This window comes from Bufo bufo, chromosome 2 (genome assembly GCF_905171765.1).
Source record: "Bufo bufo chromosome 2, aBufBuf1.1, whole genome shotgun sequence".
NCBI classification, from domain to species: Eukaryota; Metazoa; Chordata; class Amphibia; order Anura; family Bufonidae; genus Bufo; species Bufo bufo.
Genome location: NC_053390.1, coordinates 830,575,063 through 830,719,241, shown reverse-complemented (window position 1 = coordinate 830,719,241; position 144,179 = coordinate 830,575,063). Strand labels below are relative to the sequence as shown.

Below are 144,179 nucleotides of genomic sequence, written 5' to 3'. Positions count from 1 at the left end.
TTGAGGACCACTATTACTACTGACAGCAGTCTGGGAGGACTAATACTGTGGGGAGACTAACTGTATGGCACTATTATTTCTGCAGTATAGTGTATGTGAACATTGGGGAGCACAGTGGGCACAGTACTGGGGGTAGTAGCTGGATAACCATGTTGGGGCACCAGGAAGGGGGGTGATGGAAAGTGAGGAATCTAAGATGTCTGTGTTGCAAACTCTGCAGAGACAAGACTTGGCTGAAAGATGTTGTCATGGTGGTCTTGGCTGAATGGAGAAGATGAGGAAAGTGATCGTCTGCTTTAGAGGAGACATCACTGGATGTAAGAGGTTTGTGGCGCTAAGTGTTAAGCTGAATGGTCGAGCAGCAGTGAGTGGAAGATGCGGGGAGGCGGTGTGTGTGGTGACAGGGGGCAGAGTTTGAGCACGCCGTTTGTTAGCACAGTTTGTGATGCTAATACAGTGTATGTAGTCTTATGACTAATTGTGAAATGCTCCAATACTCATGTTAGAGGGACTGAGTGGGGGAAGAAGGGGATATGTCCGAGTTCAGCTCTGAACCCGGACAACCCCTTCAAAGGGCATCTGTCAGCAGTTTTGCACCTATGACACTGGCTGACCTGTTACATGTCCACTTGGCAGCTGAAGGCATCTGTATTAGTCCCATGTTCATATGTGGCCGCATTGCTGAGAAAAATGATGTTTTATTATATGTAAATGAGCCTCTAGGAGCAACGGGGGCGTTACCATTACACCTAGAGGCTCCACTATCTATACAACTGCCGCTTCCAGTGAAAATGTCATCACACCTGATGGGGGGGCCCAGGTACATTCTTTGCACAGGGACCCTCTGCTGTCTGTGTCCGCTCCTCGCATGAGGCCTTAATATGAGGCTGTAAATTGTGGCCCCCAATGCACGGAACGGCCGATCAACGGCCTTGTGCAAAAGGCCTAATACTAAGTGACCTCCAAGTACCTCCTGATCCTGAAATAATGGGCAACATGGGGTTAATGTGAGTTACAGAATACAGATGAGTCTCTTACTATTAGGGCTCATTCAGGCGGCTGAAGTGTTTTGTCGACTGCTCACGGCCAGCACTACGATAGAAAATGCATATTTTTGTCCGCAATTATGTACAAGAATATCTTTTTTCCAGGGCTGCGGAACGGATGCCGACATCACACGGTGTGCTCTCCACATCTTTTGCGGCCCCATTGAAATGTATGGGTCCGCACCCGTTCTGCAAAATTGTGGAATGGAGGCAGACTAGTGTTGAGCGAACTTGTGTTTCAAGTTCGGCGTACATGGTTCGGGTTATCTAAGAATTCCATTAGATAACCCGAATCTTGTACGCCGAACTTGAAAACACAAGTTCGCTCATCGCTATCCGTGTGCATTCCTCATCTGTATGTCTGTTCCATGGCCCCACAAAAATATAGAATATCTCCTATTCTGGGCCATATTACGTGTTCCGTTCCGCTAAATGCAGAATGGAAATGACCAGTATCAGTGTTTTGCAGATCTACCTTTTTCGGGCAGCAAAACAGGCTACAGTCGTGTGCATGAGCCCTAATGCCTCATTCACACGTCAGTGTTCGGTCAGTGATTTCCATCAGTGATTTTAAGCCAAAACCAGGTGCGGCTCTAAACACAGAACAGGTGCAGATTGTGCCCTTATACAGTGGCGTATCTATCACGAGGCAAACAAGGCATTTGCCTAGGGCGGCACTTGCCAATGGGGCGGCAAAATGCCTTGTTTGCCCCTTGTCCCATCAGTCTTATCTGCCTCCGGTATACTCAGAAGATCCGATGGTATATTCTAACCCCCAGGCGTTCCCATGGTGACGGGGACACTTGCCTGGGGGTTAGAATATACCATCGGATCTGAGTTTTCACGCTCTTAGTAAGAGCGTGAAAACACAAATCAGATGGTATATTCTAACCCCCAGGCGTTCCCATGGTGACAGGGACGCTTGCCTGGGGGTTAGAATATACAGGGCCCCACCACTCACAGGAAAACATTTAAAAACGAATCAGTAACCTTAACTTTATTCATTGGTGATGTCTTTACTGTATACCTTACTCTGTCTTTCAGCTCCGATAACAGCAGGCAGTGCGGGCGGGCGGCGCTCACTCACTGACGTCACGCGCCTGCTCCTCCCACTAGGCGGCGCAGGCGCGTGACGTCAGTGAGTGAGCGCCGCCCGCCCGCACTGCCTGCTGTTATCGGAGCTGAAAGACAGAGTAAGGTATACAGTAAAGACATCACCAATGAATAAAGTTAAGGTTACTGATTTGTTTTTAAATGGATAAACATATAATCCAGCTCACCTCCGTAGTGAAATGTATGGTCCCGGCTCCAGAGGCCCTAGGGGAGTGTTCCCGTGGCAGGCTGCAGGTAAGGAGAAAGAAGGTCCCGGAGACACATAGAGTTCCTCAGCTTTCCTTTAATTTTCGCATAAGTTGACAGACATCACCACCCTCCACATGACATAATATTGACGCGTTTCGGGTAGACACCCTTAGTCGTAACCGACTAAGTCGACTAAATGCTCTCCTGTGAGCGTCGGGGGGGGGGGGAGAGGAATCTGTGGATGGCACCGTTTAGGGGAGGGGGGGAGGAATCTGTGGATGGCACCGTTTAGGGGAGGGGGGGGAGCAATCTGTGGATGGCACCGTTTAGGGGAGGGGGGAGCAATCTGTGGATGGCACCGTTTAGGGGGGAGGAGGAATCTGTGGATGGCACCGTTTAGGGGAGGGGGGAGCAATCTGTGGATGGCACCGTTTAGGGGGGGAGGAGGAATCTGTGGATGGCACCGTTTAGGGGAGGGGGGGAGCAATCTGTGGATGGCACCGTTTAGGGGGGGAGGAGGAATCTGTGCATGGCACCGTGTAGGGGAGGGGGGGAAGCAATCTGTGGATGGCACCGTTTAGGGGAGGGGGGGAGCAATCTGTGGATGGCACCGTTTAGGGGAGGGGGGGATCTGTGGATGGCACTATTTAGGGGAGGGGATCTGTGGATGGCACTATTTAGGGGGGAGATCTGTGGATGGCACTATTTAGGGTAGGGGGATCTGTGGATGGCACTATTTAGGGGGGAGATCTGTGGATGTCACTATTTAGGGGGGGATCTGTGGATGGCACTATTTAGGGGGAGATCTGTGGATGGCACTATTTAGGGGAGGGGGATCCGTGGATGGCACTGTTTAGGGGAGGGGGATCCATGGATGGCACTGTTTAGGGGAGGGGGATCCATGGATGGCACTGTTTAGGGGAGGGGGATCCATGGATGGCACTGTTTAGGGGAGGGGGATCCATGGATGGCACTGTTTAGGGGAGGGGGATCCGTGGATGGCACTGTTTAGGGGAGGGGGATCTGTGGATGGCACTGTTTAGGGGAGGGGATCCGTGGATGGCACCGTTTAGGGGAGGGGGATCTGTGGATGGCACTATTTAGGGGCGGGGGATCCGTGGATGGCACTATTTAGGGGAGGGGAATCCGTGGATGGCACTATTTAGGGGAGGGGATCTGTGGATGGCACTGTTTAGGGGAGCTCTGTGGATGGCACATAGGAAGGGGTGGGGTTTAGAGAGAAAGGGGTTTGGCCTTGACAGGAAGGGGTGGGTCAAATTTATATTAGGGGGGTGCCCGAGTTTAGTCTCGCCTAGGGCAGCACAAAACCAAGATACACCACTGCCCTTATACCTTATGTCTGTGGAGGTCACTGACCAAACACTGACGTGTGAATGAAGCTTTAGGCCTCTTTTACACGAACGTATGGCTTTTTCAGTGTTTTGCGGTCCGTTTTTCCGTTTTTTGTTTCCGTTGTGTTTCCGTTTTTCCATATGGCATATACAGTAATTACATAGAAAAAATTAGGCTGAGCATAACATTTTCAATAGATTGTTCCCCAAAAACGGAACGGATATGGAAGACATATGGATGCATTTCCGTATGTGTTACGTTCTTTTTGCAGACCCATTGACTTTAATGGAGCGATGGAACGTGATTTGCGGGCCCTCCTGCACACAATCATTTTTTTTTTTCCGTTTCCGTTCTGTTTTTTGCGTTCCGTATACGGATCATATACGGAACCATTCATTTCAATGGATCCGCAAAAAATGGAAGGTACTCTGTATGCCTTCCATTTCCCTATTTCCGTTCCGTTCAAAGATAGAACATGTCGTATTATTGTCCGCATAATGGACAAGGATTGTACTGTTCTATCAGGGGCCAGCTGTTCCGTTCCACAAAAAACGGAATGCACATGGACGTCATCCGTATTGCAAAATACTGAAAAAGCCATACGGTCATGTGCAAGGAGTATATTCAGTTTTTTTTGCGGAACCATTGATATGAATGGTTCCGTATACGGATCGTATACGGAACGCAAAAAACGACCCGTAAACGGGGTAAAAAATGGTCGTGTAAAAGAGACTTTTTGGGCTCATTCACACAAACATTTTTTGCTTTCCGTATTTGGGCCGTTTTTTGCGTTCCGTATACGGTCCATATACAGTCCGTATACGGAACCATTCATTTTAATGGTTCCACAAAAAAAAACGGAATGTAATCTGTATGCATTCAGTTTCTGTATTTCCATTTTTCTGTTCCGTTGAAAGATAGAACATGTCGTATTATTGCCCGCAAATCAAAATCCGTGTCAATGGGTCTGCAAAAAAAAAACTGAACACATACGGAAATGCATCCGGATGTCTTCCGTGTCCGTTCCGTTTTTGCTGAACCATCTATTGAAAATGTTATGCCCAGCCCAATTTTTTCTATGTAATTACTGTATACTGTATATGCCATACTGAAAAACGGTAAGGAATCGGAAACACTACTGGAAAAAAAAAACGGAAAAGCGAATCCGGGAAAAACGGCCCGCAAAACACTGAAAAAGACAAACGGCCGTGTGCAGGAGGCCTTAGAGTGAGTCCACATGGAGTGGTAATTTGGGGCAGCAAACAAAGAACTGCTCCACCCTGGTTAGTCCGGGTTAGCACATCACCGAGTATTAGTCCCTTCTTTTCATCCGGCAGAAGAACAGAAAAATAAAGGCAAAGCGGATCTTGTATTTTAAGCATCCGTTATGCACACCTGACTGAGGTTTTCGCCATTTCCACACCATCTGAGATCCTTGGTTTTAGGCCTCATGCACACGACCGTTGTCCGCAAAACGGATTTCCGTTGTTCCGTGATCCGTGACCGTTTTTTCTTCCGTGGGTCTTCCTTGATATTTGGAGGATCCACGGACATGAAAAGTGAAAAAAAAAACGAAGTCAAGTTTGCATTGAAAATGATAGGAAAAACGGACATGGATCACGGACACGGATCACGGACGCGGATGACTATCTTGTGTGCATCCGTGATTTTTCACGGACCCATTGACTTGAAAGGGTCCGTGAAAAAAATAGGACAGGTCATATTTTTTTCACGGACTGGAAAAACGGATCACGGATGCAGAAGCCAAACGGTGCATTTTCCGATTTTTCCACGGACCCATTGAAAGTCAATGGGTCCGCGAAAAAAATACGGAACAACGGCCGCGGATGCACACAACGGTCGTGTGCATGAGGCCTTAGACTGAAAAAAAGTACTGCGTGTAAGAGTCCTTTTTTTCCCTTTAAAATAATGGATCTCAGACAGAAAAACACTGATGCGTAACTGATTCTTATAATACAGGATCCGTTTTTCCTTTATTTTTCTGTTCTTTTGAAGCATAAGAAGAAGGGACTAATACTCGGTGATGTGAACATGGCCTTATGTTCCTCATGGTTCTTCTGATTTCTTGTGCAGTGTTGTTCAGTCTCTGGATTTTTCCTGAAAAGAGCAAAACTTATGGAGTTTGATTGATTTTTAACCCCTTGGCGACATATGATGCACTAGTTCGTCATGATGATTGGGCGGGCACAGAAGCTGTGCATGCCTGATCAATGCAGGGGCCCCTCTGTATCTGCGGATGTCAATGGATTAACCCCTTATATGCCACAATCAACACTGACCACGGCATATAAGAGGGTACCCTCTGCCTCTCCATCAGTCCCCACGCTGCGGTGACAGGGGGCCAATGGCTGTCATGGCAACCCCAGGAAGCATGGCAGTGTCTCACAGGCGCACTGTCAGTGTGAAACTGACAGTTTTAATGTAGTACAATACAGCAGACCCTGAAATGTTGAAGTCCCTGCACTGGGACAAAAATGAAAAGTGGAAAAAATAAAAAAGGTAACAGTAAAAATAAAGTGTCCCTTTCACTTCATCAAGCGATTTTTTTTTATTTAAAAAAAAGTTTGGAATTTTTGATGAAAAATGACTAACCCCTCAGGTGATGCCACAAACTGGAGACACAAGAACATGATTTTTTTTTTTTCAAAAATGCTTTTTCTTGTGTAAAACAGAAATAAATATAATAAAATATAGACATATTAGGTATCGCTACCACCGTAACGACCAGCTCTATAAAAATATCACATGACCTACCCCCTCACGTGGACGCCATAAAAAATAAAAGAAACTGGGCCAAAACAGCAATTTTTTTGGTCACCTTGTCACAAAAAAGAATAATATTGAACGATCTTAAAATTATATGTACCCAAAAATAGTACCAATAAAAATGTCGAGAACACACACATATATGTACAGTATACACCCTGTACAGAATTATTAGGCAAATGAGTATTTTGACCACATCATCCTCTTTATGCATGTTGTCTTACTCCAAGCTGTATAGGCTCGAAAGCCTACTACCAATTAAGCATATTAGGTGATGTGCATCTCTGTAATGAGAAGGGGTGTGGTCTAATGACATCAACACCCTATATCAGGTGTGCATAATTATTAGGCAACTTCCTTTCCTTTGGCAAAATGGGTCAAAAGAAGGACGACAGGCTCAGAAAAGTCAAAAATAGTGAGATATCTTGCAGAGGGATGCAGCACTCTTAAAATTGCAAAGCTTCTGAAGCGTGATCATCGAACAATCAAGCGTTTCATTCAAAATAGTCAACAGGGTCGCAAGAAGCGTGTGGAAAAACCAAGGCGCAAAATAACTGCCCATGAACTGAGAAAAGTCAAGCGTGCAGCTGCCAAGATGCCACTTGCCACCAGTTTGGCCATATTTCAGAGCTGCAACATCACTGGAGTGCCCAAAAGCACAAGGTGTGCAATACTCAGAGACATGGCCAAGGTAAGAAAGGCTGAAAGACGACCACCACTGAACAAGACACACAAGCTGAAACGTCAAGACTGGGCCAAGAAATATCTCAAGACTGATTTTTCTAAGGTTTTATGGACTGATGAAATGAGAGTGAGTCTTGATGGGCCAGATGGATGGGCCCGTGGCTGGATTGGTAAAGGGCAGAGAGCTCCAGTCCGACTCAGACGCCAGCAAGGTGGAGGTGGAGTACTGGTTTGGGCTGGTATCATCAAAGATGAGCTTGTGGGGCCTTTTCGGGTTGAGGATGGAGTCAAGCTCCACTCACAGTCCTACTGCCAGTTTCTGGAAGACACCTTCTTCAAGCAGTGGTACAGGAAGAAGTCTGCATCCTTCAAGAAAAACATGATTTTCATGCAGGACAATGCTCCATCACACGCGTCCAAGTACTCCACAGCGTGGCTGGCAAGAAAGGGTATAAAAGAAGAAAATCTAATGACATGGCCTCCTTGTTCACCTGATCTGAACCCCATTGAGAACCTGTGGTCCATCATCAAATGTGAGATTTACAAGGAGGGAAAACAGTACACCTCTCTGAACAGTGTCTGGGAGGCTGTGGTTGCTGCTGCACGCAATGTTGATGGTGAACATATCAAAACACTGACAGAATCCATGGATGGCAGGCTTTTGAGTGTCCTTGCAAAGAAAGGTGGCTATATTGGTCACTGATTTGTTTTTGTTTTGTTTTTGAATGTGAGAAATGTATATTTGTGAATGTTGAGATGTTATATTGGTTTCACTAGTAAAAATAAATAATTGAAATGGGTACATATTAGTTTTTTGTTAAGTTGCGTAATAATTATGCACAGTAATAGTTACCTGCACACACAGATATCCCCCTAAAATAGCTAAAACTAAAAACAATCTAAAAACTACTTCCAAAAATATTCAGCTTTGATATTAATGAGTTTTTGGGTTCATTGAGAACATGGTTGTTGTTCAATAATAAAATTAATCCTCAAAAATACAACTTGCCTAATAATTCTGCACTCCCTGTATATATGTAGAGAAGAACTGATTGGCACTCAAAATATATGGAATCACTTCTGTAAATACAAATAAATTATTTATTATGATATACAATACTCAAAATTTTTAAAAGTTAATACAATATGTACTAAAATCTCTAAAAAGTAGTTAAAGGGTTTCTATCACTTCGTTTCACCTATTTAGCTTTCAGACACTAGCGATCCGCTAGTGTCTGCTCTGCCAAACCATCCTAATATAATAGGGTTTGGGGCAGCCGTTTTGCTAAAAAAAGAACTTATATCGATATGCTAATGAGCCTCTAGGTTCTATGGGGGCGTCATTAGCACCTAGAGGCTCGGTCTACCTTCACAAACTGCCGCCGCCCAGCGCGTCCCTCCAGCCCGCCCATCTCCTCCGGAATGCGATCCTCCCTGTGAACGTATGTATTCGGCGCATGCGCAGTGAATGTCTGACAGCTTCACTGCTCAGACATCTCCACTGCGCCTGCACCGATGACGTCATAGTGCTCCGAGGAACAGGCGCAGTGGAGATGTCTGAGCAGGGAAGCGGTCAGACATTCACTGCGCATGCGCCGAATACAGACGCGCACAAGGAGCATCGCATTCCGGAGGAGATGGGCGGGCTGGAGGGACGCGCTGGGCGGCGGCAGTTTGTTAAGGTAGACGGAGCCTCTAGGTGCTAATCACGCCCCCATAGCACCTAGAGGCTCATTTGCATATCTATATAAGTTATTTTTTTAGCTAAACGGCAGGACAATAAGCTCTTATATTAGGATGGTTAGATAAAGCAGACACTAGCGGATCGCTAGTGTCTGAAAGCTAAATAGGTGAAACGAAGTGATAGAAACCCTTTAAAAGTTCATAAAAAATAGTAAAAGGAGCAAAAAAGAGCAAAAGGACCATATATGGTCTAGTAATTGGTAGTCACCACTAGATGTCGCTATGGTACCATAGATGAATGTTCCTTAGTGAATCGGACTAAGAATAAACGTCCTCAAATGTTTCAAACTGTTACAGTGTTATTCAAGTTAGTACTTTCCACATCTTATTGTAGCAGTCCGTGGTTGAAGAGAGACACACCGTTAGTAGAGTTGAGCGAACACCTGGATGTTCGGGTTCGAGAAGTTCGGCCGAACTTCCCGGAAATGTTCGGGTTCGGGATACGAACCCGATCCGAACTTCGTCCCGAACCCCATTAAAGTCAATGGGGACCCGAACTTTTGGGCACTAAAAAGGCTGTAAAACAGCCCAGGAAAGAGCTAGAGGGCTGCAAAAGGCAGCAACATGTAGGTAAATCCCCTGCAAACAAATGTGGATAGGGAAATGAATTAAAATAAAAATTAAAAAAATAAAAATTAACCAATATCAATTGAACAGAGGTCCCATAGCAGAAATTCTGGATTCACATCAGCAGAGAATCAGTCTCTTCATGCCATGGCAGAGAATCTGGCTTCATGTCAGCAGAGAATCAGTCTTCATGTCATAACAAAGAATCAGGCTTCACATCACCCACCACTGGAACAGGCCACTGTCACACATTTAGGCCCTGGCACCCAGGCAGAGGAGAGAGGTCCCGTAACAGAGAATCTGGCTTCATGTCAGCACAGAATCTGTCTTCATGTCATAGCAGAGAATCAGGCTTCACGTCACCCACCACTGGAACAGGCCACTGTCACACATTTAGGCCCCGACACCCAGACAGAGGAGAACGGTCCCGTAACAGAGAATCTGGCCTTATGTCAGCGCAGAATCTGTCTTCATGTCATAGCAGAGAATCAGGCTTCACGTCACCCACCACTGGAACAGGCCACTGTCACACATTTAGGCCCCGGCACCCAGACAGAGGAGAGCGGTCCTGTAACAGAGAATCTGGCCTTATGTCAGCGCAGAATCTGTCTTCATGTCATAGCAGAGAATCAGGCTTCACGTCACCCACCACTGGAACAGGCCACTGTCACACATTTAGGCCCAGGCACCCAGGCAGAGGAGAGAGGTCCCGTAACAGAGAATCTGGCCTTATGTCAGCGCAGAATCTATCTTCATGTCATAGCAGAGAATCAGGCTTCACGTCACCCACCACTGGAACAGGCCACTGTCACACATTTAGGCCCCGGCACCCAGACAGAGGAGAGCGGTCCCGTAACAGAGAATCTGGCCTTATGTCAGCGCAGAATCTGTCTTCATGTCATAGCAGAGAATCAGGCTTCACGTCACCCACCACTGGAACAGGCCACTGTCACACATTTAGGCCCAGGCACCCAGGCAGAGGAGAGAGGTCCCGTAACAGAGAATCTGGCCTCATGTCAGCGCAGAATCTGTATTAATGTCATAGCAGAGAATCAGGCTTCACGTCACCCACCACTGGAACAGGCCACTGTCACATATTTAGGCCCCGGCACCCAGACAGAGGAGAGCGGTCCCGTAACAGAGAATCTGGCCTCATGTCAGCGCAGAATCTGTATTCATGTCATAGCAGAGAATCAGGCTTCACGTCACCCACCACTGGAACAGGCCACTGTCACATATTTAGGCCCCGGCACCCAGACAGAGGAGAGCGGTCCCGTAACAGAGAATCTGGCCTTATGTCAGCGCAGAATCTGTCTTCATGTCATAGCAGAGAATCAGGCTTCACGTCACCCACCACTGGAACAGGCCACTGTCACACATTTAGGCCCCGGCACCCAGACAGAGGAGAGCGGTCCCGTAACAGAGAATCTGGCCTTATGTCAGCGCAGAATCTGTATTCATGTCATAGCAGAGAATCAGGCTTCACGTCACCCACCACTGGAACAGGCCACTGTCACACATTTAGGCCCCGGCACCCAGACAGAGGAGAGCGGTCCCGTAAGAATCTGGCTTCATGTCAGCGCAGAATCTGTCTTCATGTCATAGCAGAGAATCAGGCTTCACGCCACCCACCACTGGAACAGGCCACTGTCAAACATTTAGGCCCAGGCACCCAGGCAGAGGAGAGCGGTCCCGTAACAGAGAATCTGGCCTGATGTCAGCACAGAATCAGTCTTCATGTCATAGCAGAGAATCAGGCTTCACGTTACCCACCACTGGAACAGGCCACTGTCACACATTTAGGCCCCGACACCCAGACAGAGGAGAGCGGTCCCGTAACAGAGAATCTGGCCTTATGTCAGCGCAGAATCTGTCTTCATGTCATAGCAGAGAATCAGGCTTCACGTCACCCACCACTGGAACAGGCCACTGTCACACATTTAGGCCCCGACACCCAGACAGAGGAGAGCGGTCCCGTAACAGAGAATCTGGCCTTATGTCAGCGCAGAATCTGTCTTCATGTCATAGCAGAGAATCAGGCTTCACGTCACCCACCACTGGAACAGGCCACTGTCACACATTTAGGCCCCGGCACCCAGACAGAGGAGAGCGGTCCCGTAACAGAGAATCTGGCCTTATGTCAGCGCAGAATCTGTCTTCATGTCATAGCAGAGAATCAGGCTTCACGTCACCCACCACTGGAACAGGCCACTGTCACACATTTATGCCCCGGAACCCAGACAGAGGAGAGCGGTCCCGTAACAGAGAATCTGGCCTTATGTCAGCGCAGAATCTGTCTTCATGTCATAGCAGAGAATCAGGCTTCACGTCACCCACCACTGGAACAGGCCACTGTCACACATTTAGGCCCAGGCACCCAGACAGAGGAGAGCGGTCCCGTAACAGAGAATCTGGCCTTATGTCAGCGCAGAATCTGTATTCATGTCATAGCAGAGAATCAGGCTTCACGTCACCCACCACTGGAAGAGGCCACTGTCACACATTTAGGCCCAGGCACCCAGACAGAGGAGAGAGGTCCCGTAACAGAGAATCTGGCCTGATGTCAGCACAGAATCTGTCTTCATGTCATAGCAGAGAATCAGGCTTCACGTCACCCACCACTGGAACAGGCCACTGTCACACATTTAGGCCCAGGCACCCAGGCAGAGGAGATAGGTCGCGTAACAGAGAATCTGGCTTCATGTCAGCACAGAATAAGTCTTCATGTCATAGCAGAGAATCAGGCATCACGTCACCCACCACTGGAACAGGCCACTGTCACACATTTAGGCCCCGGCACCCAGACAGAGGAGAGGTTCATTCAACTTTGGGTTGCCCCGCAATATAATGGTAAAATGAAATTAAAAATAGGCTTGAATGAGGAAGTGCCCTGGAGTAGAATAATATATTGTTAAGGGGAGGTAGTTAATATCTAATCTGCACAAGGGATGGACAGGTCCTGTGGGATCCATGCCTGGTTCATTTTTATGAACGTCAGCTTGTCCACATTGGCTGTAGACAGGCGGCTGCGTTTGTCTGTAATGACGCCCCCTGCCGTGCTGAATACACGTTCAGACAAAACGCTGGCCGCCGGGCAGGCCAGCACCTCCAAGGCATAAAAGGCTTGCTCTGGCCACGTGGACAATTTGAAGACCCAGAAGTTGAATGGGGCCGAACCATCAGTCAGTACGTGGAGGGGTGTGCACAGGTACTGTTCCACCATGTTAGTGAAATGTTGCCTCCTGCTAACACGTTCCGTATCAGGTGGTGGTGCAGTTAGCTGTGGCGTGGTGACAAAACTTTTCCACATCTCTGCCATGCTAACCCTGCCCTCAGAGGAGCTGGCCGTGACACAGCTGCGTTGGCGACCTCTTGCTCCTCCTCTGCCTTCGCCTTGGGCTTCCACTGGTTCCCCTGTGACATTTGGGAATGCTCTCAGTAGCGCGTCTACCAACGTGCGCTTGTACTCGCGCATCTTCCTATCACGCTCCAGTGTGGGAAGTAAGGTGGGCACATTGTCTTTGTACCAGGGATCCAGCAGGGTGGCAACCCAGTAATCCGCACATGTTAAAATGTGGGCAACTCTGCTGTCGTTGCGCAGGCACTGCAGCATGTAGTCGCTCATGTGTGCCAGGCTGCCCAGAGGTAAGGACAAGCTGTCCTCTGTGGGAGGCGTATCGTCATCGTCCTGTGTTTCCCCCCAGCCACGCACCAGTGATGGGCCCGAGCTGCTTTGGGTGCCACTCTGCTGTGAACATGCTTCATCCTCATCCTCCTCCACCTCCTCCTCATCCTCGTCCTCCTCGTCCTCCAGTAGTGGGCCCTGTCTGGCCACATTTGTACCTGGCCTCTGGTGTTGCAAAAAACCTCCCTCTGAGTCACTTCGAAGAGACTGGCCTGAAAGTGCTAAAAATGACCCCTCTTCCTCCTCTTCCTCCTGCGCCACCTCCTCTTCCATCATCGCCCTAAGTGTTTTCTCAAGGAGACATAGAAGTGGTATTGTAACGCTGATAACGGCGTCATCGCCACTGGCCATGTTGGTGGAGTACTCGAAACAGCGCAACAGGGCACACAGGTCTCGCATGGACGCCCAGTCATTGGTGGTGAAGTGTGTCTGATCCGCAGTGCGACTGACCCGTGCGTGCTGCAGCTGAAACTCCACTATGGCCTGCTGCTGCTCGCACAGTCTGTCCAGCATATGCAAGGTGGAGTTCCACCTGGTGGGCACGTCGCATATGAGGCGTTGAGCGGGAAGGCCGAAGTTACGCTGTAGCGCAGACAGGCGAGCAGCGGCAGGGTGTGAACGCCGGAAGCGCGAACAGACTGCCCGCACTTTATGCAGCAGCTCTGACATGTCGGGGTAGTTGCGAATGAACTTCTGCACCACCAAATTCAGCACATGCGCCAGGCAAGGGATGTGCGTCAAACCGGCTAGTCCCAGAGCTGCAACGAGATTTCGCCCGTTATCGCACTCCACCAGGCCGGGCTTGAGGCTCACCGGCAGCAACCACTCGTCGGTCTGTTGTTCCATACCCCGCCACAACTACTGTGCGGTGTGGGGCCTGTCCCCCAAACATATGAGTTTCAGAATGGCCTGCTGACGTTTACCCCGTGCTGTGCTGAAGTTGGTGGTGAAGGTGTGTGGCTGACTGGATGAGCAGGTGGAAGAAGAGGAGGAGGAAGCTGATTAGGAGGAGGAGGAGACAGGAGGCAAAGAATGTTGCCCTGCGATCCTTGGCGGCAGAAGGACGTGCGCCAAACTGCTCTCCGCCTGGGGCCCAGCCGCCACTACATTTACCCAGTGTGCAGTTAGGGAGATATAGCGTCCCTGGCCGTGCTTACTGGTCCACGTATCTGTGGTTAGGTGGACCTTGCACAGATGGCGTTGCGCAGTGCACACTTGATTTTATCGGACACTTGTTTGTGCAGGGAAGGCACGGCTCTCTTGGAGAAGTAGTGCCGGCTGGGAACAACATACTGTGGGACAGCAAGCGACATGAGCTGTTTGAAGCTGTGTGTGTCCACCAGCCTAAATGACAGCATTGCATAGGCCAGTAGTTTAGAAATGCTGGCATTCAAGGCCAGGGATCGAGGGTGGCTAGGTGGGAATTTACGCTTTCTCTCAAATGTTTGTGAGATGGAGAGCTGAACGCTGCCGTGTGACATGGTTGAGATGCTTGGTGACGCAGGTGGTGGTGTTGGTGGTACATCCCATGTTTGCTGGGCGGCAGGTGCCAACGTTCCTCCAGAGGCAGAGGAAGAGGCCGAGGCGGCGGCAGCAGCAGCAGAAGAGGCCGAGGCGGCGGCAGCAGCAGAAGAGGCCGAGGCGGCAGCAGCAGAAGAGGCAGCAGGGGGAGCCTGAGTGACTTCCTTGTTTTTAAGGTGTTTACTCCACTGCAGTTCATGCTTTGCATGCAGGTGCCTGGTCATGCAGGTTGTGCTAAGGTTCAGAACGTTAATGCCTCGCTTCCGGCTCTGATGGCACAGCGTCCAAACCACTCGTGTCTTGTAGTCAGCACATTGTTTGAAGAAGTGCCATGCCAGGGAACTCCTTGAAGCTGCCTTTGGGGTGCTCGGTCCCAGATGGCGGCGGTCAGTAGCAGGTGGAGTCTCTTGGCTGCGGGTGTTCTGATTTTGCCCACTGCTCCCTCTTTTGCTACGCTGTTGGCTCGGTCTCACCACTGCCTCTTCCTCCGAACTGTGAAAGTCAGTGGCACGACCTTCATTCCATGTGGGGTCTAGGACCTCATCGTCCCCTGCATCGTCTTCCACCCAGTCTTGATCCCTGACCTCCTGTTCAGTCTGCACACTGCAGAAAGACGCAGCAGTTGGCACCTGTGTTTCGTCATCATCAGAGACGTGCTGAGGTGGTATTCCCATGTCCTCATCATCAGGAAAAATAAGTGGTTGTGCGTTAGTGCATTCTATCTCTTCCACCCCTGGGGAAGGGCTAGGTGGATGCCCTTGGGAAACCCTGGCAGCAGAGTCTTCAAATAGCATAAGAGACTGCTGCATAACTTGAGGCTCAGACAGTTTCCCTGATATGCATGGGGGTGATGTGACAGACCGATGGGCTTGGTTTTCATGCGCCATCTGTGCGCTTTCTGCAGAAGACTGGGTGGGAGATAATGTGAACGTGCTGGATCCACTGTCGGCCACCCAATTGACTAATGCCTGTACCTGCTCAGGCCTTACCATCCTTAGAACGGCATTGGGCCCCACCAAATATCGCTGTAAATTCTGCTGGCTACTGGGACCTGAGGTAGTTGGTTCACTAGGACGTGTGGCTGTGGCAGAACGGCCACGTCCTCTCCCAGCACCAGAGGGTCCACTAACACCACCACGACCATGTCCACGTCCGCGTCCGCGTCCCTTATTAGATGTTTTCCTCATTGTTCCCGTTCACCACAATTTTGAGAATGGCAAATTTGGGAATAGTTTTTAAACCCAGAACAAAAAGTGTGCTTTTACGGTCACTACAAATAACTTGACCAGCTACGGGCTCTTTCACACCTGCGTTATTGTCTTCCAGCATAGAGTTCCGTCGTCGGGGCTCTATGCCGGAAGAATCCTGATCAGGATTATCCTAATGCATTCTGAATGGAGAGAAATCCGTTCAGGATGCATCAGGATGTCTTCAGTTCCGGAACGGAACGTTTTTTGGCCGGAGATAATACTGCAGCATGCTGCGCTTTTTGCTCCGGCCAAAAATCCGGAACACTTGCCGCAAGGCCGGATCCGGAATTAATGCCCATTGGAAGGCATTGATCCGGCCTTAAGCTAAACGTCGTTTCGGCGCATTGCCGGAGCCGACGTTTTGCTTTTTCTGAATGGTTACCATGGCTGCCGGGACGCTAAAGTCCTGGCAGCCATGGTAAAGTGCAGTGGGGAGCAGGGCAGCAGCATACTTTCCGTCCGTGCAGCTCCCCGGGCGCTCCAGAGTGACGTCAGGGCGCCCCAAGCGCATGCATCACGTGATCGCATGGATCACGTCATCCATGTGCATGGGGCGCTCTGACGTCATTCTGGAGCGCCCCGGGAGCCGCACGGACTGTAAGTATACTGCTCCCCCGCTCCCCACTACTACTATGGCAGCCAGGACTTTAATAGCGTCCTGGGTGCCATAGTAACACTGAAAGCATTTGGAAGACGGTTCCGTCTTCAAATGCTTTCAGTACACTTGCGTTTTTCCGGATCCGGCGGGCACCTCCGGCAACGGAAGTGCATGCCGGATCCCAACAACGCAAGTGTGAAAGAGGCCTAAAACAGTACAGATTTGGTTGAATAGAGATGTGAGGCCTGTTTTTTTTTTTGCGCTATGTAACAGGTATAGGTTTAATCACAGAATCAGACTTCTATCTGCACGGTAGCGTGTGTCTTAGGTTTTTCTGAATGACACTATCAGTACCTTCAATGTAAGATATCCTTTTTGGGATAGATTTCAAGTAGGCCTCAAATACCAGAAACTAGTTATTTTGAGAATGGCAAATTTGGGAATAGTTTTTCAACCCAGAACAAAAATGTGCTTTTACGGTCACTACAAATAACTTGACCAGCTAAAACACTACAGATTTGGTTGAATAGAAATGTCAGGTCTATTTTTTAGGCGCTGGGTGACAGGCTCAACTTGCCCCTGATGTAGTATATGGCCAAAAAATAACCACACTGTTGATGGTTAAATGCACTTGGGTGACACAGGCTCAGCCTGCACCAGATGTAGTATATGGCCAAAAAATAACCAGACTGTTGATGGTTAAATGCACTTCGGTGACACAGGCTCAGCCTGCAGCTGATGTAGGATATAGCACAAAATAACCACACTATCGATGGTTAAATACACTTGGTGATAGCTTGTGCTGGCGAACCACAAGTCATAAAATGGCCGCCGATCACCCCAGAAAAAAAGTGATCTAAAAACGCTCTGGGCAGCCTCAAAAAAGTGAGCAAGTCAATAATAGCACTTCAATGATCCACAGCTGCAGATCGATCACAGAATGAAGTCTTTTGGAGGAGTTAATCTGCCTAATCTCGCCCTAACGTCGCAGCTGCAACCTCTCCCTATGCTTGAATCAGCAGAGTGACGTGCAGCGCTACGTGACCCAAGCTTATATAGAGGCTGGGTCACATGCTGCACTGGCCAATCACAGCCATGCCAATAGTAGGCAAGGCTGTGATGGCCTCTTGGGGCAAGTAGTATGACGCTTGTTGATTGGCTGCTTTGCAGCCTTTCAAAAAGCGCCAAGAAAGCGGCGAACACCGAACCCGAACCCGGACTTTTACGAAAATGTTCGGGTTCGGGTCCGTGTCACGGACACCCCAAAATTCGGTACGAACCCGAACTATACAGTTCGGGTACGCTCATCCCTACATATAATGCTTTAGAGCGTCAGCTAACCAGCAGGCCCTCGCCCCTAATATTTTTGAGCATCAGCTCACCAGCAGGCACTCGCCCCTAATGTTTTAGAGCGTCAGCTCACCAGCAGGCACTCGCATATAGTGTTTTACAAGGTCAGCTCAGCAGCAGGCCCTCGCATATAATGTTTGACAGGGTCAGCTCACCAGCAGGCCCGCACCTAAAATCTTTTACTGGGTCAGCTCACCTGCAGGCCCGCAACTCATGCTGCCTTGTTTTGAAGTAATAGCCGTAGCCTTTTATCAGGCTCACTCTCTGAAATCGAACAATGGTTCCCCATTACCGGTGGTCACCATGTTAGGCTCATAAAATAACATCGAAAGTTGATAGGGAAGATATCAAAATGGATTGTGGACGTCACGGAGATGTGCGATCAAGCAGAAGTTATCTAGAGTCAACAAAGCGGCAGCAGCGCTTCTCCTGTATAACGTTTCCTCATCCAACATACTGCAGTGACATTCCCTGTAATTTTTTATTACTCATTCCAATAACAGGGCATCGTAAGAGTCCTGTATTGTTATTTATCCTCACTACCTCCACTACCTATTGTACTATAATAACTTGACCCACCCTCTCTGGGTGGTTCACAATTAGGAAAAAAAAGGGGCAAGGCAACAACAGCCAATCAGATTTGAGCGATTGACCTCCCTTGGATGTGGTATCCCTTTCTCAAGCTCCCTCTCCGGCACCGAACCCTGATTCCCCGTTACCCATGATCACCATGGTAGGCGCAGAAAAGAACATCGAAAGTTGATAGGGCAGACATCCAAATGGATTGTCGCCGTCCTGGGGACGTGCAATCGCCTAAAAGTTATCTAGAGCCCACAAAGCGGCAGCAGGCCCTCAGTGCCTCACCTACAAGTCCAGTCTCAGTAGCCAAGAGTCTGGTCAACACAATCCTCACCATGATGGCACACTGGGTGAACGTTGTGGAGGCAGGGAGCAAGTTGGCTGCTGGCACCAGACTTGCCCTCCAATAGATCCTCGTTAACAGAAAGTGTACTCATTCCAATAACAGGGCCGCTTAGGAGTGCTGTATTGTTATTGATCGTCACTACCTCCCCGAGTCGGGAGTGGGTAATTGCCCCGCGCCTGCTGCCTTCCTTGGAATCTGGGGCTTTAATAACTTGACCCACCCTCTCTGGGTGGTTCACAATTAGGAAAAAAAGGGGCAAGGCAACAACAGCCAATCAGATTCCATTGACCTCCCTTGGATGTGGTATCCCTTTCTCAAGCTCCCTCTCCGGCATCGAAGCCTGATTCCCCGTTACCCTTGATCACCATGGTAGGCGCAGAAAAGAACATCGAAAGTTGATAGAGCAGACATCCAAATGGATCGTCGCCGTCACAGGGACGTGCAATCGCCCAGAGGTTATCTAGAGTCACCAATGCGGCAGCAGGCCCTCACCCCTAAGGTTTTAGATGGTCAGATCAGCAGGCCCTTGCTCCAAATGTTTTTGAGGGTCACCAGCAGGCCATCAATCATAATTTTTCAAGGCTGTTTATGATGCCCTCCTTTATGTGTAATAAAGGGTGTATTGTAGTGCCGGTTCCTTGTAATTTTTGGCAGCCCTTTCCCTTAGTGCATAGGCTTTATGAGTGTAGGAGTCCTACTACCTGAACAATTGTACCACAATGTGAATGAGGCCCTCTTTTATGTGATATACAGGCTGTTTCGGAGTGCCTCTTGCTTGCAATTTTTTACAGCACTTGCACTTTATGAACAATTGAATATACAGGAAAGAATGTTTCCGAACAATTTTTCATGTAAAATTGATTTTTTTGGGGGGGTTTTGTGCATATTTTTGTCAGTCTGTAAAATTGGTGTACAACTCGGACAACATGGTTCCCAGCAGCGACCTGGGAGTCCAAGATGCATCCAGACATCGTCACCATGGTGTTCCCGATCCATTTCGGTGGTGTTTGTCACTTTCTGACCTTTTCTAATGGACCAGGCACCCTCCCCTGTTCAGAGCAGGTTGTCTCCCATTGACTTCCACTATAATCGGGTGCTCGGCCGAACACCTGAATACTTTTGTGCTTGATCATTACTATAAATAACGACTGTTTCTATTCACTGCCAGCAAGCAGAGCTCCTTAAGGTGACTGTACCCTTGCATAGATTGCACAGTTAGGCCACAAGCTACTAAACCAAACTCACATTATGTTAAAAATGTGCCTGAGCATTGCAGTGTCCTGTAGTCACCACCAGAGGGAGATAACGACACGTAGATCTGTACTGGTTCCCTCTACCGCTGGGACTTTCCACCTTCCACTTGTACATTTACTGGTCTGATAAGATTCGCCTTCACCCAGGACAATTTACTTTACCACTACTCCATGCATACAGCCATGACGCCATCTTGCTAACCACTGATTAAATGTTATATAAGTCACCTTAAAGGGAAACTGTCAGCAATTTCTTTCAGGGAGGATCAAGGCAAGATGGGGAAACCTCCCAGAAGGGAGCGCTGCAATAACCTGCTTAAGTTACCCTAGACCAGGAATCGGCAAAATGCGGCTCTCCAGCCTACAACAGGGCATAATAGGATTTGTAGTTTTACAACAGCCGGAGAGCGCAGTTTGCCCATCACTGCCCTAGACTCTTGAGGCAAACTAGCCATGTTAATTTGTTAAAGGGGCATTCCCATCGCTAGCATATGTCCCCATTATCTGATAGGTACAGCACCCACTCTATATCAAGAACAGAGCGGGAAAAGTGGTGGCTGCAGGACCCCGGGTTTCCCCAGGTCCGGCCACCACAAAGCACTCTCCCCATAGAAATGGATGGGAGCAAACCATTCCCATTTATTTCTATGGGGCTGAAGGAAATAGCGGCCTCATAGAAATGGATGGAGCACGGCTGTGCATGCGCACTGCGCCCCCCACCACATTAAGGTCTCCCTTCTCTGTGTAAGTGCGGGTCCTAGTGATATGACCCTATTGTCTGAGATGGGAATACACCTTTAATGCTACTTGTTGCCCTGTTTTTTGCACATTCCTAAACTACTGTAAAGTGTGGTTGTGTAATTCGATGCAGTATTTATACTGTTGGGGCCTGGCAGGATTCTTAACGGTAGAATCGGATAAGAAATTTCTGAAGTGAATGAGGTTTTCTCTGAAAAAATCTTAATTCAAAAGAAATATACACCTTCCTTTAAGGAGTTGATAAAGGTGTATAAAGAGCAGATCACCTCCTGGTGGGAGGTCCAATCGAAAACAGAGAGCATGAAAATGCCCCCTATTGGAGACCCCTCTTGCAGCGATGTGTTTTTGACTCAAACATGTGAGGACTTAGAGAAACTGACATTTAACCACTTCAGCCCCCCTAGCTTAAACCCCCTTATAATGACCAGACCACTTTTTACACTTCTGACCTACACTACTTTCACGGTTTATTGCTCGGTCATACAACTTACCACCCAAATTAATTTTACCTCCTTTTCTTCTCACTAATAGAGATTTCATTTGGTGGTATTTCATTGCTGCTGACATTTTTACTTTTTTTATATTAATCAAAATTGACCGAAATTTTTGCAAAAAAATGAAATTTTTCACTTTCTGTTGTAAAATTTTTCAAATAAAACTACATTTCTATATAAATTTTTCTCTAAATTTATTGTTCTACATGTCTTTGATAAAAAAAAATGCAATAAGTGTATATTTATTGGTTTGGGTAAAAGTTATAGCGTTTACAAACTATGGTACAAAAATGTGAATTTACGCACTTTGACTTTCTGAGCACCTGTCATGTTTCCTGAGGTTCTACAATGGCCAGACAGTAGAAATACCCCACAAATGACCCCATTTCGGAAAGAAGACACCCTAAGGTATTTGCTGATGGGCATAGTGAGTTCATGGAAGTTTTTATTTTTTGTCACAAGTTAGCGGAAAATTATTTTATTTTTTTATTACAATTCTCATATTCCACTAACTTGTGACAAAAAATAAAATTTTACATGAACTCACCATACCCCTCACAGAATACCTTGGGGTGTCTTCTTTCTAAAATTGGGTCACTTGTGGGGTATTTATACTGCCCTGGCATTTTAGGGGACCTAAAGCGTGAGAAGTAGTTTGGAATCCAAATGCATAAAAAATGCCCTGTGAAATCCTAAAAGTACTCATTGGAATTTGGGCCCCTTTGCGCACCTAGGCTGCAAAAAAGTGTCACACATGTGGTATCGCCGTACTCAGGAGAAGTAGGGCAATGTGTTTTGCGGTGTATTTTTACATATACCCATGCTGGGTGAGAGAAATATCTCTGTAAAAGACAACTTTTCCCATTTTTTTATACAAAGTTGTCATTTTACAGAGATATTTCTCTCACCCAGCATGAGTATATGTAAAAATACACCCCAAAACACATTGCCCTACTTCTCCTGAGTACGGAGATACCACATGTGTGACACTTTTTTTCAGCCTAGGTGCGCAAAGGGGCCCAAATTCCAATGAGTACCTTTTAGGAGGGCATTTTTAGGCATTTGGATTCCAGACTTCTTCTCACGCTTTAGGGCCCCTAAAATGCCAGGGCAGTATAAATACCCCACATGTGACCCCATTTTGGAAAGAAGACACCCCAAGGTATTCCGTGATGGGCATCGCGAGTTCATAGAAGTTTTTTTGGCACAAGTTAGCGGAAATTGATTTTTTTTCGTTTTTTCTCACAAAGTCTCCCTTTCCGCTAACTTGTGATAAAAAGTTCAACCTTTCATGGACTCAATATGCCCCTCAGCAAATACCTTGGGGTGTCTACTTTCCGAAATGGGGTCATTTGTGGGGTGTATTTACTGTTCTGGCATTTTGGGTGGGGTTAAATTGTGAGCAACCCCGTAAAGCCGAAAGGTACTCGTTGGACTTTCGGCCCCTTTACGCACCTAGGCTGCAAAAAAGTGTCACACATGTGGTATCGCCGTACTCAGGAGAAGTAGGGCAATGTGTTTCGGGGTGTATTTTTACATATACCCATGCTGGGTGAGAGAAATATCTCTGTAAATTGACAACTTTGTTAAAAAAAAATTAAAAAGTTGTCATTTACAGAGATATTTCTCTCACCCAGCATGGGTATATGTAAAAATACACCCCAAAACACATTGCCCTACTTCTCCTGAGTACGGCGATACCACATGTGTGACACTTTTTTGCAGCCTAGGTGCGCAAAGGGGCCCAAATTCCAATGAGTACTTTTAGGATTTCACAGGGCATTTTTTACGCATTTGGATTCCAAACTACTTCTCACGCTTTAGGTCCCCTAAAATGCCAGGGCAGTATAAATACCCCACAAGTGACCCCATTTTGGAAAGAAGACACCCCAAGGTATTCCGTGAGGGGCATGGCGAGTTCCTAGAATATTTTTTTTTTGGCACAAGTTAGCGGAAAATGATTTTTAATTTTTTTTTTTCTTTTACAAAGTCTCATATTCCACTAACTTGTGACAAAAAATAAAATTTTACATGAACTCGCCATGCCCCTCACGAAATACCTTGGGGTGTCTTCTTTCCAAAATGGGGTCACATGTGGGTATTTATACTGCCCTGGCATTTTAGGGGCCCTAAGGCGTGAGAAGAAGTCTGGAATATAAATGTCTAAACATTTTTACGCATTTGGATTCCGTGAGGGGTATGGTGAGTTCATGTGAGATTTTATTTTTTGACACAAGTTAGTGGAATATGAGACTTTGTAAGAAAAAAAAAAAAAAAAATCAACTTGTGCCAAAAAAAAAAATCTTCTATGAACTCGCCATGCCCCTCAAAAGTGATCTTTATAGCACCGCAGCGATTTTACGGTGTTTTTGCAGTGATCAGAAAAAAGATTTCTGTCACTGCGGTGGGGCGGACTGAACGCAAGTGTGCGCACAAGATCAGGCCTGATCGGGCGAACACTGAGTTTTTTGTAGAGCCTATAGAACATGTCCTATTCTTGTCCGCAATTGCAGACAAGAAAAGGCATTTTCTATATAGTTCTGGCAATGTTTGGATCCGCAAAATGCGGAAAGCACATTGCTGGTGTCCGTGTTTTGCGGATCCGCGGTGTCCGTGTTTTGCGTATCCGTGGTGTCCGTGGATCCGCGGATCCGCTAAACACATACGGACGTCTGAATGTAGCCTTACAGGGGGGTGATCAATGACAGGGGGGTGATCAGTGAGTCTATATGGGGTGATCAGGGGTTAATAAGGGGTTAATAAGTGAGAGGGGGGGGTGTAGTGTAGTGTAGTGCTTGGTGCTACTTACAGAGCTGCCTGTGTCCTCTGGTGGTCGATCCAAGCAAAAGGGACCACCAGAGGACCAGGTAGCAGGTATATCAGACGCTGTTAACAAAACAGCATCTAATATACCTTTCTGGGTTTAAAAAAAATCGCATCTACAGCCTGCCAGCGAATGATCGCCGCTGGCAGGCTGTAGATGAACTCGTTTACCTTCCGATCCTGTGAACGTGCGCTCGCGAGATGACGCGCCGATGCGTCCAGGAGGAATAACCCGACCACCCGCAGGACGCATCCGTGCGTTAGGCGGTCGGGAGGTGGTTAACAAACACAGGTTCAATTTTACAAAGTCTGAGCACAAAGCCATGGTAGATCTTAAAAATGAGAGAACAGGGGGTAATATCGTACTGCTGGATGCCCCACAATATAAAAAGATGTGCCACAATTTACTCAAAGAGACGTATGAAAAACCGCAATCAGACCCCACAACAATTTCTCCAAATGAAATTAACTCTTGGGGATTATTTCCGAAAAGGAAAATTATTTCTTGCCAAACGTTCCACAGAGACTACATTTCATAGTCTCCTTAAAGTTCATAAAGAACTTAATCCCTTAAAGGGACACCCCATACTCTCAGGGGTGTGCAGTGTAAGTCAAAATGTCGGCATTTACATAGATGAGATACCGCCACGATTTGTTAAAACCTTACCCTCTTACATTAGGGATACGGGAGATCTTCTCTGCCGTTTGGAGGGGGATCTCTTTAGGAGGACACTTGTTTAGCCTCCATTGACCTGGAGGCGCATTGTTCTTCGATTCCAATGGGAGTTCTTCAATTGTCACACGGGGGTGGGGGGGGACCCGTCATCCGTGAAGTTGAGACAATTCCCATGTAAATAAGGCCTCCTGCACACGACCGTAGGTGTCCCATGCCCGTGCTGCGGACCGCACATGCGGATCCGCAATACACGGGCGCCGTTCCGTGGGCATTCACTTCAATGGGTCCGCAAATCCGGAGATGCGGAACGGAAGCACGGAACGGAACCCTACGGAGTGCTTCCATAGGGTTTCGTCCTGTACTTCCGTTCCGCAAAAAGATAGAACATGTCCTATCTTTTTGCGGAACGGGCGGATCGCGGGCCCATTAAAGTGAAAGGGTCAGCGATCCGCTGCGGCTGCCCCACGGTCGATGTTCGTGCATTGGTACAACTGCTGGGTCTAAATGAACAACTGCTTTACGGGTGCTATCGGCCGCTCCGATCATTTCAGGGGGCCTGCAGGGGGTTCTCGTGATCAATGGGGGTCCCAGCAGTAGGGAACCCCACCGATCTGATAGTTATCCCCTTTCCTGTGGAAAGGGGATATCTTTACCTACCAAAATACCCCTTTAAGTTTCCCTAAGCTTGCCCTTGAGGCAAACTATCCATGTTAGGGCTCATACACACGACTGTATGTATTTTGCGGTCTCCAAAACACAGATCCGCAATAAATACGGATGACGTCTGTGTGAATTCCGTATTTTGCGGAACAGAACAGCTGGCCCCTAATAGAACAGGACTATCCTTGTCCGTAATGCGGACAATAATAGGACATGTTCTATTCTTTTGTGGAACTGACATACGGAAACGGAATGCACACGGATTAACTTCAGTTTTTTTTTTGCGGACCCATTAAAATGAAAAACGTATTGGACACGGAAAGAAATACGGTCGTGTGCATGAGCCCTTATTTATATTGACTATTCGAAATTGTGTTTGTGTTATTCGATCCAGTGCGGTCAGCGGGTTCATCATAACTGAAGGATGCGAGCCGCCGCAGAAATTCGGAGAAAACACTGTGAAAATGAAAGTATGCAAATTAGCTCTTTCGAAAAAATTTCAAAGAAAGCTATAATCTAAATCAATGGTTATTTCTTTTAACCCTTTCAGCCACGTAGGTTTTTTCATTTTCGTTTTTCACTCTATGGGGGCCATAATTGTTTTATTTAATTTTTTTCCATTCACATAGCTGTATGGGGGCTTGTTTTTTACGGGACCAGTAGCACTTTCTAATTCCACCATTTAATATTGCACACGTAGTGGGGAGCTGAAATAAATTCAGTAAAAATGACCTGTGACTTTCATTCTCCAGGTCAGTAGGATTACAGCGATACCATATATGTGTAGTTTATCGTGTGTTTTCATACTGAAAAAAATAAAAACCTTGAAAAAAATGTTTTTTTTCTTTTTATCGCCATTTTCTGATCCCAATAACTTCTTTTGCAATTATGTGTATGGAGCTGTGCGGAGGCTCGTTGTTTGCAGGCTGATCTGTACTTTTGGGGTGTGTATGACTCTGTGATCACTTTTTATTCAATCATCCATTTTTACTTTTTTTTTCATGTTTCACCGTTTGCCATATGGGATAAATAATAATAATAGTACCAGTGTTTTCACATGCTGTGGTTCCTATGATGTGTATTTTTTTTATTGTTTATGTTTTTTTTATTTTGGGAAAAGGGAGTGATTAGAATTTTTATATATTTTTTTAATTTTCTTATATTTTTGAAAATAATAATTGTGTTTTGCACTTTTTTTTTATAGTTCCCATAGGGAATCAATCATCAGATTGATCTCACATAGACCCCAGTGCATTAGCATTGGAGTCTATGAGGATTAGGGCTCATGCACACGACCGTTGTTGTTTTGCGGTCCGCTTTTCACGGATCCGTTGTTCCGTAACTGAGGTTTAGTTTCCTCTGATTTAAGTCCTCTTCCGTTCGGTTATTCCACAAAACATATCCGTATGGTTTACGCATGCGATTTGTTTTTTTGCGGATCGGAAACAGAAACAGTAAGGCCCCTTTCACACGGGCGAGTATTCCGCGCGGATGCGATGCGGGAGGTGAACACATTGCACCCGCACTAAATCCTGACCCATTCATTTCTATGGGGCTGTGCACACGAGCGGTAATTTTCACGCATCACTTGTGCGTTGCGTGAAAATCGCAGCATGCTCCTCTTTGTGCGTTTTTCACGTAACGCAGGCCCCATAGAAGTGAATGGGGCTGCGTGAAAATCGCAAGTATCCGCAAGCAAGTGAGGATGCGGTGCGATTTTTTACGCACGGTTGCTAGGAGACGATCGGGATGGAGACCCGATCATTATTATTTACCCTTATAACATGGTTATAAGGGAAAATAATAGCATTCTGAATGCAGAATGCATAGTACAATAGGGCTGGAGGGGTTAAAAAAAAATATAATAATTTAACTCACCTTAATCCACTTGATCGCGCAGCCGGCCTCTCTTCTGTCTTCATCGGTGAGCAATAGGACCTTTGATGACGTCACTGCGTTCATCACATGGTCCATCACATGATCCATCACCATAGTGACGGACCATGTGATGAGCGTAGTGACGTCAACAAAGGTCCTTTTCCTCACAGATGAAGACAGAAGAGATGCCGGCATCGCGAACAAGTGGATTAAGCTGAGTTAAATTATTATTATTATTTTTTTAACCCCTCCAGCGCTGTTGTACTATGCATTCTGTATTCAGAATGCTATTATTTTCCCTTATAACCATGTTATAAGGGGAAATAATAATGATCGGGTCTCCATCCCGATCGTCACCAACCGTGCGTGAAAATCGCACCGCATCCGCACTTGTTTGCGGATGCTTGCGATTTTCACGCAACCCCATTCATTTGTATGGGGCCTGCGTTACGTGAAAAACGCACAAAGAGGAGCATGCTGCGATTTTCACGCAATGCACAAGTGATGCGTGAAAATCACCGCTCGTGTGCACAGCCCCATAGAAATGAATGGGTCCGGATTCAGTGCGGGTGCAATGCGTTCACCTCACGCATCGCATCCGCACGGAATACTCGTCCGTGTGAAAGGGGCCTAACTTATTAATCACCAAACACATGAGCAATATAGGCTGGGCTTAGCATTTCTACAGTATGGATCCGCAAAATACGGATGAAATACGGATTACATACGTACGTGTTCCGTGTGTGTTCCGTATTTTTTGCGGAACCACTGACTTGAATGGAGTCACGGAACATGATTTGTGGAAAATAATAGGACATGCACTACTTTTTTGGGGATCGGCCATGCAGACAAATGCACCCGGAGTAACTTCCGTATTTTCTACAGCCCCATTGAATTGAATGGTTCCGCATACAGCCCGCACAAAAAACGGAACGGAAGCGGAAAGAAAATACGTTTGTGTGCATGAGCCCTTAGACTGTGTTCCTAAAGAACCCTGCCATAGGCAGGCTCTTCCTAGGAACTAACGTGTGGCATCCTCGTATCACTCAGAAGTACAGAGGCTGCCGCACACACCATCTGGATTCCCCAATCCTCGCTAGGGGGAGACGTTTTTTTCCCTCCCAGGTGGCGTGGTCACATTTGACCATGGCATCTGAGGGGATAAATGTATGCGATTGACGTTATTGCCAATCATATACTTAGATATAGTGGGTAGGGGGAGGCAGGCCACTGAGGCTCCACCTGTACCCTGCCTCCTCTCATCCACCTTATGCAAAAGCAACAAGGGGAATTTAAAAAGGCAATTTTTGGCGTGAAGAAGCACTGGCACCAAAATCCCAACTTTTTGTATGCCAGAAAAGTGGCACACATTAGACCAGATATCTAATCCAGGCTCCCTAGACTTCTTTCTCTGGCGCATGGAACTCCTGATGATGACCATTATTATTACCGATTTACTGAAATAAATTATATCAACCTTGTATGCATTACTGTATAAAAATCATAGTTTACTGCCGGAAAAAATAACGCTAAAACTCTACTTTATTGAAAACATCATTTAAAATGTGGCAATCTGCCAAGTTCCACAAATTCAGGCTGGATGTAGGAGAACACCAGTGTTTGTTTAATTACTCACAGAGTTGTAAGGGTTCTTTCACACTAGCGCTAAAGTTTTCCTGTACTGAGTTCCGTCTTAGGGGCTCAATACCGGGAAAAAAAAGCATCAGTTTGGTCCTAATGCATTCGGAATGGAGAGCAATCTGTTCGGTATGCATCAGGATGTCTTCCGTTCCGTCCCTTTCACGGTACTTGGCCGGAGAAAAAACCACAGCATGCCAAATTCCGGAACATTAAAATGTATGAATGCTGGATACGGTACCAAAATAGCCGCATTGACGGATTCGGTTCTCAGGTCTGCGCATGCGCATCTCTTTAAAAATGTGAAAAAAATAAATGACACCGGAGAGACGGATCCGGTATTTTAATGCATTTGTCAGACGGATCCAGAGCCGGAAACAAATGATATCTGTTTGCATATGGATTTCCGGATCCGGATGACAGTTCCGGCAATGGAACTGGCAACAACGCTAGTGTGAAAGTACCCTAACTCCTGTATCCAACGAGAACATTGTAACCATGCTAAGATACTTTTGGATCATGGACTGTAATTTTAATGTGGGAAACATAAACTGCCTATCTTAGGAGTAGGATGTATCCTTGTTACTGACTAATATTAGCCTTCGCCATACTATACTCAAGCGCATTGTTGCACACCAGTTGGTAAAATGTATTTGCTACAGTATTCTATGGAACACCCTCTACTGCGTCTACTCGTATATTACTGCATTATTCTATTGGACACCTTCTACGCCCAACGCGTTTCTGTGCCAGCACTCTCAGGTTGGCACGTCCTCAGGAGCAGAGCTAGAATGAAATAGAACCAAAGTTTTTCATATATACAACGCACCTATGTTCACCGCGCGCTGTAAGTTCTCAAACACATAGAATACACATAGAACGCTGCATGCCACTGATGGCGGGCATGCAACAAGAGAAACGTATAGCCTCCGGCGCTAGTTTGGCAGAACAACACCCATCGGGTGGAGCCAGTATGACAGGTACTATGCAAATGCAGGGGAGTGGCCTTGCACCTCCTCCCCCCTGCCTCCGATAAGATGGCAATACGCCCTAATGGGTAAGTATCAAAGTGGCAATCTCAACGCATAATGGAGTTCACTGGCCTACCAATCATACTAGATGTTTGTAATATGGCCACACTTATGTTGCGATCAAATCATGTCTCACTAGTTTTCACCCAATCTCAGTAAGACTCAAGATGGATTTTTTTGCGACATAGACTGCCATTATAAAAATTGTCGCGCGACATTGGTGCAACAAAATGTCGCGCGACAAATGTCGTTGTGTAGACCTAGCCTAAATATGATAATTTGCAACAGGCAACACGGAGTTTTGGCCATTTATTAGCCGCTATAACAGCTTATAACATCCAGCACATAGAGAATAGAACTCTGGGTCTTATAGTAATAGATATATAATTTCCCATATATCCAATAAAACTTAGACCTCTACATTAGTGTCCCAAATGATAAGAGGTAATGAGTCATGACAGTTGTTAATAAGGGACATGGCACAATAGAGATTTCATTAGACACCACGGACTACTGTCTATGTTGATGATGTGTCAATAGGAATACAGTACATTGCCTACAGTGGAGAATGAATCATTCATTTTGCTAAGGCCTCATGCACAGGACCGTTCCGTTTTTTGCGGTCCGCAAACCACGGATCCGCAAAAAACAGAAGCGGTCTGTGTGCCTTCCGCAATTTGTGGAACAGAACGGGTGGCCCATTGTAGAAATGCCTATTCTTGTCCGCAAAATGGACATATTTTTTTTTGCAGGGCCACGGAACGGAGCAACGGATGTGGACAGCACACGGAGTGCTGCCTGCATCTTTTGTGGCCCCATTGAAGTGAATGGGTCCGCATCCGAGCCGCAAAAACAGAGGCTCAGATGCGGACCCGAAAAACGGTCGTGTGCATGAGGCCTCAGTTCGATATTTGATCCAACCCATAACATATAGATTCATCAGATATAATGTGTGGTCTAGATGATTATTATGACCACAGTTAAATAAAACAAGTATCTATATATATAAAGAAGGACGTATGTATGTACGTTCCGCGATAACTCAAAAACGCAACCATCGATTTCAACGAAACTTGGTATACATTAGTTTTGATCGAGCACCACAGTGCTCAGGTGCTCTGGCCGAGCACATTGGGATGCTTGGGTGCTCTACCGAGCACCCGAGTATAGTGGAAGTCAATGGGAGAACCCAAGCATTAAACCCCGCACCGCCTGCTCTGAAGAGGGGAGGGTGTCTGGTTCATAGTAAAAGATCAGAAATTGATGGAAACACCACCAAAATGGTTCAGGACCAGCATGGGGAGGATGTCTCAATGCATCTTGGACTCCCAGGTCGCTGCTGGGAACCATGTTCTCCGAGTAGTACGTCACTTTTACAGACTAACAATAATACGCACAAAACCGAAGATAATATCAATTTAAGAGGAAAAATTGATAGGAAACATTCTTTCCTGTATATTGACTTGTATAAAAAGTGCAAGTGGGCCATGGGGCCATGATTAAGAGGGACGGCCGGTGGCATCCGTATAGCGCCGCTAGAGGTGAAATTCCTGGGCCGGCACAAGACGAACCTCAGTGAAAGCATTTGCCAAGAATGTTTTCATTAATCAACAATGAAAGTCGGAGGTTCGAAGATGATCCAACAGGCGATCCGGCGGCGGTTTTCCCATGACCCGCCAAGCAGCTTCCGGGAAACCAAAGTCTTTGGGTTCCGGGGGAGTATGGTTGCAAAGCTGAAACTTAAACTAATTGACGGAAGGGCACCACCTGCGGCTTAATTTGTTGGCAAACACGGCAAACCTCACCCGGCCCGGACACGGAAAGGATTGACAGATTGAGAGCTCTTTCTCGATTCTGTGTGTGGTGGTGCATGGCCGTTGGTGAGTTGGTGAAGCGATTTGTCTGTTTAATTCCGATAACCAAAGATACTCCTCTGTGCTAATTAGTTACGTGACCCCTGGCGGTGAGGATTGTGTTGACCAGACTCTTATGGGAGAGTGCCTGCTGCTAAGCTTACCATCGAAAAAATTATGTTGGAGGGCCTGCTGCTAAGCTGACCATCGCAAATATTATGGGCCAGGGCCTGCTGCCGCTTTGTTGACTCTAGATAACTTCTGCCTGATCGCACGTCCCCGTGACGTCGATGATCCGTTTGGATGTCTGCCCTATCAACTTTCGATGTTCTTTTAAGTGCCTACCATGATGACCACAGGTAACGGGGAATCATGGTTCGATTCTGGAGAGGGAGCTTGAAAAACGGCAACCACATCCAAGGAAGGCAAGTGGGGGGCGCGCAAATTACCCATCCCCAACTCAGGGAGGTAGTGATGATAAATAACAATACAGGACTCTTAAGATGTCCTGTTATTGGAATGAGTAATAAAAAATTACAGGGAATGTCACTGGTATTTAGGATGAGGAAACGTTACACAGAAGAGGTACCACAGGTAATGTCACTGTTCGCAGCATGTACGCAAAAAGTACACTGTATGTCACAGATATGCGAGGACCTGCAGGTGAGCTGACCAGGGAGAACATTATGGATAAGGCCCTGCTGCCGCTTTGTTGACTCTTGATAACTTCTGCCCGATCGCACGTCCCTGTGACGTCGACTATCCATTTTGATGTCAGCCCTATAAAATGTGGTGCAATTTTTCCACAAGGGCCTTCTGGTATAGCACCGTTTTGATATTCCTCTCCACCAGAGGAATTGGAGATGATAAGTTCTCTTTGTAGGAGGGGTCGAAAAGGGTGAACAACCAGTAATCTGTGTTGTCTAAAATGCGTATACCTCGCGGGACGTGGGAAAGGCAGCCTAACATATAGTCAGTCATGTGTGCCAGAGTACCAACAGACAAGACTTCGCTGTCGTCATCAGGAGGTCAGCTGACCCTGTAAAAGATTGTCGGTGAGGGACTTCAGGTGAGCTGACCCTGTAAAAAAAATTATGGGAGAGTGCCTGCTGTTTAGCTGACCATTGAAAAAATTACAGTGTTCAAAATAGTGCCAATCAAACCATCATCTCATCCTGCAAAAATCCTACCCTACCTAAGATAATCGCCCAAAAACTGAAAAAACTATGGCTCTCAGACTATGGAGACACTAAAGCATGATTTTTTTTGGATTAAAAATGAAATCATTTAGTAAAACTTAAATAAATAAAAAAAGTTGACATATTACTTTAGGCATTGCCGCATCTGTAATAACCTGCTCTATAAAAATATCACATGACCTAACCCCTCAGATGAACACCATAAAAAATAAATAAATAAAAAAGTGTGAAAAAATAATTTTTTTGTCACCTTACATCACAAAAAGTGTAATAGCAAGCAATCAAAAAGTCATACGCACCCAAAAATAGTGCCAATATAACCGTCATCTCATCCCACAAAAATCATACCCTACCTAAGATAATCGCCCAATAACTAAAAAAACTATGGCTCTCAAACTATGGAGACATTAAATCATTTTTTTCGTTTCAAAAATTAAATCATTGTGTAAAACTTACATAAATAAAAAAAAAATTGTCATATTTTGGTATTGTCGCGTCTGTGACAACTTGCTCTATAAAAATACCACATGATCTAACCTGTCAGATGAATGTTGTAAATAACAAAAAATAAAAACGGTGCCAAAACAGCTATTTCTTGTTACACTTCCTCACAAAAAGTGTAATATAGAGCAACCAAAAATCATATGTACCCTAAAATAGTACCAACAAAACTGCCACCTTATCCCATACTTTCCAAAATGGGGTCACTTTTTTGGAGTTTCTACTCTAGGGGTGCATCAGGGGGGCTTCAAATGAGACATGGTGTCAAAAAAACAGTCCAGCAAAATCTGCTTCCAAAAAGCGTATGGCATTCCTTTCCTTCTGCGCCCTGCCGTGTGCCCGTACAGCATTTTTCGACCACATATGGGGTGTTTCTGTAAACTACAGAATCAGGGCCATAATTATTGAGTTTTGTTTGGCTGTTAACCCTTGCTTTGTAACTGAAAAAAGTGGATTAAAATGGAAAATCAGCCAAAAAAAGTGAAATTCTGAAATTTCATCTCTATTTATCATTAATTCTTGTGGAACACCTAAAGGGTTAACAAAGTTTGTAAAATCAGTTTTGTATACCTTGAGAGGTGTAGTTTCTAAAATGGGGTCACTTTTTTGGAGTTTGTACTCTAGGGGTGCATCAGGGGGGCTTCAAATGGGACATGGTGTCAAAAAAACTGTCCAGCAAAATCTGCCTTCCAAAAACGGTATGGCATTCCGTTCGTTCTGCTCCCTGCCGTGTGCCCGTACAGCAGTTTACGACCACATATGAGGTGTTTCTGTAAACTACAGAATCAAGGCCATAAATATTGAATTTTGTTTGGCTTTTAACCCTTGCTTTGTAACTGGGAAAAAATGGATTCAAATGGAAAATCTGCCAAAAAGTGACATTTTAAAATGTTATCTCTATTTTCCATTAATTCTTGTGGAACACCTAAAGGGTGCACTTTTGCCCTTTCTATCCAATAGAGCGCCTTGATTAGGTGGTACATATAGGTGTGCTTGCTCCTCCTCCCATTGGTGGCTTGATGCACATGGAGGTGACTAGGAGCAGCACACCATATGTGCAGCGTCTACGCTCCTGAACATAGAATCCCAATGGCTTAGGTAGGTTTAGCGTAGGACCCGTCTGACCTGAGACCACCTTGGCGCTTGGTAGGCGGGCTCAGATGTGTTTTGATCAAAATATATTGGCTAAGTGTCTCAGATTTTATCATATGAGAGTGAGGACTTTGTCCATATATAATGCTTGCATCTACTTTACTAAGTGCATTATTATCTTATTTCTGTGATTTTCTTCAACAACCTAAACGGTTAACAAAGTTTGTAAAATGTTTTGAATACCTTGAGAGGTTTTGTTTGTAAAATGGGGTAATTTTTGGGTGGTTTCTATTATGTAAGCCTCATAAAGTGACTTCAGACCTGAACTGGTCCTGAAAAAGTGGGTTTTAGAAATTTTCTGAAAAATTTCAAGATTTGCTTCTAAACTTCTAAGCCTTCTAACGTCCCCGAAAAACAAAATGGCATTCCCAAAATGATCCAAACATGAAGTAGACATATGGGGAATGTAAAGTAATAACTATTTTTGGAGGTATTACTATTTATTATAAAAGTAGAGAAATAGAAATTTGGAAATTTGGAAATTTTTCAAGATTTTTGGTAAATTTTGAATTTTTCTGAAATATATATATATATATATATATATTTTTTTTTTTTTTTTAAATAGTAGGGCACACCACCATTTGATGTCACACGGATAATTGGTACAAGAATTTTTATTTATAACATATAATATTTATGACATATACAATAAAAGTAGCTAAAACATATAATTTATTACTATAAAATTCATAAAAATATGGACATCAATGCTATGGTCAGCTAAGATATGAACAGATGATATGTTCAACTGGACTGTAAACTTGCAATTATACTGAAGGGTTAATGACTCAGATACAATGTCCCAAAGTAAAAATTGCAACCTATCTTGAGGGTTAATAACTCCAATATAATGTCCCAAAAGAAAGTTCAATCCAAAGGTGGAGAATAATGAGAGTCACTTGTATTTGTATTTGTATAGACTACCACTTGATCGCGGTATTGCCGCAAATAAAGCGCAGGTTAAACTGTGCCAAAGTAGTTTTACTCACTGTTATAGATAGTGCCGATTTCCATATCACTTGTGGCGTCCCAAGTGTAGTGAAAGTTTTTTGGAGGTTGCGGTATTCAATTGCGGCAAAAAAAGTTTTTTGAGGAAAACTTTTGAAGAAAATTTTTGAAGAAAACTTTTGAAGAAAACTTTGAAGAAAACTTGCGGGATCCTCGGTGGTTGTAGTTAGCTGTACCGTCTCGGAGGTCACCTGGAGGTAAATACCTTCTGCGTTGTCTGTTCACATATGCAGGGTTACCTTTCACCAGGAAATAACGGACTCAGCATAAATAGACGGATATCCAGCTTTTCTTTACAACAGACTGCAGATTCACCGATCCCTTCCTTAAAGCGCTTGTTCGTCTTCGGTTCTATATTTTTAAATCATGGGATTGATTACCATACGCGTTTCGGAGACTAAGGCTCCTTCTTCAGTGGTTAAATTTCCTATGAGAATAGTCTATCCTTATATACCTGTACAGGTGTGGTTTTAATTAGTTAATTGGCTTGAGCCGTTTTGTAGGAAGTGACGTAACTTTATGTTCAAATTCATGATGACAAACCATATAAGTGTTTAAAAACATTTGTTTCTTATTTAAAAGGCATATTAAATCAATATATCACTTTATATATCACATGTTATAAGTTGTTTAAGAAAATAAAATAAAAAGTGAACTAAAAAGTATAGCAAACGAAATCGCTGCTACAAAGTACATAAACTCATACTTTATACCATATATATTCCACATTCTATAATATTCATGTCATATCAGTTGACTATATTATAGTGTTCATGGTATCACTGATCTAAATTTGCAGATAGAGCGCAAAAACGGATTTATCAACCGCCATGCGGTAAATGTGCGGTTTTTTAATGCGGTAATTATTCGCATTGCGTTTTCACTGTATTCTTGTTCTCTGTCTGTACCAGTGCAGCTACGCACTGGTTAGACCCCACAATTTCACATTGATCACATATAATTCATATAAAAATATAAAAATACATAAAATATAAATATATAAAAATATTATGTCTAAATATATGTTTATTATTTTAATTTCATTATTTTAATTTCAAACTGAATTGTTCAAATTCCATACATAAAACAGTAATATGTTAAACTGATAGATAGAAGACTCGGAATGCAATACGGAGTAGAATACGTAATGGGAAGGGTGTCCACCAGGGGAAGGCCCGGAAGATCTATAATAGCTCACGGGTCTCTCCCTGGTGAAAACCCCCCCCACCCGAACAAATCACAGGAACCCATAAATTTCTATTTCTGCGTTTAATCCCGCAGGAAGTAGGGTATTAAAATCAAAGATATGTCTCGACTCGATTCTCGACATTCTTTTTATGTGGTCTCCGCCTCTCCAATCTGCTTCTACCTTTTCAAGAGCTGAAAAGGTAAGTCCCTTTGGGTCTTGATTGTGCATAATTTTAAAGTGGTTTGACAGAGTATGCTTTTCATACCCCTTTTTTATATTTGAAATATGCTCAGCTATACTGACTTTAAGTTGTCTCTTAGTCCTCCCCACATATTGTCTTTTGCAGGGACATTGTATAATATAAATAACACTGTTGGAGTTACAGGTAAGGAAATCTTTAATTGTGTGTTCATGGGGATTTGTCATAGATTTTACCGTCAATGTTCTCTTGGGAAATATGGTATTTTTACATCCCATACATTTGCCGCACCGAAAGAAGCCTGTGGTATTTGTCCATTCCTGTATGGACAAACCTACTTTATTTTTATTTCTTTTTGGAATTGTAGGTGCTACCATTAATGCTAGATTAGGTGCTTTAGTGAACGTAATTTGAGGAAATTGAGGAATTAGATGGCCTATCACTTTATCTTTATTTATAAAGTGCCAGTGCTTATTTATTATATACTTCACTTTTTTATGATGAATATTAAAAGGTAGTATTAATCTTGTATTACCATCTTTCTGTTCCTTTTTAGTTTTTGTATCAAAAAAAGATTTTCGGTCTATTTGTCTGACTGTATTTATAGCTGTTTCCAGAATTTTTTCAGGATATCGTTTTTCTAAGAACTGGTCTTTCAATATTACAGCCTCTTCCTCGAAATTTTCCAATTTTGAACAATTTCTCCTAATTCGTCTAAACTGCCCTGTTGGTATATTTAGGAGCCATTGCGGTAAATGACAGCTATCATATAAAATATAACTGTTTTTTGAAGTTGGTTTGCGGTATGTATTACAAACCAGTTTTTTATCTTCTACTTTAATTTGTAGATCTAGAAATTCAACCATCAACTGACTGGTCTTCCCTGCAAACCGTAAGTTACAGTCGTTTTTGTTTATATACTCCAAAAAAACGTCCAAAGATTCCTGGTCCCCCTTCCATATGAAGAGGACGTCATCTATATACCTTTTCCAGAGCACCAGGTTTGACCCCAGCTTGGGATCAATATTTTTCCGTTCCCAATTTGCCATAAATAAATTGGCATAGCTGGGGGCAAACCTGGTGCCCATCGCAGTGCCACAAATTTGTAAATATATATCAGAATTAAACCAAAAATAATTATGATCCAAAATATATTGTGTAACTTTCTGTAAATATTGGATCTGTTCTATGGGTAATTGATTATTTTCTTGTAATTGATATCCCATCGCTTCTATCCCCTGTTTATGATTTATCACGGTATATAGGGACTGTACATCCAATGTCCCTATAAACCATTCAGGGTTATACTGTAATTTTTCTATTATTTGTATTATAGAAGTGGTATCTTTTATATAGGATCCAATGGTTTTAACTGCTGGCTGTAACAACTTGTCTATATAATGTGAAAGGTTTGCTGTAAGCGAACCTATACCAGAAATTATTGGCCGTCCTGGTGGATTTAACGGATCCTTATGCAATTTAGGGATGCAGTAAAATACTGGCAGCCTACATGGGCTATTAGTAATGTAGTGATATTCCTGTTGAGTTAAAATGCCAGATTTTTGACCATCTTCACATAAATTTTTTAATTGTTTATAAAATTCTACTGTGGGGTCAGTACGTAAACGTTTATATGTAGTTGCGTCAGACAATTGTCTGACACATTCTTTATTGTAATTATCTACATCCCATATTACAATAGCTCCGCCCTTATCGGCTGGACGTATTATTATATTCTGGTCTTTTTGTAATTGTTTTATCGCCTGTATCTCTATTTTAGACAAGTTATTTTCTCTATTATTATTTGTTTTTATTTTTCTGATATCAAATTCCACTGCTTGTATATGTCATAAATATTATATGTTATAAATAAAAATTCTTGTACCAATTATCCGTGTGACATCAAATGGTGGTGTGCCCTAAGAAATACAAATAATAGAAAAATTACAGTATAACCCTGAATGGTTTATAGGGACATTGGATGTACAGTCCCTATATACCGTGATAAATCATAAACAGGGGATAGAAGCGATGGGATATCAATTACAAGAAAATAATCAATTACCCATAGAACAGATCCAATATTTACAGAAAGTTACACAATATATTTTGGATCATAAATATTTTTGGTTTAATTCTGATATATATTTACAAATTTGTGGCACTGCGATGGGCACCAGGTTTGCCCCCAGCTATGCCAATTTATTTATGGCAAATTGGGAACGGAAAAATATTGATCCCAAGCTGGGGTCAAACCTGGTGCTCTGGAAAAGGTATATAGATGACGTCCTCTTCATATGGAAGGGGGACCAGGAATCTTTGGACGTTTTTTTGGAGGATATAAACAAAAACGACTGTAACTTACGGTTTGCAGGGAAGACCAGTCAGTTGATGGTTGAATTTCTAGATCTACAAATTAAAGTAGAAGATAAAAAACTGGTTTGTAATACATACCGCAAACCAACTTCAAAAAACAGTTATATTTTATATGATAGCTGTCATTTACCGCAATAGCTCCTAAATATACCAACAGGGCAGTTTAGACGAATTAGGAGAAATTGTTCAAAATTGGAAGATTTCGAGGAAGAGGCTGTAATATTGAAAGACCAGTTTTTAGAAAAACGATATCCTGAAAAAATTCTGGAAACAGCTATAAATACAGTCAGACAAATAGACCGAAAATCTTTTTTTGATACAAAAACTAAAAAGGAACAGAAAGATGGTAATACAAGATTAATACTACCTTTTAATATTCATCATAAAAAAGTGAAGTATATAATAAATAAGCACTGGCACTTTATAAATAAAGATAAAGTGATAGGCCATCTAATTCCTCAATTTCCTCAAATTACGTTCACTAAAGCACCTAATCTAGCATTAATGGTAGCACCTACAATTCCAAAAAGAAATAAAAATAAAGTAGGTTTGTCCATACAGGAATGGACAAATACCACAGGCTTCTTTCGGTGCGGCAAATGTATGGGATGTAAAAATACCATATTTCCCAAGAGAACATTGACGGTAAAATCTATGACAAATCCCCATGAACACACAATTAAAGATTTCCTTACCTGTAACTCCAACAGTGTTATTTATATTATACAATGTCCCTGCAAAAGACAATATGTGGGGAGGACTAAGAGACAACTTAAAGTCAGTATAGCTGAGCATATTTCAAATATAAAAAAGGGGTATGAAAAGCATACTCTGTCAAACCACTTTAAAATTATGCACAATCAAGACCCAAAGGGACTTACCTTTTCAGCTCTTGAAAAGGTAGAAGCAGATTGGAGAGGCGGAGACCACATAAAAAGAATGTCGAGAATCGAGTCGAGACATATCTTTGATTTTAATACCCTACTTCCTGCGGGATTAAACGCAGAAATATAAATTTATGGGTTTCTGTGATTTGTTCGGGTGGGGGGGGGTTTCACCAGGGAGAGACCCGTGAGCTATTATAGATCTTCCGGGCCTTCCCCTGGTGGACACCCTTCCCATTACGTATTCTACTCCGTATTGCATTCCGAGTCTTCTATCTATCAGTTTAACATATTACTGTTTTATGTATGGAATTTGAACAATTCAGTTTGAAATTAAAATAATGAAATTAAAATAATAAACATATATTTAGACATAATATTTTTATATATTTATATTTTATGTATTTTTATAATTTTATATGAATTATATGTGATCAATGTGAAATTGTGGGGTCTAACCAGTGCGTAGCTGCACTGGTACAGACAGAGAACAAGAATACAGTGAAAACGCAATGCGAATAATTACCGCATTAAAAAACCGCACATTTACCGCATGGCGGTTGATAAATCCGTTTTTGCGCTCTATCTGCAAATTTAGATCAGTGATACCATGAACACTATAATATAGTCAACTGATATGACATGAATATTATAGAATGTGGAATATATATGGTATAAAGTATGAGTTTATGTACTTTGTAGCAGCGATTTCGTTTGCTATACTTTTTAGTTCACTTTTTATTTTATTTTCTTAAACAACTTATAACATGTGATATATAAAGTGATATATTGATTTAATATGCCTTTTAAATAAGAAACAAATGTTTTTAAACACTTATATGGTTTGTCATCATGAATTTGAACATAAAGTTACGTCACTTCCTACAAAACGGCTCAAGCCAATTAACTAATTAAAACCACACCTGTACAGGTATATAAGGATAGACTATTCTCATGGGAAATTTAACCACTGAAGAAGGAGCCTTAGTCTCCGAAACGCGTATGGTAATCAATCCCATGATTTAAAAATATAGAACCGAAGACGAACAAGCGCTTTAAGGAAGGGATCGGTGAATCTGCAGTCTGTTGTAAAGAAAAGCTGGATATCCGTCTATTTATGCTGAGTCCGTTATTTCCTGGTGAAAGGTAACCCTGCATATGTGAACAGACAACGCAGAAGGTATTTACCTCCAGGTGACCTCCGAGACGGTACAGCTAACTACAACCACCGAGGATCCCGCAAGTTTTCTTCAAAGTTTTTTTCAAAAGTTTTCTTCAAAAGTTTTCTTCAAAAGTTTTCCTCAAAAAACTTTTTTTGCCGCAATTGAATACCGCAACCTCCAAAAAACTTTCACTACACGTGGGACGCCACAAGTGATATGGAAATCGGCACTATCTATAACAGTGAGTAAAACTACTTTGGCACAGTATAACCTGCGCTTTATTTGCGGCAATACCGCGATCAAGTGGTAGTCTATACAAATACAAATACAAGTGACTCTCATTATTCTCCACCTTTGGATTGAACTTTCTTTTGGGACATTATATTGGAGTTCATTATATTAACCCTCAAGATAGGTTGCAATTTTTACTTTGGGACATTGTATCTGAGTCATTAACCCTTCAGTATAATTGCAAGTTTACAGTCCAGTTGAACATATCATCTGTTCATATCTTAGCTGACCATAGCATTGATGTCCATATTTTTATGAATTTTATAGTAATAAATTATATGTTTTAGCTACTTTTATTGTATATGTCATAAATATTATATGTTATAAATAAAAATTCTTGTACCAATTATCCGTGTGACATCAAATGGTGGTGTGCCCTACTATTTTTAAATTGTTTTCTTAATCTTTCTAAAGGATTGGGTGAATCCTTTTTGTAGGTGCACCCACCCCTTTCTTGACCAGTAGGTGAGCCCTCTCTACACTTTTGCATTAACTATATATATATTTTTACTCAATTTTACCTCTGTCATGAAGTACAATATGTGACGAGAAAACAATCTCAGAATTGCCTGGATAAGTAAAAGCGTTTTTTAAAGTTATCACATTTGTATGTACCTTGTGGTTTGTTTGATAACCATGTGGGTTTCACCGGAGCACTGTACCAATTTGTCTTTTAGATTACTTCCCCTCCTCTATGAAATTAGGGGGTGTCTTATCACGGTATACGATTTTAGGATCCCCCAATGGTCTTGTAGAATTTTCCGTACCTTCATATGTGCCAGGTCATATGTGCCTATGACCTGTACATTGGTGTCTGTCATATCCCGTTTTTTCGGGTTAAGGAGTTCATCCCTGTTACTTTCTGAGATGGGACTGAGGGTAACCTCTCTGAGTAAATCTTCTCTGGAGATCATTGGCAGCCTGCCTGAAATCCACCCATTCACAGCAGTTCCGTCGGGCCCTTAATTATTGTCCCTTCGGGATCCCTTGTTTGAGTCTATCAGGATGTTCACGTTACCATCTAAACAAGGTGTTAGTCGCTGTGGGTTTTCCGATACATTTTGTTGTTATTCTCCTGGACCCATCAATACTAATAGACAGATCATCGAATGTCATGGATAGTGATAGACGAACATCTGCCGGGACGGTGCGCGAACGCGATCAAATGCTCGTGAACCTCAAGTTCGCGGCGGGTCACATTCATTTTAATGGCAGGCGAACCTGAAAAACCTTCAGCTCATATTTGCAGCCAAGAAATAATTACTAGAAGTACAAAAATAGTCCCAGAACATGGACAGTGACACCAGATGTATTATTCCAATTTGCGATCTCCATTCATAATTTTTTTCAATGCGAAATATCGGCAATATAATTTTCGCGTATGCACATGCAAAAATGCACTATACAGTACCCAAAAGCACTATAAAGAAAGTATATTGGTATATAACACCCCGCTTCAATCTGTTTTTTGGGGGGCGACTAGTATATCACACCAGTAGAAATGATTTGTTCCAATAACTCTCGTCCCTCTATATACCTGCAGTATCGCAGCAGAACCGCACACAACTGCCGCACAATACAAATGCACTATAATATACTAACATTGTACAAGGAAGGCAATCCATTAGAATATACATGAAGATAAAACGGAACCTTTAATAATGTTACTATGAGGGTCCATTCACACGTCCGTAAGTGTTTTGCAGATCCGCAAAACACGGACGCCGGCAATGTGCATTCTGCAATTTTTGGACCGCACATCGCCGGCACTATAATAGAAAATGCCTAATCTTGTCTGCAATTGCGGACAAGAATAGGACATGTTCTATTTTTTTGCGGAAACGGAAGCACAGAGGCGGAACTGCGGATCCGCAAATGCGAATGCAGACAGCACATTCCGGCCCCATTGAAAATGAATGGGTCTGCACCTGTTCCGCAAAATTGCGGAACGGATGCGGACCCATTTTGCGGACTAATGAATGGAAAAGATATCCCTCAAAATGAAAATAAATTTAATTATTAAAGTTAAAGGGGCTCTGCACTTTGTTTTAACTGATGATCTATCCTCTGGATAGATCATCAGCATCTGATTGGTGGGGGTCCGACACCCAGGACCCCCGCCGATCAGCTGTTTGAGAAGGCAGTGGCGCTCACTGTTTACCGCTGGCCCAGTGACGTCACGACTAGTATCAACTAGCGTGGGCGTGGCTAAGCTCCATTCAAGTGAACAGAACTTAGCCCCGCCCACGCTAGTTGATACTAGTTGTGACGTCACTGGGCCAGCGGTAAACAGCGAGAAGGCTGCAGCGCTGCTGCCTTCTCAAACAGCTGATCGGCGGGGGTCCTGGGTGTCTGACCCCGGCCGATCAGATGCTGATGATCTATACAGAGGATAGATCATCAGTTAAAATAAAGTGCAGAGCCCCTTTAAGCAAAAAGTATAGCTGTGGTCGGCAATAACAAGTGCTCGGCGGCACTAAATCAGAAACCATATGTCCTACCACAATCCGGGGGGTTCCAGTGCACATCGATGAATCCCGGAGGGAAAGCAAAAGCATCCATCCCTGGGCTAGATGATGAGGTATTGAAGGACAGGGTGGGCAAAGAACTGTCCCTGATATTGCCCTACAGGGGGGGCTATTCTGGCCCTGATAGCCTAACCACAGACCACCCGCCCTGATAAGAGCGACCCTGTACAGAACCTTACCCTATATAAAAATGGCACTAGTAAGCCCCTGGCCCCTAGGCCCCTGACTTCCAGGTGATCACTATATAGATCTATGTGTTTTTGACTCATTATAAAAGTATATTATAAGTATATCGCACCCCTCTGTGTATCACACCTATCGATAGCACACCTATACCAGTCCTTAAAAGGACTTTTGTGGCCCTATTAGCTAGCGTTTGGTGTCCCTAACAGCCTGTCCCTGCTCCACACAGCAACCTCTCCCTACACTGGCAAAACACTGAATGTAAAATGGCGGCCAGATCGGGTTTATTTATAAGGTAGGGGGTGTGTCCATGTGCTGAAACATCTCAATTGGCTGTCCTGTACCACCTGATAGATGTGTCGTGGGTCAAAGTTCTTCATAATGTAAAAGAATATGGCGGGCGCAAATTTCTCCATATGTTCGCATGTTTGGCGAATCGCCACGAAACGACCGCCGGGCGAACCGCAAGGCCATCTCTAGTCATGGAGATTTCATTGATTTCTCTGGTGAAGAATAAGCCAAGTTCATTCTTATTAAGTCGTGAGACAAACTCTTTAAATGCAATACTTGTGCCATTCAATAAAATGAAGACATCGTCAATGATCCTTAACTATAAAACAATCGATGAGGTCCACTTCTCCATTTCATCACTGAAGACAACCTCTTTCTCCCACCAGCCCAGGTAGAGATTGGCAAACGTCGGGGCACATATACTCCCCATTGCCACTTCCCTGAGCTGGTAGTATATCTTGCAATTGAAAATGACTCAGTATAAATTCAAGTAATTCCATCACAAAGTCATTATGCGCGGAGAGATGTGACCCTCTCTCTACCAAGAATGTTTTCACCGCTTCACAGCCTTTTTTATGTGGTATCAACGTCGAGGCTTGCTAGGAGGGTGCCTTTTTCGCAATAGATGTCATTCAAGCGTCTTAGGACATCCATCGAGTCCCTGACGTATGATGGAAGGCCTGTAACAAAAGGCCTCAGAATTTCATCAACGTATGTACTAATTTTTTCAGTCAAGCTACCTACCCCTGACACTATAGGCCTGCCTTTAAGAGGAGATACCCCCTTGTGAATCTTTGGCAGGTTATAAAAGGCTGCCAATATCGGATGTTCAGGTAACAAGAAAGTAAACTCCGTTTTGTCAATAAGGTGTCGCTCATTGAGTCTTGCAAGATATTAGTGAGTTTCTGTTTGAACCTCTCTGTCGGATTATCCTCCAGTCTCTTACAGCACATTTTGTCATCTAATATCCACATACACATTTCGACATAACTTATTTCATCAAGGATCACCACGTTCCCTCCCTTATCAGAAGGTTTTATCACGATGGTGGAATCATTATTAAAGGGGTTATCGGAGTTATGGGGGAAAAAAAAAAAAAACTTATAAAACTCATCAGGACATACATATACATTAGTTAAGCTTGATTTCTTAAGAAAGAAACCCATATTTACACTTTTTCATGGTTCTGTTATTGCTGTGTTTACATGCTGAAGTACATGCTGAGGGGGCGTGTAACAACAATGACTGAGCTCTCCCTAATGAATATTTCTGGGCGTGAACAATCTGACCTTCCCCTCACCCTGCTCTGCACATCCTAACTTTGCATAAAAATAAAAAAAACAGTCACATGATCATCTCCTAGCTCACACAGACAGATCATCCTGTCACATTGCAGATACACAGGCTCTATGTATCTAAGCTCTATGTATCTAAGCTCTATGGCAGCTCTGTGTATCTAAGCTCTATGGCAGCTCTATGTATCTAAGCTCTATGGCAGCTCTATGTATCTAAGCTCTATGGCAGCTCTGTGTATCTAATCTCTATGGCAGCTCTGTGTATCTAAGCTTTATGTATCTAAGCTCTATGGCAACTCTGTGTATCTAAGCTCTACAGCAGCTCTGTGTATCTAAGCTCTATGGTAGCTCTGCGTATCTAAGCTCTATGGCAGCTCTGTGTATCTAAGCTCTATGGCAGCTCTGTGTATCTAAGCTCTGTGGCAGGTCTCTGTATCTAAGCTCTGTGGCAGCTCTGTGTATCTAAGCTCTGTGGCAGCTCTCTGTATCTAAGCTCTGTGGCAGCTCTGTGTATCTAAGCTCTATGTATCTAATATAGCTTAGATAAATATAGGTATCAGATAGCTTAGATACATAAAGGTGTCATATATGACACCTATATCTATCTAAGCTATATTACAGCCATATCTATGTTGACTATATACTATGTAGTCACTGTCCCCCCCCCATACACAATGCAGTGTCCCCCACCCCTCCATACACACAATATACACAATGCAGGGTCCCCCTCCCCTCCATACACAATGCAGTCACCCCCACCCCATACACACAATGCAGTCACCCCCACCCCATACACACAATGCAGTGTCCCCCACCCCATACACACAATGCAGTGTCCCCCACCCCCACCCATACACACCATGCAGTGTCCCCCACCCCATACACACAATGCAGTCACCCCCACCTTCCTCTCCCCGGGAAACCTAAGAGCCCAGGCAGAAGCACATGTCTTTACTCTCCGGTGTAAACTGCAGGGAGGGCGGGTCTTTCATCCGATTGGCTGTCCTGACTTTGCCTTCTCTCTTTTATTGGCTGAGCTGCTTGTCCTTCATTCCTGCTCCTGGATCACAGCATTACAGCGAGTGGCAGCGCCTGAGTAACCCTTTCCTAATCAGAGCTCTCCTGTACACTCTTTCAGTGCAACATAGGAGCTTCTGTTTTGCACAGTACTATCGGCCCTGCTGCTCTATTGTTATGATAATAAGATCGCAGCAGCCAGATACAGGGAGAGAGGGGGCGGGCACCAGAGGCTCTGACGTCTCGTTTACAGAGCTGGGCCACTCCTTAAAGCAGGGAGAAGCTTGTAAATGAGACGTCAGTGCCAGAGAAGGGTTGATGACGTCGGGGGTCACATGACCCAAATCAACAGTGTGGAAACAGCGCAAAATCAATAAAGTGAGTACATTAGAAATGTATCTTTAATGATGTATAAAGCAGCCCTAACACATCTTTTTTTTAAGTCGGATAACCCCTTAAAATTAACTTTTATTAGTCAATAGTTAAAATATTAGGCCCATTAACTTACATAGAGACTACATACATTCGTAGTCAAACGCCACCAATGAAAAAGGTGGAGAGAAGAAGCAGGTGTGAAATGTAAACATGTATTCAGCTGCATCAGAGACCATTGGGCAATATACTCATTCATTGCTTTAATCTTATTCTTACCTGTCCAAATACCTTGCGCTTTAAATACCTGGGTAGCGCTTCTTATGATTCTATAAGAACGACGCACCCCATTGGGCTTTCTATGCCATTATGTTTATGTGGATTTGAGGGGTGGGTTGAGCTAGCCCATCTCCCAACCCCTGATCTCCATATCCCCGCCCCCCTAACCCTATCCGAATTACCGCTACGTCACTGTAGGAGATGGACACAGGGTGATTCTGACACACCTCTAGTCCGAGTCCCGGTCATGTGACTTCTTGTTGTGATGCGGCGCACTCGTGACTAGCTACGTCACGATTCACGTGATCGGAGTATCATGTGTCTCCTGGAAGGGGCGGATCTATCTAGGCCCGCGCTGGTTTAGAAGAACGCCGGCACGGCCACTCACTGCCATCGCTGCCATACGCAGGTGGAGTGGACCCTGAACCGCTGCACACGGAGAAGCTAAGTTATCAGTTTTACAATACTGCTCTTTCTCTGGCTGGCCCCAACATACTTGAAAGCGCCGTAGACGCTTCTCTATATGTGCATATGTGTATACTTTGTTTTGTTTTGCATATAGGTCCCCTGATGACCTGGTTAATTGCCAGTGAAACGCATCGGGACTATGTTTTTGCTTGGTACTAGATGATGCCTATGTCCTTGAATGTGTGACGCCTTTGCATTTCTGACGAAGCTGGGCAGTCACTGTCATTGCCTGCAAGGGACACTAAGGGACATACAGTGAGGGCACAAACTGAGTTAGAACTAGGGGATACATTAGGGGAAGAGACCCAGCATCTGTCTCCCTCTTTATCTGTGTCCCTTTATTTCGTAAACTCACCCTCCAAGCAAGTGTTTACATTTCACACCTGCTTCTTCTCTCCACCTTTTTCATTGGTGGCGTGTGACTACGAATGTATGTAGTCTCTAAGTAAGTTACTGGGCCTAATATTTTAACTATTGACTAATAAAAGTTAATTTTAAGGTAATCCCACTATTCAATTATATTTCTAATATTCATGGGTGCCATATACACTGCTCCAAAAAATAAAGGGAACACTTAAACAACACAATGTAACTCCAAGTCAATCACACTTCTGTGAAATCAAACTGTCCACTTAGGAAGCAACACTGACTGACAATCAATTTCACATGCTGTTGTGCAAATGGGATAGACAACAGGTGGAAATTATAGGCAATTAGCAAGACACCCCCAATAAAGGAGTGGTTCTGCAGGTGCTGACCACAGACACTTCTCAGTTCCTATGCTTCCTGGCTGATGTTTTGGTCACTTTTGAATGCTGGCGGTGCTTTCACTCTAGTGGTAGCATGAGACGGAGTCTACAACCCACACAAGTGGCTCAGGTAGTGCAGCTTATCCAGGATGGCACATCAATGCGAGCTGTGGCAAGAAGGTTTGCTGTGTCTGTCAGCGTAGTGTCCAGAGCATGGAGGCGCTACCAGGAGACAGGCCAGTACATCAGGAGACGTGGAGGAGGCCGTAGGAGGGCAACAACCCAGCAGCAGGACCACTACCTCCGCCTTTGTGCAAGGAGGAACAGGAGGAGCACTGCCAGAGCCCTGCAAAATGACCTCCAGCAGGCCACAAATGTGCATGTGTCTGCTCAAACGGTCAGAAACAGACTCCATGAGGGTGATATGAGGGCCCGACGTCCACAGGTGGGGGTTGTGCTTACAGCCCAACACCGTGCAGGACGTTTGGCATTTGCCAGAAAACACCAAGATTGGCAAATTCACCACTGGCGCCCTGTGCTCTTCACAGATGAAAGCAGGTTCACACTGAGCACATATATAGAGATAATCCACGGCACACCAATGTCTTTTGCTTTGAAAATTTATTATAGGTACAAAAAAGTATTCACAAGATTTGTCAGTATATGACTGGTCGCGCCATGATTATAATATGAGCATAAATCACATATATTTGTAGGCCATAATGTGTCCCAACGTTTCGGTCCTGTCAAAGACCTTTCTCAAGGGATCGTGGCCGGGTAGCAAACGGCATGATACAGGCGCTGGAGCACATGTGACAGACGTGACAGAGTCTGGAGACGCTGTGGAGAACGTTCTGCTGCCTGCAACATCCTCCAGCATGACCGGTTTGGCATTGGGTCAGTAATGGTGTGGGGTGGCATTTCTTTGGAGGGCCGCACAGCCCTCCATGTGCTCGCCAGAGGTAGCCTGACTGCTATTTGGTACCGAGATGAGATTCTCAGACCCCTTGTGAGACCATATGCTGGTGCGGTTGGCCCTGGGTTCCTCCTAATGCAAGACAATGCTAGACCTCATGTGGCTGGAGTGTGTCAGCAGTTCCTGCAAGACGAAGGCATTGATGCTATGGACTGGCCCACCCGTTCCCCAGACCTGAATCCAATTGAGCACATCTGGGACATCACGTCTCGCTCTATCCACCAACGTCACGTTGCACCATAGACTGTCCAGGAGTTGGCAGATGCTTTAGTCCAGGTCTGGGAGGAGATCCCTCAGGAGACCGTCCGCTACCTCATCAGGAGCATGCACAGGCGTTGTAGGGAGGTCATACAGGCACGTGGAGGACACACACTACTGAGCCTCATTTTGACTTGTTTTAAGGACATACATCAAAGTTGGATCAGCCTGTAGTGTGTTTTTCCACTTTAATTTTGAGGGTGACTCCAAATCCAGACCTCCATGGTTTAAAAAATTTGATTTCCATTTTTTTTTTTGTGTGATTTTGTTGTCAGCACATTCAACTATGTAAAGAACAAAGTATTTCAGAAGAATATTTAATTAATTCAGATCTAGGATGTGTTATTTTTGTGTTCCTTTTTGAGCAGTGTATATTACCATCATTTGACTGGTATCCATCCCAGTTAAGAGATCATTCTAAAAAGATTCAGATCCTTAACCCAATTGAACGGGTTGAAATGACAATCTGGGACAAAGAAAGGTCCTTTTGCAGTAAACTCGTTTCTACCCGATTGAGGGGATGTTTAAAAATATTTATGATCTGAGGTTCATCAAAATCCGTGCTATATCCTATGTGTCCCTTCTCTTTCTCAGTTGGTAGTCTGCTACTTATCGTGCTGTCTCTAATAAAACCTCCTCTGTTGCTCCTCTGGCTTACTCCACATCCTCGACCTCTGCTCTGATACCGACCTCTACCCCTACTTCTGCCTCTTATAAATGAACTGATATTAATCTGAGCTTCTGGTTCAGTGTCATAATCAGATGACGACTGATCTGTCTCACTCTCAATATGACTTCTATCACGCATTAAAACTACAGTCCATGCTCCAAAAGTATCTTGGATACAGGAGTTACAACTCTGTGATTAATTAAACAAACACTGGTGTTCTCCTACATCCAGCCTGAATTTGTGGAACTTGGCAGATTGCCACATTTTAAATGATGTTTTAAATAAAGTAGAGTTTTAGCGTTATTTTTTCAGGCAGTAAGCTACCATTATTATTACAGCTTAATAAGTCAGGTATGAAACGCCAGTTGTATTACATTGACCCCAAAGTAGATGTGTAGTGATAGAGAACAGTCCAATGTCAGAGGGTCCAAGCAGAGCCAGGCCCCCACAAAACCAGTCAGCAGGACCAACCCTATCAAACCAGGCATACGGCATGGTAGGGTTGATCTTCCTGATTACATAATACCTGATTTGTGAAATCCGATGCGGAGTTCCCAAGAAAAGAAAGGATAATATTATTTATGCAAATGAGGGCTCGAGAGCACAAAGGGGTGGGGCCTAGCCCCTCAGTTCATTAGCTTTCCATTGCCTCCCATGCCCCTTGGTGCATGTGCGTAAATAATAAAAGTTTTTTTTACAAGACAGTCCTACTAGATTGTCTGTCTGGTTTAATATTGTTGATCCTTCCAACATCTTTCCTTTAATGACAAGGCAGCAAATTCATGAAGCGCACCTCTTGGCACAGGGAATGAGGATGAGGTGTTTCCCAGAAGTTCCAGTACCCACCTTACTACATCTGATCACCTCACCCAGAACCTACTGCATCTCCAGATACCTTGGATTCAAGTAGAGCGCTACTCCCAATGTAGCTCTTCCTACACCAGACCCTGATTGCACCTAAGGACCAAGCCATATTCCTAAAGCTGTCACGCTGATCTTCTGGGGGAATTTCTCCTGCCCTCACAACCTAATATTTTGGCTGCTACACCATGCAATTACCAGCAGCACCAGATCAGCTACTACAGTAGTCTACACCGAAGGTCTGTCTGGAATGGAGACCATTTCACAAAAAGTACAGTATTTATGGACCTTTCAGCCTTCCAGAGGAGACAATATCCCAGAGCAGTCCCCCACATACGATCCCTCCAATGGTCTTTCCTGCTGGTCTTTATACTAAACATTTGTAATACCACACATTCCAGCTTCTCTCATTGACGTGTGCTTTCCCAAGAACCCCATCAAAACCCACTGACTAACAATTATAACTACATATGACTCCATTTGGACCACTTTTCCCCCATTCCTTCCAGACTCCCAGTGGTCATACAGGAAATAACAGCTCAGCCAATCAATGGCTGAGGAGGCTCACTACTGTGGCCTATGATTGGCTGGGCTGTCATTTCCTATGTGTCAAAGGGGACCAGAAGAGGATCAGGAAGGGTAGAAACGGCAGTGGTGGGGAATCCTGAGGTCAGTAGTTCTTTGTTTATTCTTTTTAATCCATTCAGGGCCCTTTGTAAAAATTTCACTACCCCTTTAATGAATCCATATTCGGAGACTGGTTAAATGATATAAACATATAATATATAATATGTCTATTAGGTACTGCGCGACGTGCTCCCTGTATACTTCCCCTACCCGTCGGTACTCAAGGGCCCGCAGTATTCAGTGATACAGAAACCCACAGATTGGTAAATACCTGATCCTGGGTGTTCATCTGTTTTGGCTGTTTGTCCTGCGTTTTTCTTGGTTTTCTTTTTCTTTGGTCCCGTCCGGGATAAAGCGAAGTACAGGAGGCTGGACCCTATCGGTTTTGGTTTAATATGGAGCTTGCCCCGGCCGGTGGCACAGCTTGATTTTTTGAAAAGGCTGCTTATTCTGCGTGACGTCACGGCAAAAGCTACGGTAGGCTAGGAGGACCAAAATTACTCCAACGCATTTCGAATAGTACGCTATTCTTCGTCAGGGATGCTTCTTCTGGCGCCTGGTGTTGCTTTTAAAGGTCCGAAGAATAGCGTACTATTCGAAACGCGTTGGGGTAATTTTGGTCCTCCTAGCCTACCGTAGCTTTTGCCGTGACGTCACGCAGCGCTCCGTGCGAGCGCGAATAAGCAGCCTTTTCAAAAAATCAAGCTGTGCCACCGGCCGGGGCAAGCTCCATATTAAACCAAAACCGATAGGGTCCAGCCTCCTGTACTTCGCTTTATCCCGGACAGGACCAAAGAAAAAGAAAAACAAGAAAAACGCAGGACAAACAGCCAAAACAGATGAACACCCAGGATCAGGTATTTACCAATCTGTGGGTTTCTGTATCACTGAATACTGCGGGCCCTTGAGTACCGACAGGTAGGGGAAGTATACAGGGAGCACAACGCGCAGTACCTAATAGACATATTTCATACATCATTCTTTGATTCACAGAGGTGGCGATACCGCTGCGGTACCTCAGCGGCAGGTAAAAAAAGTGTAAGCGCCTGTGTAGGACAAGTAAGAAGTGTTTTACTAAAATATAATATATAATGGATAGAAGGTGAAAACCATAGAGTCACATACAAGGACAGTGTACCTGAGGTAGGTACTCTTGTGTAACATATCTCCATTCCTGAGATGATTACTCTTATATACTATACACTTGGACAGAAAATAACTCTGCCCCATCACATCTTTATCACTTTTGTGAAAACATTCCAAACACTTTTTAAATAAAAATGAAAACAAAGAATTTATACACAATTTATAATATTAATACTCCAGATTGTCTTCAAAACGTATACATTTTACAAATTATAAAAATGGCCAAAAAGGGCCTCTAAAGCGGCAAACATAAATAATGAAATCCTCGAAAATCCAAAAAATTCTAGTCCCGTCAGGTCTGCGCTGGCGGAGGCACTTGTGGCCTCAGTAATGAGTTTGGGTCGGTTTTTGGGTTGTTGTTTGTCTCATTTCTGCTCTTCAGTCTCCAATCTACAAAAAATAAATCAATATGTGAATTAAAATGTCCTGAAATATTTAAAATCATTTTTATCTGTTATAACTGCATGAACAAATTATGGAAAGTATATATTTTTTTAATCCTACAAACTAATTTGTCTTTTGTGAAGACTTTTGATAACTTCAGTGTAAATTTAGAACTTTACAATCCTGGAAAAAAATATCTATTTCTGTTCACATTACCTGAATCAGCCCCTAAAATAGCTTTTCCACTGTATACTGTTTATGGCGATTCTAGGTCAGTGCATATAATTGGATCCATATGTTTTATGGGATAAATTTTCTGTCAGTTTAGATTATTAGGTGTTCACCCTATAAATGATCAATTTGGGAAGGGGGGCATTCATACTTTCCAGATTTAAATCCTAAATTGTTGGGACATTTTAAAACCCTTCCCTGATTAAAATTGCCCATTGCAATTCAAATTAGTATAAACAAACATCGACCAGAGACGAGCACATTTCCTAAACTTAGTTTCAGGTCTGATTCGTTAGAATCTGCAGTCAGATACGATCCCATCCGAATAAATTTGTTCCGAATCTAAAGTGCCCCAAATGTCACAAATCTTCTGATCTGTAAAATGGTGGCTTCCATTTTGAGATTTTTGTGTGAGACAAATCACAAAAGTTTCAGATTTGCTGAAATGTAATTTTTGGGGGAAATTCGTAACAAATTTGATTCATGTAGACTTGATGGCTCATCTCTAACCGATTGCAGGACATTCCCGCATGTACGATGGGGCTTTTGAAAAGTACGTCCAGTACCAATGACCGTTCTCTTGCTGATTAAGTGATATTTGCCGTATTGCCCTTCCTCTTCCTCTATTGTGCACACAGCTTTCCCGGAAAACACCTCTAATTTGTCTACTTCTTGTCTATCGCATTTGCACTATAGAGCCTGGGACTTACAAAATAAAATGATGAGCACCACTCGTAAAGACAAGGATATCAATGCTGCCACAAAGTACCACATCTTCCAAATCACCGGAATGTCGTAGTCTGAAAAAAAGCAAAACATTTCATTGTCTACGAACTGAATATTACTGACTAATGGTTGTGGACCCAGTGTGGTAACTAACTGGTTTGGCGTAGGACTAACCTTAAGGGTGTTTATTCTGGCGCCTCCCAGTATTCACCCTATAATTCCTGTACAGGCATGAGGACTTCACTGTGGGTTAGGAACCAGACCGCTACCTGGGATAGTAGCGGTCTGGTTGCTAGTGCCGCTACACTAGTGCAAAGTTCCAGAAGCACAGGCAAGGCATTAATTCAGAACCAAGCAGAGTACAGGAAACTCCAAAGCAGACAAAGATGAGGCAAGAGACAAACCACGGAGCACTGACAGACGAATAGGCTTCAGGAACCCAGAAATAATCACCTCAGGAACCTATTCATACATAGCAGATACATGAGCAGAAACTGAGGCGCAGAACTTTACAACACAGTTCAGATATAGCATGTCCAGATGCAGAAACTTGGTAAGACTGATCAAAGAAAAACTAGAACTTGGGAATTCATTGGCAAACAGAACTAGGACAGAATTCAGACCATGCATGGAACAGACTCAAGTGCATAGCAAACAGACTCCACAGTATCCAGATACAGACAGAAGGTGCAATTATCCAACAGAAACTGAAGTTAAACAGTCAGGGGCTGGAACTATATAACAGACTTAGGCCCCTTTCACACGGGCGAGTATTCCGTGCGGATGCGATGCGTGAGTTGAACGCATTGCACCCGCACTGAATACCGACCCATTCATTTCTATGGGGCTGTGCACATGAGCGGTGATTTTCACGCATCACTTGTGCGTTGCGTGAAAATTGCAGCATGCTCTATATTCTGCGTTTTTCACGCAACGCAGGCCCCATAGAAGTGAATGGGGTTGCGTGAAAATCGCAAGCATCCGCAAGCAAGTGCAGATGCGGTGCGATTTTCACGCACGGTTGCTAGGAGATGACCTGTGGTGAGCATTAATTACTGTAACAGGACCTGTGGTGACGTCACTCCGGTCATCACATGGTACGTCACATGATCTTTTACCATGGTGAATCACCATGGTAAAAGAACATGTGACGTACCATGTGATGACCGGAGTGACATCATCAAAGGTCCTGTAACTGTATTTAATGCTCACCACAGGTCCTATTCAACAAAGGAGAAAGAAGCAGATGCCGGACTACGCGATCAAGTGGACTAAGGTGAGTTAAATTATTTTTATTTTTTTTCAACCCCTCCAGCGCTAGTTTACTATGCATTCTGTAATCAGAATGCTATTATTTTCCCTTATAACTATGTTATAAGGGAAAATAATACAATCTACAAAACACCGATCCCAAGCCCGAACATCTGTGAAGAAGGTCGGGTTTGGGTACTACACATGCGTGATTTTTCTCACGCGAGTGCAAAACGCATTACAATGTTTTTCACTCGCGCGGAAAAATCGCGGGTGTTCCCGCAACGCACCCGCACATTTTCCCGCAATGCCCGTGTGAAAGAGGCCTTAAACTCATTAGTCAGATGCACACACAAAGCCATTAACCCTTGCCATACATAACTGAGGAAAGATACAAGCAAATTGGCACCAATACACACCCACAAGTAACCGAGGCTAGGACGCACGGAACAGTGGCAACATGAACCACTATAATACAAATTCAAACCCACAAGAAGCTGGTTCCTGGTGCAATGGCACAATTGAAACACCATTGTAACCCTGAAATAATGAATCAATACTTATCAGGTAAAGGTATTGAAACCCTCATGTACAGTGGTGCTTGAAAGTTTATGGACCCTTCAGAATTGTCCATATTTCTGCGTGAATTTGACCTAAAACTGCATCAGATTTTCACACAAGTCCTAAAAGTAGATAAAGAGCCAAAACAAACGAATGAGTCCAAAAATATAAGACTTGTTCATTTATTTATTGAGCAAAATGATCCAGTATCACATGTCTGTGAGTGATAAAAAGTATGTGAACCTTTAGGATTAGCAGATAATTTGAAGGTGAAATTAAAGTCAGGTGTTTTCAATCAATGTAATAACAAACAGGTGTGAGTAGAAAATTATCCTAGTACCGCACACCCACCCCTCCCCTCTCCTCTACTCTCCCTGCATCCTTCTTTCCGTCATCAGTCATTTTATGCTACAGTAGGTGTTTGTGATATTGTGCTTTTAGCACGACAGCGTCGCGCTGATACTCGGCGACATGGTGCCGAGATCTCGCACTCACTGGAATAGTGACAGCACATCCCAGCAAGCGCGTCATAGAAGCGACGGGAGATCCGACTTGGATTCCCGCCAATTCTACACGTGTGCGGCGTTTGTTATGAATCCTGAGGGGGAAGTCCCCGCCGGATTTTAAATAAAAATCCGGCCTGGGTCCCGCCCTCAGGAGCATACCGGGCCCTTAGGTCTGTTATGGGTTGTAAGGAGAGCCCCCCCTACGCCGAAAAAAACGGCGTAGGGGGTCCCCCTACAATCCATACCAGACCCGTATCCAAAGCACGCTACCCGGCCAGCCAGGAAGGGAGTGGGGATGAGCGAGCGCCCCCCCCCCCCTCCTGAGCCGTACCAGGCTGCATGCCCTCAACATGGGGGGTTGGGTGCTCTGGGGCAGGGGGCGCACTGCGGCCCCCCCACCTCAGAGCACCCTGTCCCCATGTTGATGAGGACAGGGCCCCTTCCCGACAACCCTGGCCGTTGGTTGTCGGGGTATGCGGGCGGGAGGCTTATCGGAATCTGGGAGCCCCCTTTAATAAGGGGGCCCCCAGATACCGGCCCCCCACCCTAAGTGAATGAGTATGGGGTACATCGTACCCCTACCCATTCACCTGCAAGAAAAGTGGTAAAAACACAAATAAACCACACAGTGTATTAAAATATTTTATTTTTCTGCTCCGGAGGCCGCCCCCTGTCTTCTTTATTAGCTCTTTTACCAGGGGGGGCTCTTCTTCTTCCGATATCCCGACGGGTCTTCTCCGCTATCCGGGGGGTCTTCTCAACTCTCCGGGGTTCTCCTTCTGTCTTCTCCGCTATCCGGGGGGTCTTCTCAACTCTCCGGGGTTCTCCTTCTGTCTTCGCCGCTCTCCGTTGTTGACTCGGCGCACCCCGGTTCTTCGTCTCGCGAGACTCGGCGCACCCCGATTCTTCGTCTCGCGAGACGTCTCGCGAGACGAAGAACCGGGGTGCGCCGAGTCAACAACAGAGAGAGGCGAAAACAGAAGGAGAACCCCGGAGAGTTGAGAAGACCCCCCCGGATAGCGGAGAAGACAGAAGGAGAACCCCGGAGAGTTGAGAAGACCCCCCGGATAGCGGAGAAGACAGAAGGAGAACCCCGGAGAGTTGAGAAGACCCCCCGGAGAGCGGAGAAGACAGAAGGAGAACCCCGGAGAGTTGAGAAGACCCCCCGGATAGCGGAGAAGACAGAAGGAGAACCCCGGAGAGTTGAGAAGACCCCCCGGATAGCGGAGAAGACAGAAGGAGAACCCCGGAGAGTTGAGAAGACCCCCCGGATAGCGGAGAAGACAGAAGGAGAACCCCGGAGAGTTGAGAAGACCCCCCGGATAGCGGAGAAGACAGAAGGAGAACCCCGGAGAGTTGAGAAGACCCCCCGGATAGCGGAGAAGACCCGTCGGGATAGCGGAAGAAGAAGAGCCCCCCCTGGTAAAAGAGCTAATTAAGAAGACAGGGGGCGGCCTCCGGAGCAGAAAAATAAAATATTTTAATACACTGTGTGGTTTATTTGTGTTTTTACCACTTTTCTTGCAGGTGAATGGGTAGGGGTACGATGTACCCCATACTCATTCACTTAGGGTGGGGGGCCGGTATCTGGGGGCCCCCTTATTAAAGGGGGCTCCCAGATTCCGATAAGCCTCCCGCCCGCATACCCCGACAACCAACGGCCAGGGTTGTCGGGAAGGGGCCCTGTCCTCATCAACATGGGGACAGGGTGCTCTGAGGTGGGGGGGCCGCAGTGCGCCCCCTGCCCCAGAGCACCCAACCCCCCCATGTTGAGGGCATGCAGCCTGGTACGGCTCAGGAGGGGGGGGGGGTGCTCGCTCGTCCCCACTCCCTTCCTGGCTGGCCGGGTAGCGTGCTTTGGATACGGGTCTGGTATGGATTGTAGGGGGACCCCCTACGCCGTTTTTTTCGGCGTAGGGGGGGCTCTCCTTACAACCCATAACAGACCTAAGGGCCCGGTATGCTCCTGAGGGCGGGACCCAGGCCGGATTTTTATTTAAAATCCGGCGGGGACTTCACCCTCAGGATTCATAACAAACGCCGCACACGTGTAGAATTGGCGGGAATCCAAGTCGGATCTCCCGTCGCTTCTATGACGGCTCTGTCTCCATCGCGGCAAGCCAGCTCGGCGCTGGCTCCCGCGATGGGGCTCGTATGTGCTCAATCTCGCCGAGAAAGAGAGCGAGATTGACACAAAATCGGGTTCACCTACTGTATAAATATAGTATATTGGTCCATCTATCCGCTTTCCTATTGTAGTCATAGGGTCCCCTACTTCTCACATGTCTTTGACCACTTGAAGCACTCAGACATTGTCCAGGCATCTTACGTTGTCAAGCTGCTCACTCATGACCTTCAGTGCTTGCTAAGCCATGCTTGGATGCTGTCTCTCATGGTCTCTAGCAAAGTATCCTCCACTTATGGGAGTATGGCTGCTGTATTCACAGCGGAGGTTCCACCTGTACTCGTGTGGCCCGCCATCTTGCTGTAGACATCTGACTAAGTCCGCCGGAGATTGCACCCAGGTGTTTTATAGATGTGACAGGCACACTCGCGCCAGTCGCTTCTTCTTGGGTTGCTCCCAGGCGTATAATAGTCCGCAAAGAAAAAAAGAAACCCAATGTAAACTCTAAGCAACTAAAGGCCTCTCTCACATTAGCTAATAGTTAATGTTCTTGATTCCACCATCAGGTGGACACCAATGGTGTGCATGGCAGAACTGTAAGAAAGATGCTACTCTCCATGAAGAACATTGCTGCCCATCTGCAGTTTGCCAAAGATCACCTGGACAAGCCTTGTAAGCTCTTGGAACAATGTTTTGTGGACAGATGACACCAAAAAAGAACTTTTTGGTTTAAAGAGGACTTATACAGCAGAAGAATATATGTAGAAGAATATATGTATTTTATTAAGACATATTCAAATAACAAAAAATATACAACATAAGGCACATAGATAGAGGAGGGAGGGAGACCTCAAGTAATGGGGTCATGTACAACCTCCCTCACAAAAACCCAACTAACAGGGAAAAGGAATCCCAGCCCTGGGTATAGAACAGCATAGATATGTGAGAACTGTAGGTTCCCCCAAAGTGACATATAGTAATGTGTATGCTGCATGCATATAAAAGGTAAGTATGATCGCACGTAGCAGACTTGCCCACCCGGGGTGACTGTGATGGCCGCATAAAAATGCAGGTAGCCAGATAACTATAGTACAGGCAGGGCAAGTGTGCTAAGTGCAAGCAATAACATCAAAGTAACAAACTAGCCGTGCATGGCAACAAAACTTCAATTACCCATGGTATGCTGGACACAGAGCCTGCGACTGGAGGACATGGGGGGGACACACAGGAGGACATGTGAAGAGACAGTACACTGGGGGCAAATTGCAGTATGGGGGCAAATTACTATGTGGGGGAAAAATATTACAGTGGGATTACTGTGTGGGGGCAAATTATTATTAGAAGGATTACTATGTGGGGGCAAAATTACCATATGGGGCAATTTGAGGGAAACTACTGTGTGGTGGCAATTACTGTATGGAGGCAAAATACTTTATGGGGGCAGTGTGGGGTATATACTGTGTGGGGACAGTGTGGGGGAAACTACTGTGTGGGGGCAGTGTGGGAGAAACTACTGTGTGGGGGCAGTGTGGGAGAAACTACTGTGTGGGGGCAGTGTGGGGGAAACTACTGTGTGGGGGAAACTACTGTGTGGGGACAGTGTGGGGGAAACTACTGTGTGGGGGCAGTGTGGGGCAAACTACTGTGTGGGGGCAGTGTGGGAGAAACTACTGTGTGGGGGAAACTACTGTGTGGGGGCAGTGTGGGAGAAACTACTGTGTGGGGGAAACTACTGTGTGGGGGCAGTGTGGGAGAAACTACTGTGTGGGGGCAGTGTGGGAGAAACTACTGTGTGGGGGCAGTGTGGGGCAAACTACTGTGAGGGGGCAGTGTGGGAGAAACTACTGTGTGGGGGCAGTGTGGGGGAAACTACTGTGTGGGGGCAGTGTGGGAGAAACTACTGTGTGGGGGCAGTGTGGGGGAAACTACTGTGTGGGGGCAGTGTGGGGCAAACTACTGTGTGGGGGCAGTGTGGGAGAAACTACTGTGTGGGGGCAGTGTGGGAGAAACTACTGTGTGGGGGCAGTGTGGGAGAAACTACTGTGTGGGGGCAGTGTGGGGGAAACTACTGTGTGGGGGCAGTGTGGGAGAAACTACTGTGTGGGGGCAGTGTGGGGGAAACTACTGTGTGGGGGCAGTGTGGGAGAAACTACTGTGTGGGGGCAGTGTGGGAGAAACTACTGTGTGGGGGCAGTGTGGGGGAAACTACTGTGTGGGGGCAGTGTGGGAGAAACTACTGTGTGGGGGCAGTGTGGGGGAAACTACTGTGTGGGGGCAGTGTGGGAGAAACTACTGTGTGGGGGCAGTGTGGGGGAAACTACTGTGTGGGGGCAGTGTGGGAGAAACTACTGTGTGGGGGCAGTGTGGGAGAAACTACTGTGTGGGGGCAGTGTTGGAGAAACTACTGTGTGGGGGCAGTGTGGGGGAAACTACTGTGTGGGGGCAGTGTGGGAGAAACTACTGTGTGGGGGCAGTGTGGGGGAAACTACTGTGTGGGGGCAGTGTGGGAGAAACTACTGTGTGGGGGCAGTGTGGGGGAAACTACTGTGTGGGGGCAGTGTGGGGGAAACTACTGTGTGGGGGCAGTGTGGGAGAAACTACTGTGTGGGGGCAGTGTGGGGGAAACTACTGTGTGGGGGCAGTGTGGGAGAAACTACTGTGTGGGGGCAGTGTGGGAGAAACTACTGTGTGGGGGCAGTGTGGGGGAAACTACTGTGTGGGGGCAGTGTGGGAGAAACTACTGTGTGGGGGCAGTGTGGGGGAAACTACTGTGTGGGGGCAGTGTGGGAGAAACTACTGTGTGGGGGCAGTGTGGGGGAAACTACTGTGTGGGGGCAGTGTGGGAGAAACTACTGTGTGGGGGCAGTGTGGGAGAAACTACTGTGTGGGGGCAGTGTGGGAGAAACTACTGTGTGGGGGCAGTGTGGGAGAAACTACTGTGTGGGGGCAGTGTGGGGGAAACTACTGTGTTGGGGCAGTGTGGGAGAAACTACTGTGTGGGGGCAGTGTGGGAGAAACTACTGTGTGGGGGCAGTGTGGGAGAAACTACTGTGTGGGGGCAGTGTGGGGGAAACTACTGTGTTGGGGCAGTGTGGGAGAAACTACTGTGTGGGGGCAGTGTGGGGGAAACTACTGTGTGGGGGCAGTGTGGGAGAAACTACTGTGTGGGGGCAGTGTGGGGGAAACTACTGTGTGGGGGCAGTGTGGGGCAAACTCCTGTGTGGGGGCAAACTACTATATGGGGGCAGTGTGGGGGAAATTACTGTGTGGGGGGGCAAATTACTATGGGTGCAGTGTGTGGGAAATTACTATATGTAGGTAGCATGGGGGACCTTGCTATTGGAGAGGCACTGTAGGGGCAATTCTATTATTTCTGGGGACACTATACAGGGATTATTACCTGGATCACAATAGAGGGTGTTGTTATTACTGGGGGTCTCTAGGGGACATTATAGCTGCTGTTGACACTATAGGGACATTTGGGGTAATTTATCAAACTGGTGTAAAATAAAACTGGGTTAGTTGCCCATAGCAACCAATCAGATTCCACCTTTCATTTTTGACAGCTCTTTTGATAATCCAGTGCCTGCCTGTATGACAGTGTGTGTATGAAATAGTGACGGTATGTGTAGAAGTATGTGTGTAACAGAGTACTGAGCTTGAAGGGGGTGCCTAAGTTCAAATTTTTGAGGTCAAACTACAGGGATGCTGTTAAAAAAAAACGAAAAAAACAAACAAAAAACACTTAAACTCACCATCCTTATCACTATTTGATCCAGCACTAATACTCTGTTCTCTCCGCTGGGCTGTAGCTGGGACATAATGTTTTGGCTGCCGCCGTAAATTCCCTGCGTACCGCACCTGACTGCTGTAACTAATCAGTGATCTCAGTGGTAGCCAGTGATTAGCTGCAGCAGTCATGTGAACTATTACACTACAGCTTCCTATATTTAGGATTATTTTCAAGGATGTTGATGCAAATCGGAAAACCGCCTTAAGTGTAAATATCTGTATGAAACTATAGGGTGGGCCTCTAGAGTCACTTTTACTGGTGGGCCCTTGGCACCCCAGTCGGACACTGTGTACAGCTATCAGTTATAACACCTGCCCTTGTACAACTGAAGAAAAAGTAAAACTATATCGGTCTGCTTAGCTCCTCCTGCTCTATAACCTACTGTCTGCAGATTGTTCTGCATTTTGTGGTGACAAGTTCTCTTAAAATGAGAAACAATATGTTTGTAGAAACGAAAACCCTGTATTCCAGCATAAAACTCCATTCCATCTGTGAAACACGGTGATGGATGGTGGTACCATGGTTCAGTTTTGCTGCACCTGGGCCAGGGTGGCTTGCCATCATAGGTGGAACAATGAATTCTAAAATATACCAGCAAATTCTAAACAAAAATGTCAGGACATTTGTCCATCAGCTGAATCTCAAAGGAACGTGGGCCATGCAGCAAGACAATGTCCCTAAGCTTGCAAGTCATTCTGCCAAAGAATGGTTAAAGAAGAAGAAAGTTGAAATTTTGGAATAGCCAAGTCAAAGTCCTGACCTTAATCCAATAGCAATGTTATAGAAGGACCTGAAGCAAGCAGATCATGGGAGAAAATCCACCAACGTAGCAGAGCTAAGGCTGATTGGTATGGAGTAATGGGCTAACATTCCTCCAAGCCGATGTGCAGGACTAATCAACAATTACAGGAAACTTTTAGTTGCACAGGTTGGTCACACCAGATACTGAAACCAAAGGTTCACATACTTTTGCCACTTACAGTTATTGTGATATTGGATCAATTTCCTCAATAAATAAATGGCTAGTTTAATATTTTTTACTCATTGTTTCATTTGGTTATCCTTACTTTTAGGACTTGGATGAAAATCTTACAGTTTTAGGTCACATTTATGCAGAAATATAGAAAATATTGAAGGGTTCACAACCTTTCAAGCACCACTGTATATACCAACCACATGTCACCTTCTAGGTAGCTATAGAAGAACATCTTCTATAATACTGTAAAAGCAATGTGGTATGTTTTAGAAAGACTATTAAGCCACAGACTAAAAGTGTCGGGATCGTTAGGACATGGTTCATTCTTAGTTTTATAACTTGTGTTTGTGATTAGTGATTGTGACTGCATTTCATCGAATGTAGACACTTACATATTAAAGAAAAGGCCACCACAATCAATCCACTTATCAGAATGGGTCGAAAAAGCATCACAAAGCTGGGGCATCTCAACGTTTCCGGCAGACAAGTGCAACAACATCTGAAAACTGAAAAGAAGAATAGAGTTCTTACATCTTACCTTCAAACAATTATTCTATTGAGAGATAAAGTGATCAACCAATGAAGATCCTAAAATGGTTCTGAGATAGTTTAAACATTTCTAAAATGGCTCTACCTGAGAATTCACTGAGGAGCTGAAATTGGTCATGAGACATTATCTGCTTTACCAACTGATGAAGGAGAGTCAATAATCGTCTACATCAGCTGGCTTTGCCCAAAAAAACTTCTTGGGGTTTTGGAGAGGGGGCCGTACTGTAATTTGTGTTCTGCCCATACATCAATAGTCTGGGAAAAACTCATTGGCTTTGTTTGAATAAATTTGTCCCATTGGTGACATGTAATCTTCAGGAAAGGATTGGGATGCACCTTGTGTGACCTTTCACAAACCTCCATAGTCCAGACTCATTTTTACAATTTTCTAGTTACCTTCTGCCACTGCCTTCACCTCCTGTGTCTAGTCTACTCGCCCATAACTATGACTTCTGGGATAAACCACACAGCCTTCTTTGGGAAAGTATTAGGCCATGAGTGCCTCATAAAGATTTGTTGTGCTCATGGAAAGTAACAGCTTCTAAATGAAATTCCCTGGTTCGTGGCATGTAGAAAATTTGTTCCAGTAGGTCAGATTTGGAGCTCCGGAGAAGAGGAGCTGAAGTCTTTGGGTTCTTTATTTCAGGCTAGGGGATAATCTCATGTTAAAGGAGCTGTCCAGGTTCAGAGCTGAACCCAGACATATCCCCTTCCTCCCCCAGTCAGCCCCTCTGACATAAGCATTCGAGCATTTAATGCTTTGATGCTCTTCCTTTCCCAAGGGGCAAGGGCTTTTTCTGGAGATCCAGTGACGTACTGGGTTCTCCATGGGTAAGCTAGGCGGAGGCTTTTGCCTAGCAGTGAGCCTGATGACATCACCAACACTAATTGGCGGGCTCTAGCACTGCCCTAGCCTGTAAATCGGCTAGGGCAGCGCTAAATCACGCCCATCGTGCCTGTACCGGGAACACTGCTAGGCGGAAGCCTCCACATAGCAGTGTAAAAATGTAAACAAAACAGACCTTGCCCTGTGCGATGCAGTGCAGGGCAAGGGAGAGCATCGGAGCATGAAATGCTCATGTCAGAGGGGCTGAGAGGGGGAAGAAGGGGATATGTCTGGGTTTAGCTCTGAACTTGGACAACCCCTTTAATGAATGATAGTACATCATTAGCATAGATATCCAACCCCTGGGACCCCCACAGGCCATTTTATTAGATGGGAGTAGCACTTTAATGGGCCGGAAATAGGTTTTCTATACTCTATATTCTCCTCTGTAGATGTAGTTATATGGTAAAGTCCTCCTGATACTCACATTTCATCACCATCTCTACAAGAAAACTGATTGCAGATAATATTGGCCAGACAACCCTGTCCCCATGTCCTTGTCCTGTAAAGAGACAGAATCAAAGTCACTCCCTATTCACACATTTTATTATGTAACACAGTCCACGAGTTGCAGTATTATAACCAGTATTGATTAATAGGAATGTGGTGCTTGACAAGCCCATTGAAAAGTCTATGGTTGTTAGGCGGCATCTCCGTAGCAACAAGAATGTCTGACATGATTACTTACTGGCATTTGGTAAGATAGCTAAACAATCCCACACAAACAAATACTAATGTGTACGTTCACTATATATATAATAATTACTGCCTGAAGAACGTATTTAAAAGAAAATAATAAATTATTTATTAATCTCAGGTTAAAACGGGAATCGTCTGTACATCACTTTCCGTGACTATCAGGCTCCAGACTCGGGTGATGTGGTATAGGAGTTGATTATATCCACCACACAACCTAAAGTCTGGACTAGGTCCCTATCCAGCTAGCACATTGGTGCCAATAATTACTGGGAAGGGAGTCAGGACACGGTTTTTATATTTGAACCAGGCACAGGTGCGTTATTAGGGCAGTCCTACCTAGCATAAGTTATAGAGCAGCTATGAGTGAGTGATGAGCTGGGTGCCAAGGCAGACCAGCATACAGCATCCACCCAGTATAGTAGGATATGTGGACGCTCACTCAGCTGCCTACAACAGCCGACCCATTCATGCAGTATCACACTGGGTCTCGGTATCAGACCGCATACACACTGACAAGTCAGCTGTTGCGCTGCTTGACAATCAATCTTCACCCTGCCTGAAGGACCGTGTCCTGATTCAAGATCAACGGCTCAACGCGTTTCAATGTGGAACCATAAGCCACATATCATCAGGAGCGAGAGTCTCTAGATAGAGGTAGCCTGTAAAGCAGAAGTAAGTAGCTTCACACTTTTGCGTGTCAAGGCTCCGGCGCTATGATGGCCGTGCGCGGCCTCTCAGACGCCGAAATGATATCAGGTAAGCCCCACCTATGGAGGGGGTGTGTGCTGGTACTGCGCGAATCATCAAGAGGCGCGTCATCTGGCATTCGCCCCCTGCTCCGCCCAGAACCCACGTCACAACACACACCTCCTTATTAGCGCAAGCAAGCGCTCATGTATAGGGGGAATTGAAAGTTGTGGCTCAAATTATGTCACATAAACGCCTCGCTCCGGTGTCAGTATAATAGGGGATCGTAACAGGTGACAGAATAGTATATATACAGGTGTATAGCTAAACACCATGACAAAAAATAAATAAATAAATAAATAAAATTATATATGCGAAAAAAAACCTTTATGTGATGCCCTTTTTTTGTTGTTGTAGTCCTGTATATCACAAGTTAGGGGGGTCGACTTGATAATCTACAGACAGTAGGATCTGGGACAAATGAAAGACAGTAATACATGCCGGCAAGATCAGACTACACAGGGTTTGTATGTAGTCTGTAACCATGGAGACACATGGCATAACAGTTGTATAAACAAAGCTGCAGATTTCTAAGTTGTATCCGATTTTATTTTACAATATTTCACTTAAGTATATCTAGGAGAAATGGTGAAAGTGTTCACACCCCTTTTCTGTGGGGTCTGTAGCCTTCATAGACTAGAATGTATGGATAACTAATGGGTCATAACTGGTTAAAACCAAGGCCTGTTCCATTTGGAACAGTTTCTGGTGCAGGTTTTGGCCAGGGTTTTTTGGCCTCCCATTGATTTAAAAGGGAATTTCCATGCGGAATCAGCACCAAGAATGAACACAATGTAGATTACCAATTAATGCGTGTAATAAAATTGATCCATATGAACTAGAAGTTCAAGGGAAGTGGATGGAATGTTGATGCTAAAATCCAGAGGGAAAATCCACCATGTGGACAAAGCCTAAGTTTGAGTTCACCACCAGTATAAGGCCTCTTGCACATGACTGTATGTATTTTGCGTTCCGCAAAAAACGGATCCGCAAAAAATACGGCCAACGTCCGTGTGCATTCCGTATTTTGTGAAACGGAACAGCTGGCCACTTATAGAACAGTACTATCCTTGTCTGTAATGCGGACAATAATAGGACATGTTCTCATTTTTTGCGGAAGGGAAATACGGAAATGGAATGCATATGGAGTACATTCCGGTTTTTTGGTGGAACCATTGAAATGAATGGTTCCACATACGGACTGCAAACGGAAACCACAAAAACGGAACGGAAACCACAAAAACGGAACGAAAACAAAATACGTCTGTGTGCAATTCACACGACCGTAGGCCGTCCGTGCCCGTATTGCGGACCATAAACGATGGTTCTGCAATATACTGGCACTGGCTGTATGTATCCCGTATAATGGAAGTGGACCCATTGACTTGAATGGGTCTGCAATCCTCATGATATAGCGCGGTGCGGAGGCATGTATCGGAAGCCCACAGAAGCACTTGGAAGCTCTTCCTTGGGCTTTTTGGTCTATGCCTCCTAACCACAAAAAATAGGACATGTCCTATATTTTGCCTTATATTGCGGATGTGGACCCACACAATATGGGATTCACATGGCAGGTGCCCGTGCATTGCAGACTGCAATCTGTGGTCAGCAGCACAGGCACAGACGGCTTATATTCGTGTGAATGGACCCTTAGACCTTGTTCAAACTGCGGATTTTCCACATCAAAATCTTAATGGAATCCACTCTCAGCCCATCTCCCATTGTTTTCAGTGGAAAATCTGTGCAGCAGTTCATACAGATCGTTTAGCTTTTTTAATTAATTACAACAGTGGGGCAAAAAAGTATTTAGTCAGCCACCAATTGTGCAAGTTCTCCCACTTAAAAAGAAGAGAGAGGCCTGTAATTTTTATCATAGGTACACTTCAACTATGAGACTAGAGACAGAATGGGGGGGAAAGAATACAGGAAATCACATTGTAGGATTTCTAATGAATTAATTGGTAAATTCCTCGGTAAAATGAGTATTTGGTCACCTACAAACAAGCAAGATTTCTGGCTCTCACAGACCTGTAACTTCTTCTTTAAGAGGCTCCTCTGTCCTCCACTCATTACCTGTATTAATAGCACCTGTTTGAACTTGTTATCAGTATAATTATCGATCACTTTGGGGCCAAATTCATGGAGGCCTATGTAACTGGAAGGGAGGTCGCGGTTGATGAGTCTCTCATTGCGTTCAAGGGGAGACTCATTTTCCGCCAGTATGTGCCCTCCAAGCGGGCGAGGTATGGCGTGAAGCTATACAAAATTTGTGAGAGTATCTCAGGGTACACTTACAAATTTCGTGTATACGAGGGGCGAGATTCCCGGATTCAACCCCCAGAATGTCCCCCCACTCTGAGTGTTACCGGGAAACTTGTGTGGGACCTTATGTACCCACTGCTGGATAAGGGTTACCACCTGTACGTGGATAACTTTTATACCAGTATCCCCTTGTTCCAGTCCCTCGCCGCCAGATCCACGTCCGCTTGTGGGACCGTGCGTAAAAATCAACGCGGCCTCCCTGCCCACCCCTCCAGGTTCCTATCCCCAGGGGTGAGACCCGTGCCCTTACCACTGGAAGCCTGTTGCTGGTCAGGTATAAGGACAAGAGGGATGTCCTTATGCTGTCCACAATTCATGGTAACGGCATCACCCCTGTCCCTGTGCGAGGTACCGCGGCAACGGTCCTCAAGCCCGATTGTATCGTCGACTACAATCGGTATATGGGAGGAGTTGATCTCTCTGATCAAGTCCTCAAGCCATATAACGCCATGCGCAAAACCCGAGCATGGTACAAAAAAGTTGCGGTCTACTTGGTACAGGTTGCCATGTACAACTCTTTTGTGCTATCCTGGAGCGCTGGCAACACAGGGACATTCCTTCAGTTCTATGAGGCAGTCCACAAGGCCTTGATCTTTTCGGACGGGGAAAGAGCAGGCCGGAGTACCTCGGGAACTGGAGGCGCCCGGATCATCCCTGGCCAACACTTTCCAGGTGTGGTCCCCCATGCTGGAAAGAAGGGACGGACCCAAAAAAAGTGCAGAGTGTGTCGCAGGAGGGGGATACGGAAGGACACGACTACTCAGTGCGACACGTGCCCCGATCATCCGGGCCTCTGCGTTATTGGTTGCTTCAGGGAGTATCACACTTCCATGGAGTACTAAATTTATATTCCAATTTAGCACTGACATCGGATAAAAAAAACTGGTTCTCAGACTTGAGAAACCCAAAAAAACTAAAATAATTTATTAAAAGTAGACATATTAGGTATCGCTGCATCGGTAATAATCTCCTCTATAAAAATACCCATGAGCTAACCCCACAGATTAACACGGTCCAAAAAAAAAAGGTGCAAAAAAACTTTTTTTTTTTTCACTTTACATAATAAAAAGTTTAATAGCAAGCGATAAAAAAGTCATATAGCCCCCAAAATAGTGCCAATAAAACCGTCCTCTTATCCCGCAAAAAATGAGCCCCCACATAAGATAATCGGATTAAAAAAAAAATGACTCAAACTTTAGAGATACAAAAAAAAATTTTTGGTATCAAAAAGGATAATATAGTCTAAAACCTAAATAATTGTAAAAAAGTAGACTTATTAGGTATCGCCGCGTCCGTAAGAATCTCCTCTATAAAAATACCCCATGACCCAACCCCCCAGATTAACACGGTCCAAAAAAAAAAAAAAAGGTGCAAAAAAAGAATTTTTGGTCACCTTACATAACAAAAAGTTTAATAGCAAGCAATCAAAAAGTCATATAGCCCCCAAAATAATGCCAATAAAACCGTCCGCTCATCCCGCAAAAAATGAGCCCCCACATAAGATAATCGGTTAAAAAAAAAAAAAGACACAGACTTTTGTGATACAAAAAAAATATTTTTGTATCAAAAAGGATAATATGGTCAAAAACCTAAATAATTGTAAAAAAAAGTAGACTTATTAGGTATCACCGCGTCCATAAGAATCTCCTCTATAAAAATATCTCATGACCTAACCCCCCAGATTAACACCGTCAAAAAAAAGAAAAAAAAACGGTGCCAAAACCGCTATTTTTAGCACTTTTCCATTTCAATAAGTTTTTTCCGGTAACAAAACAAGGGTTAACAACCAAACAAAAAGTTATATTTATTACCCTGATACTGCAGTTTACAGAAATGCCACATTTGTGGTCGTAAACTGCTGTATCAGTAAAAGGGAGGCCGCAAAAGGAAAGGACCGACATGGTTTCTGTAAGGCCGATTTTGATGGCCTTTTTTATTGACACCATGTCCCTTTTGAAGCCCCCCTGATGCACCCCTAGAGTAAAAACTCCCTAAAAGTGACCCCATCTAAGAAACTACACCCCTCAAGGTATTCAAAACTGATTATACAAACTTTATTAACCCTTTAGGTGTTCCTCAACAGTTAATGGCAAATGGAAATGAAATTTCTGAATTTCAATTTTTGGTAACCTTGCCTCACAAAAATGTAATATAGAGCAACCAAAAATCATATGTACCCTAAAAATAGTCCCAAAAAAATGCCACCTTATCCCGCAGTTTCCAAAATTGGGTCACTTTTAGGGAGTTTCTACTCCAGGGGTGCATCAGAGGGGTTGAAACGACACGGTGTAAGTAAACCGGTCCATAAAAATCAGCCCTCCAAAAACCAAATGGCGCACCTTTCCCTTTATGCCCCGCTGTGTGGCCGTACAGTAGTGTACGGCCACATATTGGGTGTTTCTGTAAACGGCAGAGTCAGGGCAATAAATATAGTCTTGTTTGGCTGTTAACCCTTGCTTTGTTAGTAGAAAAAATGGGTTAAAATGGAAAATTAGGCAAAAAAATGAAATTCTCAAATTTCATCCCCATTTGCCAATAACTCTTGTGCAACACCTAAAGGGTTAACGACGTATGTAAAATCAGTTTTGAATAACTTGAGGGGTGTAGTTTCTTAGATGGGGTCACTTTTAGGGAGTTTCTACTCTAGGGGTGCATCAGGGGGGCTTCAAATGGGACATGGTGTCAAAAAAAACAGTCCAGCAAAATCGGCCTTCCAAAAACCAAACGGCGCACCTTTCACTCTATGCCCCGCTGTGTGGCCGTACAGTAGTGTACGGCCACATATTGGGTGTTTCTGTAAATGGCAGAGTCAGGGCAATAAAGATACAGTCTTGTTTGGCTGTTAACCCTTGCTTTGTTAGTGGAAAAAATTGGTCAAAATGGAAAATTAGGCAAAGAATGTAATTCTCAAATTTCATCCCCATTTGCCAATAACTCTTGTGCAACACCTAAAGGGTTAAAGACTTATGTAAAATCAGTTTTGAATACCTTGAGGGGTGTAGTTTCTTAGATGGGGTCATTTTTAGGGAGTTTCTACTCTAGGGGTGCATCAGGGGGGCTTCAAATGGGACATGGTGTAAATAAACCAGTCCAGCAAAATCTGCCTTCCAAAAACCAAACGGCGCACCTTTCACTCTACGCCCCGCTGTGTGGCCGTACAGTAGTTTACGGCCACATATTGGGAGTTTCTGTAAACAGCAGAGTCAGGGCAATAAAGATACAGTCTTGTTTGGCTGTTAACACTTGCTTTTTTAGTGGAAAAAATGGGTTAAAATGAAAAATTAGGCAAAAAATCGAAATTCTCAAATTTCATCCCCATTTGCCAATAACTTGTGCAACACCTAAAGGGTTAACAAAGTTTGCAAAATCAGTTTTGAATACCTTGAGGGGTGTAGTTTATAGAATGGGGTAATTTTTGGGTGGTTTCTATTATGTAAGCCTCGCAAAGTGACTTCAGACCTGTAGAGGTACCTAAAAATTGGGTTTTTGTAAATTTCTGAAAAATTTCAAGATTTGCTTCTAAACTTCTAAGCCTTGTAACATCCCCAAAAAATAAAATATCATTCCCAAAATAATTCAAACATGAAGTAGACATATGGGGAATATAAAGTCATCACAATTTTTGGGGGTATTACTATGTATTACAGAAGTAGAGAAACAGAATCTTTGAGATTTGCTAATTTTTCCAATTTTTTGGTAAATTAGGTATTTTTTTATGCAAAAAATTTGTTTTTTTTACTTCATTTTACCAATGTCATGAACTACAATATGTGATGAAAAAACAATCTCAGAATGGCTTGGATAAGTCAAAGCGTTTTAAAGTTATCACCACTTAAAGTGACACTGGTCAGATTTGCAAAAAATGGCCTGGTCCTTAAGGTGAAATAAGGCTGTGTCCTCAAGGGGTTAAAGGGGTTTTCCAGTTTTGTCCACTTTTTTAAAATTTCACGCCTAGCCTGCTGTTCCTGTTGAAAAAAACACTCTATTCGCACACCCTGGTTCCCTTCTGTAGACTCCTTATCCCCATTCTGTACATTTCCAAACAGATGTGCATGACTAAAACCAATGACTGGCATCAGTGGTGACTCGTCCTCGAATGGTACATGACCCAGCAGTGAAGAGCCACTTGGAGACACGTCTTCGCCAATGCCAGTCTTTGGCTACAGTGCCGCGTGTACCCCCGTCCATTCAGAAGTTTACAAGATGGGAACCGGAAGACCGCAGATTGGCATGGAGCAGGACAGTATGGTTTTTCAACAGGAACAGCAGGCTGGGGTTAATACTAACAGCACAAACCTAAAAAAAACTCTTTATGTACTTACCATAAATATTCCAGACAATGAACAAGGTGGTGGCAACCAACTGGGAAACCAGAGAGAAATATTCACCAATTTCAAAACCATAGATGGTAGCTTTCTGGAATGGATCTCCTGAAACAAGAGAGCATTCATTCACATCCATTCAACTATTTCTCTAGCTGTAAGATGACCGCTTCTGTAGCTGTATCTGCCGAGTGTTAGGAAATGATCTCCACAAGGTTTGCTATGAAAGATAAATGCATGGGGAAGGGGGACAAAATCTATGAATGCATGAATGTGCTACACATCTAGACATGTCTTCTTGGGTTCTGCAGCAAAACAATGATCCAAGACACAAGAGCAAGTCTACATGTGAGCGATTCATGGAGGAACTATATGAATCTTTCACATTGTCCTTGTCCCTGACCTGAACTCTCCCAAGAAATTGTGACAAAACGTGACTTCAGAAGGGTGACGCAACCTGTTGTAATGTGTGTAATGTAAAGGGGGGATTGGAGGTGGTAACTCTGATTATGTAATCGTCATTCAGGAGAAGTGGTCAGACTTTTTTCCATTTTTTTCATGTGGTTATGCTGTGGTTTAACCTTTCCAGCATTTTTCACTCCCTGCTTTCTCTTTATTTTTCCAACCATTTGAGGGCTTGTTTTTTTGTTTTTTGTTTTTGTTTGTGGAACAAATTATACTTTCTAATGGCACCATTTAATGTTGCATATGATGTAGTGAGAAGCTGGAAAAAATCCAAATTGGGTGGAACGGGGAAAAAAATGCAGATCTGCCACAGTTTTATCAGTTTTGTTTTTATGGCGTTCCTTATGCAGTAAAACTGACCTGTATCCTTCATTTTTCAGGTCAGTATGATTACAGCGATGCCACATTTCTATAGTTTTTCTTGTGTATTAATACAGAAAAAAATAAAAACCTTGATTTTTTAATTTTTTTTTTGTATTCATCGCCATATCCTGACCCCTATAACTTTTTTGTAGTTTTGTCTACAGAGCTGTGTGGGGGCTACATTTTAGCAGGGTGATCTGTATACATATGATTTTTTAAATCACTTTTTATTAAATTCTTTTGGGGAGGTGAAGCAACCAAAGATGTATTTTTTTTAAGTTACACATGCACTAAAAATGACATGATACCCTCATTTTGCGGCTCAATACAATTGCAGTGATACAAAACTTGTAAAGTTTTTATTTTGTTTAATTATTTAAAAAAAATAAAATCGTTTGAAAAACCTCACCATATTCTGACAGCCATAACTTTTTAATATTTCAGTCTACAGAGCTGTATGAGGGCTTGTTTTTTGCGTAGAGAACTGTGGTTTTTGGTACAATTTTTGTGGTGCTGAATGTATGACCTTTTTAATCACTGTTATAAAATTTTTTTGAAGGAACAAGATGACTAAAAAATTGTGAATCATGTGTTTTTATTTAATTTTTTTCCCTTACAGCATTCACCACAAAATTGTTAAATATTTTTAAATATGTTAATAGTTGACATTTTCAGATGTGTCGATACCTAATATGTATATTTTTTATTGTTTGTACATTGTATACGTAAAATTGGGAAACTTAATATTTTTGTGTTTTTTTTTACTTTAACTTTTTTACTTTTTATTTATTAGCCCTCTTAGGGGGCTAGAACCTGGGTTATTTTGATTTCCTTGTCCTATTCACCCTAATAGAGATCTATTATGGTGAATAAGATTCTTACACTATCCCTGCTGAGCTGTGCTTCGTGCACGGCGCAGCAGGCAGAGTACCATGACAGGCCTGGAAGGTTTCGGCAGCATCACCATGGTAACCAATTGGAGCCCCACTAGTCAACTGCGGGGGCTCCAATCAGAAGGCAGAAGAGCCACATCCTCCCTTTGCCTAACTCCACAGATGCTGCAATCAGCATTAAATGCGGCATCAGAGGGGTAAAATGACGGGTTTTGGCGGGATCACCGCCCCCCAACATTGCGGCCAGGTGCCTGCTGTATGATACAGCCAGCAGCCTCCGTCTATGGAGCGGGCTCACCGCAGCAGCCCACTCCATACAAATGCTGACACATTATATGATGTTACATGTAGGGCATTATGCGTTAAGGGATTAAGGACCCAGTCAGTGCCGTAAAAGCACGCTGCTGGTCGGAAAAGGGTTAAAGATTTGAAGGAACAAGACCTGGAATTGGGACCTTTTTACAGTTATGTCATACCACCCAGGAAAGACCTCTAAGACCTTCACCTTCATTTCAACCTATTTTCAAGTCCATCAAATTCTCTATGGCAAGCAAACATTTGAAGACAGAAGAATAAATTTGATCCTGTTCACACCATACATCTGATGATATGGAAGCCATTAGTCGTCGTTGCATCCATTTTTCCGTCCATCATCTCTTTCCACATTTTTCTCTCGAATGGGACATCATGTATTTCATCCATTGTTTACATTGAAGTCGATGAGATGATGGGTGGAAACTGGATGAAGACTGAAGTTACTTCTTTGCTCGGCATGTCATATACAATATAGATGATGGTGGATGATACCATAAAGAACCATGCAATGAAAACAATGGATCCATCTTCAGGTCATTACTGGTGTTCCTGAGGATCAGAGGCAAATAACCGGACAGATATTTATATGACAAATGTTGCCCTAATATGGTTTTATATCTTACCCAAAATGAACTCAAAAACACGATTCAAGCAAGATGGCCGCACTTCAGGAAACCTTTTTTTGCATTTTTTTACTAAAAAGAGTAGAGAATATACGATCCATTAGGAAATGTAATATTGAATTTAACCTCTGCCCTTGTTCTACCCTTTAGAGAAGATACTTACAGGCATTTTACCACCATTAACACGTATTTAGTATTTAGAAGATGTTATAAATGTATGACCCCTGGGGAGAGATGAGTGAAGTTTGCCAAAATTCGATTCGGCTGCTTCACCGAAGTTCACAAAGAAATTCAATTTGGGACAAATTATTTTGTCACGAACACAATGACGAGGAACAGCGATCGCACCGCCCCACATCATTGAATCCCTCAGATGCCGCGTTCAACGCTGATCGCAGTATCTGAGGGTCACATTCAGTGTATCAGGGGCTTAATCTGGGGTTATATATATATATATATATATATATATATATATACTCACCTCATCAATTTCTACACGTAGACGTTATCACAGACATATTGATTGAAGAAAATGCACCATATCTCAGGCGTGCTGACATCACCATGTCATCACACTGGGTGGACGTGGTGACATCATTACTGATCAAGTCACCAGGCCCGGCCAGCGTGATGATGTGTGGTGACGTCTCGCACGCGAGATTTGGTTATTTTCTTCAATCAAGATGGCCATGATGGTTTCTCCGTGAGCAAATGGATGAGGTGAATATAGATTTTTTCGTTTTTTACCGCCATTTCAGGAAAAATTGATTCGTTCACATGAAGTGCGAGGAAATTTGGCTTCGTGACGAATCAAATTTTTCCTTAAATTCGGATGGCAGAGGAGAGGAGGGGGATAAAGTAACTTGGGTTTTCCACATAGTTTTGTTGAGTATGCCATTTATTGTTATATTTAGCAATGGGCATGGAGTCTGGAAATAATTGTGAGACACTCACCCAACCAGAGAAGAAGCTGAGTAAGGACCATCAGGAGCCTGGCCACAGGCATATCCAGTAAGAAGCAAACAGCCAGAAATCCTAAAGGGAGGGACACCACGTTACTACTGCTCAGAATAAAGCATCATCATGAATGGAATTAGTTTTTTCCTGTTTGTTACTAATATTCTCTTACCCATTTATTGGACAATCACATCACTTCTGGTTCCTAGCACGCCTCAGAATGTAGCTAAAGCGTATTAAAATGGGACTCTACATTGGACATGTGCGGTCAACATGCCCGGTGTCCTCCATACAAATGTTGGTGTTTCTATTGCAGAGTTCTATGTTCTCAGACTCCTTCACAAAATGCCCACAATCGTCTTAAGGTGGCCACACATTTGTCTAAAGTTAGTCAAACCAAAAGATCTTACTTTGATAGAATGTTCCCAGGAAGATATTCTGTCCATCGTCCGGTTTCATTCAATGTGCACGGGCAGTTTGAACAACTGTAACGGCCGATATGGACTAAATTGTGTACGGTCGTGTCTGTGAAATGATCGTTCACCAGATGCTGCAGATCAACCAACCATTATCTAAGGCCGTTGTGACATTGCTCTATTTCAAAGGGCCTCAAAAAAAAAAAAGTTAATCGGCACTGCCTATTACCCAGGCCGATGCCACGTGAATGAGGAGGAATGATCACTACCATGGTCAAACCTCCCTTGTTCAGTTCTATTGATTATCGGCAGCACATTCCAGATTATACAGTGCGATGTACTGATGACTATCGTACATCCTTCACCCTCATAAAATATGCAAATCAGCCGACAAACGAGTGATTCCTTGTTTATCAGCTGATCAGCGGCACAGTTATAAAGGACAGATATCAGGAATGTTCCTATGAAGACTCGTTCCCAGTAATTGTCCCAAATATCGTGCAGTGTAACAGGGGCTTAAAGGGACTTCCCAGTAAAAAATGTAACACGTTCCTGCAGCCTGGCCCTGAAACAGACGAATTATACTTTCCTGCTCCCCGCCACTCCTGCTGTCTCCATCTTCCAGTCCTAGCGCAGTTTACATCCGGTTGACTATGGGAATAGTCACATGTCCCACTCCAGCCAATGACTGTCTTCAGTGGTGATGTGCCCATAAGCAGTGTTTAACCGCTGAAGTCAGTCATTTGCTGGGACCGGAAGATGGAGACAGAGAGAGCAGCACGGAGCAGGAAAGTATTAATCTTCTGTTTCAGGGGCCATGCCACAGGAACTTGTTAAAAAAATCATTTTTACTAGGAAACCCCTTTAAGTGGCGATTTTTCCTTTCTGCCTCCTATTCACAAATGAACAATTTCCTTCACCGCCTCCTGCCCCCAGATATAATGTAGGTGCCCTGCAATAACCAGTAAGCGCTTTACTTCACTACAGAGGACGGCGCTCACTGGTTATTACCGCCTCCTGCCCCCAGATATACTGTAGGTGCCCTGCAATAACCAGTAAGCGCTTTACTTCACTACAGAGGACGGCGCTCACTGGTTATTACCGCCTCCTGCCCCTAGATATACTGTAGACGCCCTGCAATAACCAGTAAGTGCTTTACTTTACTACAGAGGACGGCGCTCACTGGTTATTACCGCCTCCTGCCCCTAGATATACTGTAGACGCCCTGCAATAACCAGTAAGTGCTTTACTTTACTACAGAGGACGGCGCTCACTGGTTATTACCGCCTCCTGCCACCAGATATACTGTAGGTGCCCTGCAATAACCAGTAAGTGCTTTACTTTACTACAGAGGACGGCGCTCACTGGTTATTACCGCCTCCTGCCACCAGATATACTGTAGGCGCCCTGCAATAACCAGTAAGCGCTTTACTTCACTACAGAGGACGGCGCTCACTGGTTATCACCGCCTCCTGCCCCCAGATATAATGTAGGTGCCCTGCAATAACTAGTAAGTGCTTTACTTCACTACAGAGGACGGCACTCACTGGTTATCACCGCCTCCTGCCCCAGATATACTGTAGGTGCCCTGCAATAACCAGTAAGCGCTTTACTTCACTACAGAGGACGGCGCTCACTGGTTATTACCGCCTCCTGCCCCCAGATATACTGTAGGTGCCCTGCAATAACCAGTAAGCGCTTTACTTCACTACAGAGGACCACACTCACTGGTTATTACCACCTCCTGCCCCCAGATATACTGTAGGTGCCCTGCAATAACCAGTAAGCGCTTTACTTCACTACAGAGGACGGCGCTCACTGGTTATTACCGCCTCCTGCCCCCAGATATAATGTAGGTGCCCTGCAATAACCAGTAAGCGCTTTACTTCACTACAGAGGACGGCGCTCACTGGTTATTACCGCCTCCTGCCCCCAGATATACTGTAGGTGCCCTGCAATAACCAGTAAGCGCTTTACTTCACTACAGAGGACGGCGCTCACTGGTTATACCTCCTCCTGCCACCAGATATACTGTAGGTGCCCTGCAATAACCAGTAAGCGCTTTACTTCACTACAGAGGACGGCGCTCACTGGTTATTACCGCCTCCTGCCCCTAGATATACTGTAGACGCCCTGCAATAACCAGTAAGTGCTTTACTTTACTACAGATGACGGCGCTCACTGGTTATTACCGCCTCCTGCCCCCAGATATACTGTAGGTGCCCTGCAATAACCAGTAAGCGCTTTACTTCACTACAGAGGACGGCGCTCACTGGTTATTATCGCCTCCTGCCCCCAGATATACTGTAGGCGCCCTGCAATAACCAGTAAGCGCTTTACTTCACTACAGAGGACGGCGCTCACTGGTTATTACCGCCTCCTGCCCCAGATATACTGTAGGTGCCCTGCAATAACCAGTAAGCGCTTTACTTCACTACAGAGGATGGCGCTCACTGGTTATTACCGCCTCCTGCCCCCAGATATACTGTAGGTGCCCTGCAATAACCAGTAAGCGCTTTACTTCACTACAGAGGACGGCGCTCACTGGTTATTACCGCCTCCTGCCCCCAGATATACTGTAGGTGCCCTGCAATAACCAGTAAGCGCTTTACTTCACTACAGAGGACGGCACTCACTGGTTATTACCGCCTCCTGCCCCCAGATATACTGTAGGTGCCCTGCAATAACCAGTAAGCGCTTTACTTCACTACAGAGGACGGCGCTCACTGGTTATTACCGCCTCCTGCCCCCAGATATACTGTAGGTGCCCTGCAATAACCAGTAAGCGCTTTACTTCACTACAGAGGACGGCGCTCACTGGTTATTACCGCCTCCTGCCCCAGATATACTATAGGCACCCTGCAATAACCAGTAAGCGCTTTACTTCACTACAGAGGACGGCGCTCACTGGTTATACCTCCTCCTGCCCCAGATATAATGTAGGTGCCCTGCAATAACCAGTAAGCGCTTTACTTCACTACAGAGGACGGCGCTCACTGGTTATTACCGCCTCCTGCCCCCAGATATACTGTAGGTGCCCTGCAATAACCAGTAAGCGCTTTACTTCACTACAGAGGACGGCACTCACTGGTTATCACCGCCTCCTGCCCCAGATATAATGTAGGTGCCCTGCAATAACCAGTAAGCGCTTTACTTCACTACAGAGGACGGCACTCACTGGTTATCACCGCCTCCTGCCCCCAGATATACTGTAGGTGCCCTGCAATAACCAGTAAGCGCTTTACTTCACTACAGAGGACAGCACTCACTGGTTATTACCGCCTCCTGCCCCCAGATATACTGTAGGTGCCCTGCAATAACCAGTAAGCGCTTTACTTCACTACAGAGGACGGCGCTCACTGGTTATCACCGCCTCCTGCCCCAGATATAATGTAGGTGCCCTGCAATAACCAGTAAGCGCTTTACTTCACTACAGAGGACGGCACTCACTGGTTATCACCGCCTCCTGCCCCCAGATATACTGTAGGTGCCCTGCAATAACCAGTAAGCGCTTTACTTCACTACAGAGGACGGCGCTCACTGGTTATACCTCCTCCTGCCACCAGATATACTGTAGGTGCCCTGCACTAACCAATAAGCACTTTACTTCACTACAGAGGACGGCGCTCACTGGTTATACCTCCTCCTGCCCCAGATATACTGTAGGTGCCCTGCAATAACCAGTAAGCACTTTACTTCACTACAGAGGACGGCGCTCTCTGGTTATTACCGCCTCCTGCCCCCAGATATACTGTAGGTGCCCTGCAATAACCAGTGAGTGCTTTACTTCACTACAGAGGACGGCGCTCACTGGTTATTACCGCCTCCTGCCCCAGATATACTGTAGGTGCCCTGCAATAACCAGTAAGCGCTTTACTTCACTACAGAGGACGGCGCTCACTGGTTATACCTCCTCCTGCCTCAGATATACTGTAGGTGCCCTGCAATAACCAGTAAGCACTTTACTTCACTACAGAGGACGGCGCTCTCTGGTTATTACCGCCTCCTGCCCCCAGATATACTGTAGGTGCCCTGCAATAACCAGTAAGCGCTTTACTTCACTACAGAGGACAGCACTCACTGGTTATCACCGCCTCCTGCCCCAGATATACTGTAGGTGCCCTGCAATAACCAGTAAGTGCTTTACTTCACTACAGAGGACGGCGCTCACTGGTTATTACCGCCTCCTGCCCCCAGATATACTGTAGGTGCCCTGCAATAACCAGTAAGTGCTTTACTTCACTACAGAGGACAGCACTAACTGGTTATCACCGCCTCCTGCCCCCAGATATACTGTAGGTGCCCTGCAATAACCAGTGAGTGCTTTACTTCACTACAGAGGACGGCGCTCACTGGTTATTACCGCCTCCTGCCCCAGATATACTGTAGGTGCCCTGCAATAACCAGTAAGTGCTTTACTTCACTACAGAGGACCACACTCACTGGTTATTACCGCCTCCTGCCCCCAGATATACTGTAGGTGCCCTGCAATAACCAGTAAGTGCTTTACTTCACTACAGAGGACAGCACTAACTGGTAATCACCGCCTCCTGCCCCCAGATATACTGTAGGTGCCCTGCAATAACCAGTAAGTGCTTTACTTCACTACAGAGGACGGCACTCACTGGTTATCACCGCCTCCTGCCCCAGATATACTGTAGGTGCCCTGCAATAACCAGTAAGCACTTTACTTCACTACAGAGGACGGCGCTCTCTGGTTATTACCGCCTCCTGCCCCCAGATATACTGTAGGTGCCTTGCAATAACCAGTAAGCGCTTTACTTCACTACAGAGGACGGCGCTCACTGGTTATTACCGCCTCCTGCCCCCAGATATACTGTAGGTGCCCTGCAATAACCAGTAAGCGCTTTACTTCACTACAGAGGACGGCACTCACTGGTTCTTACCGCCTCCTGCCCCTCCAGATATACTGTAGGTGCCCTGCAAAAACCAGTAAGCGCTTTACTTCACTACAGAGGACGGCGCTCACTGGTTATTACCGCCTCCTGCCCCAGATATACTGTAGGTGCCCTGCAATAACCAGTAAGTGCTTTACTTCACTACAGAGGACCACACTCACTGGTTATTACCGCCTCCTGCCCCCAGATATACTGTAGGTGCCCTGCAATAACCAGTAAGTGCTTTACTTCACTACAGAGGACGGCGTTCACTGGTTATCACCGCCTCCTGCCCCAGATATACTATAGGCGCCCTGCAATAACCAGTAAGTGCTTTACTTTACTACAGAGGCCGGCACTCACTGGTTATTACCGCCTCCTGCCACCAGATATACTGTAGGTGCCCTGCAATAACCAGTAAGCGCTTTACTTCACTACAGAGGACAGCACTCACTGGTTATCACCGTCTCCTGCCCCAGATATACTGTAGGTGCCCTGCAATAACCAGTAAGCGCTTTACTTCACTACAGAGGACGGCGCTCACTGGTTATTACCGCCTCCTGCCCCAGATATACTGTAGGTGCCCTGCAATAACCAGTAAGTGCTTTACTTCACTACAGAGGACGGCGCTCACTGGTTATTACCGCCTCCTGCCCCCAGATATACTGTAGGTGCCCTGCAATAACCAGTAAGCGCTTTACTTCACTACAGAGGACCACACTCACTGGTTATTACCGCCTCCTGCCCCCAGATATACTGTAGGTGCCCTGCAATAACCAGTAAGTGCTTTACTTCACTACAGAGGACCACACTCACTGGTTATTACCGCCTCCTGCCCCCAGATATACTGTAGGTGCCCTGCAATAATCAGTAAGCGCTTTACTTCACTACAGAGGACGGCGCTCACTGGTTATTACCTCCTCCTGCCCCCAGATATACTGTAGGTGCCCTGCAATAACCAGTAAGCGCTTTACTTCACTACAGAGGACGGCGCTCACTGGTTATTACCGCCTCCTGCCCCAGATATACTGTAGGTGCCCTGCAATAACCAGTAAGTGCTTTACTTCACTACAGAGGACAGCACTCACTGGTTATCACCTCCTCCTGCCACCAGATATACTGTAGGTGCCCTGCAATAACCAGTAAGCGCTTTACTTCACTACAGAGGACGGCGCTCACTGGTTATTACCGCCTCCTGCCCCAGATATACTGTAGGTGCCCTGCAATAACCAGTAAGTGCTTTACTTCACTACAGAGGACCACACTCACTGGTTATTACCGCCTCCTGCCCCCAGATATACTGTAGGTGCCCTGCAATAACTAGTAAGTGCTTTACTTCACTACAGAGGACGGCATTCACTGGTTATTACCGCCTCCTGCCCCAGATATACTGTAGGTGCCCTGCACTAACCAGTAAGAGCTTTACTTCACTACAGAGGACAACGCTCGCTGGTTATTACCGCCTCCTGCCACCAGATATACTGTAGGTGCCCTGCAATAACCAGTAAGCGCTTTACTTCACTACAGAGGACGGCGCTCACTGGTTATTACCACCTCCTGCCCCCAGATATACTGTAGGTGCCCTGCAATAACCAGTAAGCGCTTTACTTCACTACAGAGGACGTCGCTCACTGGTTATTACCGCCTCCTGCCCCCAGATATACTGTAGGTGCCCTGCAATAACCAGTAAGCGCTTTACTTCACTACAGAGGACGGCGCTCACTGGTTATTACCGCCTCCTGCCCCAGATATACTGTAGGTGCCCTGCAATAACCAGTAAGTGCTTTACTTCACTACAGAGGACGGCACTCACTGGTTATCACCGCCTCCTGCCCCCAGATATACTGTAGGCGCCCTGCAATAACCAGTAAGCGCTTTACTTCACTACAGAGGACGGCGCTCACTGGTTATTACCACCTCCTGCCCCCAGATATACTGTAGGTGCCCTGCAATAACCAGTAAGCGCTTTACTTCACTACAGAGGACGGCGCTCACTGGTTATTACCACCTCCTGCCCCCAGATATACTGTAGGTGCCCTGCAATAACCAGTAAGCGCTTTACTTCACTACAGAGGACGGCGCTCACTGGTTATTACCGCCTCCTGCCCCAGATATACTGTAGGTGCCCTGCAATAACCAGTAAGCGCTTTACTTCACTACAGAGGACGGCGCTCACTGGTTATTACCACCTCCTGTCCCCAGATATACTGTAGGTGCCCTTCAATAACCAGTAAGCGCTTTACTTCACTACAGAGGACGGCGCTCTCTGGTTATTACCGCCTCCTGCCCCCAGATATACTGTAGGTGCCTTGCAATAACCAGTAAGCGCTTTACTTCACTACAGAGGACGGCGCTCACTGGTTATTACCGCCTCCTGCCCCCAGATATACTGTAGGTGCCCTGCAATAACCAGTAAGCGCTTTACTTCACTACAGAGGACGGCACTCACTGGTTCTTACCGCCTCCTGCCCCTCCAGATATACTGTAGGTGCCCTGCAAAAACCAGTAAGCGCTTTACTTCACTACAGAGGACGGCGCTCACTGGTTATTACCGCCTCCTGCCCCAGATATACTGTAGGTGCCCTGCAATAACCAGTAAGTGCTTTACTTCACTACAGAGGACGGCGCTCACTGGTTATTACCGCCTCCTGCCCCCAGATATACTGTAGGTGCCCTGCAATAACCAGTAAGTGCTTTACTTCACTACAGAGGACCACACTCACTGGTTATTACCGCCTCCTGCCCCCAGATATACTGTAGGTGCCCTGCAATAACCAGTAAGTGCTTTACTTCACTACAGAGGACCACACTCACTGGTTATTACCGCCTCCTGCCCCCAGATATACTGTAGGTGCCCTGCAATAACCAGTAAGTGCTTTACTTCACTACAGAGGACCACACTCACTGGTTATTACCGCCTCCTGCCCCCAGATATACTGTAGGTGCCCTGCAATAACCAGTAAGTGCTTTACTTCACTACAGAGGACGGCGTTCACTGGTTATCACCGCCTCCTGCCCCAGATATACTATAGGCGCCCTGCAATAACCAGTAAGTGCTTTACTTTACTACAGAGGACGGCACTCACTGGTTATTACCGCCTCCTGCCACCAGATATTCTGTAGGTGCCCTGCAATAACCAGTAAGCGCTTTACTTCACTACAGAGGACAGCACTCACTGGTTATCACCGCCTCCTGCCCCAGATATACTGTAGGTGCCCTGCAATAACCAGTAAGCGCTTTACTTCACTACAGAGGACGGCGCTCACTGGTTATTACCGCCTCCTGCCCCAGATATACTGTAGGTGCCCTGCAATAACCAGTAAGTGCTTTACTTCACTACAGAGGACGGCGCTCACTGGTTATTACCGCCTCCTGCCCCCAGATATACTGTAGGTGCCCTGCAATAACCAGTAAGCGCTTTACTTCACTACAGAGGACCACACTCACTGGTTATTACCGCCTCCTGCCCCCAGATATACTGTAGGTGCCCTGCAATAACCAGTAAGTGCTTTACTTCACTACAGAGGACCACACTCACTGGTTATTACCGCCTCCTGCCCCCAGATATACTGTAGGTGCCCTGCAATAACCAGTAAGTGCTTTACTTCACTACAGAGGACGGCGCTCACTGGTTATTACCGCCTCCTGCCCCCAGATATACTGTAGGCGCCCTGCAATAACCAGTAAGTGCTTTACTTCACTACAGAGGACCACACTCACTGGTTATTACCGCCTCCTGCCCCCAGATATACTGTAGGTGCCCTGCAATAACCAGTAAGTGCTTTACTTCACTACAGAGGACGGCGCTCACTGGTTATTACCGCCTCCTGCCCCCAGATATACTGTAGGTGCCCTGCAATAATCAGTAAGCGCTTTACTTCACTACAGAGGACGGCGCTCACTGGTTATTACCGCCTCCTGCCCCCAGATATACTGTAGGTGCCCTGCAATAATCAGTAAGCGCTTTACTTCACTACAGAGGACGGCGCTCACTGGTTATTACCTCCTCCTGCCCCCAGATATACTGTAGGTGCCCTGCAATAACTAGTAAGTGCTTTACTTCACTACAGAGGACGGCATTCACTGGTTATTACCGCCTCCTGCCCCAGATATACTGTAGGTGCCCTGCAATAACCAGTAAGCGCTTTACTTCACTACAGAGGACGGCGCTCACTGGTTATTACCGCCTCCTGCCCCAGATATACTGTAGGTGCCCTGCAATAACCAGTAAGCGCTTTACTTCACTACAGAGGACGGCGCTCACTGGTTATTACCGCCTCCTGCCCCTAGATATACTGTAGGTGCCCTGCAATAACCAGTAAGTGCTTTACTTCACTACAGAGGACAGCACTCACTGGTTATCACCTCCTCCTGCCACCAGATATACTGTAGGTGCCCTGCAATAACCAGTAAGCGCTTTACTTCACTACAGAGGACGGCGCTCACTGGTTATTACCGCCTCCTGCCCCAGATATACTGTAGGTGCCCTGCAATAACCAGTAAGTGCTTTACTTCACTACAGAGGACCACACTCACTGGTTATTACCGCCTCCTGCCCCCAGATATACTGTAGGTGCCCTGCAATAACCAGTAAGTGCTTTACTTCACTACAGAGGAAGGCATTCACTGGTTATTACCACCTCCTGCCCCTCCAGATATACTGTAGGTGCCCTGCAATAACCAGTAAGCGCTTTACTTCACTACAGAGGACGTCGCTCACTGGTTATTACCGCCTCCTGCCCCCAGATATACTGTAGGTGCCCTGCAATAACCAGTAAGCGCTTTACTTCACTACAGAGGACGGCGCTCTCTGGTTATTACCGCCTCCTGCCCCAGATATACTGTAGGTGCCCTGCAATAACCAGTAAGTGCTTTACTTCACTACAGAGGACGGCACTCACTGGTTATCACCGCCTCCTGCCCCCAGATATACTGTTGGCGCCCTGCAATAACCAGTAAGCGCTTTACTTCACTACAGAGGACGGCGCTCACTGGTTATTACCACCTCCTGCCCCCAGATATACTGTAGGTGCCCTGCAATAACCAGTAAGCGCTTTACTTCACTACAGAGGACGGCGCTCACTGGTTATTACCGCCTCCTGCCCCCAGATATACTGTAGGTGCCCTGAAATAACCAGTAAGCGCTTTACTTTACTACAGAGGACGGCGCTCACTGGTTATTACCACCTCCTGCCCCCAGATATACTGTAGGTGCCCTGCAATAACCAGTAAGCGCTTTACTTCACTACAGAGGACGGCGCTCACTGGTTATTACCGCCTCCTGCCCCAGATATACTGTAGGTGCCCTGCAATAACCAGTAAGCGCTTTACTTCACTACAGAGGACGGCGCTCACTGGTTATTACCACCTCCTGTCCCCAGATATACTGTAGGTGCCCTTCAATAACCAGTAAGCGCTTTACTTCACTACAGAGGACGGCGCTCTCTGGTTATTACCGCCTCCTGTCCCCAGATATACTGCAGGTGCCCTGCAATAACTAGTGATGAGCGGCAGGTGTCATGTTCGAATTCGCAATATTTCGCAAATATTTTGTAGAATATTTGTCGGATATTCGCAAATTCGAATATTCGTTATATTCTACAATTTTTTTATTCGAAAAATTGGCAAGGTAATGATTGCGTAATATGTGAATATGCAAATTTTTGTAATGCTAATTTTTAGCACACATTTTTCAATTGCCCTGCTTCTTGCTTGAGAACCAATGAGTCATTGGCCCACAAGCAACTTAAGCAATGAGGAATCATGACTTTAGATGGGAAAAATGACGAATATTCTAAAAAACGAATATATAGCACTATATCGAATATATTTGTTTTTTCGAATATTCGTCGTATTCTAAAACAAGAATATATAGCAATATAGTGAATATTCGAAAAAAACGAATGTAGAACAATTTAGCTAATATAGTGCTATAATCTTTTTTTTTATAGTTGTAATTTTTTTCCAATCTGAACTTCAGATGAGAAAAAAATTAAAACTATTAGACAAAGAAGATTATAGCACTATATTAGCTAAATTGGCACGTTTGGCTCCCGACCTCCCACTGCTGCCACCCTGCTGACTCACAGCCACACTGCCACCCTGCTGGGTCAGCAGCTGAATCATGCGCAAGCTACCACCCTCTTCTCCTGATGATGAAGCCCTTTATTCACCCGGCTCCCAAGTGCGATCGGCTACATCATCATCATTATCCGTCACTGTCTGCACGTCACCGATGTCCCCCTCAACGGTCTCAAGGCCTGGAGCCTGACCGTTGGCAGCACCTGCTCCCACGCGACTCTCCTAATCACTACTTGCCCGCCTACCGGAGGAAGCGGATGTCTCCTCCAGATCTTGGCTGGGCAGTAGCTGCTGACTGTCCTCTAGTAGCTCGTCATCGCTGAGAGCTGGCAGAAGGATCCAACAGCCACAGGCCACATGTTCTGCCTTCAAGAGACTGCAGAGGGAGTACTTTGCTTTCAAGATAAGCCACTGTCCCAGCCGGACCTACTGATCCAAGGTCTACCACCGCCACCAACTTTTCAGCTGGGTTATCTGACAACCACCGCCTTCTCCTACATCCCAACAGTGGTCAATTATCAGCTGACATGGAAGATGGCATCGGCCGCAGTAATAAGGCCCCAATTTTCATCACCACTGTTGGACATTCCTTGGCCACAGCCTTTACAGCCAGAGACCCTGAGTTCCCCTTCCCCGGCAGGAGGTTCCGGCAACATTAAGCAGCAAGTAGCTGCAGCCTTAGCCAGTGTGACCAGAAACCTCCCCTAGAGGTCAGTGGAGCTCCACCACAGCTGCCAGCTGGACTAATGGGAGCCACAACATGGACTGGACTTGACAAGTGAGGATGTGTTGGCCCATTTTCTGTTTTATTGCCCCCTGTTTGTTTCGCATCCAGATGGACATGCTTGTCAGGAGTTCCCCCATCTGCAAAATATTCCCAAGATACGCACATCTGCGCCCAATTCCTTTTTTCCCCCTTCTCAGGTTAAGTGGGAGCCCCCTTTGCAAAAAAGGGTTCTCATCATAGTTGCTGCTATTCTACCCATACCCCATGTGGATTACAAATATTGACTTTACTACCTCATGTGGATTACAAATGACTCTCGCACTATTTGTTCCAGTTTGGTGCACTTGATCCGTCAACACTTAAGGAAAGGACTCAAAGGTATATCTGAGCTCATTGTGGACTCTAATGTGAATTTGATTGCACTATGTTATTGCATTATATATTTGCACCAATGTTTTACCATTTCAGCAACGTTCAAGTATTTAGCCCATTGTCTGGACTCTATTACGGGTACCGCAATGTGATGTGCACTACAAATGGGCTCTGGACTTAATGCAGTTAGCCAGATAGCTAGCACCTTACTTCATAGCTCATATGGACTGCCTCTGAGGACGTTAATGTACGTCACAAGCAGGTCTAACAACGTCAAGGGTAACCCTGCTGCTAAAAATGTATGTGTAAAGCTATTAACCCTTGTGGGAGTTCTGGGAGAGAACCGGCTCCTCCTCCTAGTTTGGTGTGTCCTAAGGCTTAGTGCGCCACCTTATGGATATAAATGTTTAGCTACCTGTTCAGTCATCAAGGTGACAAAGCTTAAAGCATTATAAGGCCTGGGTGCTAGGAAGGGATTACAGGATGAAGCCAGCCTTTTATTTGCGGGCTTCTCATAGTATCATGGAGGGATTACAGTACATGACACCCCCACGCTCCATATACGACTCTGGCCCAGTCCTGTGTGGAGTATTTGAGCGCTTAGTGTAGTATCTTTTGGTTCACTGGTTATACCGAGAGGGCAAACTGTGAATAGATACCCTACTCATACGGGCAGTAACCTAGTGGTAGCCGTCTCTATGTTAGTATATGTATATAAAAGAAAATAGTCTCATGCAGCACTCTAACCTTCCTTGGGTAGTCGAGGGGGGATTGGTTTTAAGTAAGCGGGAATGTAACACCCCAGAGTGGTGTTACCACTTCTGCACCTTGATACTGTCTTTATTGGTCTAACCTCATGTCATCTTATGCATTTATTCCAGGTCCTCCACACTGTGCATTTCTAATGTTATGTAACTGTTCATGTAATGTGCCTGGTTCACCGGCAGGTGGCAGCTTAAATGTCAGAACTATCCTTAAAGAGAATGGAACTTACCATTCCATTCTCCCCCCTTTGGTCAGAAGTGGGCCAGTCCTGCTTGCTACCAGAAGGAGGTGGGGCAGTTCTAGTTTGTTCTGGTTGAGACTCCATGTTGGAGCTGCCAGGATTCTAACCTACTTTTTGGCTGAACATAAGTCCGACTAAAAAAGTGAAGTGCAGCATAAAGAGGAAACAAAGACACCAAGTTAGCTTGTCAGTACAGCAGAGTGAGAGAAAGATATAGCAGAGTTGAGTTTGCCTGCCAGTTTAATGCTAAAGCCTTCTGGAACCAAGACAAAGCCTGAAACTGTTTGGAGAAATGATTATTCAAGTAAAGTTGCCATTGAGTTGTAGTTTTGCAACAGCTGGAGAGCCGCAGGTTGGCCATCCCTGGTGTAGATGATGCCTCCCTATCCTTTCCCTACACCTTGAATAATCTTTTCCTGAACTTGTAAATCATTTTTTCAGCACAATAAAGTCTTTCCTAGCACTGTCCCTAGCGCCTGCTGACGTCTCCCCCTGCACTCAGCACACTGGAAAATGGCAGAATCTAAGATGGCTGCCGCTATTTATAGGGCTGTGACATCACCGGGGCTGGCTGGCTGCGGATTGGCTGCATGCATGGCATTATGGGTGATCCCTCATTCCCAGAGTTCTTTGCTCCATGTCCTAACATTTGCAGTAGCCATTTTATGAAAAAATGTGATTCGTTACGATGAAGCGTGAGGAAATTCGGATTCGATGCAAATCAAATTTTCGATTCGCTCATCTCTACCCACGACCATTATTTTGGTCCGCAGCCAATCATTTTTGGATGGTCGGATGCAGACCCATTCCACATCCGTTGCTACGTTCCGCAAAATTCAGAACACACATGACTGGTATCTGTGTTTTACGGACCGCAAAACACAGTTCAGTCGTGTGTATGAGGCCGTACTAGCAGGGAAAGAACTTGTTTGTTAACTCTTTATTGACCAGGTCTGAAAAGGCCTTAATGACTCACTAGACACTAATTTCATTATTTACTGCAATTGGTTCAAACACTTTTAAAAAAAAATGTACGGTAAGTAATATTTTATTCAAACAATAGCTTATTCTTTAAATGTGCAAATTATTATAATTAGTTCCCTATTTTGTGTTTGATCATTTTATTATATAATATGTATAGTTTCACATGAATGGGGTGACAATGATGATGATGGTTTTAGTTGGTGTGTTTTTTTTTTCTTTTATGTATTTTATGAATTTTTCTTGAACTTATTTTTTAAATAGATTTCTGCTACAAAAAGACCTTTGGGGTACACTGACTTTTATTTTGCACATTTTCCTTTTTTTTCCTTTTATTTGTATTTTATTTATTTTGTATTTTTTTTATAATCACTTTTATAATCACTTTATATTTTTTTCCACATAATATGTACCACAAGAGGTCATAAAAAGATGGTTGGGGGGACAGGAAACAATTAAATTTTGCACAATTTTTATTGTTTTCTTTTACTTGTATTTTATTTATTTATTTACATTTTTTTGTTAAAATGTTCTTTTATTTATTTTTTTAATATATTTTTGCAACACTGTATGTCCCGCAAGAGGTCTTTAAAAGACCTCTGGGAGACACTGCCTTTTCTTTTTTTATTGCACTTTTTCTTTTTATCTGTATTTTTTTTTTTTATTGTGTTTTCAATTATTATTTTTTTCCCCCATGAAAGACCTTTCGGGACACAGACTTTTTTGTTTTTCCACTGTAGCTGGAGCATCTAAAAGAATCCAAGTTACATGGGAAACCAGCCTTCTGGGGGGCTTTGTACAATGCAGAGCTGATCAGGCTCTGCCCCCAATAGACCTGGCGATCACGTGATCGCTGGGTCTAAACTGCAGAGGGTTGATAAACCTCTTACCTTCTCCTCGGCTCACCTGCTCTCACTAACAGCCGGGGATCCGTCATGTCCTCAGCTGTCATCATCCATTATGATCGCACGATCAACTGTTTTTCTGCCCAGCAGGACAGGGCTGCAAACCATGGTTCTGGGGACGTGGGTTGTGCACCCCTGATCTAAGGTGTATGGCCAGCTTTAGACTTTCTGATGGAGATGCTTTCAGAAAGTCTAAAGCTGCCCATACACATTTTATAGCTGACAGCAGAACAACTGTCCAACAGCTATCTCTCCCGACATCCTCGGGGCTTTCCTATACACATACACGTTTGGCTTGGTGGAACATATGTGTGTATTTTATGGGGAGTAGCTTATCTCCTGGCAGAACAAAAGGATGGTTTGGGGGAGAGCCAGGAGCAAATTAAACAGCTGATCGGCATGGGTGCCCTGAGTCAGACCCCCCCCCCATCGATGTGATATTGATGGCCTATCCTAAGGATAGGTAATCAATAGTAAAAAGTGGACAACCCGTTTAAGACTACATTTTGTGAAGTTGGAGCCGGGAGGCCATAACTGCAGTGGAGACACCATCATTCCTACAGATGGAATCAAGTATATTGACTATACATTTCCACACTTGACCTACTGTATATTCACTGCTGTGTTTGCTACTTGACTTTGGCTCAAAATGTAGCACAATGTGGCACAAAAAGACACATCTACCATTTCTATTACTTTTTTCATTGCGCTCGAAAGGGTGTGTGGTTTCATTGAAAAGGTGTATGGCTTCGCAGGAAATTTGCCATGTCCTAAAATTATGTTTTTCTACCCTGTTTAAGTCATTGTAAATTTGGTCCCAAACCACCCTCAATGGAAAAGTTCTTCAACGGCCAAAACAGAATCTTAAATTAGTCTTGCTCAGATGATTCTACCTAGTTTTGTTATTTTCAGATTTTTTTCCTTTATTTACCTCGGGGTTGGGCCATACATTATGGACACCCTATTTTTTTGGGTTGCTTTCTTTTTCTAAGTTTACCTTTAAATTTGGGCATGTGCACTGATGCAATAGATTAAATAATTCAAGGTCACCATTCTCATGTCGAGTAAAACATACTGGAGATATTGTCCTTGTGATGTTGTGTTGAATGGTACACTGGGGACTTCATGTTACTAGAAGCTCCCGAGTCCAATAACACACATTAGATTAACGATGGCCAAATCTTCCAATTTTACCAGGGCCGGCTGACCATCCAGTGTATATTAGGGCCTCCTGAAACCCCCATGATGACAGATGTTGGGGGAGAGAAGGAGTTGACTGTTGGATCTCTACATGCCTGATCCTTTTGCTTTCAGGGTAGATAAGCCAGCACCAGAGGGCCCTGGAGAAAGACAGAGGGCCCTGGAGAAAGACAGAGGGCCCTGGAGGAAGACAGAGGGCTCTGGAGAAAGACAGAGGACCCTGGAGAAGGACAAAGGAGACAGGAGGAAGACAGAGGAGTCTGGAGAAGGATGAGTGTATGGAGAGGACAGAGGAGACAGGAGGAAGACAAGAGTCTGGAGAGGACAGAGGAGTCTGGAGAAGGATGAGGAGACCGAGGACAGAAGATACTGAAGAACACAGAGCAGACAGGGGGAAGACATTAGAATCTGGTGAAGGACAGAGGAGAATGGAGGAATCTGAAGGAGGACAGAGCGGCCTGCAGTGTTACTTTATGTGAACACCCTAGGTAACACCTTTTCAGTAACTCTACCAGCTGACGTCTATTATATATGATTATGTAATAAATGAGAAATAAATATCATCATTCTCATATCAGAATAAAACTCACCATAGTCATCATCTTTGTGATATGTTGACTGGTTCATAGGGGAGGCTGGAGTTGTATGTCCTGAAATCATAGAAAAAAGCAAAGATCATCTTACTAGAAGCTCCTCGGTTCAATAAAATTATAGTGGAGTACTTGCCAGGGTAAAAAACTATTCACACATGGAGTATCCCAGAGGACTACTGCAAAGGGTTAAAGGAAATCTGTCACCTGGATCATCGCTATTAAAGTAAAGCTATCACCTTAGTACCTCATTTCCAGATGTGCCTTTCTTTCATGGACTGTTTTTTATCTTCTGGACAAAACGTTTGTTCTCTATGAAAATAATCTAGTAAGGTGCCCAGAGGGGCATTATTTTCGCACAAAGAAGCTGTTTCTATAACTTTTTTCATTGCGCTCGAAAGGGTGTGTGGTTTCATTGATAAGGTGTACGGCTTCGCAGGAAATTTGCCATGTCCTAAAATTATGTTTTTCTACCCTGTTTAAGTCATTGTAAATTTGGTCCCAAACCACCCTCAATGGACAAGTTCTTCAACGGCCAAAACATTAGGGGCCAGATTTATTATTAGCTCAAGTCAGAATAATGGAGTGAGAAAGTTGCAAATTTTTGCGCAATCGCTAAAACTGCGCAAAAATTTGCGACTTTTTTCTGCTCTGCACTATGCTTGCCAGTTTTCTGAAAGTGGGCGTGTTTTCTTATGCAAATGAATCTCTAGACAGGTTTACTATTGGGACTATTTAAAAAGTCGCAAAAAAATGCCCAATTTCACTCCAGTGAGGACCATGCTTATCTTATTAAACTTTTTAATAGAACGTGCGACTTTTTCGTAGAGACGTGCGACTTTTGTAAAGCTGCTCACTGACGGATAAACTGCTACCGTCAAACCACATTTATTACAGTCATAAAGGGCCGATCATACATCTGACTTGGCTAAAACCGACTTTAGCCATATGTGAGAGTGGAGCGAGCTGTCAGAGTAATGATAAATCTGGCCCTAGGTTTTCAATCTCTGATTGTGGTCTGTGAATGGAGTCATTCTTCTTTGCACACAGAGACTAAAACCCATCTTAAATTGGTCTTGTTCACACAGCTGAGAGTTTGCTACAACGTATGAGTGTAGATGATTCTACCTAGTTTTGTTATTTTCAGATTTTTTTTTCTTTATTTACCTCGGGGTTGGGCCATACATTATGGACACCCTATTTTCTGGGTTGCTTTCTTTTTCTACTTGTACCTTTAATTTTGGGCATGTGCACTGATGCAATAGATTAAATAATTCATACTGGAGATATTGTCCTTGTGATGTTTTGTTGAATGGTTCACTGGGGACTTCATGTTACTAGAAGCTCCCGAGTCCAATAACACACATTAGATTAATGATGGCCAAATCTTCCAATTTTACCAGGGCCGGCTGACCATCCAGTGTATATGAGGGCCTCCTGACACTCCCATGATGACAGATGTTGGGGGAGAGAAGGATTTGACTGTTGGATCTCTACATGCCTGATCCTTTTGCATTCAAAGTAGAAAAGCCAGCACCAGAGAACCCTGGAGGAAGACAGAGGACCCTGGAGGAAGACAGAGGACCCTGAAGGAAGACAGGAGTTGTCACGGATGGTGTACAGGAAACAAGACAATACCATATAAACAATGTCTCTCTGGATCCACAACTAAGGAACAAAGGGAGACCCCTGCAATAGACCTGCCGCTCTCCCTCACTGCTCAGCCTATGCGAACACCCCAAAGGTGGATGTCCGCATATCCACGTTCCTCGGCTATCTATTACCTGAAGACCCTACAATAGTGAAGGGACACGACCACCGGCTCCCTACACTGACACGGAGGGAGTCAGGGTCACCTGGATCCAGAAAAGACAAAATCATAAATACATAAACAGCACTTATCTTGCAGACGAATGACGACTGACGACTGGGAACAGGGAACTGGGAACTGGGAACAGCATGCACACACACTCCAGGAAGTTGTATCAGCCGCACACTACTGCATTATGGGGAGGAACTTAAAGGGTAGCGATCAGTCCGACTGCATGACAGCTGAGATAGACTAACGAGATGAGAAACTAAACCAAAACAAAGAAATTCAAGGAGGAGGATCTGAGAAGCTCCTGTGAGCGCTTCTCAGCTGTCTGGCTGTGACAGTACCCCTCCCTCTAGGTGTGGACTCCGGACACTCAGGGCCCACCTTCTCAGGATGGGACCTATGGAAAGCCCTGATGAGACGAGAGGCCTTAATGTCCGTCACTGGGACCCACATCCTCTCCTCAGGACCATAACCCTCCCAATGAACGAGGTACTGGAGGGAACCGCGGACAAGACGAGAATCCACAATCCTAGAGACCTGAAATTCAAGATTTCCATCAACCATAATCGGAGGAGGAGGCAAAGGCGAGGGTACAATAGGTTGAACATAAGGTTTCAATAAGGACTTATGAAAAACATTATGGATCTTCCAAGTCTGAGGAAGATCAAGACGGTAGGCAACAGGATTGATGACAGACAGGATCTTGTAAGGCCCAATAAACCTAGGACCCAACTTCCAGGAGGGAACCTTCAATTTGATATTCTTGGTAGACAACCACACCACCAACATTCAGGTCCAGACCAGGCACACGTCTCTTATCCGCCACACGCTTATATCTCTCACTCATGCTCTTTAGATTATCCTGAATCTTTTGCCAAATAGATGACAAAGACGAGGAGAATCTGTCCTCATCAGGCAAACCAGAAGAGCCCTCTCCCGAGAAAGTCCCAAACTGCGGATGGAACCCATATGCACCAAAAAATGGTGACTTATCAGAGGACTCCTGACGACGGTTATTTAAAGCAAACTCAGCAAGGGACAAAAAAGAACACCAATCCTCCTGATTCTCCGCCACAAAACAGCGCAGATATGTCTCCAGATTCTGATTGACGCGCTCTGTCTGGCCATTCGACTGCGGATGGAAAGCAGAAGAGAATGACAACCGAACCCCCAAGCGAGAACAGAAAGCCTTCCAGAATCTGGAAACAAACTGCGTGCCCCTATCAGAGACTATGTCTGAAGGAATCCCATGCAATTTGACAATGTGGTCAATAAATGCCTGCGCCAGCGTCTTAGCATTGGGCAAACCAGGAAAAGGGATAAAATGCACCATTTTGCTAAAACGGTCCACCACCACCAGAATCACAGACTTCCTCGAGGAACGAGGCAAGTCCGTTATGAAGTCCATGGACAGATGTGTCCAAGGACGGGAAGGAATGGGCAAAGGAAGGAGAGGACCTGATGGCCGTGAATGAGGGACCTTGGCACGAGCGCAAGTCTCGCAAGCTGCCACAAAACCCTCAACCGACTTACGAAGCTCAGGCCACCAGAATCTCCGAGCGATGAGATCCAGTGTGGCTCTTGCCCCCGGGTGCCCAGCAAGGACCGTGTCGTGGTGTTCTTTAAAAATCTTGTGTCTCAAAGCGAGAGGCACAAACAACCTCCCAGGAGGACAAAGATCAGGAGCTTCTGACTGGGCTGCCTGCACCTCTGCCTCCAATTCAGGAAAAAGAGCAGAGACCACCACACCTTCAGCCAAAATGGGACCCGGGTCTTCAAAATTCCCACCTCCCGGAAAACAACGTGACAGGGCATCTGCCTTCACATTCTTAACCCCAGGGCGGAACGTAACAACAAAATTAAACCTTGAAAAGAACAAAGACCATCTGGCCTGTCTCGGGTTCAGACGCTTGGCTGACTCCAAGTAGGCCAGATTTTTATGGTCAGTAAACACGGTAATAGGGTGTCTGGCTCCCTCTAGCCAATGGCGCCATTCCTCAAAAGCCAACTTGATGGCCAACAATTCCCTATCTCCCACATCATAATTTCTCTCTGCGGAGGAGAGTTTCTTTGAGAAAAAGGCACACGGTTGCCATTTGGCAGGAGAGGAACCCTGAGACAAGACCGCACCCACCCCTACCTCAGAAGCATCAACCTCAACTATGAAGGGTAACGAAATATCAGGTTGTACTAGGATGGGAGCGGAAGCAAAACTCTCCTTGATATTAGAAAAGGCCTTACGCGCCTCTACCGACCAGGAAGAAAAATCTATTCCCTTTCTGGTCATATCAGTGAGTGGTTTAACAACAGAGGAATAATTCAAAATAAATTTCCTGTAATAATTGGCAAAGCCCAAAAAACGCATCAGCGCCTTCTGATTCTCAGGAAGCTCCCACTCAAGCACAGCGCGGACCTTCTCGGGGTCCATGCGAAAACCAGAAGCGGAGACAAGAAACCCCAGAAATTGGATTTCTGGAACCGCAAACACACATTTTTCCAGTTTCGCGTATAATTTATTCTCCCGCAGGATGAGCAAGACCTGACGTAAGTGTTCCTTATGAGTCTTGAAATCAGGAGAAAAAATCAAAATGTCATCCAAATACACTAATACAAATTTTCCCATTAAATGATAAAAAATGCTGTTGACGAAATGCTGAAAAACGGCTGGGGCATTCATCAAACCAAAAGGCATAACCAAATTCTCAAAATGGCCCTCAGGGGTATTGAAAGCCGTCTTCCATTCGTCTCCTTCTCTGACCCTAACCAGGTTGTATGCCCCTCTTAGGTCTAATTTGGAAAAAACTTTAGCCCCAACAACCTGGTTAAACAGGTCCGGGATCAGAGGAAGCGGATAAGGATCACGAATAGTGATACTGTTCAGCTCCCTGAAATCCAGACAAGGTCTTAAAGAACCATCTTTTTTCTTAACAAAGAAAAAAACAGCGGCAACAGGTGACTTCGAGGGTCGTATGTGTCCTTTTCTCAGACTCTCAGAGATATAAGCCCGCATAGCGACCCTCTCAGGTTGGGAGAGATTGTATAAACGAGATTTAGGCAGCTTGGCGCCTGGGATGAGATTAATAGGGCAATCATACTCCCTGTGCGGAGGCAAACCCTGAACTCCACTCTCAGAGAAGACATCCAAAAATTCAGAGAGGAAAGGTGGTACAGTCTTAGTAGAAACCTCAGAAACAGATGTTATGAGGCAATTCTCTCTGCAAAAGTTACTCCAACCATTTATTTGCCTCGCTTGCCAATCAATGGTGGGGTTATGTTTAGTGAGCCAGGGTAGCCCCAACACTAGAGGAGTAGGCAAACCGCTAAGGACGAAACATGACACATCCTCAACATGAGCATCACTCACAATTAAACGGATATTGCGAACTATGCCCTTTAATGATTTCTGAGAAAGTGGAGCTGAATCAATAGCAAAAACAGGAATATCCTTTCCCAAAGTGCATACCTGGAAACCATGAGTTATTGCAAATTGATTATCAATGAGGTTGACAGCTGCTCCACTATCCACAAAAATCTCACAAAAAATGCTCTTGCTCTCTAGCGCCACCCTAGCAGGCAGGACAAAACGGGAACTACAAGCAAACGGAAAACCTTCAATTTCCGCCTCAACCCTGCCAATAGTAACAGACGGAACATTTTTAAAAGATTTTTTCCTTTTTGTCTCTTTATTACTCCCAGAAAACTGCCTGAATCTCCTAGAGGGACAAACATTTGCCAGATGATTTATACCTCCACAACAAAAACAAACCCTCCCCTGCGGGCTGAATCTTCTATTGTCAGAGGCAATCAACCACAGCTGCATGGACTCCTGCTCAGAAGGGGCTGACAGCGACTGAGACCCCTGTGCACAGAATGAGACCGCTGCACTGTCCCGGGACTGAGTATGACAGGAAGGAGAGATCTCTCCTCTCTCTCTAAGATGCCTGTCAATACGAACAGCCTGAGACATAGCAGAATCCAAGGAGGTAGGTCTTTCATGAAAGGCAAATGCATCTTTCAATCCCTCTGAAAGAACATAGCAAAATTGACTTCGGAGTGCAGCATCATTCCAACCCGTATCTGCTGCCCATCTCCGAAATTCTGAACAGTATATCTCTGCGGATTGTTTACCCTGGCATAACAGACGTAGTCTAGACTCAGCCAGAGCAATACGATCCGGATCATCATATATCTGACCCAGGGCTAAAAAGAATTCATCCACTGAACGAAGGGACCGTGCCCCCTCCGGCAGCGAAAAGGCCCAGGACTGAGCGTTACCCCTGAGCAGCGATATAATGATCCCCACCCTCCGTTCTTCATCACCAGAAGAATGGGGAAGAAGGCGAAAATGGAGTTTGCAAGCCTCTCTAAAATGCACAAAATTCTCACTAAACCCGGAGAACGTATCCGGGAGCGAGATCTTAGGCTCAGCACAAACTCCATGAAAGCAAGCTGAACCGGTCACTTGAAACTGAGAAAAAGTCTTACGGAAATCAGCTACCTCCAAAGAAAGACCCTGAAAGCGTTCAGCCAAAAGTGAAACCGGATCCATGCTTGAGACGGTTTTGGCGGCTGATAATGTCACGGATGGTGTACAGGAAACAAGACAATACCATATAAACAATGTCTCTCTGGATCCACAACTAAGGAACAAAGGGAGACCCCTGCAATAGACCTGCCGCTCTCCCTCACTGCTCAGCCTATGCGAACACCCCAAAGGTGGATGTCCGCATATCCACGTTCCTCGGCTATCTATTACCTGAAGACCCTACAATAGTGAAGGGACACGACCACCGGCTCCCTACACTGACACGGAGGGAGTCAGGGTCACCTGGATCCAGAAAAGACAAAATCATAAATACATAAACAGCACTTATCTTGCAGACGAATGACGACTGACGACTGGGAACAGGGAACCGGAAACAGGGAACTGGGAACTGGGAACCGGGAACCGGGAACTGGGAACTGGGAACTGGGAACTGGGAACTTGGAACTGGGAACTGGGAACAGCATGCACACACACTCCAGGAAGTTGTATCAGCCGCACACTACTGCATTATGGGGAGGAACTTAAAGGGTAGCGATCAGTCCGACTGCATGACAGCTGAGATAGACTAACGAGATGAGAAACTAAACCAAAACAAAGAAATTCAAGGAGGAAGATCTGAGAAGCTCCTGTGAGCGCTTCTCAGCTGTCTGGCTGTGACAGGAGTCTGGAGAAGGATGAGTGTATGGAGAGGACAGAGGAGACAGGAGGAAGACAGGAGTCTGGAAATGTCATGCCTTTCCCTGTGAATGTGCGGAGATCTGCCAGGCTGGCTGCACATGTCTGATTCTTCTCTTTGTTTTGGTTTGGGTTTGAGCTGGATCCACCTTCCCTCAGGTGTACTGGGTTGATTATTAGTGAGGCTATTTATTCCTCCTTCTCCCAGTGGCCTGTGCGGGTTATAGTTCTTCCCTGGGAGCTCTTGATGTGTGGTGGATTGTCTGCTCCAGCTGTGCTCAGATAAGTCCTCTCCTTCATTTCCCTTTGTGTGTTTTATCTAGGCCTCTAGGGAGACGTTTGCTTCTTCCTGGTTTGAAGAAGCAGGTTGCCTCTTCCCTTTTCCCTGCTGCTTAGGGTTTGCCCAGGGTGTTCAGGTTTAGGTAAGAGGGCATGTGCATATCCACCCTAAGGGTATGCACATGGGCACAGCAGTTTAGGGAAAGCTTTTAAAGGGAGTCTGTCACCTCCATATGCCATATACAGTGCTTACATGGCTCTGTAGCACACCTATACAGGATTGTAACAGTACCTTTGTTCTTTTCTTTAGACTTGCACCAGCAGGAAAAACAAAGTTTAATTAATATGCAAATGAGCACTCGCAAGTGCCCAGGGGGCGGCATTCAGTGTGTAGGTGCCCAGGCTGCTCTGCCTTCTTTTCACTTTACTCCTCCCCAGCCTCTGCCTTTGCCCGCCCTCCAAATCCGGACCTATCGATGAGGCAAGAGACTTGGAGGGCGGGCAAAGGCAGAGACTGGAGAGGAGTAAAGTGAAAAGAAGGCAGAGCAGCCTGGGCACCTACACACTGAACTCCTCTCCTGGGCACTTGCAAGTGCTCATTTGGTGCAAGTCTAAAGAAAAGAGCAAAGGTACCGTTACATTCCTGTACAGGTGTGCTACAGAGCCATGTAAGCACTGTATATGCCATATGGAGGTGACAGACTCCCTTTAAGGATTGCTAGGAGATGACCCTTTTCTCCCTAGCTTTTGGGCCTAGTCATTTATTCTGTTTGTTTTCCCGTGTTTGGTTATTTCCCCTCTTACCTACCTACTGTGACAGGAAGGGACAGAGGAGTCTGGAGAAGGATGATGAGACCGAGGACAGAAGAGACTGAAGTACACAAAGCAGACAGGAGGAAGACATTGGAGTCTGGTGGTGGACAGAGGAGAATGGAGGAATCTGGAGGAGGACAGAGCGGTCTGCAGTGTTACTTTATGTGAACACTCTAGGTAACACCATTTCAGTAACTCTACCATCTGACGTCTATCATATATGATTATGTCATAAATGAGATAATTAAACATCACCATTCTTATATTAGAATAAAACCTACCATTGTCATCATCTTTGTGATATGTTGACCGGTTCATAGGGGAGGCTGGAGTTGTATGTCCTGAAATCATAGAAAAATACAAAGATCATCTTACTAGAAGGTCCTCGGTTCAATAAAATTATAGTGGAGAACTTGCCAGGGTAAAAAACTATAAACCCCACCACTACATCACATTCAGGCCATAACTCGACTGTCCTTTCTTTAAAATCTTGTGCATGTTCAGTACCAAACATTGCCTGTGCAATGCCTGTCATACTGAGGTCATCAGCTTCAACTCTGCAACTGGGCGTACCACAGATTTTCTTTAACTAATGCCAAAAGAATTAATGCAATGTTGTTGAGTAAAATATTCTGATTTATTGTGTTTCCTATATACTTAATAGCAATGTACAGGCAGCCATATGGTTAACAAATCGGTAAACTCTTTGGGTTACCAGGGTGAGGGACCAGGTTCACACCCAGGCTATCTGGAGGAGTCTAGTCTTAGCAGAGCAAGGAAGAAGATGTTTGTGTGAGAGCTCCTTCACCACTAGGTCCAAATCCAGCGAACCTCAGTCTCTAAAGACTTCAGCTACCCTAGGAAGACACTCTACTTCCAGAGAAGGACATAAGCCATAGAAGGTCCAGAACCACCCAGGCTGTGCAAGATTCAGACAGCAAAGAATTTGCTCATTTATGGCATTGAGACTTTGCTGCTGTAGAAAGGATTGTTGCCTCCGATAGCTATCACACTTTCAGATGGACTGGCCATCCTTACTTAAAGGGGTTATCCAGGAAATGATAATGATGACCGATCCTCAGGATATGTCATCATAGTCACATGGGTAGGGGTCCGAGTCCTGGCACCGCTTGCCGATCAGCTGTCCCAGGGAGCCGACACACTCACCGGAGCTCTGGTAGGCACAGCTGGCTCCCAGAAGCTTACCAAGCTCAGAGCCATACATTAAATAGTGGCTTTGCTTGGTATTGCAGCTAAGCCCCATTCACTTCAATAGGGCTGAGCTGCATCTAGGCCCTTTGACCTATGTACAATGACGTACATGGCCTAAGAAAGTCCACTGCATTCACGGTGCGCCTGGCCTCTCCTAACAGCTGATTAGCGGGGTCCTGGGGGTAATACAACCACCATCATTGATGCTGCCTGTACGCTGCTATTGGGAGAGAGCGACACTGTGATTCTTACTTTGGAACTCTGCTTTTTATTGCTGCATGTAAGAAAGACTTTATTTAGTTCAATCAACAAGCCTAGTTACTTTCTCAACCTGTCACCATCTCTGCATGTGCTCTCCTGCCAAATACCTCACACCGAGGGCATCCAAACTACTCTCAGGCAGGAGCCCCAGAATCAGGGTGTGTCCTGAGGGAAGAAAGGAAGGTGCACCCTCTAGTCACTGCATGGTTCATGGGAGCACCAGAAGGAGGACTGATGCCATGAGCTATGAGTTCTACTACCACCATCATAGCCAACGCCACTCCCATCCTCCTCAAATCAGTCCCTGGTGGGTCATTGCACGCACACATATGATTATTGATGGCCATATCTTACAGTTTTAACAAGACTTGCTTGCCATCTAATGTGTATGAGGGTCTCCCGTTTCTCCCATGATGACAGATGTTGGGGGAGAGAAGGATTTGGCTGTTGGATCGCTACATGCAGGATCATTTTGCTATCAGGGGAGATAAGCTGCCACCAGAGGACTCTGGAAAGAGCAGAGGAGCCTGGAGGAAGACAGAGATGCCTGGAGCAGGATGAAGAAGTGAGGAGGAGGACAGGGGAATCTGGAGGAGGACAGGGGAGTCTGGAGGAGGACAGAAGGGGTCACAAGGAGGACAGAAGGGGTCACAAGGAGGACAGAAGGGGTCACAAGGAGGACAGAGGAGCCTAGAGGAAGAAAGAGGTGCATGGAGGAGGATGGAGAAATGTGGAAGAGGACATAGGTGTCTGGAGAGAACAGACGTGTTGGAGGAGGACAGAGGACTCTGGAGAGGACAGAGGTGTCTGGAGGAGAAGTAGGGGTCTAAAGAGGAGAGAAGTAGAAAAGACTGGAAAGGATAGAGGTAGGTGACAGAGGATACTGGAGGGAGCAGGGTGGTCTGGAGGGGACAGAGGTATCTGGAGAGAATAGGGTGGTCTGGCAGCAGCTTACGCTCCACCCTTTATTATGAACACATACAGGTGAGTGAAGAATAAATGTGTAATACCAAAAAATCTGGGCACTATGGTGGGCTACAACATACGCCACCCTATTAGACACATAAGAGCAATTGAACATAAACCTAACTTTTATAGACAAGGTGGAATTTAACCCTGTTTTCTGTTTATATATATTTTTAAATTTATTTTTTATGATCCATGTTATAAAGAGTCTCATCTCATGTTTTACAATTATTAACAGTAGACACTGTACTCTATTGTACTTTATTGTCCTTTAATATCTTGTAATTGATGTTAAAATATTAAAAACCTATTGAATGAAAGCAGAGTTGCGAGGAAAGGCTATTGGCCAAATGAGATTTCAGTCGACAGCTATCCGATGTTTATGCCTGGCGTGATGCTGTCTCTAAAAGACCAAAGGGATGCAGGTGCAATAAAGCAAATTGTGTGGAGAGACGAGCCGACCCCACGTCAACCTACAGGTGAAATTAGTGAAATGTTTATTTTAGAGGTGGGACGAATCCAATTTTTTTAGAATCCGAATTGGTTCTCGAATATATTGAAACTTTCGAATCTCGAATCCTGTACATAAGAATTGCGCAACACAACTTACTCCAACCACAAAGTCACTACTACTACTCCAACCCTCTCCTGACAGCATGCTCGGTGCTGTAGTTTCAAGAGGCTGAACTACGGACTTGCTATGAGATATAAAGCAGTTCAGTGAGTGCAATGAAAAACATAGGAGAACACAGAGCAGCGCACACAACTTACTGCGCTCACAAACACATCTCTGCAGAGCAGCAGCCAGCAGATAAGACTACGGAAGCCGCCAGAGAACCAACAACCTCAAGGACGGCGGCTGAAGAGGTTCAAACTGCGTCAGTTTGTCTCAACCTCCTCCTCCCTCTTTTGTGGGCGGAGAAAAAAAACTTGGCAGGAGAGCTGTGCAAACAAGTCCAGACAGTGTCACCCGCTGCCCGGGCACGGCAGAGGCGGCCACCCGGGACCCGAGGTGAGTGCGCTCCTCAGGCTGCTGTTATGCAGTGATTGCTTAGGGTTTTACTAGGGAAATACAGTGGCGGATCCAGAGCTTGGTCTCGGGAGGGGCACTTCCAGATTATTTTCTGTCCGCCGCCACAAAACAATGGTGCTTATAGAACAGACTCCACAGTGTAGCGGTATACTGTATATTGTGTGGCACAGTGTAGAGGTATACTGTATATTGTGGGGCACAGTGTAGAGGTATACTGTATATTGTGGGGCACAGTGTAGTGGTATACTGTATATTGTGTGGCACAGTGTAGAGGTATACTGTATATTGTGTGGCACAGTGTAGCGGTATACTGTATATTGTGTGGCACAGTGTAGAGGTATACTGTATATTGTGCGGCACAGTGTAGAGGTATACTGTATATTGTGTGGCACAGTGTAGAGGTATACTGTATGTTGTGTGGCACAGTGTAGAGGTATACTGTATATTGTGGGGCACAGTGTAGAGGTATACTGTATATTGTGGGGCACAGTGTAGCGGTATACTGTATATTGTGTGGCACGGTGTAGAGGTATACTGTATATTGTGTGGCACAGTGTAGAGGTATACTGTATATTGTGTGGCACAGTGTAGCGGTATACTGTATATTGTGTGGCACAGTGTAGAGGTATACTGTATATTGTGTGGCACAGTGTAGAGGTATACTGTATATTGTGTGGCACAGTGTAGAGGAATACTGTATATTGTGTGGCACAGTGTAGCGGTATACTGTATATTGTGTGGCACAGTGTAGAGGAATACTGTATATTGTGGGGCACAGTGTAGAGGTATACTGTATATTGTGTGGCACAGTGTAGAGGTATACTGTATATTGTGTGGCACAGTGTAGAGGAATACTGTATATTGTGTGGCACAGTGTAGCGGTATACTGTATATTGTGTGGCACAGTGTAGAGATATACTGTATATTGTGTGGCACAGTGTATACTATATGTGTATAACAAACATATATCATATGAAAGCTTGCAATTACTTGGCTTGGCCCTTGGGGATCTCGGACACCACTTCACCACTTTGGCCGGGGGCTCGGCGGAGCTGATGTGTTTTATCCTAATGAGAAAGATTTCATAATAATGATTTGGAGAAGGGGCAGTGGGGTCGCAGAGCAGGGAGAGGTTGGTGCGCTACTAGGGCGTCATACCATGGAGGAGTAATAAAGCCCACCATAATGCCCCCTCCCCCCCAGTAGAAATTATACTCCTTATAATGTGACAGTGCAAAAATTACCCCCTTGTAATGCCCCCAGTTGAGCTAATGTCCCCATAGTGCCCCAATAATGTGCCAGTATAAAATACCCCTATATAGTGCCCCCAGTAAATGCCCCCATAGTGCTTCTCTCCCCCCTTCCTCCTAGTGCCCCCCATAATGTACCAGTATAAAATGCCCCATATATAGTGCCCCAGGAGATGCCCTCAGTGTCCCCCATAATTTGCAAGTATAAAATACCCCTTCTTAGTGCCCCCCATAGATGACCCCATAGTACTCCTCTCTCCCCTTCCCCATAGTACCCATCATAATGTGTCCCAGTATAAAATGCTACTGTACAGAGCCCTCCATATAAAATACCCCTTCTTTCAGTAGATGCCCCTATAGTGCCCCCAATAATATGCCAGTAACAAGAGCCCCCATCATGTGCCAGTAATAAAAGCACCCCCATCATGTGCCAGTACTAAAAGCACCCCCATCATGTGCCAGTAATAAGAGCACCCCCCCATCATGTACCAGTAACAAGAGCCCCCCATCATGTGCCAGTAACAAAAGCCAAGTTCACGAATCCCGCAAAATTCGAGGGATTTGTGGATTTGTCGTCCCACCTCTAGTTTATTTGTATTTGGCGTGAGTCAAAATGCTGAAGCTTCACCTACATCTACTTATCACTAGTATAGGTGTCTACAAAAAGGATAATTACCAACCAACACAGTGCATCCTCCTGTCTGGATGGAGCAGCGCCTGCACTTAACCTCACGGTGTCTCTACTGACTTACCTGTCACGGTGACATTGAAATGCTGCTCCTCATGGTTTCCGATCCTTTCATTTTCCTGAGGCATTGTGATGAAGGTGTAGACATTGCTGTCCCCCTCCGTGAGGTTTTTCAGTATAAAGCTGCATTTTTCCTCATCGAACTGAAGCCGCATGGAGAATTGGAGACGAGGAGTCAATGTACGCTTATAATAGGATCCTATTTGTTTATTGTTAATTCGAAGCTCATACATGTTAGAAGGATCAAACGTGCAGCTAGTTGGTAACGTAACAGATGAGCCGGATGATACAGACAAGGTGGACGTCTTCATCTCACCGACATCACCTGGGGAAACAAATAAAATGTGAATCATAGATTAACGAGGCGGGAAAGTCCAACCAACATCATCGAAGTATGAAGCTAATACAATCCCCACCACATGTTGTATGTAGGACCCGGCAGAAGACCTACATCAAACCTCTTAGGTGCTCAGATTACTATGCTGCCCCCTCAGTGGACAACTAAATATACATATAGAGTATATATCACAGGCGGCAACTCTTTCTGATGGCGAGGAAACAGCTCCGTGTCCGCTCCAATCCCCTCACTGTAAGGCCTCATGTACACAAACATTGTCTGCATCTGATCCCCAATTTTTGTGGCTTGGATGCAGACTCATTTACTTCAATGGGGCCTCAAAAGATGGGCACAGCATACTGTCTCCTGTCCGCATCCGTATGTCCATTCCGTGGCCCTGCAAAGAATATAGAACATGTCCTATTATTGTCCGCATTATGGACATGGATAGGACTGTTCTGTTCTATTATGGGTCGGACGTTCCACGCATGGCCAGTATCCGTGTTTTGCAGATCGGCAATTTGCGGACCATAAAACAGGCAATGGTCATGTGCCTGAGCCCTAAGTGTGCCGCACACTGCAGTACAGTACCCATGTCTGCCGTGTAGTAAGGGGTTATCCAATGTTTGGCGACCATGAGGAATGACCTAGTCAGGGAGCAGCACAGATCACTGGTGGAGCCCAACACAGATCACTGGTGGAGCGCAACACAGCAGGAATCCCCAGCAGGCTAAAAGTAATTAACTAAGGAAATGTGAAAAAAAAATATATATATATATTTGTAGCACAGGAAACCTGTGAAACATATACTGCATGGCCACAGATAGGATTGATCACAGAGATCTCACTGCTTTAAGCCTCATTCACACATCAGTGATTGGAGCCAAAACCAGGACTGGAGCCTCCACAGACATAAGAACTGCACCTGTTCTGTGCATAGAGCCGCACCTGGTCTTGGCTCAAAATCACTGACCGAACACTGACGTGTGAATGAGGCCTTATCAGCACCTCAGAGACTGTGACAAGACCTCACACAACCACAATAAGCAACACTGGACATGTGAATGGACTCTACAGATAATGTGGTAGATGTCACCTGCAGTCCTATGTAACACCACAGATAACACAGTGATAACTCTCTGAGTACAGATAATGTAGTAGATGTCACCTGCAGTCCTATGTAACACCACAGATAACACAGTGATAACTCTCTGACTACAGATAATGTAGTAGATGTCATCTGCAGTCCTATGTAACACCACAGATAACACAGTGATAACTCTCTGACTACAGATAATGTAGTAGATGTCACCTGCAGTCCTATGTAACATCACAGATAACACAGTGATAACTCTGAGTACAGAAAATGTAGTAGATATCACCTGCAGTCCTATGTAAAACCACAGATAACACAGTGATAACTCACTGAGTACAGATAATGTAGTAGATGTCACCTGCAGTCCTATGTAACACCACAGATAACACAGTGATAACTCTCTGAGTACAGATAATGTAGTAGATATCACCTGCAGTCCTATGTAAAACCACAGATAACACAGTGATAACTCTCTGAGTACAGATAATGTAGTAGATGTCACCTGCAGTCCTATGTAACTCCACATATAACACAGTGACAACTCTCTGAGTACAGATAATATAGTAGATGTTACCTGCAGTCCTATGTAAGACAAGCTATAATAATACATGCAATGTAGATGGGCTGATCCTGCAGCCGGTACTCACACACTGTGGCGATCAGTAGTATCAGCAGAGCTCTCCCCATGTTGATCACTCTCGTGCTGTCTACGCTGTGACTTCTGTTCGCTCTCTCGGCCTCTTTTCTAAGCTTCATTCCCCGCCCCTGTCTGAGCACTGCCCCTTTCCTGATGGTGTGTACTGCCTTTTCTGTACCTGACTTCCATTCCTCGAGGAGAGAACATTCTATTGTGTTGAGTCATAAAGTTTGAGACGTTTCGTGTCCTCTTTTTGCTGCTGTGCGGCTTTTCTGAATGCACCTGTTATCCTGATATTTGCTGAGTGATATATTGTAGGGAAAATAGATCGCGCTGAAACGAAATGACTTTCCTTCGATTTGACCCCTTAAAATATTGCGTTGACGTGTGACTTTTTAGCAATAAGGACAAATTCATCTCAGGTCTTAGTCACATTGACATGGTGACAGCCCAGGTCGGAGAATTGCAGCGTCCTATCAGACAATCAAATCAAAGCCATTACAATGCAGACCTGAACATATGTAAAGTAAACTTCAAGGGGTTGAAGGCGTTGTGCAAGAACGCGGGGAAGGAGAATTGGTAAAGGGAAGATTACTTGCCCACTCCTCCTTCTCCCGGCCTGCGATGCTCCTCTGGGCTCCTGCGATGTCAACATCATTTTCGAGCACAACCACTTTAAGCACTCTGTTGTTTTGTCCTCCTGCAGGGTCAATACGTCCTGATCTTCAGAGCGGATAGGAACCTGTCACATTGAACAGGGTGTCTGAGCAGCAGGCAGGGTGTTATAGAGCAGGAGGAGCTGAGCAGATGGATGAATATAGTATTGTGGGAAGAGATTCAGTAGAACCTGGTTTTTATTCATTTAAGATCCTGCTCATTCTGGGCTTCGAAGTCGAAAAGTCGGCCAAATCAGTGACTGACAGCCTTCCCTCTATAACTGTGTATACAGAGAGAGCTGTCAGTCACTGATAGGACCACCTCCTGGACCGTGTATACAGAGAGAGCTGTCAGTCACTGATAGGACCACCTCCTGGACTGTGTATACAGAGAGAGCTGTCAGTCACTGATAGGACCACCTCCTGGACTGTGTATACAGAGAGAGCTGTCAGTCACTGATAGGACCACCTCCTGGACTGTGTATACAGAGAGAGCTGTCAATCACTGATAGGACCACCTCCTGGACTGTGTATACAGAGAGAGCTGTCAGTCACTGGTAGGACCACCTCCTGGACTGTGTATACAGAGAGAGCTGTCAGTCACTGATAGGACCACCTCCTGGACTGCGTATACAGAGAGAGCTGTCAGTCACTGATAGGACCACCTCCTGGACTGCGTATACAGAGAGAGCTGTCAGTCACTGATAGGACCACCTCCTGGACTGTGTATACAGAGAGAGCTGTCAGTCACTGATAGGACCACCTCCTGGACTGTGTATACAGAGAGAGCTGTCAGTCACTGATAGGACCACCTCCTGGACTGTGTATACAGAGAGAGCTGTCAGTCACTGATAGGACCACCTCCTGGACTGTGTATACAGAGAGAGCTGTCAGTCACTGATAGGACCACCTCCTGGACTGTGTATACAGAGAGAGCTGTCAGTCACTGATAGGTCCACCTCCTGGACTGTGTATACAGAGAAGGCTATCAGTCACTGATAGGACCACCTCCTGGACTGTGTATACAGAGAGAGCTGTCAGTCACTGATAGGACCACCTCCTGGACTGTGTATACAGAGAGAGCTGTCAGTCACTGATAGGACCACCTCCTGGACTGTGTATACAGAGAGAGCTGTCAGTCACTGGTAGGACCACCTCCTGGACTGTGTATACAGAGAGAGCTGTCAGTCACTGATAGGACCACCTCCTGGACTGCGTATACAGAGAGAGCTGTCAGTCACTGATAGGACCACCTCCTGGACTGCGTATACAGAGAGAGCTGTCAGTCACTGATAGGACCACCTCCTGGACTGTGTATACAGAGAGAGCTGTCAGTCACTGATAGGACCACCTCCTGGACTGTGTATACAGAGAGAGCTGTCAGTCACTGATAGGACCACCTCCTGGACTGTGTATACAGAGAGAGCTGTCAGTCACTGATAGGACCACCTCCTGGACTGTGTATACAGAAAGAGCTGTCAGTCACTGATAGGACACCTCCTGGACTGTGTATACAGAGAGAGCTGTCAGTCACTGATAGGACCACCTCCTGGACTGTGCATACAGAGAGAGCTGTCAGTCACTGATAGGACCACTGTCACGGGGTTCCGAAGGTGCACTCGGTCCCCCATCGCCCGCAGACCTGTTGCTTAGCTTTGGGAATTCCTAGGGCGGCTTTACTAGCTGGGTGGCTCCCTGCTCCTAAGTCTGCCTTGAGCGCCGAGCTGATCACTCGGTGCTCGACTGGTTGGTCTGTCGGTCATGTGACGCTGGCCACGTCACATGACCCTCACTCCCCACTATAAATACAGGCAGCCTGCTGGCTACAGGTTGCCTGTTAATTTCTAGGTTCCTGGCTATTTGTTGGACTGCTGAATACTCACCTGATCCTGTTCCTTGACCATCCTTTTGCCTGATCCTCCTGTACTGCGCATCCGTCCTGGTATTGTGACCTCGGCTCCCACCTGACTACTCTCTTAGGACTCCTCTTGTACTTCTCTGCTCTCCTGGTATTTGACCCCGGCTTCTCCTGACCATTCTTTGCTTAATCCTTTGTACTTTTTAGCTTTCCTGGTATTGACTCGGTCCGTTCACGTCCTGTTGTTTGTCTGTCTGTCATCCCTGCACTTATTCCAAGTTAGGGATTGCCGTCCAGTTGTCCCCTGTCATTAGGACTCGCGAGGCAAGTAGGCAGGGCCAGGGGTAAGGGTGGAGCGCAGTGGTCACTTCCCTTCCCCCCTGTGTGTGTGTGTACGCGACCGTTACAGATTAACAGGCCCAATAACCACTGTATTATGAATCCTCTGGTGACCCTGACTGACCATGTCTCTAATCTGACGCAGATGGTGCAGGAGTTAGGGGAAATACTCAGCTCTTTTGAGTTAGGGCAAGGCTCTTCCACTCCTCAGGCCTCCAGTCCGCATTTTGAGCCCCAGATTAAGCTCCCAGAAACCTTTTCTGGAGACCGGAAGAAGTTACTCTCTTTTAAGGAGAGTTGCAAACTTTACTTCCGTTTGCGCCCCGTGTCCTCTGGGCCCGAGAGTCAACGCGTGGGCATTATCATTTCCCGATTACAGGGTGATCCCCAGGACTGGGCGTTCTCTTTACCTGCTGGCGCCAGTTGTTTATATTCTGTGGAGGGGTTCTTTCAGGCCCTAGGTACCCTCTATGATGAACCAGACAGGGCTCTAGTAGCCGAGACGGCTCTAAAGGCACTGGTTCAGGGCAATTTACCAGCGGAGGATTATTGCACCCAATTCAGAAGGTGGTGTGTCCCCTCAGGATGGAACGAACCAGCCCTGAAGAGTCAGTTCAGGTCAGGTCTGTCTGATAAATTAAAGGATCTTCTGGTCAGTTATCAACTTCCAGAGACCTTAGAGGAGATGATGACCCTTGTTGTCCGACTTGACCGACGGGTTAGAGAGAGACGACAGGAACAACAGTTCTCTTCCCAGATGGTGGTCCAGCCAGAGGCCTATCCCAGAGACAATGCTGAGGTCTCCACCGAGGAACCCATGCAGGTTGGCATGACCCGAGGGAATCTTCGCCGCAGACGTGGAGAATGCTTTTACTGTGGAGATTCTGACCATTGGATCAACCAGTGTCCTAAGAAGGTCCTCTCTGTCAAGTCTCCTAAGGCAAGGCAACCTAAAGACCAGGTACACCCTGAATTTTCTAAATGTAAGCTTTCGGTACCCATTACAATTTCTCTGGGAGTAGATAAATGGCCGGGTAAGGCCTTTATTGATTCTGGCTCAGCGGCTAGCTTTATTGACTCTGAGTATGCTGTAAGATTGGGTATTCCTATGTTTGCCTTACCAACTCCTATCCATGTCATGGCTATTGATGCTACTCCTCTTATTGATGGTACGGTGAGCTTATGTACCTCAGAGATTTCTCTAACCGTTGGTGTGTGCCACTCAGAGAGATGTTCGCTTCTAGTCCTGGAGAACCTACTGAGGTGGTACTAGGGTTGCCTTGGCTCCGACTACATAACCCCACTATAGATTGGTCCAATGGGGAGTTGGTGAGATGGGGGCCTAAGTGTGACTCGTGCCTGTCCGTGGTACAGGCTGGGGTCTCAGTAAAGTCTGATACTTTACCCTCTGTTGTTAGAGAATATTCTGATGTATTCTCATCAGCAACCCCGGAGGTTCTACCCCCCCCCCATAGACCTTATGATTGTACTATAGAGTTAGTAGAGGGGGCCAAGTTTCCTAAAAGACGAATTTATAATCTTTCTATGCCCGAACGCAAGGCCATGGAAGATTATATTAAGGAGAGCCTTGGTAAAGGGCATATTAGACCTTCTGTCTCTCCTATGGGGGCGGGGTTTTTCTTCGTTAAGAAAAAAGATGGTGGTCTTAGGCCATGTATCGATTAAATAAAATCACTGTCCAGAATAGATACTCCCTCCCATTGATTCCGGATTTATTTAACCAGGTCCTGGGGGCAACCTGGTTTTCCAAAATTGACCTGAAAGGGGCATACAATCTAATCCGAATCAAGGAGGGAGACGAATGGAAGACGGCGTTCAATACTCCGGTAGGACAATTTGAATATCAGGTGATGCCTTTTGGACTCAGCAATGCCCCAGCTGTGTTCCAAAACTTCATGAATGACATTCTTAGGGAGTTCTTAGGTAAATTTGTTATTGTCTATCTTGACGACATTTTGATATTCTCTCCTGACTTCGAATCCCATGTGTCTCATGTTAGACAAGTATTAGAGGTGTGGAGGGAGAATCAGCTATCCGCTAATCAAGAGAAATGTGTCTTTGGTGTGCAGGAGATTCTGTTTCTAGGGCATGTTCTGACTCCTCACGCCTTCAAGATGGATCCTGGTAAGGTACTAGCAATTAAGGAATGGGTAAGACCTTCATCCTTAAAGGCCTTACAACGGTTCTTAGGTTTCGCCAATTACTATCGTAAATTTATTATGAATTTTTCCGTAATTGCTAAACCGTTGACCGACATTACTAAGAAAGGGGCGGATTTGGAGAATTGGTCTACTGGGGCCATTTCTTCATTTGAAAAATTAAAAAAGGCATTCAGTAGCGCTCCCATTCTGATCCAGCCTGATCAGGAGAAACCTTTTATTGTGGAGGTGGATGCGTCCAAGGACGGCGCAGGAGCAGTCCTTTCACAAGGTCCTGCTAGCCTCACTAATCTGAGACCATGTGCCTTCTTCTCCAGGAAATTCTCTCCCACGGAGAGAAACTACGACATAGGGAATAGGGAGCTGCTGGCCATTAAATGGGCATTTGAGGAGTGGAGGCATTTTCTGGAGGGGGCAAGGCATTGTGTAACTGTTGTCACTGACCATAAAAACCTTATGTTCCTCGAGTCTGCTAAGAGGTTGAATCCCCGTCAAGCCAGATGGGCTCTGTTTTTTACTCGTTTTGATTTTTCCATCACGTTCAGGCCGGGAAGTAAAAATGTGAAGGCGGACGCATTATCTCGGAGCTTCCAGGCTTTTCAACCTACTGAGGTACCACCTGAATCCATCCTACCAGCAAAAATCTTCTTAGCAGCTCTTACCCAGGATATCTCGGCTCGCATTAGGTCGGAACAACATCTGGCACCGGTATCCACCCCAACAGATAAGTTGTTTGTTCCCGTACAATTTCGTCTCCAGCTGTTGGGTGAGTGTCACGATTCTGCCTTTTGTGGACATCCGGGTGTTGAGGGCACTAAGGATCTGGTTTCTAGATCTTATTGGTGGCCCACTCTAACTAGGGATGTCAAGTCCTATGTGTCAGCCTGTGAGGTTTGTGCCAGGTCCAAGACACCTAGGACTCGCCCTGCTGGTAACCTACGACCCTTACCCATTCCCAGTAGACCCTGGTCCCATATCTCGATGGACTTTATAACTGACCTACCGCCGGCGGAGGGTAAGACTGTAGTGTGGGTAGTGGTGGATAGGTTTAGCAAGATGGTACATTTTATTCCCCTGTCTAAACTCCCGAATGCCAAAACCCTGGCGTCTATTTTTGTGAAAGAAATTGTTCGATTGCATGGTATCCCGGAAAATATTGTTTCTGACAGGGGTGTGCAGTTTGTGTCCAAATTCTGGAGGGCCTTCTGTCAAAAATGTAAAATTTCATTGTCTTTTTCCTCTGCCTACCACCCTGAGAGTAATGGGCAGACTGAACGCCTTAATCAGTCTGTCGAACAATTCTTGAGGTCGTATGTTGCTGATGACCAGCAATTATGGGTGAAATTTCTTCCATTGGCTGAATTTGCTTTGAATAACCGTGTCAATTCTTCTGCTGGGGTCTCCCCTTTCTTTTGTAACCATGGTTTCCATCCCCGTTTTCATTCTGGGTCGTCCGTCTCCTCCTCTAACCCTGAAGCGGATAAACTCTCCTCCGAACTGTGCACAGTTTGGGCCCGGGTTCAATCGAACCTAGAAAAGGCTCAATGTTCTCAGAAACTCAAGGCCGATAGGAGACGTTCAAGGGGGGTAAACTTTCAGGTTGGGGATAAAGTATGGTTGTCCTCCAAGAATCTATCTCTCAAGGTAACTTCTAAAAAATTTGCTCCTCGTTTTATTGGACCATATAAGATCACGGAAGTGATTAACCCGGTATCTTTTAGGTTGGAGCTGCCCGAGTCATTCCACATTCATAATGTGTTCCATAAATCTCTGCTTAAAAAATATTTTGAACCGGTAGTACCATCAAAAGCCTCACCTCCGCCGGTTCTTGTTAATGATGCTGTCGAGTATGTGGTGTCTAAAATAGTGGATGTCCGGAAGGTGCGTAATTCCTTGCAGTACCTGATTCACTGGAAGGGGTATGGACCTGAAGAGAGATCTTGGGTACCTGCCAGGGAGGTTCATGCTCCTAGACTTGTTCGTAAATTTCATTTAGAACACCCTGAAAAGCCATCGCCTGAAGTCTTGGGTCCGGTGGCCACTCGTAAAAGGGGGGGTACTGTCACGGGGTTCCGAAGGTGCACTCAGTCCCCCATCGCCCACAGACCTGTTGCTTAGCTTTGGGAATGAGGATCTGTGTTTGACCTCATTCCCAGGGCGGCTTTACTAGCTGGGTGGCTCCCTGCTCCTAAGTCTGCCTTGAGCGCCGAGCTGTTCACTCGGTGCTCGACTGGTTGGTCTGTCGGTCATGTGACGTTGGCCACGTCATATGACCCTCACTCCCCACTATAAATACAGGCAGCCTGCTGGCTACAGGTTGCCTGTTAATTTCTAGGTTCCTGGCTATTAGTTGGACTGCTGAATACTTACCTGATCCTGTTCCTTGACCATCCTTTTGCCTGATCCTCCTGTACTGCGCATACGTCCTGGTATTGTGACCTCGGCTCCCACCTGACTACTCTTTTAGAACTCCTCTTGTACTTCTCTGCTCTCCTGGTATTTGACCCCGGCTTCTCCTGACCATTCTTTGCTTAATCCTTTGTACTTTGTAGCTTTCCTGGTATTGACTCGGTCCGTTCAAGTCCTGTTGTTTGTCTGTCTGTCATCCCTGCACTAATTCCAAATTAGGGATTGCCGTCCAGTTGTCCCCTGTCATTAGGACTCGCGAGGCAAGTAGGCAGGGCCAGTGGTAAGGGTGGAGCGCAGTGGTCACTTCCCTTACCCCCTGTGTGTGTGTGTACGCGACCGTTACAACCACCTCCTGGACTGTGTATACAGAGAGAGTTGTCAGTCACTGATAGGACCACCTCCTAGACTGTGTATACAGAGAGAGATGTCAGTCACTGATAGGACCACCTTCTGGACTGTGTATACAGAGAGATCTGTCAGTCACTGATAGGACAACCACCTGCACCGTGTATACAGAGAGAGCTGTCAGTCACTGATAGGACCACCTCTTAGACTGTGTATACAGAGAGAGCTGTCAGTCACTGATAGGACACCTCCTGGACTGTGTATACAGAAAGAGCTGTCAGTCACTGATAGGACCACCTCCTGGACTCTGTATACAGAGAGAGCTGTCAGTCACTGATAGGACACCTCCTGGACTGTGTATACAGAAAGAGCTTTCAGTCACTGATAGGACCACCTCCTGGACTGTGTATACAGAGAGAGCTGTCAGTCACTGATAGGACCACCTCCTGGACTGTGTATACAGAGAGAGCTGTGAGTCACTGAAAGGACCACCTCCTGGACTGTGTATACAGAGAGAGCTGTCAGTCACTGATAGGAACACCTCCTGGACTGTGTATACAGAGAGAGCTGTCAGTCACTGATAGGACTACCTCCTGGACTGTGTATACAGAGAGAGCTGTCAGTCACTGATAGGACCACCTCCTGGACTGTGTATACAGATAGAACTGTCAGTCACTGATAGGACCACCTCCTGGACTGTGTATACAGAGAGAGCTGTCAGTCACTGATAGGACCACCTCCTGGACTCTGTATACAGAGAGAGCTGTCAGTCACTGATAGGACCACCTCCTGGACTGTGTATGCAGAGAGAGTTGTCAGTCACTGATAGGACAACCACCTGGAGGGTGTATACAGAGAGAGCTGTCAGTCACTGATAGGACCACCTCCTGGACTCTGTATACAGAGAGAGCTGTCAGTCACTGATAGGACCACCTCCTGGACTGTGTATGCAGAGAGAGTTGTCAGTCACTGATAGGACCACCTCCTGGACTGTGTATACAGAGAGCTGTCAGTCACTGATAGGACCACCTCCTGTACTGTGTATACAGAGAGCTGTCAGTCACTGATAGGACCACCTCCTGGACCGTGTATACAGAGAGAGCTGTCAGTCACTGATAGGACCACCTCCTGGACCGTGTATACAGAGAGAGCTGTCATTTACTGATAGGACCACCTCCTGGACTGTGTATACAGAGAGAGCTGTCAGTCAGTGATAGGACCACCTCCTGCACCGTGTATACAGAGAGAGCTGTCAGTCACTGATAGGACACCTCCTGGACTGTGTATACATAGAGAGCTGTCAGTCACTGATAGGACCACCTCCTGGACTCTGTATACAGAGAGAGCTGTCAGTCACTGATAGTACCACCACCTGGACTGTGTATACAGAGACGGCTAACAGTCACTGATAGGACCACCTCCTGGACTGTGTATACAGAGAGAGCTGTCAGTCACTGTTAGGACAACCTCCTGGACTGTGTATACAGAGAGAGCTGTCAGTCACTGATAGGACCACCTCCTGGACTGTGTATACAGAGAGAGCTGTCAGTCACTGATAGGACCACCTCCTGGACTGTGTTTACAGAGAGAGCTGTCAGTCACTGATCGGACCACCCCCTGGACCGTGTAAACAGAGAGAGCTGTCAGTCACTGATAGGACCACCTCCTGGACTGTGTATACAGAGAGAGCTGTCAGTCACTGATAGGACCACCTCCTGGACTGTGTATACAGAGAGAGCTGTCAGTCAGTGATAGGACCACCTCCTGCACCGTGTATACAGAGAGAGCTGTCAGTCACTGATAGGACACCTCCTGGACTGTGTATACATAGAGAGCTGTCAGTCACTGATAGGACCACATCCTGGACTCTGTATACAGAGAGAGCTGTCAGTCACTGATAGTACCACCACCTGGACTGTGTATACAGAGACGGCTAACAGTCACTGATAGGACCACCTCCTGGACTGTGTATACAGAGAGAGCTGTCAGTCACTGTTAGGACAACCTCCTGGACTGTGTATACAGAGAGAGCTGTCAGTCACTGATAGGACCACCTCCTGGACTGTGTATACAGAGAGAGCTGTCAGTCACTGATAGGACCACCTCCTGGACTGTGTTTACAGAGAGAGCTGTCAGTCACTGATCGGACCACCCCCTGGACCGTGTAAACAGAGAGAGCTGTCAGTCACTGATAGGACCACCTCCTGGACTGTGTATACAGAGAGAGCTGTCAGTCACTGTTAGGACCACCTCCTGGACTGTGTATACAGAGAAAGCTGTCAGTCACTGATAGGACCACCTCCTGGACTGTGTATACAGAGAGAGCTGTCAGTCACTGATAGGACCACCTCCTGGACTGTGTATACAAAGAGAGCTGTCAGTCACTGATAGGACCACCTCCTGGACTGTGTATACATAGAGAGCTGTCAGTCACTGATAGGACCACCTAATGGACTCTGTATACAGAGAGAGCTGTCAGTCACTGATAGGACCACCACCTGGACTGTGTATAAAGAGATTGCTGTCAGTCACTGATAGGACCACCTCCTGGACTGTGTATACAGAAATAGCTGTCAGTCACTGATAGGACCACCTCCTGGACTGTGTATACATAGAGAGCTGTCAGTCACTGATAGGACACCTCCTGGACTGTGTATACAGAGAGAGCTGTCAGTCACTGATAGGACACCTCCTGGACTGTGTATACATAGAGAGATGTCAGTCACTGATAGGACCACCTCCTGGACTCTGTATACAGAGAGAGCTGTCAGTCACTGATAGGACCACCACCTGGACTGTGTATACAGAGAAGGCTATCAGTCACTGATAGGACCACCTCCTGGACTGTGTATACAGAGAGCTGTCAGTCACTGATAGGACCACCTCCTGGACTGTGTATGCAGAGAGAGCTGTCAGTCACTGATAGGACCACCTCCTGGACTGTGTATACAGAGAGAGCTGTCAGTCACTGATAGGACACCTCCTAGACTGTGTATACAGAAAGAGCTGTCAGTCACTAATAGGACCACCTACTACACTGTGTATACAGAGAGAGCTGTCAGTCACTGATAGGACCACCTCCTGGACTGTGTATACAGAGAGAGCTGTCAGTCACTGATAGGACCACCTCCTGGACTGTGTATACAGAGAGAGCTGTCAGTCACAGATAGGACCACCTCCTGGACTGTTTATACAGAGAGAGCTGTCAGTCACTGATAGGACCACCTCCTGGACTGTGTATACAGAGAGAGCTGTCAGTCACTGATAGGACTACCTCCTGGACTGTGTATACAGAGAGAGCTGTCAGTCACTGATAGGACCACCTCCTGGACTGTGTATACAGAGAGAGCTGTCAGTCACTGATAGGACCACCTCCTGGACTGTGTATACAGAGAGAGCTGTCAGTCAATGATAGGACCACCTCCTGGACTGTGTATACAGAGAGAGCTGTCAGTCACTGATAGGACCACCTCCTGGACTGTGTATACAGAGAGAGCTGTCAGTCACTGATAGGACCACCTCCTGGACTGTGTATACAGAGAGAGCTGTCAGTCACTGATAGGACCACCTCCTGGACTGTGTATACAGAGAGAGCTGTCAGTCACTGATAGGACCACCTCCTGGACTGTGTATACAGAGAGAGCTGTCAGTCAATGATAGGACCACCTCCTGGACTGTGTATACAGAGAGAGCTGTCAGTCACTGATAGGACCACCTCCTGGACTGTGTATACAGAGAGAGATGTCAGTCACTGATAGGACCACCTCCTGGACTGTGTATACAGAGAGATCTGTCAGTCACTGATAGGACAACCACCTGCACCGTGTATACAGAGAGAGCTGTCAGTCACTGATAGGACAACCTCCTGGACTGTGTATACAGAGAGAGCTGTCCGTCACTGATAGGACCACCTCCTGGACTGTGTATACAGAGAGAGCTGTCAGTCACTGATAGGACCACCTCCTGGACTGTGTATACAGAGAGAGCTGTCAGTCACTGATAGGACCAACTCCTGGACTGTGTATACATAGAGAGCTGTCAGTCACTGATAGGACCACCTACTGGACTGTGTATAAAGAGAGAGCTGTCAGTCACTGATAGGACCACCTCCTGGACTGTGTATACAGAGAGAGCTGTCAGTCACTGATAGGACCACCTCCTGGACTTTGTATACAGAAAGAGCTGTCAGTCACTGATAGGACTACCTCCTGGACTGTGTATACAGAGAGAGTTGGCAGTCACTGATAGGACCACCTCCTGGACTGTGTATACAGAGAGAGCTTTCAGTCCGTGATAGGACCACCTCCTGCACCGCGTATACAGAGAGAGCTGTCAGTCACTGATAGGACCACCTCCTGGACTGTGTATACAGAGAGAGCTGTCAGTCACTGATAGGACACCTCCTGGACTGTGTATACAAAGAGAGCTGTCAGTAACTGATAGGAACACCTCCTGGATTGTGTATACAGAGAGAGCTGTCAGTCATTGATAGGAACCCCTCCTGGACTGTGTATACAGAGAGAGCAGTCAGTCATTGATAGGACCCCCTCCTGGACTCTGTATACAGAGAGAGCTGTCAATCATTGATAGGACCACCTCCTGGACTGTGTATACAGAGAGAGTTGTCAGTCACTGATAGGACCACCACCTGGACTTTATATACAGATAGAGCTGTCAGTCACTGATAGGACCACCTTCTGGACTGTGTATACATAGAGAGCTGTCAGTCACTGATAGGACACCTCCTGGACTGTGTATACAGAGAGAGCTGTCAGTCATTGATAGGACCCCCTCCTGGACTCTGTATACAGAGAGAGTTGTCAGTCACTGATAGGACCACCACCTGGACTTTCTATACAGATAGAGCTGTCAGTCACTGATAGGACCACCTCCTGGACTGTGTATACATAGAGAGCTGTCAGTCACTGATAGGACCACCTCCTGGACTCTGTATACAGAGAGAGCTGTCAGTCACTGATAGGACCACCACCTGGACTGTGTATACAGAGAAGGCTATCAGTCACTGATAGGACCACCTCCTGGACTGTGTATACAGAGAGAGCTGTCAGTCAAAGATAGGACCACCTCCTGGACTGTGTATACAGAGAGAGCTGTCAGTCACTGATAGGACCACCTCCTGGACTGTGTATACAGAGAGAGCTGTCAGTCACTGATAGGACCACCTCCTGGACTGTGTATACAGAGAGAGCTGTCAGTCACTGATAGGACCACCTCCTGGACTGTGTATACAGAGAGAGCTGTCAGTCACTGATAGGACCACCACCTGGACTGTGTATACAGAGAGATCTGTCAGTCACTGATAGGACAACCACCTGCACCGTGTATACAGAGAGAGCTGTCAGTCACTGATAGGACCACCTCCTGGACTGTGTATACAGAGAGAGCTGTCAGTCACTGATAGGACCACCTCCTGGACTGTGTATACAGAGAGAGCTGTCAGTCAATGATAGGACCACCTCCTGGACTGTGTATACAGAGAGAGCTGTCAGTCACTGATAGGACCACCTCCTGGACTGTGTATACAGAGAGAGATGTCAGTCACTGATAGGACCACCTCCTGGACTGTGTATACAGAGAGATCTGTCAGTCACTGATAGGACAACCACCTGGACTGTGTATACAGAGAGAGCTGTCAGTCACTGATATGACAACCTCCTGGACTGTGTATACAGAGAGAGCTGTCCGTCACTGATAGGACCACCTCCTGGACTGTGTATACAGAGAGAGCTGTCATTCACTGATAGGACCACCTCCTGGACTGTGTATACAGAGAGAGCTGTCAGTCACTGATAGGACCAACTCCTGGACTGTGTATACATAGAGAGCTGTCAGTCACTGATAGGACCACCTACTGGACTGTGTATAAAGAGAGAGCTGTCAGTCACTGATAGGACCACCTCCTGGACTGTGTATACAGAGAGAGCTGTCAGTCACTGATAGGACCACCTCCTGGACTGTGTATACAGAGAGAGCTGTCAGTCACTGATAGGACTACCTCCTGGACTGTGTATACAGAGAGAGTTGGCAGTCACTGATAGGACCACCTCCTGGACTGTGTATACAGAGAGAGCTTTCAGTCCGTGATAGGACCACCTCCTGCACCGCGTATACAGAGAGAGCTGTCAGTCACTGATAGGACCACCTCCTGGACTGTGTATACAGAGAGAGCTGTCAGTCACTGATAGGACACCTCCTGGACTGTGTATACAAAGAGAGCTGTCAGTAACTGATAGGAACACCTCCTGGATTGTGTATACAGAGAGAGCTGTCAGTCATTGATAGGAACCCCTCCTGGACTGTGTATACAGAGAGAGCTGTCAGTCATTGATAGGACCCCCTCCTGGACTCTGTATACAGAGAGAGCTGTCAATCATTGATAGGACCACCTCCTGGACTGTGTATACAGAGAGAGTTGTCAGTCACTGATAGGACCACCATCTGGACTTTATATACAGATAGAGCTGTCAGTCACTGATAGGACCACCTTCTGGACTGTGTATACATAGAGAGCTGTCAGTCACTGATAGGACACCTCCTGGACTGTGTATACAGAGAGAGCTGTCAGTCAATGATAGGACCACCTCCTGGACTGTGTATACAGAGAGAGCTGTCAGTCACTGATAGGACCACCTCCTGGACTGTGTATACAGAGAGAGATGTCAGTCACTGATAGGACCACCTCCTGGACTGTGTATACAGAGAGATCTGTCAGTCACTGATAGGACAACCACCTGCACCGTGTATACAGAGAGAGCTGTCAGTCACTGATAGGACAACCTCCTGGACTGTGTATACAGAGAGAGCTGTCCGTCACTGATAGGACCACCTCCTGGACTGTGTATACAGAGAGAGCTGTCATTCACTGATAGGACCACCTCCTGGACTGTGTATACAGAGAGAGCTGTCAGTCACTGATAGGACCAACTCCTGGACTGTGTATACATAGAGAGCTGTCAGTCACTGATAGGACCACCTACTGGACTGTGTATAAAGAGAGAGCTGTCAGTCACTGATAGGACCACCTCCTGGACTGTGTATACAGAGAGAGCTGTCAGTCACTGATAGGACCACCTCCTGGACTGTGTATACAGAAAGAGCTGTCAGTCACTGATAGGACTACCTCCTGGACTGTGTATACAGAGAGAGTTGGCAGTCACTGATAGGACCACCTCCTGGACTGTGTATACAGAGAGAGCTTTCAGTCCGTGATAGGACCACCTCCTGCACCGCGTATACAGAGAGAGCTGTCAGTCACTGATAGGACCACCTCCTGGACTGTGTATACAGAGAGAGCTGTCAGTCACTGATAGGACACCTCCTGGACTGTGTATACAAAGAGAGCTGTCAGTAACTGATAGGAACACCTCCTGGATTGTGTATACAGAGAGAGCTGTCAGTCATTGATAGGAACCCCTCCTGGACTGTGTATACAGAGAGAGCAGTCAGTCATTGATAGGACCCCCTCCTGGACTCTGTATACAGAGAGAGCTGTCAATCATTGATAGGACCACCTCCTGGACTGTGTATACAGAGAGAGTTGTCAGTCACTGATAGGACCACCACCTGGACTTTATATACAGATAGAGCTGTCAGTCACTGATAGGACCACCTTCTGGACTGTGTATACATAGAGAGCTGTCAGTCACTGATAGGACACCTCCTGGACTGTGTATACAGAGAGAGCTGTCAGTCATTGATAGGACCCCCTCCTGGACTCTGTATACAGAGAGAGTTGTCAGTCACTGATAGGACCACCACCTGGACTTTCTATACAGATAGAGCTGTCAGTCACTGATAGGACCACCTCCTGGACTGTGTATAAATAGAGAGCTGTCAGTCACTGATAGGACCACCTCCTGGACTCTGTATACAGAGAGAGCTGTCAGTCACTGATAGGACCACCACCTGGACTGTGTATACAGAGAGGGCTATCAGTCACTGATAGGACCACCTCCTGGACTGTGTATACAGAGAGAGCTGTCAGTCAAAGATAGGACCACCTCCTGGACTGTGTATACAGAGAGAGCTGTCAGTCACTGATAGGACCACCTCCTGGACTGTGTATACAGAGAGATCTGTCAGTCACTGATAGGACAACCACCTGCACCGTGTATACAGAGAGAGCTGTCAGTCACTGATAGGACCACCTCCTGGACTGTGTATACAGAGAGAGCTGTCAGTCACTGATAGGACCACCTCCTGGACTGTGTATACAGAGAGAGCTGTCAGTCAATGATAGGACCACCTCCTGGACTGTGTATACAGAGAGAGCTGTCAGTCACTGATAGGACCACCTCCTGGACTGTGTATACAGAGAGAGATGTCAGTCACTGATAGGACCACCTCCTGGACTGTGTATACAGAGAGATCTGTCAGTCACTGATAGGACAACCACCTGGACTGTGTATACAGAGAGAGCTGTCAGTCACTGATATGACAACCTCCTGGACTGTGTATACAGAGAGAGCTGTCCGTCACTGATAGGACCACCTCCTGGACTGTGTATACAGAGAGAGCTGTCATTCACTGATAGGACCACCTCCTGGACTGTGTATACAGAGAGAGCTGTCAGTCACTGATAGGACCACCTCCTGGACTGTGTATACATAGAGAGCTGTCAGTCACTGATAGGACCACCTACTGGACTGTGTATAAAGAGAGAGCTGTCAGTCACTGATAGGACCACCTCCTGGACTGTGTATACAGAGAGAGCTGTCAGTCACTGATAGGACCACCTCCTGGACTGTGTATACAGAAAGAGCTGTCAGTCACTGATAGGACTACCTCCTGGACTGCGTATACAGAGAGAGTTGGCAGTCACTGATAGGACCACCTCCTGGACTGTGTATACAGAGAGAGCTTTCAGTCCGTGATAGGACCACCTCCTGCACCGCGTATACAGAGAGAGCTGTCAGTCACTGATAGGACCACCTCCTGGACTGTGTATACAGAGAGAGCTGTCAGTCACTGATAGGACACCTCCTGGACTGTGTATACAAAGAGAGCTGTCAGTAACTGATAGGAACACCTCCTGGATTGTGTATACAGAGAGAGCTGTCAGTCATTGATAGGAACCCCTCCTGGACTGTGTATACAGAGAGAGCTGTCAGTCATTGATAGGACCCCCTCCTGGACTCTGTATACAGAGAGAGCTGTCAATCATTGATAGGACCACCTCCTGGACTGTGTATACAGAGAGAGTTGTCAGTCACTGATAGGACCACCATCTGGACTTTATATACAGATAGAGCTGTCAGTCACTGATAGGACCACCTTCTGGACTGTGTATACATAGAGAGCTGTCAGTCACTGATAGGACACCTCCTGGACTGTGTATACAGAGAGAGCTGTCAGTCATTGATAGGACCCCCTCCTGGACTCTGTATACAGAGAGAGTTGTCAGTCACTGATAGGACCACCACCTGGACTTTCTATACAGATAGAGCTGTCAGTCACTGATAGGACCACCTCCTGGACTGTGTATAAATAGAGAGCTGTCAGTCACTGATAGGACCACCTCCTGGACTCTGTATACAGAGAGAGCTGTCAGTCACTGATAGGACCACCACCTGGACTGTGTATACAGAGAAGGCTATCAGTCACTGATAGGACCACCTCCTGGACTGTGTATACAGAGAGAGCTGTCAGTCAAAGATAGGACCACCTCCTGGACTGTGTATACAGAGAGAGCTGTCAGTCACTGATAGGACCACCTCCTGGACTGTGTATACAGAGAGAGCTGTCAGTCACTGATAGGACCACCTCCTGGACTGTGTATACAGAGAGATCTGTTAGTCACTGATAGGACAACCACCTGCACCGTGTATACAGAGAGAGCTGTCAGTCACTGATAGGACCACCTCCTGGACTGTGTATACAGAGAGCTGTCAGTCACTGATAGGACCACCTCCTGTACTGTGTATACAGAGAGCTGTCAGTCACTGATAGGACCACCTCCTGGACCGTGTATACAGAGAGAGCTGTCAGTCACTGATAGGACCACCTCCTGGACCGTGTATACAGAGAGCTGTCATTTACTGATAGGACCACCTCCTGGACTGTGTATACAGAGAGAGCTGTCAGTCAGTGATAGGACCACCTCCTGGACCGTGTATACAGAGAGAGCTGTCATTTACTGATAGGACCACCTCCTGGACTGTGTATACAGAGAGAGCTGTCAGTCAGTGATAGGACCACCTCCTGCACCGTGTATACAGAGAGAGCTGTCAGTCACTGATAGGACACCTCCTGGACTGTGTATACATAGAGAGCTGTCAGTCACTGATAGGACCACCTCCTGGACTCTGTATACAGAGAGAGCTGTCAGTCACTGATAGTACCACCACCTGGACTGTGTATACAGAGACGGCTAACAGTCACTGATAGGACCACCTCCTGGACTGTGTATACAGAGAGAGCTGTCAGTCACTGTTAGGACAACCTCCTGGACTGTGTATACAGAGAGAGCTGTCAGTCACTGATAGGACCACCTCCTGGACTGTGTATACAGAGAGAGCTGTCAGTCACTGATAGGACCACCTCCTGGACTGTGTTTACAGAGAGAGCTGTCAGTCACTGATCGGACCACCCCCTGGACCGTGTAAACAGAGAGAGCTGTCAGTCACTGATAGGACCACCTCCTGGACTGTGTATACAGAGAGAGCTGTCAGTCACTGATAGGACCACCTCCTGGACTGTGTATACAGAGAGAGCTGTCAGTCAGTGATAGGACCACCTCCTGCACCGTGTATACAGAGAGAGCTGTCAGTCACTGATAGGACACCTCCTGGACTGTGTATACATAGAGAGCTGTCAGTCACTGATAGGACCACATCCTGGACTCTGTATACAGAGAGAGCTGTCAGTCACTGATAGTACCACCACCTGGACTGTGTATACAGAGACGGCTAACAGTCACTGATAGGACCACCTCCTGGACTGTGTATACAGAGAGAGCTGTCAGTCACTGTTAGGACAACCTCCTGGACTGTGTATACAGAGAGAGCTGTCAGTCACTGATAGGACCACCTCCTGGACTGTGTATACAGAGAGAGCTGTCAGTCACTGATAGGACCACCTCCTGGACTGTGTTTACAGAGAGAGCTGTCAGTCACTGATCGGACCACCCCCTGGACCGTGTAAACAGAGAGAGCTGTCAGTCACTGATAGGACCACCTCCTGGACTGTGTATACAGAGAGAGCTGTCAGTCACTGTTAGGACCACCTCCTGGACTGTGTATACAGAGAAAGCTGTCAGTCACTGATAGGACCACCTCCTGGACTGTGTATACAGAGAGAGCTGTCAGTCACTGATAGGACCACCTCCTGGACTGTGTATACAAAGAGAGCTGTCAGTCACTGATAGGACCACCTCCTGGACTGTGTATACATAGAGAGCTGTCAGTCACTGATAGGACCACCTAATGGACTCTGTATACAGAGAGAGCTGTCAGTCACTGATAGGACCACCACCTGGACTGTGTATAAAGAGATTGCTGTCAGTCACTGATAGGACCACCTCCTGGACTGTGTATACAGAAATAGCTGTCAGTCACTGATAGGACCACCTCCTGGACTGTGTATACATAGAGAGCTGTCAGTCACTGATAGGACACCTCCTGGACTGTGTATACAGAGAGAGCTGTCAGTCACTGATAGGACACCTCCTGGACTGTGTATACATAGAGAGATGTCAGTCACTGATAGGACCACCTCCTGGACTCTGTATACAGAGAGAGCTGTCAGTCACTGATAGGACCACCACCTGGACTGTGTATACAGAGAAGGCTATCAGTCACTGATAGGACCACCTCCTGGACTGTGTATACAGAGAGCTGTCAGTCACTGATAGGACCACCTCCTGGACTGTGTATGCAGAGAGAGCTGTCAGTCACTGATAGGACCACCTCCTGGACTGTGTATACAGAGAGAGCTGTCAGTCACTGATAGGACACCTCCTAGACTGTGTATACAGAAAGAGCTGTCAGTCACTAATAGGACCACCTACTACACTGTGTATACAGAGAGAGCTGTCAGTCACTGATAGGACCACCTCCTGGACTGTGTATACAGAGAGAGCTGTCAGTCACTGATAGGACCACCTCCTGGACTGTGTATACAGAGAGAGCTGTCAGTCACAGATAGGACCACCTCCTGGACTGTTTATACAGAGAGAGCTGTCAGTCACTGATAGGACCACCTCCTGGACTGTGTATACAGAGAGAGCTGTCAGTCACTGATAGGACTACCTCCTGGACTGTGTATACAGAGAGAGCTGTCAGTCACTGATAGGACCACCTCCTGGACTGTGTATACAGAGAGAGCTGTCAGTCACTGATAGGACCACCTCCTGGACTGTGTATACAGAGAGAGCTGTCAGTCAATGATAGGACCACCTCCTGGACTGTGTATACAGAGAGAGCTGTCAGTCACTGATAGGACCACCTCCTGGACTGTGTATACAGAGAGAGCTGTCAGTCACTGATAGGACCACCTCCTGGACTGTGTATACAGAGAGAGCTGTCAGTCACTGATAGGACCACCTCCTGGACTGTGTATACAGAGAGAGCTGTCAGTCACTGATAGGACCACCTCCTGGACTGTGTATACAGAGAGAGCTGTCAGTCAATGATAGGACCACCTCCTGGACTGTGTATACAGAGAGAGCTGTCAGTCACTGATAGGACCACCTCCTGGACTGTGTATACAGAGAGAGATGTCAGTCACTGATAGGACCACCTCCTGGACTGTGTATACAGAGAGATCTGTCAGTCACTGATAGGACAACCACCTGCACCGTGTATACAGAGAGAGCTGTCAGTCACTGATAGGACAACCTCCTGGACTGTGTATACAGAGAGAGCTGTCCGTCACTGATAGGACCACCTCCTGGACTGTGTATACAGAGAGAGCTGTCATTCACTGATAGGACCACCTCCTGGACTGTGTATACAGAGAGAGCTGTCAGTCACTGATAGGACCAACTCCTGGACTGTGTATACATAGAGAGCTGTCAGTCACTGATAGGACCACCTACTGGACTGTGTATAAAGAGAGAGCTGTCAGTCACTGATAGGACCACCTCCTGGACTGTGTATACAGAGAGAGCTGTCAGTCACTGATAGGACCACCTCCTGGACTGTGTATACAGAAAGAGCTGTCAGTCACTGATAGGACCACCTCCTGGACTGTGTATACAGAGAGAGTTGGCAGTCACTGATAGGACCACCTCCTGGACTGTGTATACAGAGAGAGCTTTCAGTCCGTGATAGGACCACCTCCTGCACCGCGTATACAGAGAGAGCTGTCAGTCACTGATAGGACCACCTCCTGGACTGTGTATACAGAGAGAGCTGTCAGTCACTGATAGGACACCTCCTGGACTGTGTATACAAAGAGAGCTGTCAGTAACTGATAGGAACACCTCCTGGATTGTGTATACAGAGAGAGCTGTCAGTCATTGATAGGAACCCCTCCTGGACTGTGTATACAGAGAGAGCAGTCAGTCATTGATAGGACCCCCTCCTGGACTCTGTATACAGAGAGAGCTATCAATCATTGATAGGACCACCTCCTGGACTGTGTATACAGAGAGAGTTGTCAGTCACTGATAGGACCACCACCTGGACTTTATATACAGATAGAGCTGTCAGTCACTGATAGGACCACCTTCTGGACTGTGTATACATAGAGAGCTGTCAGTCACTGATAGGACACCTCCTGGACTGTGTATACAGAGAGAGCTGTCAGTCATTGATAGGACCACCACCTGGACTTTTTATACAGATAGAGCTGTCAGTCACTGATAGGACCACCTCCTGGACTGTGTATAAATAGAGAGCTGTCAGTCACTGATAGGACCACCTCCTGGACTCTGTATACAGAGAGAGCTGTCAGTCACTGATAGGACCACCACCTGGACTGTGTATACAGAGAAGGCTATCAGTCACTGATAGGACCACCTCCTGGACTGTGTATACAGAGAGAGCTGTCAGTCAAAGATAGGACCACCTCCTGGACTGTGTATACAGAGAGAGCTGTCAGTCACTGATAGGACCACCTCCTGGACTGTGTATACAGAGAGAGCTGTCAGTCACTGATAGGACCACCTCCTGGACTGTGTATACAGAGAGAGCTGTCAGTCACTGATAGGACCACCTCCTGGACTGTGTATACAGAGAGAGCTGTCAGTCACTGATAGGACCACCTCCTGGACTGTGTATACAGAGAGATCTGTCAGTCACTGATAGGACAACCACCTGCACCGTGTATACAGAGAGAGCTGTCAGTCACTGATAGGACCACCTCCTGGACTGTGTATACAGAGAGAGCTGTCAGTCACTGATAGGACCACCTCCTGGACTGTGTATACAGAGAGAGCTGTCAGTCAATGATAGGACCACCTCCTGGACTGTGTATACAGAGAGAGCTGTCAGTCACTGATAGGACCACCTCCTGGACTGTGTATACAGAGAGAGATGTCAGTCACTGATAGGACCACCTCCTGGACTGTGTATACAGAGAGATCTGTCAGTCACTGATAGGACAACCACCTGGACTGTGTATACAGAGAGAGCTGTCAGTCACTGATATGACAACCTCCTGGACTGTGTATACAGAGAGAGCTGTCCGTCACTGATAGGACCACCTCCTGGACTGTGTATACAGAGAGAGCTGTCATTCACTGATAGGACCACCTCCTGGACTGTGTATACAGAGAGAGCTGTCAGTCACTGATAGGACCAACTCCTGGACTGTGTATACATAGAGAGCTGTCAGTCACTGATAGGACCACCTCCTGGACTGTGTATACAGAGAGAGCTGTCAGTCACTGATAGGACCACCTCCTGGACTGTGTATACAGAGAGAGCTGTCAGTCACTGATAGGACCACCTCCTGGACTGTGTATACAGAAAGAGCTGTCAGTCACTGATAGGACTACCTCCTGGACTGTGTATACAGAGAGAGTTGGCAGTCACTGATAGGACCACCTCCTGGACTGTGTATACAGAGAGAGCTTTCAGTCCGTGATAGGACCACCTCCTGCACCGCGTATACAGAGAGAGCTGTCAGTCACTGATAGGACCACCTCCTGGACTGTGTATACAGAGAGAGCTGTCAGTCACTGATAGGACACCTCCTGGACTGTGTATACAAAGAGAGCTGTCAGTAACTGATAGGAACACCTCCTGGATTGTGTATACAGAGAGAGCTGTCAGTCATTGATAGGAACCCCTCCTGGACTGTGTATACAGAGAGAGCTGTCAGTCATTGATAGGACCCCCTCCTGGACTCTGTATACAGAGAGAGCTGTCAATCATTGATAGGACCACCTCCTGGACTGTGTATACAGAGAGAGTTGTCAGTCACTGATAGGACCACCATCTGGACTTTATATACAGATAGAGCTGTCAGTCACTGATAGGACCACCTTCTGGACTGTGTATACATAGAGAGCTGTCAGTCACTGATAGGACACCTCCTGGACTGTGTATACAGAGAGAGCTGTCAGTCATTGATAGGACCCCCTCCTGGACTCTGTATACAGAGAGAGTTGTCAGTCACTGATAGGACCACCACCTGGACTTTCTATACAGATAGAGCTGTCAGTCACTGATAGGACCACCTCCTGGACTGTGTATAAATAGAGAGCTGTCAGTCACTGATAGGACCACCTCCTGGACTCTGTATACAGAGAGAGCTGTCAGTCACTGATAGGACCACCACCTGGACTGTGTATACAGAGAAGGCTATCAGTCACTGATAGGACCACCTCCTGGACTGTGTATACAGAGAGAGCTGTCAGTCACAGATAGGACCACCTCCTGGACTGTGTATACAGAGAGAGCTGTCAGTCACTGATAGGACCACCTCCTGGACTGTGTATACAGAGAGAGCTGTCAGTCACTGATAGGACCACCTCCTGGACTGTGTATACAGAGAGAGCTGTCAGTCACTGATAGGACCACCTCCTGGACTGTGTATACAGAGAGAGCTGTCAGTCACTGATAGGACCACCTCCTGGACTGTGTATACAGAGAGATCTGTTAGTCACTGATAGGACAACCACCTGCACCGTGTATACAGAGAGAGCTGTCAGTCACTGATAGGACCACCTCCTGGACTGTGTATACAGAGAGAGCTGTCAGTCACTGATAGGACCACCTCCTGGACTGTGTATACAGAGAGAGCTGTCAGTCAGTGATAGGACCACCTCCTGGACTGTGTATACAGAGAGAGCTGTCAGTCACTGATAGGACCACCACCTGGACTGTGTATACAGAGAGAGATGTCAGTCACTGATAGGACCACCTCCTGGACTGTGTATACAGAGAGATCTGTCAGTCACTGATAGGACAACCACCTGCACCGTGTATACAGAGAGAGCTGTCAGTCACTGATAGGACAACCTCCTGGACTGTGTATACAGAGAGAGCTGTCCGTCACTGATAGGACCACCTCCTGGACTGTGTATACAGAGAGAGCTGTCATTCACTGATAGGACCACCTCCTGGACTGTGTATACAGAGAGAGCTGTCAGTCACTGATAGGACCAACTCCTGGACTGTGTATACATAGAGAGCTGTCAGTCACTGATAGGACCACCTACTGGACTGTGTATAAAGAGAGAGCTGTCAGTCACTGATAGGACCACCTCCTGGACTGTGTATACAGAGAGAGCTGTCAGTCACTGATAGGACCACCTCCTGGACTGTGTATACAGAAAGAGCTGTCAGTCACTGATAGGACTACCTCCTGGACTGTGTATACAGAGAGAGTTGGCAGTCACTGATAGGACCACCTCCTGGACTGTGTATACAGAGAGAGCTTTCAGTCCGTGATAGGACCACCTCCTGCACCGCGTATACAGAGAGAGCTGTCAGTCACTGATAGGACCACCTCCTGGACTGTGTATACAGAGAGAGCTGTCAGTCACTGATAGGACACCTCCTGGACTGTGTATACAAAGAGAGCTGTCAGTAACTGATAGGAACACCTCCTGGACTGTGTATACAGAGAGAGCTGTCAGTCATTGATAGGACCCCCTCCTGGACTCTGTATACAGAGAGAGCTGTCAATCATTGATAGGACCACCTCCTGGACTGTGTATACAGAGAGAGTTGTCAGTCACTGATAGGACCACCACCTGGACTTTATATACAGATAGAGCTGTCAGTCACTGATAGGACCACCTACTGGACTGTGTATACATAGAGAGCTGTCAGTCACTGATAGGACACCTCCTGGACTGTGTATACAGAGAGAGCTGTCAGTCATTGATAGGACCCCCTCCTGGACTCTGTATACAGAGAGAGCTGTCAGTCACTGATAGGACCACCTCCTGGACTGTGTATACAGAGAGAGCTGTCAGTCACTGATAGGACCACCTCCTGGACTGTGTATACAGAGAGAGCTGTCAGTCACTGATAGGACCACCTCCTGGACTGTGTATACAGAGAGAGCTGTCAGTCACTGATAGGACCACCTCCTGGACTGTGTATACAGAGAGATCTGTCAGTCACTGATAGGACAACCACCTGCACCGTGTATACAGAGAGAGCTGTCAGTCACTGATAGGACCACCTCCTGGACTGTGTATACAGAGAGAGCTGTCAGTCACTGATAGGACCACCTCCTGGACTGTGTATACAGAGAGAGCTGTCAGTCAATGATAGGACCACCTCCTGGACTGTGTATACAGAGAGAGCTGTCAGTCACTGATAGGACCACCTCCTGGACTGTGTATACAGAGAGAGATGTCAGTCACTGATAGGACCACCTCCTGGACTGTGTATACAGAGAGATCTGTCAGTCACTGATAGGACAACCACCTGGACTGTGTATACAGAGAGAGCTGTCAGTCACTGATATGACAACCTCCTGGACTGTGTATACAGAGAGAGCTGTCCGTCACTGATAGGACCACCTCCTGGACTGTGTATACAGAGAGAGCTGTCATTCACTGATAGGACCACCTCCTGGACTGTGTATACAGAGAGAGCTGTCAGTCACTGATAGGACCACCTCCTGGACTGTGTATACATAGAGAGCTGTCAGTCACTGATAGGACCACCTACTGGACTGTGTATAAAGAGAGAGCTGTCAGTCACTGATAGGACCACCTCCTGGACTGTGTATACAGAGAGAGCTGTCAGTCACTGATAGGACCACCTCCTGGACTGTGTATACAGAAAGAGCTGTCAGTCACTGATAGGACTACCTCCTGGACTGTGTATACAGAGAGAGTTGGCAGTCACTGATAGGACCACCTCCTGGACTGTGTATACAGAGAGAGCTTTCAGTCCGTGATAGGACCACCTCCTGCACCGCGTATACAGAGAGAGCTGTCAGTCACTGATAGGACCACCTCCTGGACTGTGTATACAGAGAGAGCTGTCAGTCACTGATAGGACACCTCCTGGACTGTGTATACAAAGAGAGCTGTCAGTAACTGATAGGAACACCTCCTGGATTGTGTATACAGAGAGAGCTGTCAGTCATTGATAGGACCCCCTCCTGGACTGTGTATACAGAGAGAGCTGTCAGTCATTGATAGGACCCCCTCCTGGACTCTGTATACAGAGAGAGCTGTCAATCATTGATAGGACCACCTCCTGGACTGTGTATACAGAGAGAGTTGTCAGTCACTGATAGGACCACCATCTGGACTTTATATACAGATAGAGCTGTCAGTCACTGATAGGACCACCTTCTGGACTGTGTATACATAGAGAGCTGTCAGTCACTGATAGGACACCTCCTGGACTGTGTATACAGAGAGAGCTGTCAGTCATTGATAGGACCCCCTCCTGGACTCTGTATACAGAGAGAGTTGTCAGTCACTGATAGGACCACCACCTGGACTTTCTATACAGATAGAGCTGTCAGTCACTGATAGGACCACCTCCTGGACTGTGTATACATAGAGAGCTGTCAGTCACTGATAGGACCACCTCCTGGACTCTGTATACAGAGAGAGCTGTCAGTCACTGATAGGACCACCACCTGGACTGTGTATACAGAGAAGGCTATCAGTCACTGATAGGACCACCTCCTGGACTGTGTATACAGAGAGAGCTGTCAGTCAAAGATAGGACCACCTCCTGGACTGTGTATACAGAGAGAGCTGTCAGTCACTGATAGGACCACCTCCTGGACTGTGTATACAGAGAGAGCTGTCAGTCACTGATAGGACCACCTCCTGGACTGTGTATACAGAGAGAGCTGTCAGTCACTGATAGGACCACCTCCTGGACTGTGTATACAGAGAGAGCTGTCAGTCACTGATAGGACCACCTCCTGGACTGTGTATACAGAGAGATCTGTTAGTCACTGATAGGACAACCACCTGCACCGTGTATACAGAGAGAGCTGTCAGTCACTGATAGGACCACCTCCTGGACTGTGTATACAGAGAGAGCTGTCAGTCACTGATAGGACCACCTCCTGGACTGTGTATACAGAGAGAGCTGTCAGTCAATGATAGGACCACCTCCTGGACTGTGTATACAGAGAGAGCTGTCAGTCACTGATAGGACCACCTCCTGGACTGTGTATACAGAGAGAGATGTCAGTCACTGATAGGACCACCTCCTGGACTGTGTATACAGAGAGATCTGTCAGTCACTGATAGGACAACCACCTGCACCGTGTATACAGAGAGAGCTGTCAGTCACTGATAGGACAACCTCCTGGACTGTGTATACAGAGAGAGCTGTCCGTCACTGATAGGACCACCTCCTGGACTGTGTATACAGAGAGAGCTGTCATTCACTGATAGGACCACCTCCTGGACTGTGTATACAGAGAGAGCTGTCAGTCACTGATAGGACCAACTCCTGGACTGTGTATACATAGAGAGCTGTCAGTCACTGATAGGACCACCTACTGGACTGTGTATAAAGAGAGAGCTGTCAGTCACTGATAGGACCACCTCCTGGACTGTGTATACAGAGAGAGCTGTCAGTCACTGATAGGACCACCTCCTGGACTGTGTATACAGAAAGAGCTGTCAGTCACTGATAGGACTACCTCCTGGACTGTGTATACAGAGAGAGTTGGCAGTCACTGATAGGACCACCTCCTGGACTGTGTATACAGAGAGAGCTTTCAGTCCGTGATAGGACCACCTCCTGCACCGCGTATACAGAGAGAGCTGTCAGTCACTGATAGGACCACCTCCTGGACTGTGTATACAGAGAGAGCTGTCAGTCACTGATAGGACACCTCCTGGACTGTGTATACAAAGAGAGCTGTCAGTAACTGATAGGAACACCTCCTGGACTGTGTATACAGAGAGAGCTGTCAGTCATTGATAGGACCCCCTCCTGGACTCTGTATACAGAGAGAGCTGTCAATCATTGATAGGACCACCTCCTGGACTGTGTATACAGAGAGAGTTGTCAGTCACTGATAGGACCACCACCTGGACTTTATATACAGATAGAGCTGTCAGTCACTGATAGGACCACCTACTGGACTGTGTATACATAGAGAGCTGTCAGTCACTGATAGGACACCTCCTGGACTGTGTATACAGAGAGAGCTGTCAGTCATTGATAGGACCCCCTCCTGGACTCTGTATACAGAGAGAGTTGTCAGTCACTGATAGGACCACCACCTGGACTTTCTATACAGATAGAGCTGTCAGTCACTGATAGGACCACCTCCTGGACTGTGTATAAATAGAGAGCTGTCAGTCACTGATAGGACCACCTCCTGGACTCTGTATACAGAGAGAGCTGTCAGTCACTGATAGGACCACCACCTGGACTGTGTATACAGAGAAGGCTATCAGTCACTGATAGGACCACCTCCTGGACTGTGTATACAGAGAGAGCTGTCAGTCAAAGATAGGACCACCTCCTGGACTGTGTATACAGAGAGAGCTGTCAGTCACTGATAGGACCAACTCCTGGACTGTGTATACAGAGAGAGCTGTCAGTCACTGATAGGACCACCTCCTGGACTGTGTATACAGAGAGAGCTGTCAGTCACTGATAGGACCACCTCCTGGACTGTGTATACAGAGAGAGCTGTCAGTCACTGATAGGACCACCTCCTGGACTGTGTATACAGAGAGATCTGTCAGTCACTGATAGGACAACCACCTGCACCGTGTATACAGAGAGAGCTGTCAGTCACTGATAGGACCACCTCCTGGACTGTGTATACAGAGAGAGCTGTCAGTCACTGATAGGACAACCACCTGCACCGTGTATACAGAGAGAGTTGTCAGTCACTGATAGGACACCCCCTGGACTGTGTATACAGAGAGAGCTGTCAGTCACTGATAGGACCACCTCCTGGACCGTGTATACAGAGAGAGCTGTCATTCACTGATAGGACCACCTCATGGACTGTGCATACAAAGACAGCTGTCAGTCACTGATAGGACCACCTCCTGGACTGTGTATACAGAGAGAGCTGTCAGTCACTGATAGGACCACCTCGTAGACTGTGTATACAGAGAGAGCTGTCAGTCACTGATAGTACACCTCCTGGACTGTGTATACAGAAAGAGCTTTCAGTCACTGATAGGACCACCTCCTGGCCTGTGTATACAGAGAGAGCTGTCAGTCACTGATAGGACCACCTCCTGGACTGTGTATACAGAGAGAGCTGTCAGTCACTGAAAGGACACCTCCTGGACTGTGTATACAGAGAGAGCTGTCAGTCACTGATAGGAACACCTCCTGGACTGTGTATACAGAGAGAGCTGTCAGTCACTGATAGGACTACCTCCTGGACTGTGTATACAGAGAGAGCTGTCAGTCACTGATAGGACCACCTCCTGGACTGTGTATACAGATAGAACTGTCAGTCACTGATAGGACCACCTCCTGGACTGTGTATACAGAGAGAGCTGTCAGTCACTGATAGGACCACCTCATGGACTCTGTATACAGAGAGAGCTGTCAGTCACTGATAAGACCACCTCCTGGACTGTGTATGCAGAGAGAGTTGTCAGTCACTGATAGGACCACCACCTGGACTGTGTATACAGAGAGAGCTGTCAGTCACTGATAGGACCACCTCATGGACTCTGTATACAGAGAGAGCTGTCAGTCACTGATAGGACCACCTCCTGGACTGTGTATACAGAGAGAGCTGTCAGTCACTGATAGGACCACCTCCTGGACTGTGTATACAGAGAGCTGTCAGTCACTGATAGGACCACCTCCTGTACTGTGTATACAGAGAGCTGTCAGTCACTGATAGGACCACCTCCTGGACCGTGTATACAGAGAGAGCTGTCAGTCACTGATAGGACCACCTCCTGGACCGTGTATACAGAGAAAGCTGTCATTTACTGATAGGACCACCTCCTGGACTGTGTATACAGAGAGAGCTGTCAGTCAGTGATAGGACCACCTCCTGCACCGTGTATACAGAGAGAGCTGTCAGTCACTGATAGGACACCTCCTGGACTGTGTATACATAGAGAGCTGTCAGTCACTGATAGTACCACCAACTGGACTGTGTATACAGAGACGGCTAACAGTCACTGATAGGACCACCTCCTGGACTGTGTATACAGAGAGAGCTGTCATTCACTGTTAGGACAACCTCCTGGACTGTGTATACAGAGAGAGCTGTCAGTCACTGATAGGACCACCTCCTGGACTGTGTATACAGAGAGAGCTGTCAGTCACTGATAGGACCACCTCCTGGACTGTGTATACAGAGAGAGCTGTCAGTCACTGATCGGACCACCCCCTGGACCGTGTATACAGAGAGAGCTGTCAGTCACTGATAGGACCACCTCCTGGACTGTGTATACAGAGAGAGCTGTCAGTCACTGATAGTACCACCTCCTGGACTGTGTATACAGAGAGAGCTGTCAGTCACTGATAGGACCACCTCCTGGACTGTGTATACAGAGAGAGCATTCAGTCACTGATAGGACCACCTCCTGGACTGTGTATACAAAGAGAGCTGTCAGTCACTGATAGGACCACCTCCTGGACTGTGTATACATAGAGAGCTGTCAGTCACTGATAGGACCACCTCCTGGACTCTGTATACAGAGAGAGCTGTCAGTCACTGATAGGACCACCACCTGGACTGTGTATACAGAGAAGGCTATCAGTCACTGATAGGACCACCTCCTGGACTGTGTATACAGAGAGAGCTGTCAGTCACTGATAGGACCACCTCCTGGACTGTGTATACAGAAATAGCTGTCAGTCACTGATAGGACCACCTCCTGGACTGTGTATACATAGAGAGCTGTCAGTCACTGATAGGACACCTCTTGGACTGTGTATACAGAGAGAGCTGTCAGTCACTGATAGGACACCTCCTGGACTGTGTATACATAGAGAGCTGTCAGTCACTGATAGGACCACCTCCTGGACTCTGTATACAGAGAGAGCTGTCAGTCACTGATAGGACCACCACCTGGACTGTGTATACAGAGAAGGCTATCAGTCACTGATAGGACCACCTCCTGGACTGTGTATACAGAGAGCTGTCAGTCACTGATAGGACCACCTCCTGGACTGTGTATACAGAGAGAGCTGTCAGTCACTGATAGGACACCTCCTAGACTGTGTATACAGAAAGAGCTGTCAGTCACTAATAGGACCACCTACTACACTGTGTATACAGAGAGAGCTGTCAGTCACTGATAGGACCACCTCCTGGACTGTGTATACAGAGAGAGCTGTCAGTCACTGATAGGACCACCTCCTGGACTGTGTATACAGAGAGAGCTGTCAGTCACAGATAGGACCAGCTCCTGGACTGTTTATACAGAGAGAGCTGTCAGTCACTGATAGGACCACCTCCTGGACTGTGTATACAGAGAGAGCTGTCAGTCACTGATAGGACTACCTCCTGGACTGTGTATACAGAGAGAGCTGTCAGTCACTGATAGGACCACCTCCTGGACTATGTATACAGAGAGAGCTGTCAGTCACTGATAGGACCACCTCCTGGACTGTGTATACAGAGAGAGCTGTCAGTCAATGATAGGACCACCTCCTGGACTGTGTATACAGAGAGAGCTGTCAGTCACTGATAGGACCACCTCCTGGACTGTGTATACAGAGAGAGCTGTCAGTCACTGATAGGACCACCTACTGGACTGTGTATACAGAGAGAGCTGTCAGTCACTGATAGGACCACCTCCTGGACTGTGTATACAGAGAGAGCTGTCAGTCACTGATAGGACCACCTCCTGGACTGTGTATACAGAGAGATCTGTCAGTCACTGATAGGACAACCACCTGCACCGTGTATACAGAGAGAGCTGTCAGTCACTGATAGGACCACCTCCTGGACTGTGTATACAGAAAGAGCTGTCAGTCACTGATAGGACTACCTCCTGGACTGTGTATACAGAGAGAGTTGGCAGTCACTGATAGGACCACCTCCTGGACTGTGTATACAGAGAGAGCTTTCAGTCCGTGATAGGACCACCTCCTGCACCGCGTATACAGAGAGAGCTGTCAGTCACTGATAGGACCACCTCCTGGACTGTGTATACAGAGAGAGCTTTCAGTCACTGATAGGACACCTCCTGGACTGTGTATACAAAGAGAGCTGTCAGTAACTGATAGGAACACCTCCTGGATTGTGTATACAGAGAGAGCTGTCAGTCATTGATAGGACCCCCTCCTGGACTCTGTATACAGAGAGAGCTGTCAATCATTGATAGGACCACCTCCTGGACTGTGTATACAGAGAGAGTTGTCAGTCACTGATAGGACCACCACCTGGACTTTATATACAGATAGAGCTGTCAGTCACTGATAGGACCACCTTCTGGACTGTGTATACATAGAGAGCTGTCAGTCACTGATAGGACACCTCCTGGACTGTGTATACAGAGAGAGCTGTCAGTCATTGATAGGACCCCCTCCTGGACTCTGTATACAGAGAGAGTTGTCAGTCACTGATAGGACCACCACCTGGACTTTCTATACAGATAGAGCTGTCAGTCACTGATAGGACCAACTCCTGGACTGTGTATACATAGAGAGCTGTCAGTCACTGATAGGACCACCTCCTGGACTGTGTATACAGAGAGAGCTGTCAGTCACTGATAGGACCACCACCTGGACTGTGTATACAGAGAAGGCTACAGTATCAGTCACTGATAGAACCACCTCCTGGACTGTGTATACAGAGAGAGCTGTCAGTCAAAGATAGGACCACCTCCTGGACTGTGTATACAGAGAGAGCTGTCAGTCACTGATAGGACCACCTCCTGGACTGTGTATACAGAGTGAGCTGTCAGTCACTGATAGGACCACCTCCTGGACTGTGTATACAGAGAGAGCTGTCAGTCACTGATAGGACCACCTCCTGGACTGTGTATACAGAGAGAGCTGTCAGTCACTGATAGGACCACCTCCTGGACTGTGTATACAGAGAGAGCTGTCAGTCACTGATAGGACCACCTCCTGGACTGTGTATACAGAGAGAGCTGTCAGTCACTGATAGGACCACCTCCTGGACTGTGTATACAGAGAGATCTGTCAGTCACTGATAGGACAACCACCTGCACCGTGTATACAGAGAGAGCTGTCAGTCACTGATAGGACCACCTCCTGGACTGTGTATACAGAGAGAGCTGTCAGTCACTGATAGGACAACCACCGCACCGTGTATACAGAGAGAGTTGTCAGTCACTGATAGGACACCCCCTGGACTGTGTATACAGAGTGAGCTGTCAGTCACTGATAGGACCACCTCCTGGACCGTGTATACAGAGAGAGCTGTCAGTCACTGATAGGACCACCTCCTTGACTGTGTATACAGAGAGAGCTGTCAGTCACTAGTAGGACCACCTCCTGGACTGTGTATACAGAGAGAGCTGTCAGTCACTGATAGGACACCTCCTGGACTCTGTATACAGAGAGAGCTGTCAGTCACTGATAGGACCACCTCGTAGACTGTGTATACAGAGACAGCTGTCAGTCACTGATAGGACCACCTCCTGGACTGTGTATACAGAGAGAGCTGTCAGTCACTGATAGGACACCTCCTGGACTGTGTATACAGAGAGAGCTGTCAGTCACTGATAGGACCACTTCTTGGACTGTGTATACAGAGAGAGCTGTCAGTCACTGATAGGACAACCACCTGCACCGTGTATACAGAGAGAGCTGTCAGTCACTGATAGGACCACCTCCTGGACTGTGTATACAGAGAGAGCTGTCAGTCACTGATAGGACAACCACCTGCACCGTGTATACAGAGAGAGTTGTCAGTCACTGATAGGACACCCCCTGGACTGTGTATACAGAGAGAGCTGTCAG

At 46.1% G+C, this 144,179-nt stretch overlaps 1 protein-coding gene across 5 annotated transcripts; it reads right to left on the bottom strand.

Annotated features, from left to right (window-relative positions):
- Nucleotides 1-53,508: 53,508 nt before the first annotated feature.
- Nucleotides 53,509-110,540, bottom strand: LOC120990516. 5 transcript variants are annotated; one of them, XM_040419378.1, is made up of 11 exons: nucleotides 110,112-110,540; nucleotides 108,036-108,356; nucleotides 102,843-102,902; nucleotides 94,430-94,489; nucleotides 77,250-77,330; nucleotides 76,296-76,367; nucleotides 73,637-73,744; nucleotides 65,974-66,048; nucleotides 64,504-64,617; nucleotides 54,884-54,973; nucleotides 53,509-53,948 (listed from the first exon to the last, which is right to left on the bottom strand). In XM_040419378.1, exons 1-11 carry the CDS (start codon nucleotides 110,218-110,220, stop codon nucleotides 53,851-53,853), a joined length of 1,188 nt encoding a protein of 395 aa, XP_040275312.1. In that variant the 5' UTR covers nucleotides 110,221-110,540; the 3' UTR covers nucleotides 53,509-53,850. The 5 variants fall into 5 exon arrangements, with proteins under 5 accessions (XP_040275312.1, XP_040275314.1, XP_040275313.1 ...); XM_040419380.1 differs by lacking the exon at nucleotides 110,112-110,540 and adding an exon at nucleotides 110,039-110,104; XM_040419379.1 differs by lacking the exon at nucleotides 102,843-102,902.
- Nucleotides 110,541-144,179: the final 33,639 nt, after the last annotated feature.

Bases quoted from the DNA above. Each gene is read 5' to 3' on its own strand.
- LOC120990516 (XM_040419378.1), bottom strand. From the start codon at position 110,220: ATGAAGCTTAGAAAAGAGGCCGAGAGAGCGAACAGAAGTCACAGCGTA. The intron at 66,049-73,636 runs GTAAGTACATAA...GTCTCTTTACAG, and splicing joins CATTGTCTGGAATATTTATG to GACAAGGACATGGGGACAGG. The intron at 54,974-64,503 runs GTAAGTGTCTAC...GCTTTTTTTCAG, and splicing joins GGTGGCCTTTTCTTTAATAT to ACTACGACATTCCGGTGATT.